Source organism: Amphiprion ocellaris, chromosome 12, assembly GCF_022539595.1.
Source record: "Amphiprion ocellaris isolate individual 3 ecotype Okinawa chromosome 12, ASM2253959v1, whole genome shotgun sequence".
NCBI classification, from domain to species: Eukaryota; Metazoa; Chordata; class Actinopteri; family Pomacentridae; genus Amphiprion; species Amphiprion ocellaris.
The window spans coordinates 13,339,005-13,483,183 of NC_072777.1; the positions used below are offsets into that span (position 1 = coordinate 13,339,005).

At 38.8% G+C, this 144,179-nt stretch overlaps 6 protein-coding genes across 10 annotated transcripts in view; 3 read left to right on the plus strand and 3 right to left on the minus strand.

Moving 5' to 3' along the window:
- Window positions 1-273: 273 nt before the first annotated feature.
- Window positions 274-4,784, minus strand: LOC111565476 (astacin-like metalloprotease toxin 5). 2 transcript variants are annotated; one of them, XM_023265552.3, is made up of 12 exons: window positions 4,636-4,784; window positions 4,511-4,564; window positions 4,371-4,421; window positions 4,238-4,288; window positions 4,107-4,163; window positions 3,974-4,020; window positions 3,434-3,503; window positions 3,234-3,348; window positions 1,546-1,718; window positions 675-756; window positions 464-585; window positions 274-365 (listed from the first exon to the last, which is right to left on the minus strand). In XM_023265552.3, the coding sequence occupies exons 1-12, from the start codon at window positions 4,667-4,669 to the stop codon at window positions 331-333; spliced, it is 891 nt and encodes a 296-aa protein (XP_023121320.2). In that variant the 5' UTR covers window positions 4,670-4,784; the 3' UTR covers window positions 274-330. The 2 variants fall into 2 exon arrangements, with proteins under 2 accessions (XP_023121320.2, XP_023121319.2); XM_023265551.3 differs by having other exon boundaries at window positions 4,371-4,433; window positions 4,636-4,782.
- Window positions 4,785-6,352: 1,568 nt separating this feature from the next.
- igf2r (insulin-like growth factor 2 receptor) lies at window positions 6,353-58,939 on the plus strand. Of its 2 annotated transcripts, XM_023265523.3 has the most exons (51): window positions 6,353-6,579; window positions 8,412-8,551; window positions 15,095-15,213; window positions 19,156-19,254; window positions 20,190-20,322; window positions 21,507-21,618; window positions 21,947-22,055; window positions 22,218-22,377; window positions 24,273-24,462; window positions 25,406-25,509; window positions 26,027-26,191; window positions 26,560-26,694; window positions 26,942-27,097; window positions 27,268-27,405; window positions 28,867-29,017; window positions 29,392-29,560; window positions 29,650-29,765; window positions 29,967-30,126; window positions 30,919-31,095; window positions 31,194-31,289; window positions 31,423-31,524; window positions 32,349-32,511; window positions 32,991-33,167; window positions 34,447-34,593; window positions 35,247-35,425; window positions 36,834-36,921; window positions 37,149-37,358; window positions 37,452-37,582; window positions 38,279-38,382; window positions 38,530-38,657; window positions 38,812-39,008; window positions 39,857-39,983; window positions 40,313-40,444; window positions 42,031-42,190; window positions 43,290-43,398; window positions 44,122-44,203; window positions 44,353-44,486; window positions 45,776-45,925; window positions 46,034-46,192; window positions 46,342-46,552; window positions 47,066-47,218; window positions 48,917-49,151; window positions 49,625-49,761; window positions 50,154-50,271; window positions 50,970-51,116; window positions 51,290-51,474; window positions 53,634-53,820; window positions 53,929-54,075; window positions 54,175-54,244; window positions 55,103-55,381; window positions 55,464-58,939. In XM_023265523.3, exons 1-51 carry the CDS (start codon window positions 6,446-6,448, stop codon window positions 55,620-55,622), a joined length of 7,470 nt encoding a protein of 2,489 aa, XP_023121291.2. In that variant the 5' UTR covers window positions 6,353-6,445; the 3' UTR covers window positions 55,623-58,939. The 2 variants fall into 2 exon arrangements, with proteins under 2 accessions (XP_023121291.2, XP_035801950.2); XM_035946057.2 differs by lacking the exon at window positions 47,066-47,218.
- A 1,256-nt stretch (window positions 58,940-60,195) lies between these two features.
- LOC111565454 (solute carrier family 22 member 2-like) lies at window positions 60,196-69,648 on the plus strand. Its single transcript, XM_023265520.3, has 11 exons — window positions 60,196-60,712; window positions 62,928-63,031; window positions 63,156-63,310; window positions 64,688-64,856; window positions 65,894-66,008; window positions 66,215-66,315; window positions 66,550-66,764; window positions 66,860-66,968; window positions 68,503-68,615; window positions 68,785-68,884; window positions 69,320-69,648. The coding sequence occupies exons 1-11, from the start codon at window positions 60,311-60,313 to the stop codon at window positions 69,411-69,413; spliced, it is 1,677 nt and encodes a 558-aa protein (XP_023121288.1). The 5' UTR covers window positions 60,196-60,310; the 3' UTR covers window positions 69,414-69,648.
- Window positions 69,649-76,916: 7,268 nt separating this feature from the next.
- LOC111565455 (solute carrier family 22 member 2-like) lies at window positions 76,917-97,291 on the plus strand. 2 transcript variants are annotated; one of them, XM_023265521.3, is made up of 12 exons: window positions 76,917-77,356; window positions 80,611-80,658; window positions 80,802-80,905; window positions 82,131-82,285; window positions 82,407-82,575; window positions 83,671-83,785; window positions 84,039-84,139; window positions 84,218-84,432; window positions 84,507-84,615; window positions 84,765-84,877; window positions 86,436-86,535; window positions 86,802-86,953. In XM_023265521.3, exons 1-12 carry the CDS (start codon window positions 77,003-77,005, stop codon window positions 86,872-86,874), a joined length of 1,656 nt encoding a protein of 551 aa, XP_023121289.2. In that variant the 5' UTR covers window positions 76,917-77,002; the 3' UTR covers window positions 86,875-86,953. The 2 variants fall into 2 exon arrangements, with proteins under 2 accessions (XP_023121289.2, XP_035801984.1); XM_035946091.2 differs by lacking the exon at window positions 86,802-86,953 and adding an exon at window positions 95,720-97,291 and having other exon boundaries at window positions 76,918-77,356.
- On the minus strand, window positions 86,865-107,434 carry plg (plasminogen). Its single transcript, XM_023265519.3, has 19 exons — window positions 107,296-107,434; window positions 102,577-102,712; window positions 102,397-102,503; window positions 100,644-100,758; window positions 100,414-100,553; window positions 99,655-99,775; window positions 99,420-99,538; window positions 98,706-98,868; window positions 98,388-98,512; window positions 97,835-97,994; window positions 95,112-95,281; window positions 94,881-95,029; window positions 94,701-94,794; window positions 93,295-93,409; window positions 92,779-92,853; window positions 92,536-92,676; window positions 90,350-90,456; window positions 88,603-88,748; window positions 86,865-87,337 (listed from the first exon to the last, which is right to left on the minus strand). The coding sequence occupies exons 1-19, from the start codon at window positions 107,342-107,344 to the stop codon at window positions 87,176-87,178; spliced, it is 2,394 nt and encodes a 797-aa protein (XP_023121287.2). The 5' UTR covers window positions 107,345-107,434; the 3' UTR covers window positions 86,865-87,175.
- Window positions 107,435-139,581: 32,147 nt separating this feature from the next.
- The window catches only part of vgll2a (vestigial-like family member 2a), an 11,460-nt gene continuing 6,862 nt past the window's right edge, over window positions 139,582-144,179 (minus strand). For both annotated transcript variants that reach the window (XM_035946061.2, XM_055015641.1), the window contains exon 4: window positions 139,582-144,179. This exon is cut by the window's right edge. In XM_035946061.2, coding sequence (XP_035801954.1) covers window positions 144,169-144,179 — 11 coding nt within the window. In that variant the 3' untranslated portion in view covers window positions 139,582-144,168.

Below are 144,179 nucleotides of genomic sequence, written 5' to 3' on the forward strand. Positions count from 1 at the left end.
TTTATATTTACATATTTCCTTATTTTTAACAGATTTATTTGTTCTTTTATTTATTTCTCTTTATATTTACACATTTATTTCCTGATTAACAGGTATATTTATTTCTCTTTATATTTACATTTATTTCCTGATTTTTAACAGTTTTATTTATTTCTCTTTGTATTTACACATTTATTTCCTGATTTTTTTTAACAGATTTATCTTTTATTATGGCACTCCTGTGACTCCCTACTATCTTAGTGGAGAAAGGAAGAATAAACTCCAAGCACACAATTGTATTTAATTTTTTAAAAACTATTTTTATTAAATCTCACCAACAAATGTCAGCTACTAACCAAGAATGTTCTTCCATTTCATCCGCTCAGCTGAAAGTAGAAATGTGTGTTAGTGTTGTTGGAATGTATTGGGGGAAACGGAGTCAAGTGAAACATTTGGTGACAGGCAGTAGCTAAGAGGTCTTTACCACAGTGGTAGAGTTTGTTCAGTCTCTGTACATCCAGCTGGCTCAGATGAGTCCTCTGACCCATCTTCACGCCGCTCTGTCTGGGCAACACAGTCGGACTTCCATCTACACTGAAAAAATACCTGCGGCAACAAGGAAGGAGATGAAATTAGTCTGCCATATAAGCAAAATTAAGCTATACTTTGGCACTCTGAATAAATATGAAACTTACTGCCCGTAGTGCATTATGGAGTTGAGATCATATGGCAGGTTTAGAGTGTCTCCATGTTTCACCTCGAAGTTCCTTTTGCTCTCTTTAAATCAGAAAAAAAAAATACATATTATTAACATGTCTTGGAAAGTTGAAAATGTCCAAATGTTTCACACAACATACTTGTAGGTGCCATATGCTGAGATGTTGTTGGTTATGTTTGTATTGGCATCAGCTGTTTGACACCTTTCACTCATGTCACGGGGGGGTGTGGTCAAGGAGCAGTGGTATGAGTGATTGAATGAATGGCATTATATTCACCTGTTCACTGCAGCGGCTGCATGGACAGGGGGTGAGTAGGGAGAGTGTACTTATTTGTTGACCGCTAATCAATCTGCAAACTGAGCGTTTTGAACATCTTGCCTTGCTTTGCTCATTTGTTCAGTGTTGGAAATAAATACGGACAGTCAGAAACATGGAAATGGCTATGTCGTTTGTGCAGCGAGTCAACACTGCAATGCTCCCTCACTTAGACTCTCAGTGACTTTGTTTTTAGTTTGGAATCACTACAATACTGAAGCATGTGTTCCATTTGTCACAGAGAGTCAAGGTTTGTTTAGATCTGTAATGTGTCATTGGTGTCCAGAGATGGAGGTGGATCAGTCAACTGGCAACAAAATAAAGGCCTGCAAAGGACAAAAATTGAAATCCTCGAAATCCAAACAACCTTTCAATGTTTGAATAAGCACATACTGGTGGCCTGTAATCCCAAAACACTGCGTGTTCTGCTCCTCAGAAAGATAAATCCAGCTTTAAGTATGCAAAACATGCAAACAGTTTGGACACAGACAGTGTTTTCCTACAGTTAATCAGGATTAAAATCTGTTTTTACTTGGTTTGATGCTCTGCCAGTTCACGGTGATATACTGATCCCGGTCTGTTCGGGTGTGTTCATGATGGAATCCCAGAGCATGGATGATCTCGTGACAAAGGTTCCCCACACTACATTTTGGACCAAAAAACACCGACTGGACTCCTCCTCGGCAGCCAACATACGATGCACAGCTAGAGAGCCAAGCACAGACAGTGAGCCAAACATTCACTTCACTCAAATCAATAAATGGCATCTTCTAGGGGTACCAAGGCATACCATTAAATTAGATTTAATTGCTCAGATCTTGAGAAACGGTTTTTTTTTTTTTTTTTGTTTTTGTTTTTAAAAGATAAATTTCTCAAAAATCATGTCTCCATCGTTTTGGAACATTCTATAAAGTGCCCATACTGCTGACTGTTGCAGTAACTCAAAATAAACACAGTGACGGTGGAATATCAAGTCTCAGACAGAAGACTTATAACCTGAACCAAAACTGACTATGTTGCATCTGTTTCTTATTGTGCCTCCTTAAAGTGTTTGCTAAAATGATTTATTGACTATTTATGATGCTCTTTCTGGCTGTATTTCTGACCTCTGAATCCACACACTCCTGAACATACTTAGATGTCATTGGGTCTTTTATCCTCTCCAGAAGCCTGGATTAAAACTACAGGGGACAGAGTGTTTGTCCAGGGCATTGGTGGAATTATAAAACAATGGGCCACTGAGCACAGACGTTTTGTCCAACATAGGAGCAAGACACCCAGACTGACAGTCACACAGATGTGACCTGAAGTTATGATTATTTTGTCCTACTTTGGTCATTTTGTGTCTCATGTTAATTTTGATTCTCTATGTGGTCATTTTGCATCTTTCTGTTTTTTTTTTTTTTGGGGGGGGGGGGTTGTTCCATTTTGGTCATCTTCTGTCTTAGTTTAAACATTTTGCATCTGTTTATGGGCATTTGCATTTAGCTTTGGTCATTTTTTTCCTCAACATTTTCATATGTTGATGACTACAGTGTCAAAATTATACATGGGTGCAGGTTTGAAAGCTTTTTCTTAAGGTGTCAACTTGGAGCCCAAATTCAGTTTTATTTGTGTTTTCTAATGCTCTTTGTATGCATTTAATTTTGTCCCTTTTTCTGGTCATTCTGCGTGTTGGTCATTTTCTGTCTCATTTTAAACATCTCTTTGTGGTCATTTTCATTTGATTTTGGTCATTCTGTGTCACATTTTGGTCCCTTTGGGGTTTGTATTATTAACTTTATCTCTTTGAGGTAAATTTACATCTGTTTTTTTGCCCCATTGTGGTCATTCGGTGTCACATTTTGATCATTTTACATTTCTTTTGCAATCATTTTGAGTGTTGAGTCTCTGTCTGGTACATACATTATAATTCTGGATCACTACACCTGGACCTGTTAGGTCATCTATGATCCTGCATCAAGATAATCCACTTGTAATAAAAACTTCAACATCTCTTTAAGACCCGTTTCTGATTTACTCAAATTGTCTTATTTTTATTTTACATTACCAAAGTTGGTTTTAGCCAACCATTTTAAAATTTGTTAATTTAACTGTGATTATCTAATTTGCTGCTTTGTGGATTGAATTTGGATCTTAAAAACTACTAAATAATTTTGCTAATAAAACCCAACCTTTCTGCATGAACAGATACCAATGGAGATAAGTGTCATCTCTCACCCGATGCCGTCTCGTATCTTCAGGTAGTTCAGCTCATTGGTGTGTTTCCGGAAGCGAATACATGTGGCATCTGCTATCATCTTGAGGGCAGCGTAGATCTCTGACACTCGGTGAGCTGTTGGGGTGAAAACTCAGAAGTTGGTTTGTCGTCTGCACCCAGTGGTCAAATGTGCTGCCAGGTTTGATCCACAACAACCCACCCAGTTCTTTACTGATGGTGAAATAGACGGTGGCGTCTGACCATATGGTCTTCACAGCGTTCCTGTCCTCCTGTAGGTGTAGACAGAACGTTTAGGATTAATACACCTGTTTGAAATACAAAATCTCTGCAGTCGTTTCACCATTCAGAACCTTCTTGTGGTCACAAATTACTTTAATTATCCATCCATCGTCTATACACCGCTTAATCCTCATTAGGGTCGCGGGGGTTGGAGTCTATTCCAGCAGACTTAAGGTGATTTAGAATTATCAGTTAATCTCAGGATGTCTTTGGCCTGTGGGAGAGTATCTGGTGAAAACCCATGCAGGTACGGAGAGAACATGCAAACTCCATGCAGAAAGTTCCCAGACTGAGGCCGAGACACGAGCCTTCTAGCTGCAAAAGCAACAGTGCTAACCAACGAGCCACTTTACAGCCTTACTTTAATTATATGTTATGTTGAAGATATTTATTTCTTTCTGTTGTGTCCAGAAACAATATCTTTCTTCCAGCCATGTGGGGAAAAAAAAGATGTTCTTACTGGAAGCAAAATGTCTCCCTCTTGGACCATCATGTCTTCTTGAAGCTCTATGACAAAAGAACAAAAACAGTCACTACACATTGTATTTATGAAAACTATTATTATTTGAATGTGGAAAATACTTTAATTTTACCTTCTAACGTCTCTGCACTGTCTGTCTGTGGTGGATTGAGCACTAAAGCCACTGTACCTGCAGAAATCTAAATGTTTAATGATACAATTTCAAACTAAAACTCTCAAAGTCTTAAAAACCAGTAAACAGACCTGGAGCAGGGCTAGATGCATTGTGGGTGTCATTTAATGAACTGGCACCAACTGAAACAGAGAAACACACTAACTATCATCATGTCATTTCATATGTCAAATTTAATTGTAAAAAATACACCAAACAATGTACCTTTTAAAGTCTCTGTGGAGGCTGACTGCAGCATGGCACCCACAGAAGTGACTGTAAGGTTACCTATGCAAATTAAAGGAATTCTTCAAAAATGATTCATTATGTTGTAGCAAATGTACAAAGTATAAATGAGCACCAACCTGCAGCAACAGGAGTTGCAGCATGCTGGGTTGGACCGACAGGAAAGCCAACCACTGCATGAAAAGAAAGAGTCAAAAATCCTTATTTAAAAACGTATATGTAGTTTGAATGGTTTATTCTGTACCTGTTGACACACAGATGAAGACCAGAAACCACATGATGCAGGGTGTGCATCGTTTTAAAAAAGAGAGAAGCTTTAAAGCCTCTGATGGGTCTGACAGTGCCGTGTTCTATCAGGCATCTGAACAGGTGTGATCACTTCCAGTGATGATGACCTTTCAGCTCAGTGTGAACATCAGAGCACAGAGTAGCTATGCTGAGGGTGCTGAGGTATTTTATGTAATATTATCCATTCATAGTACATCATTGCCATGACAAGGCTGAACATCTTGGCCTCCTCTTGACTGTGCAGTGTGGAAATAATACATCAGGTGCAGAAAAGCAGAAAAAAAAGTCGTAAAAACCACATTTAGCACCCTTGCTGATAGAAAAATATTTTTCCTTAAATGGTGGAATACTCTGAGGTTCTTAAACTGTAAAAGCTGTTAAAATAAAAGACTATAACTACATGTAAAAATCTATATTTTTCTGACAGTATCATCTGTAAATTAGCAAAACATGTAAGATCTGAAAGATAATATTTAAGTTATTTGCCATTTTTAAAAATCATTATTATATAGGACTTCTTCACATAATAGAAAATGTCTGTGAAGTAGTGATATTTTTGCTGATTGTACTTGCTGTCAGTAAAAATAATGTAATTTTAGTCTTTGTAAAAGAAGGGATTTTTTTATTGTAGGCGTTATTTACAGTTTGGCCTTTTTTTTTTAAGGTTACCATGTAAAGAAATACTTGTTCTGTGATTTACTAGTTATTATCTGTAATTTAACAGTATAAACCAAAAATCTGTACATTAACAGTAAATCGTTGAAAAAAAAATACAGTTAAAAACTATTTTTTAAAAAATCATTCATTTTTAATTTGTGGTGATCTCTCTTCTTTTCTTATCAGTTCTTACCCCCAAAAATGCAATGAAAAAATGCCCCATAACTATTTTTTTTAAAACTCTTAAGCTCTTTAGGAAGTCTTCAGTATGAATTCTTGAAATAAATGTATAAAAGAAAAGTGTTTAGTAAGACGGTAAGTTCAAATTTCTGAACACATACATATCAGTTGTGACTATAACCTAAAAAATTCAACATCGATTGGACAGTTGTCTGTGATGAACAGTACGTTCTGTTTTGATAGATAAATGCCCTGGAAGTTTTTGTGGTGCTCCAGCATGACCACTAGATGTCGCGATATAACACCTGAGCAATTGAAGAACCTCAGTTTAATTTATGACGTGAATTTCTGCCCTGAGCTGTAACTTCCAGGCTCTGCTACAGCATTCTCTCACAGTAGATGCTTGCCTTGAATAGATTCTTCTAATAAATGTATAATGTTGTAGAGGGTTAAGGTTACCAAAGGATCAGCAGTGAAAGTGGCAGGATTAGAAGAGGATTGCTCTGTGAGGCCTATTTCAGGGCTAAATATTGCCGTAGTTCAAAGAGCCTGGCTATGTAACATAAGAAATGCTGCATTCAAGTACCATATAATATACAGCATAAACTATTTAATTTGCCTTTTAATGTATTTTGTCCTTATTGTTACTCAAGTTACTTATCTGTGTCTTTCATTTTCTTAATCGGCTACATTATGTGGTTCACCTTCCTACCTCGGTGTACTTTAAATACCGGTTTAATGACTAAAAGAAAGAGCTGCCCCAGTTTACCCACTGTCCTTGAACGCCTCCTCAGTCCCCGTCATGAGAGTCATGTGATGTCCTGTCATGTGGTGCAGTCACTTCCTACTGATTTGGTCCGGAGCAGAACCACTCTGCTGTATCATGTCGTCTCACTGAGGCTCCTCAGACGTTATCCAACACAGCAAACATGTTCTTTCCGGGTAAATCTACCCGTTGTGCGCCTCTGAAGCTGGCTCTTTGGTTCTTGGCGTGTCTGGGATGTTTGTTGGTCCGGTCCGGAGCGGAGGGGGACGGCAGCCTGTGGTACCAGGACCTCTGCAGGTAACTAACACACCTCCGGCTCCAGCACCGCAGCTACGAACACATTAGAAAACCGTTCAAGGCCACAACGTTTCATCTTCTTGTATAAAGAAATAGTCAACTAACTCTAACTTGATTCAGTAATATATCAGGTGATGTTTTTACCTGACATGCTCTCCCGCTATCACACGACCTTTGGCATTCAGCTCCTGCTAAAATCAGCTCACAGACAATCAGTCAGCTCTTTGTTTCAGTCACAGTATCAACTTTTAGATGCTCGCTTCCGTCCAACGTTATCGCTCTAAACAGTGTATGCTAGCCAAATTGTTTAGCTAATATAAAAAGAAAAAGTAGTTTTCAGCTTTCAAAAACGTGCTTCCTGATATAACCAGCTAACGTATAAATCAATTATTTGAACTCTGACTCCCCTTATTATTTCGAACCAGAGGAGTTAACAGTTTGTTTTTATCAGGCTAAAAGTCTCGCCGCGCTAACTGCTAATGGTGCCAAAACTGTCATGTACGTTAACGGCTAATGCTAAATGTTAGCACCGTCAAATGACAAGTTTCTGAAAAAGTCAGCGGTATGGCAATGTGTACACAAAGCAGCCTTTCTAGACAGAATAACCATATGAGGTTAAGCTCACACAGTATTGTCTAAATACAGTGTTGTTCTCCTTTACTGGAGCCCTGACACTGCTGTTCAAATATTGACTCAGCAATCCGGCAGCAATGATAACCAAGAAACTCAACCTGTAGGTTCAGACTGACTGCATATCATTTCCTTGTTTTGGCTGCATTTCCTTCACGATCTTAGACAAGACTGTTTACCAAGAGAATAGCTAACACGTAACTTTTTCCAAGTGTAATGGCACTTGTTGTATAAGGAAATTCTTGACCAGACAGTTGATGTGGTTTACAGTACCACATGCAGTGGTGGGTGAATTATTCAGACCCTTTACATGAGTAAAAGTACTGTAACTGCACTGAAAAACACATTACTACAAGTAAAAATCATACAATGAAAAGTACCAGTATGTAAGTTTAATCTATGTAGCACTGTAACTAATTATTTATTCCATTATCGATTTGTCTAGTGACCACTTTCTTGATGATTAATTGAATGATATTTAGAAAATGTGAAGAAAAAAGTAAGTAATCCCCATTACAGTTACTCAAAGGGACACTTCAGGTAATGTTTTGTCCAATAAACAGTCAAAACATCAAAATTATTCAAATGAAAAGCAGTAAACAATCACTATTGAGAAGCATAATATATGAAATGTTGAGCATTTATACATGAAAAATTACTTAAAACTAGTGAAAACTTGTTGCCAGTTAAAGTTTGACCAACTGTCTCAGCTCTACTGTTGTGTAGTTTCATCTGTAATATGACATTGTATCTTACAAACTCGTGCCAGGTTTTTCTTTTAAAAAATGGCATGTACAGTTAAAACTATTTTCACAATTGCTGCCCAACATTTAGAGAATGACAGAACGTCATTTAATGACTGTAGTACAAATATCCAGCAAGTCTGAGTATGTTTTTGTTAATTCCTGCTTCTCAGACTTTCTCTTTTATACAGCTCTAAGCTGTTGGTGAGGTTTAGCTGGACAAAAGAAGTAATTTGAATATCACCATTGGCACTTGAAACTATTTCCAGGCAGTTTGTGGAATTAACAATTGCCTTGCTCATAATGGGTTGTGAAAATGGTGGTTAGGTGACAGCTGTTAACAATATGTTAATCCACATTAGTGTTATTGTTATAACAAACTGCGAGACTGAGGCATAATGTGAACTCAAGTGGATTTCCCTTTGTTATTTACTTTATTTCTTTTTTCTTGTCCTGCAGTTATAAATGGGAGGCTATAGACCAAGATAATAGAGTAAAATACACACTAAAGCTCTGTGAGTCTTCACCGTCAACCAGCTGTGGGCCCGGAGTCGCTGTGTGCGCTCAAGACCTCACCACAAACGTCAAAGAGTCTGTTGGTGAGTACAGTGTAACACCAGGACAGAGAGTTTTATCACACATGTCTTATCAGCCAGGTGTAGTAGCTTCCTAATTGTTTTTGGGTGGATTTACTGTGAGCAGATAGTCATAATAAAGAGGCTATCAAATCAAATATACCATAAGAAACTGATTATCTGGGAAAGAGAATAAGAGTTACTGGATGTCACTGTTAACAGATGTCAAATGAGGTGTGAGAGTGTGAGGGAATAGATATTTCTTTTTTGAGCTACTTTTGGAGTCAGTCATTATGGAACACTCTTAACAAACACAACTTGAGAGAAAGCTGCAAGGTTTCCTGTTATGTTTTTTTGGCATTGACTGTATCACTGTTTCCTAATCAAAGAGATTCCCTTCCTGACCGTTACTCTCTGATAACTACTGTGCAGCACCCTTTCCCAGATTTCTTACATTTCAGATTCCCACAGGTGTGCTGTCTTTTCTGTACTTTGAACCTCATTTCAGCTGCCTCCTGCAGCTTCTCTGTAAAGGTGCAGATTTCAGCTTAAAATATAATTTTTCCACCTTTGGCCCCACAGCAGACAAACTCTGTGGAATAGAAACTGTTGTAGTCCTATATCTGGCATGAAGCATTATTTTGCTTTGCTAGGGAAAAGTGTGTTTTATAGCAGTTGCAGACCAAAGCCTAGCATATTGACCCATACTCCTGCTCTGTTAATTACGAGGTTCATGTTTTATGTGTGGCAAGGTGCATGTGAGACAGTGGTGTCACATATGTCCTATGACAATCAGACAACAGAGAATTTCACAGCTCATTATGGTCACTGCTAGAGAATAATGTACATCCTAGGGGCTGCCATTTAGCTGTGAGATCAGTGTTTGGTCATTCACTCCCCATGTAGAATATTGCTGTGTGAGGCATGAAATTTGTTTTGAACAGTAAAATGTTATAGTTTGGCAATTTTGATATTTTTTCAGCAGCTTAAATGGAAATATGTTAGTGGTGGTTTAGTTTGGTAATCGCTGGCTGTGGTGTGAGGGTTCTTACTGACAGCTGTCCATTGTCTTAACAATAGCTTTTCTTTTTTTTAATTGAATATGTTTTCATTGCTTTTTATAAGAATATTATTTCCTTGAGATTAATTCAGAAGTTTTGAGTTGGACATTTTTGAGATAATTTCAATGCATTTATTGTTTTAAAATCTTTGCACTCTTACTTTTTAAAATTATGTATTTTTGATGATGCCTTTTCATTGTGTACTTCGTTCTCTCCTTTAATCATTTGGATTTTAAAATGTCACTACATAATGAAGAAAGGCCACAAAAAATTGCCATATGTTTTATTCAGTCAACACTCTTTGAAGTATCCAGACAAACAAAAGCTGCAAGTCTTCACATCTGCAAAATTTTTCCTGCATACAGGAATTTTTGGCATCCTCAAAGAGAATTTAGGCTGCACCTAAAGAGAATCACAAGCACCAAATGGGTATGAATTTGAGAATAAATTTAGAATAACAACAAACACTTTCTTTATCCACTTAACTGGGGTTTCATTTTCTCAAGCATGACTGATGGATATATTTCTGTTGAAGAAGCTAACATAGACTTGTCTTTGCCTAATGTGGACCGATCATGCTGCTTGTCCGGCACAGTCATCTTCCAAAATCTCATTCTGAGCTTTGCAGACCCTGACTTGAGAAGCTGCGCTGAGTGAATGTTGCCATTTTTGCTTGCAGAATACCAAAAACAATAATTGTTTTATCAAATTATTTGCAAAATGTATGCTAGTGTACGATTACAAAACATGTGAATGTGTGGAGACTTTCAAGAGAGACATGTTTGACACGTTGCCCGCTGTGGGTTTATTGGATTGTTAACTGCATCTGTCATCACAAAGCTTATCAGCTTTTTAGTACATAAATATACAGTATGCCTAAGAATGAGAAGTGCCATTTTTACTGCTGTTTTAGTGAAAAACTGCATCACACATACACAAAATGCGCTTGCCGACCACTGGGGTCCTCTGTGCTAATTGAACTGATGCTGGATGGATTAGTCTTTCAGAGCCTCATTAGAGATCTGATCTCTGTGCTGATGAGGCTGAATCTGCTGCTGCTCCTGCTGCTGCTGTGTGTCAGCAACATCCACATCTCTGTCCTGAAAAGCCTGTCGTGTCTCAGCTTCTGTATTTATTGTTCCCCCCTGAATTCTTCAATACCAGCCAAACTTGCGGCTCTCAAATGTTAACATTCAAGCCCCCTGTTTGGAAACAGAGAAATAATGTTACATCTCACGTCCTGTAAACCAAAGGAAATTTAGCAGCATTGGACAAATCAAATGAATGACGAATCACATGGCCAAAAAAATAAAAAATTAGAAGATTAGTCAGCAACACATTTAATGACTAATAGTTTTAGTTGCTTTATTTGTTAAATATTTGCTATTTTCAGTTCCTTAAATGTGAGTAATTATTGATTGTCTGTGTTTGATATAATTTTGAATTAAGCATCTTTGTATTGTGGACATTTGAGGATGTGACTTTGGACTCTCAGAACTTGTGACAGAATGATTGATCAGAAATATGTGAGCAGATGAACTGATAATCAAAGTAATTGTTAGCTGCATTCAGCTGTAAAGTAGTTTTATTTTTATGTTATTTACCTAAAAGTCAAGCCAAAGAACATTAAGCTTGCTTACATGAATTGTTGTGTGTAAATTACCTATATTAGTATCTTTTTATTTTAATATCAAGCATTTGGTGTTTTCAGCTTCTCAAATATTGATATTTGCTGTTGTTCTTTGTATTGTATAATAATGCACAAAATATATATGGGTTGGAGTAAACAGACATTTTGTGAGGGACTGTTTTTTTTTTAACTGGACTCAACAATTAAAGAAAATCAGCAGCAAATTAACATATAGTAAAAATAATTGCTAGTTGCTTCCCTTGTGTAATTGGAAGCTGTCAGACGTTTGACACAAATGCCAAAGATTTGTTTCTAAATCTACTAGACACAAGTCTCAAAAGATATATTGACAGCCTTGTTATCTTGACCTCCTGTTTTACTGATCTGCGTTCTTGGCGAGTATCACTTGTTTGTTCGTTGTCAGATCTTTTATGCCATTTTTCATCCAAATAAGCCTTGCTAACTTGTCTTATTAGCGTGAATGCTCTCTTTTATGTGTACTGTTCCCACATCAATCAGATTCATTCATCTTTGGTTCTGCTCCACATTTTCCCTCGGCGAGGTCCAAAGCAACCCCAAGTGATGGGCTCCTTGCTGGGGAGCGCCCCAGTGTTTTTGAAACCTCTAATCAGAGATATGTTTAGCCCACGGAATCAATGTGCTCCTTCAGTTTTCCTGTTTTGTAAGTCAAGGCTCTGTGAAGAATGAATTGACACGTTGATGGAAATGTAAAACGTCAGAAAATGTAAAAGTCATCTGTTCATATTTATGTCACTTACTTCTCAATAAATGCTTCTTCATGCATTCTGTCACTGAAAACTTTTAACATGTGGTTTTACACGACTACATTTTCACAGTGGTCAAAACCAGCACTGCTAGCCTGAAAGTTGTGTTACAGTTAAACCAAATGTCACATCTTATTAGTTACTGTCACATGATTTTCGGGGGAAAAAAAGCTTGCTATTATTGTTTTAGGCTGTTTCTCAACTTCAGTTATGTCACCGTCTTTGATTTTGTCCGTGACCTTTCTGGCTGCCAGACGGCGTTATTTCAGAGTCTCACAACAACAACTTGTCCTGCAGTCTGAGGTTGTGACCTTCCCCCAGTGACAAATTGGTGTTTGGTAGCTCTCAGCCAGAGAGTGTCATCTGACTCAGATTCCAGACTCTGACAAAGTGCTGTGTTGCTTATAAAAAGCCTCCAGATTGAAGGCTCATGTTGTTGGTGGGCTGCTGTTTTTCCATTTTGTTTTATTAATATGTCCTCATTAAACTGTACTTATTTTTCATGGAGAAAATCTAATACGGAAAGTGAAAGAAGCAAGACATGGCAAACAAGATGCAGTCAGATGAGTTGGGGTTGAATCACACTGGCTGACTTATCACATGATCCAGGAACACATCATCAGGCATAAATGCTCACTAACACAAATAGGAGCAAATCTCACGCTCCTCCCTCTCTCTGTCCTGCCTGCTTGAGACATGAGTCATGCTCTGTTCAGAAGCCACATGTGGTTCAATGATACACTGACATTCTTGTCTATTGTGTTTCTTTTTTGCTTCCACAATTTAAAAAAGTATCTGGAATCAAGGTTAGAATGAACAATTATTTTTTATAATGTGTGACTTTGATTGCATTTCAGATTAATTGTTCACCCTTTTCTTAAATAACTGCAGGCAATATTGAAAAGATCCCATGAGAAAGTTTGATTTTTGTCCTTAACAGCTCCTAAGTCCGAATCCAAAAGGTCATCAGTTTGCTATCACATTAAAAAAAGCAAAGCTGTGGATTGAAATTATTTGCTTATTAATTCACTTTAATAATTATTCACACAATAAATGGTTTTCTGAATAAAAGTAAAGTCAGTGATATTCTGCTAATTCAGCACTATTTCAACATTTTCTTTGCATTTGAATCTGCATTTAAATGTACTAAGTCTAGCACCTAGCTAAATCTTTCTCCAGAAACATAGACTCCACCTTTAATCAACAAAAGACTTCACCTTTACAAGTAATGTACTGTATGCAACTATAAAAATATCTGATTTACACAACAAATACCTTTATGATATACACTACCAGTCAAAAATTTGGACACACCTTCTCATTTAATGTTTTTTCCTTATTTTCATGACTATTTACATTGTAGGTTCTTACTGAAAGCATCAAAACTATGAATGAACACATGGAATTATGTAGTAAACAAAAAAGTGAAAAAGTCAAAATATGTTTTCTATTTTAGATTCTTCAAAATAGCCACCTTTTGCTTTGATTACTGCTTTGCACTCTCTTTGCATTCTCTCGATGAACTTCATGAGGTAGTCACCTGAAATGGTTTTCCAACAGTCTTGAAGGAGTTCCCAGAGATGCTGAGCACTTGTTGGCCCTTTTGTCTTCACGCCCAAACCATCTGGATTGGGTTTAGGGTTTGGGTTTATGAAGAACACAAGGTCTTTTTACTGGTAGTGTATATGTAGTACATGTGTTAAATTAAGGCATTTCAATGCTTTGTGTTGGACCTTATGGTTTTGTTGTTTTTTTTTTTTACTGCAAATGCACATTGGTTCAACAAACATTATCTGTTTCCTTGACTTTCAATAATTATCAGCCAACTCCTAATCTATACTTGCTTCACATTTGGCACACAAATACAAATAAGTCTTTACTTTTTAGCTAGAAACAGAAAAGTTTACTGAGTATTGTCAGTTGTCTGTCAGTCAGCTGTTAGTCATAATACTGATAAAATATGACAAATAGAAAGTGTAAATGAACATTACAGGACTTGAAAGATTGCAACAGGCAGAGACTTGAGTGGTGTTATGTCTGAACAGTTTCGACACACTGACAGCCCTGTGTACAGTAGACTTTGGTGTTAGTAGGTCAGGCTGTTATTCAATTACATTCCTTTACAGCTCTCTTGTGATAGCAGTCTGTCATATCACAGGGTTCAGAGAGCGCAAAAACACACATCAAATCTAATGCAAGTTTTATTTAGACCATATTCAAATTAAGAAAGTCATAAAAGAAATATGTCCTTCTTTTTGAAGCATTTTAAATAAAACAAAAAAAGTAAATATAAAAACATATGGAAAGAAATAAGGTTGTCAATTACACACAAACATATATACACTTCATTACAAAGGAGATTGTAATGTGTGGCTCTGAACAGTATTTGATCCAGTTTGTTTCTCTTGTTTGTTGATGCGACAGAGCCAGCTTCAGCTTGTCACATGCGGTGATACATTTACAGACATCAGGTATTTTCTTAGCATGTCATCTGACTGACCTGCTGTGTGTTTATTTAACTTCCTGCCAGTTTTTCAATTCAGTCAGAGACTTTTCCCACTGATGTTGGTTTTCTTTTCAAGTGCACTGAGATGATTAATGAAGCCTCTGTGCTGACGTTGTGATCGAAATAGTATGGCACAGAGGATGTGGTGTTTGTGAGTGGGATGCAGAGTTTACGTTGACCCACTGGGTCAGTGGAGGTTGGTGGGTTCAGATATTAGTTTGTTAAATTTTCTGCTACAAATACTTATAGGGGTGAACAGCCCGAAATGTTTATTGGAATAACTGACAGATCTTTTTCAGAATTGTATGCATATTCTTTCCTTTTTTGCTTAGATTTTATTTGATAAACATTCCTTCCTCATTTTGTCTATGGGGTAATTTGTAACACCGCAGTCTTGTTAAAACAGTTGGCCTTTCTGCCCTTTTGTGTGTGTAGTAATCTGAATATTATTCAGTGGTAATGATTTCTAGTTATTATTGGCAACATTTACCATGAGGGAAGTTTCATATAGCTTAAGGTCTTGAAAACAGTGTGCAACCATGTCAGTGGTCTTTAATTGACTGTTTTTCTGTGTCAAATGTACAGGTGACTTGTCTCTGCAGAGGATCTCTCACACCGTGCTGGATTACAACAACACAAAAAAATGTCCTGGAAGCAACAACAACATTCAGACCAGCATCAGCTTCCAGTGTGGGAAAACCATGGTAAGACTCACAAGCAACAACACTAAGTATTTTTAGACACATGAATCATGTTCTTACAAGAGCAGGGTTTATGGGAATATATTGAAACTATTGAAATAATTGATTGATGTGTATCTGTGTGTCAGCTAACACCTGGTTTGTGCTGACTGTGCTGTGCAACAGGAGCTGTAGTTCTCTACCAGTGTCTGTAGTGGATTCTATAATTAAAGTGTTTGGTTGGATACCTATGTAGATTTTAGTTGTGACTTTCAGTGGCTACTAATAAGCTCTTGAGCAAAGCAGTGCGAGGAGGAGAGACAAGGAGGCAACAGGCATTTAAATAAATGAGGCATTCTTGTCTTCAAGCTGTTGTTTTAAAGCAGCATCAATCAAATATGACGTGTGGCACAAATGCATTACCTGTTCATTGTTTTGTTACAGCCTGCTACTATATTTAATGATCTGTCACATAAACAGCACTGTTTATGAACTTAATGTTTGTATTTGCTGATTATTCATTTCAAAAACCAACTTTTATGACAAGAATGTACATATGTTGTACTTTTTATAGAATAATTGAGATGTGACACACAAAAGGGAACTATACAAATAATCAGTTATATACTTATCACATGTATATTATAATCAAATGATGAATATTGAATACACACATTTGTTAATCCCACTTCCAACAGATTTTGTGTAGTCCAGCTGTGTGTCATGAATCTTTTATACCTCATGGGTGCTAAAAAGACATTGACAAAAGGTATTTTTTATGGAAGCTCTGAGTTTCAAGTGCCTGAGCAAGGCCTTTAACCCTATCTGCTCCACAGTCATCTTATTGTGGTTAACCATGCGCTCTAACTGCAACTTCCTGGGATATATGAAAAGAGTATCTAAAATTATGACAAAAAATAAAATCTAATTTAGGATACACCTGTGCATCATTGTTCATAGCTCCTATGGCAAGCCTCCTCTCTCCTCGAGATGCAGGTTAGTAACTGAGATATCCTAAGATCAATTTTTGGGTCACAGGCAGGAGGGCGGAGGACAGAGGAGAGGAGGTGGCTGAAAATAGAGAAATAAGAGGAGCCTTTATAATGGAGTATAGTAAACTTTATTGACCTTGAGAGGAAACCTGCCTTGGCACAATGCTACAATCTGTTGCTTTACATACAGTGTATGTACAAAAGAAACATCAAAGAAACATAAGAAGAAATTTAACTATGCATAAAAACAAATTTGAAAACCACATACTTTTGACCAAAACCTGTCACACAGGAGGTATATATATTTCCAAAAAAATAAGCCAAATGCATTTTGAAAGCTGTTTTTTTTTGTTGTTTTTCTTTTATGATTGCTGTACATAATTTTATTTCATTATAATTTTGCAGTATATATTTAATGTCTGTTTAACATGTTTACATTTTATTTCATGGTCAAAAAATCCAAATTTGGACAGCTGGTACAGTGAGAGGATAGAGTCTGTTTTGGAAGCGTTTTAACTGCATGCTTTCCTATTTACAAATAGGCCTGGAAGATCAGTGCAATCCAAAGTTGTCTCGTTAAAGCTTGTTTAAGAATATAGTGTGTATGGTGTTAACAGGTTTTAATCAGGAGAATTCTAGCTATATTGAAATGCAGTAAAGAGCTAGCTTATTAAATATCATTGCTGACACTCCAGCCGGGTACAAAGTTGCAAAATAATAAGCTTTATAGGAGCATAGATTTACACCCTGAACCAGCACTTAAACTGTGGTGCAACCCTGAAGATGTTTTGACTTGCTATGAAAGTGCATTCTGATGTGCAGAATAAACGAATAGATAACAAAGTGATGTGTTGAAACAAAAGTTTAGTGTCTCTTTCACTGTAACAAACATAAAAAATACAAAATTATGTTCATTTGATGTCAGCTGTCTCCATGTCCATGAAACCGTGAATGGAAATAATGTAGAACAATGACAGTCACCTGATAAATATTTCCGCTCACTTCAGCTTTTGTGTGTGCATGTGTCTGTCTGTGGTTTCTGAGGAGTCGCTCATTTGTGAGTTGACATTAACTTGTCATTTCCTGTTTGATCACAAAGAATAGGTTTCTGCTTCAGAGGAAGATTTTCAATTTACAGAAGTGTGAAGAGGAGAAATGAAAGTGGCTTCCACAAAAGTCTTCAAAAGTCATCGGATGCTGAAAAGAAGAAGTGATATTAGCAAAATGCAGATGATGTGTACTAATAGCTGGAAACAGAAGAACTGTACCTTGCTTACTTATCTATATTCACATACTCCACAGATTGAATATTTACAAAAATACATAATTTCAAATTTCTTCCAATAGCATAATAAAATGGTCCTAGTCTGTTATTGCTCCTCTTCTAAGTGCACTTCTTTCTACTCAACTTTCAGAAATTAACGGGTATTATATTTATTTATGTTGATATGAAGAACTTTGAATTGGTCCTCACCATTAACCTAGATCAATAGAATAGTAAAAAATCTTTGTCAAGGATAGACCTGTGCTTCTAGTTGAGTCAGTGCTATGAAAAGTTTAACCAAGTAGCTCAGACGCCAGACATGTTCTCTTTATATCATTCCTTCATAGTTTCAATCAGTGGCTTATTTCAGCAAAAGTTGTCACACAAAACCAGATATCAGGATTACAATTCGCAAAAGAGTTTTTACAAAGCTGAAGTAGTTTGCCTGTGAGGTTAAAAGATGCTGGGTTGACTCTTGAATGACTGGTAAAACGTGGAAGGAGGAAGGAGTCCAATCTCCACTGTAACACCTCAGCCCTAAATGCTCACACACATTACTGATTGACACACAGCAGTAGGATTTGGGTGTGGGAGTTCATTAAGGCATGAAATTGTATAAAAAGGAAGAATGGGGCACAATATTGAGCCAGTCACCATTCTTGGCACGGAGGTGCAGATTGTCTCCAGCTTTAGATACCTGGGAGTGCAGCTGGATGACGAGCTGGACTGGTCCAGACACGTGTATAAGAAGGGCCAAAGCAGACTTTACTTGCTGCTTCTTACCCACTACACAATCTGGAGGTGTTTCAGCAGAGTACCTTCAGCCACAGACTGATTCCCCTCAGGTCAGGTCTGAGCGCAGCAGGAAGTCCTTCCTACCAGCTGCAATCAGTAGGCTTTTCAATTCACATTAATTCACATTAATATTTTAACTTATAAGTTCTATGTTGTGCATATGTTTTAACTTTTGTAATATTTCTAACTTATATACTATGTATATGGTCATAATGATGATCATTAGTGTTGGTGTTCTGTCGAGTTTATGGGTTGTCTGCATGTTAACATGCTGCTGTTACAAGTAATTTCCTGTAGAGGATCAATAAAGTATTATTCTATTCCGTTATTCTATTCAATATTGTGACACCACGGGCTGCTTGGAAACAACAGATCACAGAAAGGATGCAGAATGGTGTCAAAAAGTCCACATTAGAGTGATTATAAACATGATGATTTGGTAGTGGGACTACCTTAAACCCTGACTACACTTAGGAGGAATTCCTCAAAGTCCATGAGTGTGGAGTTTAGGATTGGTCCTGGGAATAAAAAATGCTCTCCTCTCCCAATAAGTGTTTAAGAAGCCCTTGACTAAGCACTGACCTGTCACACACTCCAGCTGCAGCAGCAGATTGTGGCCATGATGGGTAGCACTCAGCTATAAATGTGGGCAATAATAAGCGCTGATATATAACCTTAAAGCTAAATTCTAGATTATAACAAAAACAATGACATGTAAAACGGTGATACAGTAAAGCAGCTCACAAGCTAAACTGTCCTTTTATCCATCTGTATTGTAAATTGCTATGCTTTGTTCTTTTGCTTTATTCTTCTCTGGAGCAGAGCTACTTAGTACACAGCTCTTTAGTGTGTTCGTCAACCGTATCGCCGTGAAACTTTCCTTATTACTCATGTTTCTGTATTTGTCTGTTGCAGGGCACTCCAGAGTTTGTTGCCATTTCACAGTGTGTGCATTACTTTGAGTGGAAGACCTACACCGTCTGCAAGAAAGATAAATTCAAGCCACATAAAGAGGTATGTGGTGGAACATCTGAGGGGCGGCTGACTTACGCACAAGGCGGCTTTATTTCTCAGAAAGAATGAAACTGTCGCCTGGCCTGTTAAGGTGATACTCGTATTGGAGAGGAAACTGATAGTTTCCCTCCCACACTTGTGAGGATGTTTACCGTATTTAATTTTATTTATTTATTTGTTTGAATAAAGTAAGAAAAAGATGCTGCAAACATCCTCACGGGAGTGCATTAGGGTTCAACAGCTTCTTATTCCCTTCCTTAATCTGTCTCTGGCTTATTGCTTCTATGTTATGGTGCAGAAACTATGTCACATGTTGGCACAATGATCATATCACACTGAGTTTAAGTTTGAATAATTGAAAGAATGTGTGAAATGAAATGAATTATAGTTGCTCCTTTAGCAGCACATCAATATCTGTTCAATTAAACAACAAAATAAAAAATGTCTACTTTTAACATATTAAAATATTTTCAGTTAGATTTGCAAATTTGTGTACTGACAAGTTTTTATATTTTTTAAAAGAAAACTAACAAAAAAATGACCCATTAATTAAAACCATTTCAAAAACATCTCTAAATCATTGTATTCAAAAGTACTGAAATTACTTAGTTTAACCTTACAAGTTACTACTTTCAGAGAGAATGTAGTATGATAGATTTATTACAATTTACTGTTTTTTTTTTTTTTGCTGAATGTGGTCACATTAATAAGCAGTTATTCCACCGAAACACTGTATAGAAACATGCTGAACATTTTATCAGCCACACAACAATCTAATACACCAGTTCTTATTAAGTTTGTAGGAGGGCTTCCTTTTATTTTTTAAAGCCTGTATACAATCATCTACTTTAACCCTTTGTCTCATCTGCGAATACAGATAACTGATTCATAAATATGTCTATACTGCAATACTAAACTACCTCTTCTTTATCCAGGTACCATGCTATGTGTTTGACTCGGATGGTAAGAAGCATGACCTCAACCCTCTGATCAAAGTGAACGATGGCTATCTGGTGGACGACGGTGATGACACCATCGACTTCTACATCAACATCTGCCGCAGTCTTAGTGAGTGTCTGAGGGGTGTTAGATGAGAAATGGATGTCTGAATAAACTCAGTAATACTGAGCCTTTTTGAGGTCATTTCCTGATCAGATGAAAGCACATGTGGTATAAAAGCCGTAATGGCCACTGAGGGTACAAAGCTAGAAATGGGGATGGGGCAAGTGAAAAACATTTCCTTGTCAAGGTGCATTTCTAGCCGAAAATAAAATCTGTCTTTGTGCATGACACTCTCTCCAGTTATTGATGTGAAAATAGGCCAGATGCCTTGGACATTGATACATGTACTTTTCTTATTAAAATGCCTCTCTGACAAAGGAGTACTATTATTTTTGTCATGCTGTTTAAACTAGGCCATTGGTTTTTGATTGATCGATGGTAAATCATTGTATTATCAATGAAGCAGCTTCCAAAATTTTATAAAAGTGCAAGGTTATCAGTGTATTTTATAATTTAAAACAATTGAAACTATGTATGTCTTTGACTTGCAACACTGGTTCACTGTTAAAATTGTTAACTTGTTAGCAAACCGTAGCTTGTTTACACATCCAGCCAGTAGATTCATCAGTTAGAAATGTGGCTTCAATTACATGTTCGTATTGCTCAAGTCCAATATTCACTCTCTTTTAGCTCTGTTTTGGGTTTTAATCAGCTCCTGAGGAATATATCTATCTCTGTAGTTCACCAGAGTCACTATTTTTTTTTTTTTTGCCCCCTATTGAGTACTGAGATAATGTTGGGAGCTTTTTAGAGCTTTTTTTTCTTTTTTGCCAAAAAACACTGCCTGCTTCAGTCAAAAACAACAGTCTGAGAGTGGAGATGGTGAAACAGAACAGTAAGGTTGTGGATCTAAAACAGAGAACTGAAACTCACTGTATTGCAGATTAAAGCAGAGTGGAGCTGCACAATCAACTGAAAATGCTTTGTATGTTCATCACTGCAAATAACCCATTTCAAATTGTCACATTTTGTTTTGTTATTTGACACTGTAAGATTAAGTTATGCTGTGATACATGTGACATAATGCCTTCCCGTCATACCAGTAAGCCAAGCACTCAAAGAAATGCTGCTCTAACTTAAGCATTACTGTTAAATTAATTTTTGTTCCATGTGATATGTTTTAATAGCCCGTATACAGGAATTTACTTTGATCTTCTACCATTATGTAATATCTTTCTTCGTCCTCTCAGACCGTCCAGAAAAATCCTGTCCAGAGGGTTCTGCAGCTTGTCTCATCACCAGTCAGGGCTCCTTCAGCATGGGCTCTCCTACCAGTCCACTAGAACTTGTGTCAGATGACAGGTACCTTTATGTTGCTGGTTGACGTCCAGTTTAATACATGGCGGTCCCTTAATGCGTTTGAATGTGAGTAGGGAGGGATTTGAACCTTGTTATCTGAGAAATCATCTCTGTTCTGTTGCTTTAAGTTTAGAATTACTTGAATATGTTGAGCGTAACATGAATGTCAGAGGATTTAGAGTGCCTTGGTGGAGACAATTCTGTTTTTGTTAATTGTGTGTTGATGTAACATTTATTGTAGAGAAATGCAAAGTTTTAATGAAGATAAATATTTAAGAATGTCCTTAGTCACAAATGTAACTAGCTTTAACTTGTTTCTTGTCCCCTGTAGCCTCAGGTTACAGTATGAAGTAAGTGCCGACTCGCCTCGTCCAGAAATATGTAAAGGACACACACCTGCTGTTACCATCACTTTCACCTGTCCGTCAAGAAGACATTCGGTAGGTTACACAGCGAACTTAGTCCTGATTTGTTTATATGTTTCATCTCTTAAAGATAATTTGATGTAGCTTTGTGTTTCACCTTAATTACATTTTCACAGTTTTCTGTTTTACTTCTAAAATGTAGCTCAGTCTCTCCTTACTTAATTTTTGGTTTCACAGGGCAGCACTCCCAAGATGATCGCAGAGTCGAACTGTCGTTATGAGGTGGAGTGGGTGACTGAATATGCTTGTCACAGGGACTATCTGGAGAGCCATACCTGCAAACTGACCAGTGAACAGCATGACATCTCCATAGACCTAACACCTCTCACTTTAAGCTGTAAGTAGGGGCCAGGTCCCATCCTTGGTACATTTCACAAGATCTCCTCCTTACCCGTCAAGAACTCACTGTAACATCTGGACCACTGGTTTAAAACTGTGTTTGAAAATGTAAATGATCCTCATCTAGACAAGTATTTTAGCTCTGTTTCAGGAGTAATCTCTGTGGCATTCAAACATGCCTGAAAAACACCTATGACATGACAATTAGCATAAGCTGAGTTACAGTGTCTGCATGAAGCAGGAGGTTGGCTGCTTAGTTGTGTTAAAAATACTACAGAGGAAGAATGACAGGAGCGAAAAATAAGGCCAGAGATTTCCTTAACTGCACAAGAGCTGTTAGCATAAACAGCATGGTGAGCTACGCCTGTAGTGTAATTCATTATCTATATTGAATAATCAGTGACAGTCAAGGCTGATGTCTTGGTTTCCTTCCAGAAAATGATCACATTATAGGACCATGAGAAATCAGAAAACAGTGTGTTTTATGGGTCCTAATGCTTTTGTAGTAGTGTGGATACTAGGTGTGTACATAATAGAAGTTACGTATTTTAGAATAAAAACATATTTGTGTGAATGTTGCCTGTGTCTGTCAACTGTTTTACACAGAGTAGGTATGTAGATTCAGGTTGTAGGCTTTTTTTTGCTAATAACAGCTGCCTGCTATGAGAGAGAACCAGTCAAAAGCAAAGCCAAAGGGAGCTTCAGATGCAGCTGAGAATCCCCTGTAGGTTCATTTTCCATTGCTACAAGATTTTTACATTATTTTGTACATTATACAAATATTGGTTAGAGCTGGGCTGCACAGCGGCTCAGTGGTTAGCGCTGTCACCTCACAGCTAGAAGATCCCCGCTTGGCGTCCCGGTCTGGGATCTTTCTGCATGGAGTCTGCATGTTCTCCCTGTGAATGTGTGGGTTTTCTCTGGGTGCTCTGGCTTCCTCCCATAGTCCAAAAACATGCTGAGGTTAATTGGTGATTCTAAATTGTCCATAGGTGTGAATGTGAGTGTGATTGTTTGTCTCTATATGTAGCCCTGTGATAGGCTGATGACTTGTCCAGGTTGTCCCCTGCCTTCACTCTAAGTCAGCTGAGATAGGCTCTAGCGTTCACAATACAAACACGGCCTCATTTCTCTTTCTCATTACTCTTTCTTGCAAACAGAAGTCTTTCTAAATCACGGAGGGGTCACATTGAAAGCCCCAGGTAGCCAAATACTAATGTATAGAACTAATAAGCTTACTGTTAAAATGTGTTCTTTAGATTAATATAAAACTCACACATGCCTTGGTTATCTGCATTTACACAATTATTGTATTATTCACAGTGACATGTTTAACCTCCAAGAATTATTGGCTCATGAGGCTTCTTTTTTCATCCCGTTTAGAGGAAGTGACTTTATGAGTAAACTGTCATGACCTTCCTGGTTTCTGTCAACTTATTGTCTGACAAATCCTTTTTTGTGTAGTGTCACAGCCTGTGCAAAGTCACTGAGAAGCAGTAATCTCCTGATGCTATTATAAGAGGGTTTACGTATGAAATGAAAGTCAGAAAATGCTTATCTCAAATTGAACCTCATGACTGTAAGGAATTTTGCCCATAGTCTTTATGTTTAAAGGGATAGTTCTGCCTTTTGGGAGCCTTGCCTATTTTTACTCATACGGTGCTTTTCTACCTTTATGGACAATGCAGGGGCATTTTATGGTTCAGTGTCTTGGCGAAGTGCACTTTGAAATGCTAACATTAGGAGCCAAGGATGGAACTACAACCTCCTCTACCTTCTGAACACCACCCCTAACCACAACGGCAAAAAACAAACACAAGAATATGATAATGATAATCCATATGGCTGAATATGCCTAAACCCTACAATGCCATCTTGTGTTTGTGTGTGTAGCTACAGACAATCCATACAATGCACACTCTGGGAGCAGTGACGGACCTGAAAGTTACATCTACTACCTGAATGTGTGTGGAAAGATCCATCCTGATGTGTGTGGCGACGAGCTATTTATATCGTCCTGTCAGGTGAAGAAGTCCACAGAAATGAGTAAGGTGGCTGGAAGATATCAGAACCAGACACTACGGTAATATATATGTGTGTGTGTGTGTTTGTGTGTCCTTTTTTGCCATCTTTAAACTAAATGTTCGTAGCTGAATAGAATAGTCTTGAATTAAGAAAACTAAATTAAACTTTCTGCTGTCATGGAGCTCAGTTGACACGTAAACAAATTCTGAAGAAGATATGATTAAAGGATCTGCAGCAAGCTGGTAAATGGACCTGAAGTCAAGATTATTTTGTTTGTAACGTTTAAAGTCAATAATTAATATTTGTGTTAAAAAAATTCTAGCCATGCAAGATATTAGTAATTTGAAACTGTTCTATCGCTGGAAAGGGTTATTAACTTTCATGATGCAGCAATTTGGTTGAGATTTTATAAAACAGTTGTTAAACATTTGTTCTTGCTTGCTAGCATTTACAATGGATCCTACTGTTACCTCCTGAGTCAGCTGGATCGTTTAATCTTCTAGGAGCTTCATGTTTCATTTGCTACCAGGCTAAACTCGTTGACCTTTTCATTTAGACTAGTCACACAACTCCTTTATTTGTGAGGCATCTAAAATGTCTCTTTGGTCATTATTTTGTGAGGATGTTATCTGTGATCTTGATAAAGTTGTAGTGTAACCTGCCACACAGTGCAGTGTGGTGCAGGGTCTACTTTTATGTGGCGAGTGTTAGAATGGATTACCAGTAAAGCTGCTCATAACTGAGATAAAAAAATATCCTTTACATTTTTCAGATTTCCTGTTATTTTATTTAGAATGATGGTTCTGTAGATTTTTGTGTTGCACAAGGATGAGTCTGATATGTATTTTTTTTTTCTGTTATCCAAAAATGTATAAATTCATTGTCCCAGTAATCATATATGGAGAGTGTGGACAGTGATTACGGTAAATGTTTGCGAGTCCAGTGACACTGTATCATCTCTTAGCTTCCAACTCACATCCATCCCTATGTTTCCTCTGCAGTTATTCCGATGGAGATCTGACTCTGATCTATCCAGATGGCAGCAAATGCTCCTCAGGCTTCCAGAGAATGACCATCATCAATTTTGAGTGCAACAAGACTGCATGTAAGAAGTTTTTTTTTTTAAAGATTTTTATCGCAAAATTTTTGTCCACTTCATTCTGCGCTTATTCTTTCTTTCCTTTGGCATCATCTGGTGGTAGGCTAAAGAATCAGAGTAGGGTTAAAAAAATCTGTTTATGAAGTGTATGAAAAAGAGACTAAATAAGAGACATTCAGAAGAGGTCAAACTACCAACTCTTAGTATACAAGAGGCATTAAATTAAAGAGTTTTGACCTTTGTCAGGTAGTGAATTTTGCTGTGGATTTCCTAAATTTAAATGAAGATACACATCACGAATACAATTATCAGTACTCACAAAAAATAATGCATTTACAGGTCAGAAGGTCAGTCAGTAAGAAGAAAGACGAAATGCAACCTGGCTTTTGAATTACTGTTAGCAAGTGTCACCTCATATATTTACCATACATTGATTTATTCCGAATTGCTGGTCAGGTTCAATCATGTCATGTCTTCAGCTCACTTCATCTTCCTTCCCATTGTTTTGCCATATTTTCTGCAGCCAATGGTGGGCGAGGGAATCCAGTGTTTGCAGGCGAGACGGACTGCACATATTACTTTAACTGGGAGACGGCTTTCGCCTGCGTCAAGGAGAAGGAGGATCTGCTGTGTCGGGTCAGAGATGGCAACAAACACTATGACCTTTCACCTCTTTCAAGATACCCTGGTGAGTTAAACAGCTCAAACTTTAATTCAGTTTATTTTGTTTTCATGGATTTACCAACAAGACTAACAGTTTAAAATTTTGAAATCCATGTAGCCCCCGCATGACCTGCAGAACAACACTAATCATCTCCTAATTAAATTAAATTGAGATTTTATGTATTTGATGATGTAATTACTCAACTGTGATACGACAAGTATTAACTTGTGCTACTGTTTCTTCACTTCCTGATTAGGTGTGAATATCTCACATATTTGAGAAATGCCAATATATGTGTCTAAATCCACTTTATTAGGATCGTGTTCTATGGTTGGTACTCAAATTTGTCTCTTGAAAATCACCTTTCACTGTGTTCCAATGTTTTTCTTCAGGGTCAGGTGACAGTGACAACTGGGAGGCAGTGGATGCCAAGTCTGACTCACGTTACTTCCTTAATGTCTGCCACAAAGTCATTCAGTCAGGAGGTGCTGCTGGCTGCCCCGTCAATGCCTCCATCTGTGCCGTGGGTAAGAACATCCACTGGATGTTGTATTCTAACAACTAAGTGGATGAGATTAGTTCAGGTTTTTTTTTTAATTAATGATGGTAATGGTAGTACAAAGGTGTGGAGAAGTTTGAACATTTTTGGGAAGATAAACATATTTGTAGTTGAAAACAAATTTAAAAAAGTAACGCACACATTAAGGAGACATACCATTTTTCTTGAAATAAACTTGACCAGTGTTGTTTATTGATTGTGACTCTCTTGCCCAGATAAGAATCATGGTGCCATCAGCCTGGGCAGCTTCCTCTCATCTCCTCAGAAGACTAAAATAGGAAATGACATCAGGCTGGTGTACACTGATGGAAGTTTTTGCATCAGTAGAAAGACAAGGATCCAAACTATCTTGACTCTCAAATGCAAACCAGGTAGGTTGAATTGAGCCATAAGTATTCATGAAATATATCTGCTACAATGCTTTAATACTCTGTTTTTCTTTGTATATATTTTTATCCGGTTGGTTCTGATTCTAACTTTTTTCAGACGTTTGAATCACTCTTACCTCCTCCTACTCTTCACTTTTTCTGTTTTCTTTCAGGGGATCTCGAGAGCGCTCCTGTCCTTCGTAGCATTTCGGCTGATCAATGTGTTTATGAGTTGGAGTGGTACACTGCTGCTGCCTGCGTCCTCTCGAAGAGGCAAGGAGACGACTGCAAGGTGGAGGACCCTCAGGCTGGTACGACACACACACACACACACACACACACACACACACACACAAATACACAAATTTAATCAGTGTGGTTTGTGCTGATCAATATTTTAAATACAGAATCGGAGAAAAGATAAGAACGAAGTAACGGGGTTCATACAGAATGTCTATGAGTCGAATAAGTATTTCTTAGGTATAAATCGTGTGTATACTTTCTATAAATTAAGAGTTAGTCATCATGTTTTAAGTGTGAAGCCCAGATTTAGAATTCTGCTGCCAGAATTTTCTTTAGCTGATTTTCACTCTTAAAGAGAAGATCTTAAACGCACCTAGCAACTATTTTCATCATTTAGTAACAATACATTTACGAAATGCAAGAAAACAGTGAAACAGGTCTGAAGATTACCATCATCAATAATAGGTGTTATTATAATTATTCTAATAGTAATGAATAATGATGGATAGAGATGACTCTAAAATTGGAAGTCACATTAAAAGTTAGGCCTATCTAGCCTTCATGACTGGTTACTGTCACACACAGGTGACCTGCAAGGCTGTGTTCCTTTAAAGGTAAACAGTAACAAGAGTATTAGGTGTCAGCTTCTCTTGTCAGTTAACCACAAGCACAGTATATGTCATAAGAGGGATAAACCAATCAATCAAGAGTCTGAGTTGAATCAGGAATGATCAAATGATGACTCAAAGCACCAGCTCTGAAGGTTCAGTCCTAATATATTTATCCTGTGGAGAAAACCAGAAGCACTAGTTCACACAAGTCAAGGCCACACGTTTAAGGAGTGTCAAAATAAGTCAGCTGATTTAGCATAGCATAGATTGATCAGTCACGCAATGTTTTCATTTTGTTTTCACTTCAAAGCAGCCTGACAAACCTACTGACTTTTTGCGGTGTATAAAAGGCAAAAGGGTCCATCAGTGATGACTGTTCATGAGAAGATGATGTGAAAAAGTTTTAGCTGCATTACCTGTTTCACTTGAGGTTAGTTTGAAGTGAACAAAATAAGCTGGGAGTTTATTTACTCTCGAAAGAATAATCAGCTAGTCATTTTAGCTCTACTATAATCCACGTTTTTTTGGCTTCAGCAGGACATGCCTGTATTTGTCCCTCAACCTCATATCATTTTCACATTTCCACAGTCTTTTGACAAGCAGGGTCAGATACAGTTGATTGCATTCTGTTCTCAAATGTAGTTTACATTTGGAGGATAACAAGGGCGTAAACTTATTGTGTGTTTTTAAAACTTTTGATCCTAATGTATAATTAAATCTACTGAATTTGCTGTAAGGGAACTTTCTTTACTCATCCTCAACTCTACCACCTTGTGGATGGTGTAGGAAGTTTACATGTGGATCATTGAAGAGATTCCATTTAGTAACATCAGACCATAAAAATCTGACCAGTTCAGTTTAACTTGCTTCTTTAAATCTACTTCTGCCCTTGTTTCACTAACCTGTTCTGCTCCACAGGGTTCTCTTTTGACCTGTCACCTCTCTCCAAACCTGACGGTGGCTTCTACAACCTGACCAGTGGAAATTATGATTACTACATCAATGTCTGTGGTCGAGTCAAAGCTGCCACGTGTCCTGATAAGGCCGGAGCCTGCCAGGTGGAAAAGAGGTAAGACGGAGCCATGAACATGCAAGAAGATCAACAACTATACATTTCTGCAACTGAGCACAGCCATATACTGTCATGTATGTTGTCCTATAAAATAGAGAAATATTGGTAATGTGCCGGGATAAACCTTGCCTGCTTGCCATGGCTTGCTATGTTGGTATTTGTGCTTTTGTATTTTTAATAGGGCTTTGAAGATTATCTTTTGTGCTTTAATAATAACCCCATCTGGTGAAATTCTATCATAACATATATCTGATAGAAGTTAAATTATCTCCCATTATATTGATAGCGCATTAAATTGTATTATTTTCTTCTCATCAATGACATGGCAACTTAAATCTTATCATATTTTCCCCTCTGCCTTTCCACTTTAGTTCTTGGAGTCTTGGAGAAGCAAACTCCCGTCTGTCCTACTACGACGGCCTGATCCAGCTGACCTACAGCAATGGCTCTGAGTACAACAATCAACAACACACCCTCAGATCCACTCTTATCTCTTTCCTCTGTGACCCAACAGCTGGACCTGGCAAACCTGAATTTCAGGTAGACACCTCCCTTCCTCTTTCCATGTGCTGTTTCAACTTTGTCTCAGAATGTTATTGATATACTTTTTATGATCCCTTTGATTCCAGGTTGAAGACAAGTACACATACAACTTCCGCTGGTACACATCTTACGCATGTCCAGAAAGGCCTCATGAGTGTTTAGTGACAGATCCTAACACTCTTGAACAGTATGATTTATCCAGGTAATGCATGGTAACAGATGCCAAACTGTCTTAAGTCATTAAATACAAGAAATGGTTTTTAACACACTTTATCCAAGTATTCATAAAATCAAGAAAAAAAAACAACAAAATGAACAAATTACAGATTCAGTTGAGCGTGAGATGCAGTTGTCACCGGTCTTCTTACTTCCTCACCTACATTTTTTCTTTTTCTGCCTCCAGCCTATCACGCTCCACCTCTAGCAGAAACTGGCAGGCAATGGATTTGTCTGACACCAAGAACGTAAAGAAGTACTACATCAACGTATGTCGGCCTATCAACCCTATACTGGGCTGTGACCATGATGCATCTGTCTGCCAGATGAAGTACATAACCGAGCAGGTCTGTAACAGCTAAGCAGCCGGAAAGAAGCACAGTGGTAACTGAATTAGAGTCACAAGTGCCATGTCCTCCTGGTCATGCATCAGTGATATCCCAGTACACTATTCAACCTTACTGTGTCTACACAGAATGTGTACGTTATCAGCACGTTTCAGAGCAGCAGGAGCAGCAGCCTCTCTGTCTGTATCTTAACAAGAGACACTCAGGTACAATGTTAAGTGCAAGTCATTCACATTTTGGAAGCAAGCAGAGTCCACTAGTTTTATTGCCATAGATACTCACAAAAAACAGAGCAAAACTGACATGAAGCTTTAAAATAGATTTGCTGTTGCAGCTACGTATCAGCCACAATGAAAGTTTATAGTCTAGTTTTCTGGATTTGATCTATTAAGGGGCAGCCCTTTAGCAGGCAGTGAATAAAACAACAAAATGAAGTTATCAAGTCCATTTTTATTAATTATTGTTGCTTTCTGCGCCTTGTAAGATGGCAAAGCCTGCAAAATCACATCTGCTTGCCAAATATATTCACCAAGACAATATGCCAATCTCAGATTGCCACCAATAGCTGATCTATGTAACAGTTTGTCATTTACAAACTGATTCAATTAAAGGTTACACCTATAATGTAATGTGTGGAACTGTACAAAACATGGTGCTTCCTTTGTACTTACTTTGCCCAGACCCTTTTATAATCAGTGTAAACATCTAAATAATAACTTTTGGCCTCTAAATGCAGAGAGTAAGTGGTCTCTGATTAGAGATTTAGGATGTGTTTCCCTCTCTATCCTCAAGGGCTCTCCGAAGGAGGTTGTGTCAGTCAGTAACATGGGTGTTTCCAAGCGAGGACCGATCATCGAGGGACGGGACCGGCTGCTGCTGGAGTTCACAGACGGCTCTGCCTGCATGTCAGACGGCCAGAAACTCTCATACACAACACGCATCCATCTAGTCTGCTCCAGAGGAACTACAGTAAGTGAAAACGGTTTTGACAAAAAGAATGTGCAGCTTGTTAACACCGAACATGTTGCAGATGTGTGAGATGTGTGTTTATGTTCTACACTGTGCAGTCTATGGGACCACGATTCCTGATGGAACAGAACTGCACTGCCAACTTCATGTGGGAGACCAGGGCTGCCTGTGCCATCAAAACCACCAAGAACAATGTGACTTCACCTATATGAATCTTACCTTTTATATATAATTTATACATACTAATTTTAGGCTGGAAATTAGTATGGTCAAGATAATAAAATATGTCAAAATGGTTTTAAAATGTACGTCTTCTTGATGTCTCAGAACTGTTCCGTGGTGGACCCCAACACTGGCTTTGAGTTCAACCTTCAGCTTTTGGCTTCTAAGACTGGATACAAGACAAAAGGGAATAACAAGGACTTCCTGGTAAGACAGCCAGCCAACAGTACATATGGTAACCATAAAAAAGAACAAGCACGAAACTATGTTGTGTGATATATGACCTTATAATTGAGTTATACTACAGAGAATACATTTTTGAGTTCTCTCTACCTCCAGCCATTGTTGAATGGTTTCCATAGAGGACTTTATATTGCTGTGAAAAGTTTGCTTATAGTGAGTGAAAATGTGACAGAGCAGAAAATGCCCACAGACTTCTTGGGCTTCAAAGACAAAATAAAAATAGTTCCAATTAAGTTGCCGAAAACAGTGAAGAATCCCCGTTGTAGTTAGCGTTTAGCTGATTGCACAGTCAAACAGGTATAGTTTACCATAATGTAAGACAAGGAAAAGCAGTAGAAGGTTACATTTGAGAAACTGGGATCTTTAAAGGTTTGTCATTTTTCATGCAAACAAAACAATTAATAGGTTATTAAAATAGTAATTTAACTTTCTGACCAAAGACAGCTGTTAAGCTCCTAAATGATCATTTTAACTTTAAACAACCAACACTCAACACCTCAGCGAGGCAGTATGATCCTGCAGGTAATTCCACTTTGCTTTAGCCTTGAGAGTTTGTGTGTGTGTATGTGTGTGCATGTGTGTGTGTGTTACAACTGTTCAAAGACAGTTTTGAGTCTTTAGATGATTAGATATGGCGCACTTGACTAGATTGAGTATGCATTTGATACACAGCGTGTTCACTGGTAGTGTGATTAAGGATAATGTTTGATGGCTACTCTTTGCCCTAACATTGAAGAGAAGCGCTGCACACACTCCGTACACAAAAGTATAATCCCTTCTCCCTGCAGGTAAATATCTGCTCAGATGTAGCAGAATGTGGACCGGGTGTGGCTGGCTGTGAGCTGGAGGATGGGATTCCATTAAGCCCAGTCGGGGTGGAGAAGACCCTCCAGTACTCCACTGACGGAAACCTCCAACTAACATATAAGGGACCCCTAGACGATCCTACTGGTACCAAAAACACAAACATTGTTTTAAAATCATGGAAATTCAATGTTAAGTTGAATTGAATAGCTGTAGGGCACTAACATTTTTAAGTGATGGATTTTGGTACTTGTCAACATTGATGCACATAGCCAAGTTATGGAATTACAGGATGAAAACCATGAAAAATAGTACGTCCCTTCAAAATGAATAATGAATATCGCTGTTCTTCAAGCATAGTTTAGTATTTAGAAGAATACCACAAGTAATGACCTCCCTCATGTGTCCTGTCACCTTAACTTAAAAAATTCTTTCGTCACATGTATTGGCTGTGTCAACAGTTACAACTAAAACCGTTCGAAAAGGCAAATAAAGTCTATCTACCTATTAGTGCCAAAAAAACTGACACATCAATTTTCCATTTAAGATTGACTCTAGAGCACTGAAGATTATCTTGGATCTGCACTGTATTCCATCTTTGTATTTATATTTTCCTTTTTCATCAGCAACTCGGGACACCTTCACCATTATCTTTGTGTGTGACCCAAACTCCCAACATGGCTCATTAAAAATGATACAAGAGAACGTGGGTACGTCACCTGACCATGTGGTCCATGACGTCCTCTTTGAGTTCTCCACTGCACTGGTCTGCATGCCTGCTCCAGTTGACTGCAGGATCACTGGTATGGACACATGCACAGTACACAGTAGAAGGACTTTCAGACTGTAAATAATAGTTAAATTAATTTTCAATCTCTTTAAGTTTTCTTACAATTATTTAGTCAGGTATTCATTTAGCTTTTAGTTCCTGTTACCTGATAGTTAATTTTGATTCCCATATATCAGTACGTACTGGAACTTTGAAAAGAGGCACATTGTTTGCAGAATAAAGCACTATCTCAGACCATATGCACTTATGATAAGCCGTTTTAGCATCTGGAAATGCATTGCTAATATCTATAATTCAGTTCTTCCTAGTTAAAAAAAACAAAAAACATTTAAGATGTCCACATTGTCTTTCTTAACAAACTACATCACTTTTTCCATTCATGTGTATGGACTTTCACATTGTAGATGTCTGCAGCTGAAATATGACTAATATTATTCCAGTTTCAAATATCCATAGTTTAATACTGGCTAGTCCAGTTGAATATATCTTTAATTCCCCTCTACACTGTGATTTTTTTTTTTTTTTTTTTTTAAGTTTTGTTTTACGTAGTCAGAATGATGTACACATTTTAAGCTGTAATTAAGACTAATCATAGTATAATTACAGATATCTTAAACTAGAAATTTGACTGGGCGTAATGAAATTCAAATATTTGTAGTTACGCTAAACTCTAGCGGTTGGAGGCTACGGCAAGTCAGAGGCGAGTGCTGCTTGTTTTTCAAACATACTATGGCACTGCAACCATAACCACATAAGACAACCTGCTTCATCACCACATCAGAGCAGCCTGAGGTCAAAGGTCTAGAAAATTTTAACTGTGAGTCTCAAACAAATCTCTCATCCTCAACGAGCTCTTTGCCAATTAGCTCTTCTTATTTTACAGCATTTTCTAACAGTCTTATCCACCACAGTAGCCATCACTGCTGCCGGTAACGTTGTTCAAAGACTTTGCTGGACTACTATCCAATGGGAAGCACAAGAATTCTGAATAGTCATTACAACATTTAAGATATCTGCAACTGGTATTCTGACTAGTCAAAACTTAATCACAGGTATTTCTAACTGTTGTTTTGACTGGTCAGAATGAGATCACAGATTGCTGGAATAAATATACAAACTAGTCACAGTGTAACTCTGACTATTTGCAACGCTGTTGTTATTTTTAGTTTTATTCTCGGATAGTCAAACTTGGTTGTTAAATGTTAAAATGGCTTGGCATAGACACGCCTCCCCTTGCATGTGTGTTTGTAAATATACTTTTTTTTTTTTTTTTTTTTAAATCTCACCTTTAGATTCCCATGGTAATGAGTATGACCTGAGTCACCTGATTCGGAATGGAGACGACAGCCCCTGGATTCCTATAAACACCGATGGGGCCACATCACGAAACTTCTACATCAACGTCTGCAAACCTCTTCCAACTCTGAAGGACTGTCCAGGTCAGGAAATGAGAGGTTTAGACTGGCACATAAGGTTATGATGTTAAAATAAATAGATAATGTGATGAAATCAAACATGAGATATTAAACCCAAAGGGAGTAAGGGTTTGGACTTACCTTGCTTGTATAATAGCAATAGAACGCCTGATACTAAATTTATTATACATATATCTGACCTTGTTGAACAGAATTTTGTTGCTTAGGTTACTGAATCGAGGCTCTAAAAACAAAACTAACAGAAATCAGCTGAGTGAGTTAATCAGTTCAACAAAAGAGAAATGATCAGCAAGTATTTTTGTCATCAAGGAATCATGTTTTTTGTTTGTTTATTCATGCTTATTGCGGAAATGCCAGTTTTTTCTGGTCCATAATAAACTGTTTCATCAATAGTTGCAGCCTTATCCACATGTATCGGAAACTGATGTAAAGCATAACAGTAAAACCGCTTGTTGCTAATCGATCATCAGTTTAATCTTTTTTTTTAAAATCAGGCTTTATATTTATTTACCATAAAGTGATATGTAGCAATATGTCATAATTAGGGTTGGAATTTATAATGGTCTCTGTTTTATATAACAAGGTCCATACATTTGGAAAAATACAGGAAAAATGTAGAAAAATGGACAGAATTAAACTCTATGTCCCTTTTGTAGTGGGTCCTTTGGGTGCTTGTGGTGTGATCGATGGGAAAAGTTACAACCTGGGATATGTCCAGTCGAGCCCGCAAGTGGCAGACGACGGTTCCATCAGCATTGTGTACCAGAACGGAGATCAGTGTGATTCCTCATCCCACTTCTCAACACGCATCCTCTTCCAGTGTGATGACAACCCAGTGAGTATCATTACAGCTCCGACTGTGACCACCCACTCTTAAACTAACCAGGTCACGACTAGGGGTGGGTATGGGTAAAGCTTTTAACAGTACCATCACTCTTACTGATACTTCTTAATGATCTGGTACTTAAGCGTTACTCTTGACTGACCTTTTTGGTCATTTTGAAGACCAGAATCATCTGTTATTTTAAATTGCCTGTCTTTCATTACTTACATTCACAGTAAAAAAAAAAAACCAAACAAACACTTAATTTTATTTTTTACTGTGCGGTCTTGTTAGTTTAGTTCAAGAAAACAGAATACTTTACCCACTGCCAACACTGTCATTTAGTTAGAAAGAGGGTGAAAATACAGAAAGAAAGAGAGTTTGTCTCCAGCCTTCAAATTAATAATTTCTCTCTGCTCTGAGGGCTAATACACAGGCAGTTTGGATGATGTCCTGCCCATTTTCAAATTGAATTCATGAACACAGTCGTAAATACACAGTCAGCAAGCTAATGGTTACTTTTATTCATTAACCATGTTCGGATAGTTTCCTTATCTTTGTGTCTGGCCTCTAGGCTGCTAGCATATATAACTTGCGGGCTAACAAGAGTTTAATTCAGAGCTAAGCAGTGGGAAACTGCATTTCCCCACCTGTGTGTGATGGACTTAGACTTGTGAGAAAGAGAGCTGGCCCTCACTCAGACTCTGACAGAGACCTTTGTCAGTAATTGCACAATAGAAGAATTAGAGTTGGTGAGACAAAATGTGCAAGGTAGTTTTTGTGTAGCAGCAATAAATAAGAGAGATATTTTCCTAATATCTCTAGTACCAATATCAGAACTGATAACATTTGGGCTTATTGATCTCTGGCTTTTAATCATTTTGCATCATGGCACATTAAATACCAGATTAAATACAGTTTTGCATTGTCTGGAATTTGGTAAAACTTGGTTGCTTAATGGCACAAAAACAAAAGAGCAATCTGTTTTTTTTTCAGTTTCTGACAGTCCCAAATAATAAAAGAAGTGGAAATGTTAGTCTTCTGTAAAGCTCTATATTCCAGGGCTATCGTCAGTAGAACTTCTAAGGCTGACTAATTTAAAACCACATTTTCTTTTTTCCCACAAAACGGGTCACTATCCCCATTATGATGCATTGTCCCATATTTGACAAAGGTATACCTGCAAGTGAGTCTCATTTTAGCCATGTTCTTATTTTGTTCATTGTAAATGCGCACCACATGGAGCAGCTGCATAATGAAGTCTGTCTGTAGTTCTTCCGTTCTGGTTCATTTGGGAGGAAGCATAAATGCAAATGAAGTTCCCAGCAACAGCTCAGAAATGGTTTCGGCTCAACATGCAGCCCACTAATTTTATCATTGTTAACATCAATTTTGTGTGTTTGTGCTCGTTTACCTCTAGGGCTCTCCCATGTTTGATCGTAAAGATGGGTGTGAATATGTCTTCATCTGGAGGACATCCGAGGCCTGCCCTATCAGGAAGTCCCAAGGTAAACACGTATTCATGTGACAGAGTGTAGAGAAATATTTTAAGGTTAAGACTGCTGCTGTCAGGTAATTATGACTAAGGAAAAAAACATATAATTGAAATTTGGGGTTTGTTCACAGAACAGCTACCATGGAGATGTCCAAAAAATGTGTTTGAAATTAAACTGCATCAGAGACCATAATGAAGTTTTAATAGATTAATGTAATTAATCTGAACTCTTCATCCCAGGTGTTGACTGTCGGGTTCGTGACCCGAAGAGTGGCTACGAGTTCGACCTGAACTCTCTGAAGGACAAAGATTACCCTGTCACGAATGAGAAATACACCTACCACCTGTCGGTCTGCAGTGCGCTCCAGAAAGACATTTGCACCCACACAGACACAGGCATTGAATCTGTGTCTTCCTGCCAAGTGGATGGAGAAAACCACAAGATTGCAGGTATGCAGATGTAAAAAAACTAGAGTAGAATTGGTGTAATTATTCTTGTACTTTCTCTTTAATGTGTGTTTTCCCGTATTCATGTGTATGCAGGAATGGCAAACCAGGTTCTCAGCTATGTGGGAGACCAGATCATCCTGAACTACACCAATGGAGAGACCTGTCATAAAATTTACCAAAGATCCACAGAGATCTACTTCTCCTGCCACCCTGACAAGCATCCTGTGAGTTTTACATATGCATGCAAAGGCAGAAATTACTGAATTTAATAATGATTGACTACCATGCTATAAAATTCTGATGAGGTTCATTGTGATTTGGACCTAGAGTGAAATTTGCATAGGGCAACTTGCTAACAAGTTGTTTTGTAGTTTGTTTTCACTTAAAGGTGGAGTATGTGATTGTAAACCAGTACACGTTTGTCAGATTAAGCAAATGTTTCCTCATGGTGCACTAACTGTTTGTTCTGTTAATGTGCTGAGAAAATAATCAATTTTTCATACACAGCCATACACATACATTGAAATATGCTACCTAAATGTCAACAATCTTTCTCTAGATTTGCAGACTTCACCTTTAAACACACATCAAAGCTGCGTAAATGTGTCCCATTCTGCTCTCAGGTGGTTGCTTTGTTTGCGGTGGTATATGTAAAAATATACACATAATATGAGGTCCAAATTTTTGTGAAAATGCGTTTCTAGTTGAAATTGCACACTGGAATGGTTGGTGATGATTGTTGGTGACTAGCTTGATCACTAAGTTGGTAGAAGCTTGTAAACAAGACAGCTTCAAGGGACTTTTCCAAACTTTTGAGCGAGCCAGGCTAACATTGCCTATATCAGTATCCATCTTATATTGATGCATCTCATCGAGTAACTATGATTTTCTCTGTATGTTATGTTATGTCACTTGTTCAGGGAAAACCAGAGTTCATTAAAGAGACTCCAGATTGCACCTACATGTTCAGCTGGCCCACTGCGCTGGCCTGTGTCCCAGTCAAAATCACCAGCTGCTCCTACAAGTAAGTATACTCTGCCACCTCATGTGTCACCCTCCTCATGCCTGTTCTCGTTCTTTCCTCTCTTTGTATTCTCACCTTATATCCAGGTAGTTCCTTAAGAAGACACATATGCAGAATTTCCATCCATTTTTTATTTTCTGTTTTCAGTGATGATCAGGGCCACTCCTATGACCTCTCCCCTCTGGCTATGGACTCTAAGAATTGGGAACTATCTACTGAGGGCACGAACAAACGGTTTTACATCAATGTCTGCAGGTCGCTGGTGCAGCAGGGAGGTCAGTTTGTGTGCTCGTGTTTTAGTAAAGGACACAGCTTCATATTTTGCTTGGGTTTGCTTAGCACATTGAAATTGAATTCTGTCTTTAATGTATATTCTCTAAAATGGATCCAGTAAAATCCAAAGCTGACCCTCTGCTCATCTTGCAATAGGTTCATGGAAGTGTCCGTCCAGTGCAGCGTCCTGTATGAAGGTTGGGGATGAGTATGTGAGTCTGGGGGAGGTGCAGTCCAGTCCTACATGGGACAGAAATGTCCTGAAGCTGCAGTACACCAGTGGCCAGCTTTGTCCAGATGGAAGCCGCCACAGGAGCACCATCATCCGCTTCAAGTGTGACAAAGACAAAGTGGTGAGATACATTCTACTAATGACAGATCTAATACATCTGAAGAGATCCTTCTTCACTGGACACAGATGTCAGTCTGCTGCAACTAACAGTAATCATATTAGTAGCATTTAGTTTTAATTATTGTCTTTGAATTTTAGTGTCATAACGAGCACCTAAAACCTTTTTCTTTTTTAAATTAAGGTACATAATTTTCTTCATTGTCAACAAAATACATATTGGAATCTTTTTGGATTGGTATTTAGTCCTATTGCTGCATATAGGGAAAAAGAACATAAAAATGAATTGGACACATAAATAGTTTCCACAGCTAGAAATTTACCAAGAGCCTTTCAAGTAACTAAACCAGTATTTTAACCAAGGGAACCAACGTAACAATTTTGCCTTATTTAGTCATTATCCTCGTCTGTATTTCTTATTGCAAACATAATACTTTGCAAGAAGACATCATATTGTATATTTAAAGTAGCTGAAAACTAAAACAATTGCTGAAACATGTTTTTTCATTGAAAATACATTCATCCATCCATTATCTATACACTGCTTAATCCTATTTTTTCCATGCTTTTTCAGTGCAGTGTATATACAAACTTAAACCACTAAAGGAACTTTTCCTTCACACATTCCTTGTCTAGTTCGTCTGGTTCCATAGTCCCTGAAACTGAATTAGTCAAAACAAGCTAATTGCTGTACATTAGCTAAAATGTCTGGCCACTCCCAGTGCTGAAGATGAGTCTAAGGTATACATATCATCTCTTAGAAAACCACTAGACCGATAAAATAGCCAGGAGAGGTGTATTAACAAATATATATTTGATTAAAAGATATGTGTACTCCTGTCCCTCACTCAGGATTCCCGGCCTACTCTGATCTCTGAGATTGAAGACTGTGTGTACACCTTCCTGTGGTCAACAGCTGCTGCCTGCCCTCTAAACAGCACCCAGCATGACGACTGCAGAGTAACCAACCCTGCTACAGGTCAGACGATCCGCTCTGTCCCCACTGATTTCTGTCGTGCGGATGAACAGAAACTTAGTACACCTTGTAAATCTACTGTACATACTGTGTGTCCCTTTATTGTTACAAAATTACAACTTGGGAGCACAACAAGTTGAAAATGCAGTGGTTGAAATGTATCTAGCTCTACAAATGGGTAAACAGGCCTTCTTACTTTCTGATGAACCCATCATCTCAGTAACTGTGTTCATAGAGTATGTGAAAATAGACATAAATACAAGAACAGTCATAATTGTATAAAACTGGATATTCAAAGGTGTGTCATGTCGCCCCCCCCCAAATTCTCCCAGGTCATTTGTTTGACCTGAACTCCTTGATGAAGGAAGGGGGTTACACTGTGTACGATCATGAAGAACACAGGAAGATGTTCCGTATGAACATCTGTGGAAATGTGACCAACGCAGGATGCAGCCCTGGAACTGGTATGTAAATCCACCCAACTTGTGTGTTATTAATTAGCGACTGACGTGGAAAAATCTACACCACGTTACTGACTTGCACCACCTAAATTTTGTTCTTGCATCAGTTTGATGGGATGAATTGTGAAGCGTGAGCAATGAAATCAGCCTGTATTTGTTATGTTATGATATTTGATTCACACTCAGTCTGTAACAGAAAATGTGCACAAATGTGACTCTGCTGTGTACACTGACCTCATAATGAACAAGGTTGCTATAATCATAAAATTCTAGTTGATCATTAATTGTATTACAACTAATTACAGGTAAGAATTTGTCTTTTCCTGTTCAGTTTTTGTTTCTATTAGTTTTGGATTACGGGTATTAGTGCTTTTGCTGCACAGCCAACAAATGGCTTATTCCATGTTATTTGACTTTCTTTTGTCATATGGCTTAAACCAGTCAGGCTGTAGTTTTGGACTAAATCCATGACGTTAAGATGCTCCTTGAAATGGTTCAGTATTAGAAGTTAAACACCTTGAAATAAACAGTTAATACCATTAAACTGGAGGAGAAAGAGGAGGCACAAATGGTGGAAAACGATGTGGAAATAGTGGTTGAAATACATAATTTCTGGTAGTTTCACCCAGCTGTTTTTGTACAGCTAAATGGAAATCATTTTAATGATTATGGTAAATGATTGCAGCTTAGATATCTGCATTCAGTCAATTATGTAATCATTATGACAGGCCTTTTATAAAAGCTAAAATAAACTGCTGCATGCACTGGGAGATTTTGATTCTTCCCTGTGTGACAGTAGTTAACTCAGAGAAAGAATGTTAGGGAAAAAAATGTGACTGTTCCGGTAATAAATAACACCTGCGGTTTATTCAGTTATGGTTTCTACTAGTCTTTGTTTTCTTTGTTGACTTCAATTTCATTTACAGATAAAGATTTTTGTAGTTCTTGGATCCACTGCAAATAAGTTCAGGGATTCATTCTTTCAGCTCTCTTCTGGTTACTTCTGGTTTAATCTTGCAGAGATTTGTGGATGGTTTATATAACATGAGGTTATGCGTCATGACTGTCTGTCGCCTGCAGCGCACAGCGTCCAAAGACATGTAATGAGAGACCTGAAATTCTAGTAGTTCTCAAATCATTGACTGCTCTTTCCCCAGGATGTACAAGGCTGCACAGTCAGTCTCAATTTGCAGTTATAATTATAGGAATGTTTAGAAATATTTAATTGGTAAGGAATACACACCAATAGAAAGTTATCAAATGCATCTTGTACATATTTTTGAGTAAGATAAGTACTGTAGTTCATGACTACGACGTTCAACATTTACGTACTCTGCAATGCTGAAAATTTACTAATCATTAAATAAGAAAGCTTTGATTCATAGCTGAAGTCAAATCCGATCACTTCCTCATTGATTGATGATTCTAACTTCAGCCAAATGTCACTAAAATCAATGCGCTTTTGCACATTAATGATACTGGATCTCAAAGAACTTTGCATGGTCTCTGGATATTTAGCTGTCTGAACATAATTTATTTGCAAACTGCATTAGTTTATTCTAAAATGTCTTTGTGCATTTGTGTTGTAGCTGTGTGTATTAAGGATACCAGTTCTGCAGTCAGTGGCGGTCAGGTGAGCAGGAAACTCTCGTATAAGGATCATGTTCTGGAGCTTTCGTATGAAGGAGGAAGTCCCTGCCCAGCAAACCCCAACCTCAAACACAACACAATCATCCATTTCATCTGCAGGTACTACCTGTCTTCTGATTTTCTCTTTAATTTATTGACAGTTTTCATTGCTTTTTTTTTTTTTTCAAGTTGTTCAAACAACTGAGCCACAGCTGCCCAACCGAAATGGAAGTTCACTATAGTATATAGATTGTAAGGGCTCCAGTTTTCTATTCAAAAAAGGTTGAACCATATCTGTATTGTTGAGGTGAAGACAGCTCAAAACTTAAAGGTCACCCTCCATTCTAAATATGTTTTGCTTGTATTTTAAAGTCCTTCTAGTTGCATTGATTTACCAACCAAAGACTCTTCTGTTCATCAAATTACATCACGTGTAGATGTTTTTCCATGAAAAACCCATATGCACATATGAACAAGGTTAAAAAAAATCTTGATTTGTGTAGTAATTGCAAGCCCAGCATGTGCAGACTTTGACCCCAGACAGCTGTTTTTACATTCATCTGCTGAGATATGAAGGTTCACTCACATCAGATCTAATAAGAAAATGTGAAATTAAGAGCTTGATCACGATTTTTCTTCTTCTTATTTAGTATTAAATTAGTTCAGGCTTTCCTACAACCATGAGTCACATGCAAAACAGTCTTCCCATTTTAGAAGAAGTATCTTTTATCTTTAAGCAGATAAGCAACCCAATGTCTAGAACTGACTAGGTGTGACTGGAACTATTGTGAGACTCAATTTACTATTTTAAGCACAGTAATTTAAAATGTGTCAACACATGAATTGAGCAGATCTTTAAAGATGCTGAATAAAACTGGTCTTAATTTTCTCTAATCATGTGTCATTTTTTGGCAGCCGTTGAAATCTTCAGTTCGAAGTGGACGCATATTCATAATCAATGTTTTTGATTTATTACAACGTACGTTTCTGTCAAAATAACGCAACAGGGACTACATTTTGTGCTTTTCACTTTTAGAAATTGCAAAATGCATTTTATTTATTTGTTTTTTCAAGGAAAACAAACATGTTTCGGCAGTTGTTTTAAATTGTATTAAATGTACAGTGTGATGGCATTCTTGCACAGTATCGTGTCTGTCTTGTTAGAACTCAAATGGAATATTTAAGCTGTGTTCTGAGTATTATATTTGTGTTTGTACAGGCCACCTAATATGGGCTCAGCCCCCCCAGAGCCAGTCCTCATTGACTCAAACTCTGAAACCTGCACACATTTCTTCTCTTTCCACACACCCCTGGTCTGTGAACAGCCTGTAAGTATGTAGCTGTTGTTTTTGGTTCACATTATAGGACATTTTTGTCAAGGGTCACTGCTCCTAGCATGTGTTTGTAGGTGTGTGCTATGAAATAACTAGCTGTCTAACTCACAGTTTACCATAACTAGGTAGATGCCTCACAAGTAATGAAGAAAACTGTGTAGACAGAAAAGATGCAGTGCAACATGGTCCTACAGATGTTATCAGTTTCTTTGCTGTGGTAATATTGGCTTTCTGCAGCACTAAATAATTTTAGGATACTGTAAAGAAGTGTGTTTTTAATAAGAAGTTATTCCCACAGATTAAAGTGGAAAGCATCTTGCATTCCTTCGCAGATTAGCTCTAAATTGGCTATTTCACAGAGAAAGTGGAATTTTGATTGAGAGAAGCAAGCAGGTGAACTACAATCAGATTTTTCAAGGATCATCGAAGAAGAGAGGAATGTAGGATTAGATTTTTTGGTGCAGTTGAGATGTGGGTTTGTCTCCAAATCACTTGTTCAAAAATCATTTTTGAAGTTCAGCTGAATTTAGTAGAACAAAGGAGGAAAGCTTTCTACAGCCGCTTTGTGTTAAATAAAGGAATGATACCATTCTAATATAAAAATGGACAAATTCCTGAAGCCTCATAACAGCTGCTATTCAGTTTGTCAGGGCTACAGTCCAGTTTTGGCCTCTACAAAGTTGTACCACTGACATTCCTTTTCATTTGATTTTTCAGGTAACATGTTCAGTCCAGAATGGCTCTGCTTTGATAGACCTGACTCCCCTGATTCATATCAGTGGATACTACACAGCAACAGGTCAGTGAGCCAAGGCTTCATATCTAAACATGTTATTATGGAGGAATAACTGGAGACCAAATCGAAAACAATATGCATCATGTCAAGCTACTTATAGTCATGTCCAAAATTCATTTGATTTCACCATTCCTCCATTTTTGTCCTTTCAGATGAAGCAGTGGACCAAAGTGATGACTCTTCAGACTTTTATATCAACATCTGTCAGCCATTAAACCCCATCCCTAGGGTCACCTGCCCACCTGGAGCAGCCGTCTGTATGGATCCTGTTAATGGACCACCAGTGGTGAGACATGCTGACAGATAATCTCCTTTAAACTGTTGCCACAAAAGGTAGATAAGCTACTGACTTGGACCTGCCTTACCAGAGACATTAGACTGACTAAATACAAAAAGGTCAGCTCTAGACTGGTTTTTGGTTCACATCTCTTTGTAGTTCCATTTCCATGTGTTGTTTGAGGAAACCAAGTGATATTATTGGAGACATGATCTATGTGTTTGGTGTCTCAAATACTATGTTAAAAAACAAACAAAACTAAAACAAAATAAATATGAGAGGTGATCAATAACCTGTTTGTTGCACATGTATGTAGTGCGTCACAGTCACACACGTACAACATGCTAGCAGTAACTGTCACAGGCCAGGAGACCATGTGACACCACGCTCTTGCCAGCAGCACTTGTGTTACATATGTTTTTGTGACCACTGGTAGGTGCACGTTTGCAGTTTGCAAAGAGCAAACATCACTTTCTGTGTCAGTCAGCAGCCAGGATGATCCAACCTTCATGTCGAGGTGGATCTGCGGCTACCATCAGGAGAAGAAACAACAGTTTTCACAGTGGAAGAACACACAATGTGCAAGACAAGACAAAGACCATCAGTTCAGGAGCATGTGGTTTTGTTGTTTGTTTTTTTTTTAACATTCACACTGGTTGTGCACTGTGACTTTGATCCAAACCAGTGGACTGTCAGTTCAGAACTGTAACGTTCTGAGTGAAAACATTTGGCACCTTTTTTCTTGGTTTACCGTTTTCATGCAATACAGGAGATTCATTGCTGATGGTTACATATGGTGCACAAAGAGACTTATTGCAGGTTCAAATTTTTATACAAACATAAAACTTAAAACAACAACAACAACAAAAAAATGGCAGATACAACATGCCATAAAGATTTTCTAGGTTAAGGCCAACGTGTGCGTATATTCATGACATTTAGACTGCAGTTTGAGCATCAAAGTTCATTTATTGCTGAAAGTCAGCTTTTGTGATTCTAACAAGGCAATTTAAATGTGAAATGCAGGTGACCTCATGCTTTTCTAGATTTCTTTTTGTCATTTGTCATTTAAAATTCTCAAATTGAACCTTACTGTTTAAGTTTAATTTATTAAACACTGTGACAACAACAACAGCGGTGAATGAGAATGTATATTTTTCAGCAAACAATAAGTGACCGTGTTGCTATTTCAGATTGGGGCTAATAATAGGGACTAAACTGAGGGTGAATATTTTATTGTTTTTGTTTTGCAGCATTTCCTCATTTATCCATTTAAATCTCTGTTGTTGTCTCTAAAGGATATCGGGCGGACTACCAGCGGTCCGGAGCTCAACAGTGCAACAGGTGAAGTGTCCATCACCTACCATAGCTCCACCAAGTGTGCAGCTGACCCTTCACAGACCTACACTTCAACCATCATCTTCACCTGCCAGAGAGGCCTGGAGCTGGTCAGTCAGCTCTTTATGATAAAGATACTTTGACATGCATCGTTGCTTGTGTGACGATTGAGATCTCCTTGTTTTATTTTTGAACCAAGCCTTTATATCTATATCCAGGGCTCTCCACAAATGCTGAGACTGCAGAAATGTGTCTATTTATTTGAGTGGGCGACCCCTGTAGTCTGTTCAGATGCTTCTCACACCAGCGGTTGCCAGCTTACCGACTCTCAGCTTCAGTTTACCTTTAACCTGACGTCCCTCACTGGTGAAGTCCAGGTGAGTTTCATGGGCTTTGAGTTCAGTCTACTGAGGTTACATCCCAGCGATTTTGAACACCTTTCATCCAGAGGAAATGTATTTACTGTAATTTGTGTTACATTTTACAATAGCTGTAATATTTTGTTTGTGTTTTTTCTATTTGCTAGGTAAACGGGAGCTCCAGCATGTATCACATCAATGTCTGTGGCTCAGTAGCAGAACCGGCTTGTAAGCAGAGCGCAGTTTGCCAAGTGTCTGGTTCTGGTTCAGACAAGTCAGCTTCATCATTTGGCATCAGCAAGGCCATGACAATGGTCTTCAAACATGAAGAGCAGGCTGTGCTGATGCAGTATGGTGGAGGAGATCCCTGCCCACCTGGTAAGTTTGCTGTACTGCCCTGAATATATGGACCTATCCATAGATTGCATATGTCAAAAAAATCCAAGAGACGGCAGGTTATTATGGTAATAAGCTGAAAAACTTTTGTACAAAATGTTTCTAAATTGGTAAAAGACAAAACCCAAGACATGCAACATAATACTAAAGGACAAAATCCCAAAGGCTAACATGGCATCTCCACAAATTACAGAAAGTACAAGGACAATTTGGTGGCAAAGTAGAAATTCTTTGGCTTCGGAACAAAGTGGACTTTGTTCTTGAATAACTATAAGGTTACCTTCAGCTTTTAAAGCTGTCAATGAACATTGCTTTGAGCTGTTAGCAGGGAAAATGTTTTTTAAGACCAAATCTGAAGATGTTTGGCTTTTTAATGGGTGAATGAATCCTTCTGATCACAACTTATTAGGATGAATGTTACAATTCAGTCTAATTATTGATCATATTTTTTTGTAAGGCAATTAAAGAAGTAGTTGATGCATTTGTGTGTTCTAGTGACCACTGAGAGTGAGGTGTGTGTGTTCCCATTCATTCTCATGAAGAAGTCGTACACAGAGTGCACCACAGATGCAAGGACAGATGGCAAAAAGTGGTGTGCTACCACAGGCAACTATGACACGGACAGAAAGTGGGGATTCTGCAGTGCAGGTGACAGCTTGTGGACAAGTGGTGTCCGGTCACTTCGAATCACATCTCAGTTATTGTCTGTAATTTGAAAAAGTCAATGTTAAAGGTTTGCTTTTGATGTTTGCGGCACAGGCATAGACTGCAGCTGTGAGGTGGAGATAGAAAGGAAAGTAGAGTTAAAACAAAGAAATGACTGCAGTGGTGGATTTGTAGTAAGATCGCAATCATGTGATCGTCAGCAGGCAGCTGACGTAGTGTTCACTTGAAGTCATACTTACAGTGACACCGTGCTGCTATCTCGTAGTGGTACGAATCTTTTTTTGTTAAAAACATATTTTAATTCAAGAAAAACATCAATGATATGCAACGAGATTCAGTAATTTCAATGTCTTGAATAGTTTTTCTCATATAAACAATCAGAAACAACCCTCCAACCCATACCATCACACATGCTGCCGAATAAGAAAAAAAAGTAAAGAAGACATTATATAAGTAAATTATAAATAATAATAATAATAAATAAATACAAACACCAAAAAAAGGAAGGGGGGAGAGGGGCACACATTATCTCATGCTTTTTTAATAGCACTGTCAGGGCCATATGGTCTTTTATGGATCTTATAGAATGATACAGAAATCTTTAACAAATCCGTGGATCCAGACTATAAGCCACATCACTGCCAAAATCTAATCAGGTGATCCTTGTGTCATTTATGACCTTCCCTGAAAATTTTATCCAAATCTGTCATTCCGTTTTTGAGTAATGTTGCTAACAGACAGATTAACAGACAAACGTCGATTGTCACATAACTAATGAGCAGAGTAGTTAAAACAACAGATGATTACTTATTTATCTCACTGTCAAAGCAACAGTTTGCATTTCTGGCTCTAAGCTACAGACTTGTACAATACAAACCTGGACTATGTCTCATTCATTTAAACCTCCTATCCTATCTGTGTTTTATTTTCATGGACCTTTTGTGTATTTTTAGGCATTGCACAGTCCATTACATTTATCCTGCAATCCCTTTGGTGGATCTTGCCCCCCACACTGAGAACCACTGCTCCAGATGATATAAGTGTTAATCCTAGACTAAGAAGCGAGACCTAGAATTGTTTATGAGAATAAAATAGATAAACCTGCACTAATTTTGTGCCAAAGAACAATGTATATGTCCAATATCACTCTCTGTCTGTAAGGCTGCAGAGAAAAAAATTATACTAATGTTAAAGGAAGCCTTGTTTTGCTTTTTAAATAGGCAAAACATTTCTAAAAGCTGTTAAACTTGGATGCACTTGACAAAGCCGCTTTTTTGAAATGTTCCCCATACCCTCGGAACATACTATAGAGATATTGGTTTCTATTTATTTGTGAATGGCATGTCTTCTTCAGTTTTCTTCTTCATGTTTAATGGTACAAGATTTTTGTGTTTTACTGCACTTAAGAAGAAGGACTGTTTATTTAGAGTGTGTTCAGAGATTTGTCAAAAAAATGAAATTGCTATTCTAATAAGCTGTGACATCTGTACCTAGTAGAAAAAAGTTAAATTAAGGGATAGTCACGTCCTTTCCAGGAATGCAGGCGCTTACTTCTTGTTGACAATTTTGTTATTTTGTTTTGTTGCATTTTATTCCCTTTTTCCGTTACTTCTCTTTTCACTGAAAACAATCCTGTGATATGCGTTTTTATAATTTAAAAAAAACATTTGTCTCTTTCAGCCACTGGTAAACGTCAGTCCTCTATATTGTTTACCTGCGACCAGTCTGCAGGCCGTGGTTCCCCACAGCTGCTCTCAGAGACAGCCGGGTGTTCAGCCACTTTCCAGTGGCGTACCAGTGCTGTTTGTCCCCCGAGGAAGATGGAGTGTAAGCTGGTGAGCCAGCATCAGACGTTTGATCTCCGAACCCTGTCCTCCCTCACTGAGCCATGGAAGTTCAGCCACAAAGGAGATTCGTAAGTCTGGGTTTAGTATTAGATAGGAACTGTTTTCATGTTTATCTCTTCGGATTATTTTCATATATATTTAAGCACGTGTTTTTTGAGTTACATTTAGTCAAGGAGCAGAAAGGGAAAAATGTCTGTGGGGTGATAGGATATGGTCAGATAGATATTTTATTTTATGAACTCTATAAACTTAAGAGGACTGATTTTTGTCATTATTTTACAGCAACAATGCATTTCTGTGCACATTTTTAAAAGACATGTAACTTAGCATTTTTTACATCAGATTTTCAAATAAGGTAGACACACCTGAAATGTGCCAGATAATAAACCATTTGTACAGTTAATTTTGAAGTGTACTACAGCAAAAATCCTAATTGTCAGAAAAATATTCTCTAAACAAGGCATGTTTCTAACAGCATGCTGTAGTCCTCCTGGATCTTTACAAAATGACACTTTTCTCTGGTTTGTGTTTACGGCTTCAGGTATTTCATCAACCTGTGTCAGGGTATCCACGGTGGAGTCATTGGCTGTCCAGAAGGAGCAACCGTGTGCCGACGCTCAGCAGCAGGAAAGGCTCAGACCCTGGGCAGAGTCTACACTCAGACAATGAGCTACACTGGTGGGCAAACAAGCCAGATATATTTGCTATGCTTCATGTTGGACTCTTGACGGGCAAAGTGATAATGTCCCAATGTCAACATTTGTATGTTATTCACCATTTAAATGCTAACAAAAACTATTGACATTTTCTCTCAGCATTTTTTATTTTATGGGATTTTGTGCAACTGTTATTATAACTGAAAACAGTGCAGTCCTTGAGGTAATGGAGACAATACAAAAATCTGTTATTTGAGTCGATGTTATTTTTTTGTTTGCTCTTGGCACAGACAACATTGTAGCCCTTCTGTGTGCTCTTCTTTATTCCTTCTAGTAATTCTAATGCTGTTTTTGTATTTTATGCCTTAGAAAAAGTTCCTCATTCATTCTCAAAAGACTTGTCTTCTTCTGCAGACGGAAAGATCTCTGTCAGCTATTCAGCAGGAGATGATGTCTGTGGCAACGGCATGAAGGCCAAGACAGTGATCCAGCTGAGTTGTGGTTCCACAGTTGGACACCCAGCACTCATCAGGTAACATCTACCCCAGTAATCTCAGCTTTTAAAGTTTTCTATTTTCAATTGCATAACAGTTTAACTTCACATATATGTAGTTCTAAATTTTCATATTCCATAGGGAGAAAATTTCAAGTAAGATTTTGGGAAAGAAATTAAACAAAACAGAATACTGCACCATTCACACATGCAGTGAGAATATCCTCACCACCATATGTGATGCAAAAACAGACAATACAGCACATTCTACAAAAACATTGATTTACAGGATTCGTAACTTCCAGTTAATGACAGAACTGAGTGTTTGTCTTTAAAGTTAAAATTTCTTTCTAAAGCGTCATTTGAGGTGCATTGCAAAACAGCAATCCTTAGCAGATGTAATGTTACTCACAGTCACGTTGGCGAAATTCAATATAAAATCTTTATACTGGAGTGTAAAAATTGTCTTTTTTCAACCCTCTATATTTTCTTTATCTGCCATCACCATCTTTTGATTCATATGAAAAATGTACATAAATGAGATTTATTTACTTTACTAATCACAATATAACTTGTCTATGTTTCATTTGTTGTCTTTCTTTCACATTATACACGTTGTTCTGGGTTTTAAACTCACTTGACTTGGTAATCAAAGTCCTAAATCTGGCTTTCTGAAGCATCTAAAATATTCAGCCTTTATCACATCATCTTGTATCTGTGTGTGTCTCTGTGAGCAGGGTTGATGAGGCATCATGTGAGTTTGTGATTGGCTGGGAGACTCGCTCGGCTTGTGCAGTGAAACAGCGTGAGGTGGAGATGGTGAATGGGACGATCCAGGTTCCAGACACTGGAGCCAGCATCAGTCTGGGAGCACTCTACTTCAGGTAACATGAGGACTATCTCCACCTATCTACTCCTGTGTGCTAATACTACGCCCATTAGACTCTGAAGGCTTAATTCTGGGAAGGAGAAACACGCTTAACAGTGTGATCAGAATCAAAATGATGTTTACTTCAATCAGACAACCTTCTGTTAAGGTCTACTTGTTCTTTCTCAGCCACCATCAAGCATCTGGAGACATCCGACCCAACGGTGACCGCTACATCTACCACATCCAGTTGTCTGGCCTCAAAAACAACTCCCTGCCCAAATGTGTTGGTGCCAACATCTGCCAGGTCAAGCTCAATGGACCCACCAGACGCAAGATAGGCTCCTCTGACAGAGCAAAGTACTACATTAAAGGTGATTTATTACATAGTGTAATATTCCATTTCTCACTACACAACAACATTTGAGACATTCTTGGTGTGAAAAACATTTTTTTTGCTACTTGCAAGGCCTGGTCTTCTTGTCTTAACTTACTCATCAATACCCTCCTGCAGCAACTCATAAGTTAGAAAGATATAAAATTAGAATTTTATAAGTAATCACTATTAATTCAATCAATTTAAAGGTTTCCTACTTCCCATTCTATTTTGATTACTACTACTAGTTATTTTGTTACTAAATTGTATTTGTAAAAAATTATTTTTACATAGAAACCTGAAATCTGGTACATTTGTGGACTAGAAATATGAGAAACAGGTAATGTGACATTGAGAGCTCATTCTTCTAGACCTATTCATTGTCCTGCATTGCTTATGTAGATAGAAGCATTTTGAGCTCATAAATAAACAATTCAAGTGTCTTCTTCAGTTTAGGCCATCTGCCTGTTGTGGTTGCCACTTTGGGCTACTTTGGGTGACAAATTTGTGGAACAAATGGAAATGTAGGCTAAACTTGTTCGCCTTTGTGCTGTTGTTGGTTCTTTTGGTTTTTTGCTTTGCCACGGAAAACAGTGAAGTTGGTGATTAGAAATAATGGACAGACATCGGAGAGCATTACAGGATTGTTGCATCAGCAGTCATAACCAGGGCTTATAAATACATTGACATTGACCCAAACCGGTTTAAGGCAGCCTTTGAACCAGTCAGCATTCATCCTATGCATAGTGCCATCACTGATGGGCAAGACACTGTTGGCTTGTTAAAGACTACACACAGGCACGTATCCAGAGACACTGTGTGATTGAATTTCTACAATTCTTCACTCTGCATAGGTGCTGCTCAACAGACACCGATACAGAACCATTAATCCACCATAATACTTTCTTTAGGCAAGCCCGGGATTTAATTTTTATATATTCATTCCTATACATGTATTCATATGCTATTGTAAACTAATTGGAAGGTTTCTGAAGAGGCCTATACAAGACAATAAAAACATGAGTGATCAAGAGATATCTAGATCTAGTGTCACACGAGGTCAGAAAAGAATGAAACTTGTATACAGGTAAACATAGTACACACCAAGAGTCTGTCTTTCAATTTTCAGAGCAAAACAGCTGACCAAACAACCGCCAACTTAGATGTCAATCAGAGTATGAGACTAGGACATTGCGTCCCTTCTAACATTCTCATTGAAGATAATTTGATATGGAAATTATGCCAAATTTACAGCAAAACTGTAGTTTTTAGCTGATGTGGATGGTAAGATAAGATAAACCTTATTGATCCCACAGTTGGGAACGTTCACCGTTACAGCAGCTCCAAAAGAATAAGTATAAAGGCAGTACAAGCATAAATAAGCAGAGAACATTATATACAGATGATTTTTAAAAAAAAAAAAAATTTAAATACTATGTAGAAGACTATATACAAGAGGATGAGGTATCAGTTATTGCGCTTAAGTAGGTGGAATGCATGTGTAAGGGGAAGAAGTGCAGTATTAAACAGTACACAGTGAAGTTTATAAGGTAGCATTGTACAGTCTGACAGGTGCTGGAATAAAGGACCTGTGGAAGCGTTCCTTCTTACACTTAGAGTGTAACAGTCTGTTGCTGAAGACGCTTCTTAAGGAGTTCACAGTCTGATGCAGAGGGTGGGAGGTGTTTACGATGATAGTTTGGCCAGAGCCCTCCTCTCTCCCGCCACCTCAATGGAGTCCAGGGGGCAGCCACAGACTGAGCTGCCTCTTTTTATCACTCTGTTGAGTCTGTTTTTGTCACGCTCAGAGCACCCTCCTCTTCAGCACACCACTGCTGGGGAGGAGGGGTGAGGGGGTGAGGTTGTCAGACAATGTTGCAGTTATAACATCAGTATTTTAGCAGAGTGGAGCAGCAGCTTAGAAATGGCTTTGAAGTGACAGTCAGTGACTATTATTATCAGTAGGTGCAAAACATATAGTAAGGGCTAAACATGCTGTTGCTAAGGTAACGTTCCTGTTATTGAAAGCATTGCTTCCAAATGTTATCATTATTAATTTTAGCGTTAATCATGCTGTCATTTGCGCTAACATGTTACACAGTATGGCAACACATAACATTTAATGTGAGCATATTAACGCCTCTGCTTCTTCATTAGGAGGAAACCTGGATGTGATAGTGCCCTCTGACTCAGAGTGCGGCCGGGAGAAGACCAAAATGGTTTCATCCACCATCATGTTCCACTGTAACCCGTCAGCAGGCGTCGGCATCCCAGAGTTTATGCTGGAGACCGATGAATGCCAGTATCTGTTTGTGTGGCACACAAATGCTGTGTGTGTTTTAACGTGAGTGAACACTATCACTTTTAGTCCTACTGAGAAAACATCTGGAATTTAGCTTGTAATCCAAACGCCAGCAGTAAATAAATGTCTTCTCTGTGAATTGCCTTGCAGAACTGTTGATTCAGAGTCATCTGATGACGGCATTGAGGCTCCAGCTCTGTCTAGGCGGAGCCAGGCGGTGGGGGGCGTTCTGAGCCTCCTGTTGGTGGGTCTGACTGTCTGTCTGCTGGGGCTTTTGCTCCACAAGAGAGAGAGGAGGTGAGGCCTCAACCATCTTTTACTGGATTTTTGTTTTTACTCTGCAGATTTTTGTGAATGCATCTCTTCTGTGTTTTTTTTTTTTTTGTATCCTTCTAGGGAACTGGTGATACAGAAAGTTGCTGGTTGTTGTAGAAGAGGAAACCAGGTCTCTTATAAATATTCCAAGGTGGGTTCAACAAATGGATATACGAGTCCCAGAGTTTCTGCAAATAAAACACACCAGATTTCATCCCTGCTACATTGCAGCTAAGTTGTCATTTTTTGTTGTCATTTGCGGAAAAATCCCTTACTTACATTTCAGCATGTTGTAATTAAGGTGATCTGAAAGAAAACTACACTTATATACCTCCTATTGGCTCCCTTCTAGAGCTTTAGAAAATCTAGCCTTTGACAGAAGATTTTGGCCAGTCACACTTCTTTTCAGGCTAGATCAGGTGAAAAAATATACAGACCAACAAAGTCCTCATAGGTAGGATATGGTGGCTGAATGGGTTAAACATAGTATTGTAACTCAGGAGAGGGTCTGATTCCTGCATGAAGCTGAACATGAATGTTGTCCATTTTCAGGGAAGGAAGACTTTAGGAGCAGGGCTGTATTTTTAAATTTTTTTGTGTGTGCGTTTTTTTTTCCTTTTGCCTTTCCAAATTTCTGCCTATAGTTGTTTTAGATTTTTTTTTTACTTTTCAAGGATGCTGCATCCAATGCAATTGTATTTGGATAGCAGCCTCCTCCTCTATTCATGTATTCTGAGTAAAGAAGACACTTGTCGCTTACAGGTGATAACACTGCGACAGTGGTTTAATCCACATGATTAACTGTAGTGTTTGAGTCAAGATTCAGGACCTTTATTTGTCACAGACACACACACAGTGTAACGCGCAGTGGAATGTATTAAGCACCAGTTCCGGACTAAAACAATAATAAGAATAAAAACACACAAGAAATTAATATATGCACATGTGCAAAATAAATAAATAAATCAAAGTGTCAAATGTTTGGATTAACTTTTCTTTAAATCTTCAGGTCAACATGGATGAAGAAGGTGGTGAAGAAGAGATGGAGTGGCTCATGGAGGAGCTCGAAGCCCCTCCCATATCCTCATCCTCCCAGCACAGCAGGGGTAACCATGGCAATGGTCATATCAAGACCAAGCTGGTGAATACAGACGGTCTGCGCTCATTCTCGCTGGACGAGCAGGAGGACGACAGCGAGGACGAGGTGCTCAGCGTCCCGGGGGTACGAGTGGTCAAATCATCCGGACTCTCCAGACACTCTGCGGCGCATCGTAGCGCATTCCTTCAGGTGAGTATCGTCTCCACACCAGTCTGGGTGTTACTGTGCTCTGGTGCAACTCTCAGAACCTCACAGAAGTCCTTCATTTCAGGAGGAGAGCGACGAAGACCTGGTCGGACTCCTGGACGAGTCAGACAGGAAGAGGAAGAGCAGCAAACCTCGCTCTTCAGGCCTTAACCACGGTAACAACTCCGAAGCCAACAGGAAACGGGACGAGGACGACAGTGACGAGGATCTCCTCAGGGTGTGATGTCACTCTCTCCCTCCTGGCCTCCTGCATCCAATCTGAACTCTTCTCTCAGTGAATGTCTCCGGAATAGCAACAACAACAATGAAGTTCCAACAACATATTGAAAGCAGAAACCTTTCCTCCTTTTTCTGGATATTTTTTTGTTTGGCTACACCTTTACTTTTCCTACTCAGGCTCTGTCCAGTTCACTGTCTACAGACCGTTGAGGTTAGCACATGGCTTTTATTTATTGAAAGCCCATTATTTAAAGTGTTCCTCGGGCCGTTTTGACCTGCACTCTGTTTTCTTTTCTTTCATATTTCTGATTCGACATAGCTTCATTCACTGTAGTTCCATCAGTCTTGCCACATTTATCTGATAAAGACCAAACAGGCCAGTTGACTCTTTAAAGCTACAGTGGGAGGATAAAAGGCATCATTCTCAATGTAGTGACTCTGCAATGAGGCATGTCAGTGAAAAGATGTAAATGATACTATGTTTTTATTTTCTCCTGGTAGTTTGAAATGAAGCTGTGCCATTGCTTTAGCACTTTGATTACCTGAAAGTAACACTGTTTACATGTCTCACTGCAGACTGAGTATATTTAAAGAGAAGAGAACTTTTCTATCTTTGGAGTTGGTTTTGTTTTTAATGTCCTTTTGGCCCATAAGAAGTGTATCGAACAGCTGTGGTGAAATACACCACCAGTACAGCTGAGTAGCTCATTAGTGAAACATTTACGCAGATTTTGGGAGAAAAACAATGGGAAGCTGGTTCAGTTTCCAGGATGTAGGCAGTAAAGGTGTTTCTAAAGGGAATGAAGACACCCATTTGTGTTGTCTTGCTGTTTACAGTTGCTATTATAGCAGATCTTTTCTCTTTCTTTCCCTCGAAAAGAAAGCACGATGCCTTCCTGATGATGAATTTACTTTGCATTTTCATCGATGAATCATGTCCGGCGACAGATTGATTTTGTCTTGTTTTGATCAGAGACATTGTACATAGATGATAATGTTCTATAATACGGACACTTATTTGTTTGTTTGTTGTCCTCACTGGTGAATTGCTCACACGTTTGTTTTTATGATTATTTAAATGGTGATCTGAGCTGATTATCTGTATGTATTTCTGTTCTGTGCAAAAATAGAGTTGGCCTTAAGTGTGAATGGTTGACGAGGTTGACAGAAGTGAAACTTGAGACGTTTGGATTGCGTTGGTTTGAAGTTCCCTTCCCGCTAAAGCCATATTTCTCCCCCTGCCAATCGGCACTAATGTATGGAAGTTGGGATTTTTTTTCTTGCTCGCACACTCTCGTACATTATAGGCTCAGTTTTGGTAGTCAGGTTTGTGATTGTGGACGTTGCTGCATCAGAAGTGAGATTTTAACTCCATAAAATCCACGTTCTTGAAGTGCAGAAAGCAGCCCCGTTTAGCCAAATGCATGTAATGACAACGCAAAAGAAAGAAATGAAGCAAAAATGCCAGATGTCTGGCATTTAACAAGTTTTGTGCGTAATATTTAAACTAGTGTTTTCACAGAGGTTTTGGGTGCCATTGTTTTCTTCCTCAGCAAAGCAGCTGTTTTTAAAAAAATGGTTTAAACAGTTCCGCTGCAGAATCACAAACAGCTCAACTCTTGTAGTTTTTGTAACGTGGTCCCCAGTCCTCACAACAGAGCAAGCTGTGCTCTTGGGGGAGATTTTATTTTCTCTGATGGTCAAAGCAGTTTAAAACGGATGAAAACATGTTTTCTTGGTCTGCAACTAGCTGTTATTTTTTTTATTATCATGGATTAACCTGATTTTGATTTGAAATTTAGGCTATAAATGTCCAAAAATGGTGAAAATGCCCAAAGTTCAAGGTGTCATCGTCAGATGTCTCACCAAAACAAGGTATCTTAGAATGCCACCTTAGGCTGTGGGCTTCTAAATGATCAACCAGAACAGTAAAGATAGACTCATTGGTCATAGAAACATGTAGTTAAATCAGTCCAGACATTCTTGTGAACATTCATGAGATCCGTAGAGTGACTTTTCATCCCACAAGAGAACTGTGTCCTTACACAGACTATAAACATTCATTGCATTAGGTACACTGTATTGCCAGTATTCAGTCCACAGAAAGAAAGGTGATTTCATTTCTGAAATCTCACTAACAAACGTTCACCATTCAGGGTATTTCTAAAGCTTTGTACACAAATTTGTTAAACAAGTTTTTCTAAGACAAAAGCATAAAAAAAAATTGGCATTTGCATGGGAAACCTCGGTATTTTGTATGGATGAGTTTAGGTTGTGCCATAATAGTAAAATGTAAAACAACAATGGGAAACATCATGCTTCCATCCCTTTGTTATAGATAACTTGTATTCCTGTTCATCTCAGATCACAAACAGAAGGTGAACTTTTAAGAAGCACTTTTGACTTTTTGAGGCTCCAGAAAGGTTAAGGGGATCTGAAGCTTCGTTCACATCTCACTTGTCGTATTATCATATCTTTAAGCTACTGATCAGAAAGTATGAAATGTAAAAATCTACGTTTGATTGTGTACAGAACAAGAGAGCATATTTCACGGGACAGGTTTCCAAACAAGCAGATAAATGCAGTCACGAATGAACTCTTTCAATTCCACATACAGTCCAAATTGTCCACCTGAAGTTAAATGAAATCAAACCTGTTGTTGACAGACTTTTTATAAAGTTTCATTTTACATGTTTTCATTCATTCAGCGCGTGAAGCTTTTCAAAATTAACTTCAGTCGTCTTTTTTTTACTAAATTCCTCACCCTGTTAGAAGGAGGTATGAACCGGGATGAAAGCATTTAACTGTGTTTGAGACTTTGTAGCTCTTCTCTGCTGAGGAGATGTTGAGGCACTCCTCGTCACAGAGCAGCAAAAGGTACCGTTTATTTTGTGAAGTCCCTTTTTTTCATCACTGCATAAAGTCTGTTTCTGCTGGCTTTAGCACCAAAGTGTGTGGGCTCATCTGCATGGTACTGTACTGAACCTTCTCTTTCCTGAAGATATTACTGGACATTCTTGTGCTTTTTTGTCATCACTCAAGCAGAGAATTATTTTGTGTTCATGAAACTGATGCAGCATTTTAAGATTGAGATCAAGAGTTCAATTCAGAGGAAGACAAACAAGCTGGGAGCTCACAGTGACTAAAGAAGCACAAGAATTGTTTTGTGATGATTCAGTACTGTGGAAGATCATTATTATGTTTTAGTTGGTGTAAGTTATGTTGTCTGATATGTTTTCAGCTCTTTGCCTGTTTTCCTATTTAAGAAAAATTGATGTAAAAATATTGCATTATTTGAATAAATAAGAGATCTGCTGTTTATCAATGCTATAGTTTCATTACATTCTCTGTAACAAGTAAAGAAAACTGAAGAAGATTGAAGAAATGAGGACTGGAGGCCTCACTTGGACTTCCCTGAAAGAACTTCAGGTCGGACTTGTGCTTTTCCTACTGAACTTGTAACTTGACTTGTCAGGAAGAACAAAAAGACGTGACTTGGACTGGTTTTGCATTGATTCAAAGTTTGACCTAGACTTGAATGACTTCAGACTAGAAGTTGACTCAGATGACTTGAGATTGTGTGAACTTATGAATAACTTAATTTGACTCATGACTTGATTTGGACTAGTCTGGAAGGACTTGTGACTCATCTCGGACATCTAATTGAACTTCACTTGGACTCGCCTGGAAGAAAGAAAAGATTTAGCTGGAATTATTTAAGACTTGGCAGAGACTTGTCTCAAAAGGTGTGAGATTTTATTTGGACTTGTGCATATCATTAAACCTGATTTTGATGTGAGACTTGATCTGCACTAGTCTGGAAGGACTGGAGATTTGAATTAGTCATGAAGGACTTGTCTGATAGACATTTGACTTGCATTCACCTTGATGGACTAAGACTTGACTTGGACTTGTCTGGAAGGATGAAAACGCAAAACTGGAATGACTTGTCTCAGATAATGTTAGACTTGACTAACATTACTCCACATTTTCCTTGGGCTTGTCTCGAATAACATGAATTCTATATGGACGAGTATCGGATGACTTAGGACTAGACGTGGACTTTGGACGTTGGAATGACCTTAAACTTAACCCGTTTGAGAGACTTGATCTGCACTCTCCTCTAAGGAGTTGAGACTTGGCCTGAACCAGTCTTAAGGAACTTGAAGCTTTTCTCGGAGGAGTTGAAGTTAAGACTTGACTTTGACATGTCTTAACTCGAGACTTGATGATTATGTTTTTCTTTCAGCTGCTATGACCTTCAAGATGACCAGTGTGGATGTTTCTCTCAGGTCTTCATGTTTAACAGATCCCTCCATGTGAAGGATAACTGATTGACTGTGTGCACATGTCCAGGAGAACCAGGAACAGGTGGCACCAGCTGGCAGCACATGCTGATGCTTTTATGTTTATTAACCCCTGAGCAGGCCAGCAGGGTCAATCTTCCAGGTACATACGGCTGGTCTGACGTCTGCAGACATGATGGCAAACGTGTTTTAATGCTCCACTGCACAGCCTGAGGAGCACCGACGTATTTCTGTGGACCTTTGCTCTTGCTCGTCCTGTTAAATAGCCAAACAACAGGCTTTTCTCAATGGTCACTCTGTAGAGAGAAGCTCAGCATACAAATTAGACACTGGCTGAGTTGTTTTTCTGCAGTTGTTTCAAAGAAAATCCAGCACCTCTGCAACCATGACCAGTTTTGATGACATTCTGGAAGAAGCCGGGAAGTTCGGCCGCTGCCAGAAGCGCATCTTCGCCCTGCTGTGTATGGTGTCCATGCCATGGGCCGGGGTATATGTTGGCATCGTGTTCCAGGGTTTCACCCCAGATCACTGGTGTCGGGACTCTGCAGTGGTTGAGAGGAGGCAGGCATGTGGATGGAGTCTGGCAGAGAGTCGCAGGCTGACGGTGCCTCTGGTCAACAGCTCTGGAGTCCTGCAGCCGAGCACCTGTGAGCAGTTCCAGGTGGACTGGAACACCACAGATCTCACCTGTGACTCCAAGGAGCTGGACCTGGGCAGAACCCCCACAACTGGCTGCACAGAGGGCTGGGAGTACGACTACCAGGGAAGGCAATCCTTTGTTACTGAGGTGAGCAAAAGATGCGACAAGGGATAAACAGAAAAACAAATTCTGAAAGTAAAACCTACATTTTAGGGCTTGGAGAAAGGAATTTTTTAAAAAAGCAACAGGATATAATTAACTGGAGGCAAGTGAAAAGGTAACATGATTTAAAAAAATATTATGCATTAATTATTACAGGAGAAGCCATCAAAAAAGATTAGAAGTGTAATATCTGTATACTCCCTTCTTCAGCAGCTGTTTTGAGTCTGTCTTCCCATGTATTCGCATAAATTACTAAAGTCATCAATTTGAATGAAAATGTACAATGCACAATTTACAAAAAAAAATTCAAAACATATGTTAACATTTTACTTGTATATATCTAGGGTAAAATAACCAATCCATTATTTATACACAGCTTAATCCTCATTAGGGTTGTGGAGGAGGGGCTGGAATCCAGGCCGGGAATGAATCAGTGATCGACTAGCTTCTATTTCTAGGGTGATATAATGACTTACTTTTACATGTGAAAAATAGGATTGTTTCTAAACTTTTTATTTTACATACACTACCGCTCGAAAGTTTGGGGTCACCCAGACACTTTCATATTTTCCATGAAAACTCACACTTTTATTCATGTGCTAACATAATTAGCACAAGGGTTTTCTAATCATCAGTCCTTCAACACCATTACCTAACATTAGCTAGAATGATCATTTACTACATTAACAATGTCTAAACTGAATTTCTGATTAATGCAATGTTATCTTCATTGAAAAAAAAAAGCTTTTCTTTCAAAAAATAAGGGCATTTCAAACTGACCCCAAACTTTTGAACGGTAGTGTATTTGTAGCTTTAAAGTTGCAAATAATTTTGGGACGTGCATCTGTATAAAACAGACTATAGTTCTGGACAAAGAGTGATTTAATTTACATGTTGTAGTTCCACACACTGCAGGAAGAGATTAGAAGAGTCAACATCACCAGAGGGCACATACATGTAAAAAATGTGTTTCTTTGTAATAAATAATTATGCCTTTAAATTATTCTGAGGCTGCACAGTGGCGAAGTGGTTAGCACTTTCTCCATAGGATCTTTCTGTATGGAGTTTGTATGTTCTCCCTGTGCATGCATGAGTTTTCTCCAGGTACTCCAGCTTCCTCCCACAGTCCAAAAATATGCTGAGGTTAATTTATTATTTCAAATTGTCCATAGGTGTGAATGCGAGTGTGATTGTTTGTCTCTATATGTAGCCCTGCAACAGACTGGCGACCTGTCCAGGTGTCCCCTGCCTTCACCTCATGTCAGCTGTGATAGACTCCAGCCCCCCTCACATCTGTCAGCAAACAAGAAAACGATTAGCTTAGCTTAGATGTCTGTGTCTTTGCTTAGCACAAAGGCTGCAAGCAGGGGGAAGCAGCTAGCCTGGCTAAGCTAATCAGCCTCCAGTTAGCTCCACACTGATTGGATAGTAATGAGAGGCATGAAAGTTAGTGAAGCCAAACAAATACTGCATCCTTTTCATGCCTTCACTGGGGCACATCAGACTCTTGTCCTGGATTTACATTTGGATTAAAGAAACACTTTTTTTTCTCTAAAAGATAATCAACAATGTTTGAAAAACCCAGAAGGTCGTTTGAGAACACTTAACACAGTTGTGAAGGTTTTTCCAGAACCCTCAAAGACTCCTCTAACCATCTTGATGAACACTGTTCTGTCCACTTAGTGATTAAAAAGTAATATGTTTTTTTGTTTTTTCTCCCCCAAGTGGCACCAGTGTTTGACACCTGAATTGGGAAATGGAATTAAAATGTTTTTGTTTTTTTTTTATCGTGCAATGGGCCAAATCTTATTTCATACAGATGTTTAGTGGAGTTCTAGACGATTCTAAAAATATCCTCAAAACAGCAGTAAGTGTTACTAAACGACCTTCTGGGTTTTTCAAAGGTTGCTGGTTAATTACCTTTCAGAGGAAGTGATGGTTACCTCTGTATAAGCAGCCTGATTTCACTCAGTGCTTAATTATCCTTTAAATATATTTAGAATTCAAACAGCAGGTACACAGGGCTGTTTTTTTTGTCACATATCATTTATCTGTATTTAATTCAGTCTGGCTTCTCCATAAGGACAATACAAGGTGGCCACAATGACTTAACTTCTAAGACAGGTTTTTAGATTTGTTGCTGTTAAGGAATCAGACATAACCGGAGAGGTGATGTCTGATTGATTGTTTGTTCTCCCAGTTTGACCTGGTGTGTGCAGATGCCTGGTTGGTGGACATGTATCAAGCCACTCTGAACGTGGGCTTCCTGGTTGGGAGCATTGCCATCGGCTACCTGGCTGACAGGTGAGGCTATGATTGACTGATTCAAGTGCATTGAATTATCGTCTCGGTATTAATAGCAGTTAACCTAAAACATAGTTTACAGTGCAGGAGTTTGACGGCTGATGGTGTCTCTCTCTGCCTTCAGATTTGGCAGGAAAATGAGCTTCCTCATGTCCAACTTACTGAATGGGATCGCAGGGATTCTGGTGGCCGTGGCTCCAGACTACGTGTCCTTACTAATTTTCAGGACCCTTTACGGGTTTGGAGTGAAGGGAGGCTGGGTGGCTGGATACGTACTGAGTAAGAACATTTAATCATTTAGACTTTTACTTTTATATTTTGCACATTTGCCACCCAAACAAAGTCTAAATCCTCTCTGCAGTAGCAGTTTTTTTAAAACCCCCTAGAAGCCCTCATGTAAAAATCACAGAACCAAAATCAGTGGCTTAAAACGAAGAAAGCACTCCTGTCATTAAAAATACCAGCATACATTATGCTAATATTGTTTATCTGCATGAAAATATAGGGCTTTTCTTTGAATTACAATACGTTAAAAGCACTGTATTATTTAACTAAGCATTATATTGGCATATATTCAGGGTAAATATAGGGCAGTAATCTGGCCTTTGATGTGTGTATGGTGTTCACAGTTGTAGTAACAATTGAGGGAGGGTTGGAAGACGCTTCTATTAATAACAAAACAACAGTAGCATTTATGTAGTTATAATTTGACATGTTTGTAATTTAGAATTTGGTAATAATTTGGAGACCTGCACCTACACTACTGCTCAAAAGTTTGGGGTCACCCAGATGATTTCATGTTTTCCATGAAAACTCACACTTTTATTCATGTGCTAACATAACTACACAAGGTTTTTCTAATCATCAGTTAGCCTTTCAACACGATTAGCTAACACAATGTAGCATTAGAACACAGAAGTGGTGGTTGCTGGAAATGTTCCTCTGTACCCCTATGGAGATTCCATTAAAAATCAGCTGTTTCCAGCTAGAATAGTCATTTACCACATTAACAATGTCTAGACTGTATTTCTGATTCATTTAGTGTTATCTTCATGGAAAAAAACTGCTTTTCTTTCAAAAATAAGGACATTTCTAAGTGACCCCAAACTTTTGAACGGTAGTGTATGTGATACTGACTACAATTTTGGTTTTAACCAAATTGTACATGGCATCAGAGAGGGATTAATATTAAGTATTTAGTATTTTAATATGCATATACCTATCAAGTGCATGAGTTTGGACTTGATTCAAAATTTTAGAATCTACATTTTTTTAAAGCCTGCAAATAGGCTGACAGGCTGCAGTGGTATTTATGTAAAAATTGTTAAATCCACTTGTTTTATTGATTTAAATTATAAATATTTGCTTGCATTAAAAATTTTAATAGATGATCCGAATCATAAATCTGAAGACTTCTTGAGAGTCTGGCAACTGTTGCATACTTTTCTTTTGCCTTTTTTGAGCTTTAACTTCTAACTACTTCCCTTTAACTGTTTCCTCTCAAGGGGTCGTTTTTGGAACTCTGTCAGATGGATAGATGATAGGTGGTTTTATTTGTCTATATAATCACTATGTGTAACAAACTGCAGTGCTTGCTGTTAGAGCATGTTCTCCACTGATACCTGACTTCTTCTCCTCCTTCATCTTTCCTCTCAGTCACGGAGATTGTGGGAGTGGAGTTCAGACGTACAGTGGGAGTCGTTTACCAGATGTTCTTCAGCGTTGGCATCCTCATCCTCCCTCTGCTCGCCTACTTCATCACCGACTGGCGCTGGCTGCAGGTCGTCATCACCGTCCCCTACATCCTCTTCCTGTCCTACTACTGGTGAGAAACACCGCTTACACTCTACTACTTTACACACAAATGGGTCATGAGACTGCAACACACTTTAAGTTTTAAGAATATCTACCTACAGTGTGCATTAATGTTCACTCGGTCTTTCATTCACTTCTATTGAAGCCTAAGCAGCAATAAGTGAATCAAAGTGTGTATTTGTTCGTAGTGCGACCTAATAGTAACACTGCTACACTGTGTTTGGAAACAGAGAAGTTACTATTCTCCCATTTAATCACTTTTTTATTCTTCCAGTCTATAAACTAACTATCATGCCCATTTTTTCAAGGATATGTTTAGGATTTAATACAGTATAATATGGCTGTAATCATGATAGATGATTACACATGACTAAATGCTCACAGTGTGATTTAAAATAGTTCATTAATTACTCCTTCACAGGTCGGTTTAAAACTATTAGAAATGTGTTCAGAACTCATTCAGACATGTTGTTCTTTAAGATAAAGTTTTAGTCCACTAGCTAGATTTCCTGCGTTTTGTGACCTTTTATCAGCAGTGCTTCATGTAAAACTGAGTTGCAGTTATTGAATAGTGACGCTGATAAACTATTAATTAATTAGACTTCTTGTAAATTCAAATAGGAAGTTAAAACAAAGTGTTTTCCTCACCAGTGCCCAAACGGTATCTGGCTACAGAAATACTGCTACAGCCCTGTATAATCAGCTAGTAATGAGTGAGGATTTTGGTTGATTTTTTACTTCATTTAATGACTCATCAAGCCTTCAACTGTAATGTTTGCTCAAAGGGAATCAGTGGACTTGTTGGGTTTTTTACTATGACATAATGTTGGACGGTCTTGACCTCGTTATGTGAAGTGTCTTGAGATGACTTGTGTTATAAATTGGTGCTGTATGATTCTAATTCAGTTGAACTGAAATATGTTGAAACCTCATTTGATCACAACAGTTTAAACACAAAACCTGCTGAAAAACATCACTAACAATAACAAAAAAAACTTTTGTAATGTCAAGTAAAAAGTTTGTTGTTTGTCATTTTTACATTTTCAGGTTCATCCCAGAATCTCCAAGATGGCTCCTCTCCCAGAACAAGAAGTCCAAAGCTGTGGAGATCACTGAGGCCATGGCCAAAGAGAACAAGATGACTCTGTCCAAGAACATCGAGGTAGCTGCTGCTTTAGTACAGAAACATGAAGCATCAGATCAGACAGAAAGACACAGTCTGTAAGAGCCTAAATCAAAGTTTAGGTTTTTACATACTGTTACATACACTTCAAATGATTACACTCTTGTGTTGTATTTAAATATTTAGTGCACTGAATTTCAACTACAACAAAAATGTTTAAAGGTCTATTAATTATACACTTGCAGACTTTGACTGATGATAACGCCGAGTCCACCACTGCCTCCTTCATGGACCTGATCAGAACACCAAAAATGAGAAAACACACTTTCATTCTTAGCTACAACTGGTGAGTATTTAGTTAAACCTGAATCTTTTCTGTCACACAAAGATTCTGCTCATATTTAGTCTCCCTAAATCCAAACTATCTTATGCCTCAAATGTACCAATTTTATAAATTAGGGAATGAGAAATTAATCTGTCTCTGTCCACATACTTTGAGCAACAAAATGTAACAGTTGTCCAGGTGAGCAACATCTGAACCAGCAGTTTATCAGTTATTTGGTTCCTCTTCCTGTTCCAGGTTCACCAGTGCTATCGTCTACCAGGGTTTGATCATGAGGCTGGGAATTCTAGGAGGAAACGTCTACATTGACTTCCTCATCTCTGGCCTGGTGGAGTTCCCTGCCGCCTTCCTCATCCTCTTCACCATTGAACGCATCGGCAGACGCCTCCCCTTTGCCACCGCCAACATCGTTGCTGGAGCGTCCTGCTTTATCACTGCCTGCATTCCTGACAGTGAGTGTTAAGTGGAAACATGGAAAACATTCAGACATCATCAAGCCAATTTGTCCTGGTTCTCTAAAATGTTTCTCTCCTCCCTGTCCCCGTAGGCATGTTCTGGTTTAAGACGGTGGTGGCCTGCATTGGTCGACTGGGGATCACCATGGCCTTTGAGATGGTGGTGTTTGTTAACACTGAGCTCTACCCAACATTTGTCAGGTAATGGCTGTACACACTCCAATTTGTTTATTTGAGAAAGTTCAGTTAATCCCTCTCTGTGGCGCCCCCTGGTGTAAGAAACAGGCGTCTACAGTTTGTTTGCATGTTAAACATGTTACTTCATCAGCACACCAAAGGTCTGTGTCATACAAAAACACTTCTCAAATTATTTGCAGCGTTTAAGCTGCAAACATGTGAAATTAGCACTTTAGAAGTGCTGCAGTTCTTTTGTAATTAAAAAATAAAACTGCTCCTTTATTTTTGTTACAACTTCCATTGCTAACTCAGTTTGGTAGCAACAAGTTCCCCAAAGGCTACAACACAAAATAAATACTAACCCTTGAATGTTTCAAAACCAAGCCCAGTTTGCTGCCAATGTCATTCTTATATTAAGTTTAATACCATTAGTATGCTAAAAAGCTAACAGTGTAAACACAATCATATTATACTAGCATGTAAAATGTTACTAACTCTTTATCTTTGCTACAATATTTTCATGCTAACTGTAACTGTTAGCAGACATGTTTAGCATACTAGTGCTAACTCTTAGCATGCTGATATGCATAACAAATGTGTGCCACCTTCAGCAGCGCTGCAGGAAAAGTACATACAAGATAGAATGAACAAATAAGAAGGAAACCTGCTCTAAGTCCAGAAATACTACAACTAGACGTGTGTTCCTACAACCAGTCTGGGCCCCCAGCAGCTAAGACAGCAACTTCCTGCTGCCTGAGTTTTTGACTCAATACCTTGACATATATATGGGGCAGTGGTGGCGCAGTGGTTAAGTTTCTGGACTACTGATCAGAAGGTCAGAGGTTCAAGCCCTGAAGTGGCCACTTCTGGGCCCTTGAGCAAGGCCCTTAACCCTTCCTGCTCCAGGGGCGCTGTACCGCGGCTGACCTGTCGCTCTGACTCCCCCCAATTGGGAGATATGCGAAAATCAGAATTTCCTCTCGTGGGATTAATAAGGGATAATAAAAAAAAAAAAAAAAAAATTTTTTATATATATATATATATATATATATATATATATATATATATATATATATATATATATATAGTGTCTGAAGAGCTGTCTGACAGTATTTAAATAATCAAATAAAGCATTACATTAAACAAGAAAAGCACTCAGAGAGCGCAGTACTCCACCAAGGCTGCTCAGCTGTATGATTTCTGATGGATAAGTCGGATGGAAAAGGTCATGGTCTGCAGCGGTCGATTTGTAGTAGGATCACAATCATATGATTGTTAGTAGGCAGCTGATGTAGCATTCACTTGTTGTCATAGTTACAGTGACGCTGTGTCGCTATCTCACAATGATACAGAAATCTTTAACAAATCCGTGGATCCAGACTATAAGCCGCATCACTGATAAAATCTAATGAGGTTGTCCTTGTGTCATTTCTGACCTTCCCTGAAAGTTTCATCTGGATCCGTTTTTAAATAATGTTGCACATAGACGGAGGGACAAATGTACGCTGATCGTCACATAACCAATTACGGAAGCTCATTGTAGTTGTTGTGTGTGCAGGAACCTGGGAGTGTCGGTGTGTTCCACTCTGTGTGATGTTGGAGGCATCGTGGCTCCCTTCCTGCTCTACAGACTGGCTGTCATCTGGCTGGAGCTGCCACTCATCATCTTCGGTGGGTTTTATGATATTATAGAGTGGTCCTTACGTGAAACCACTTGTCATATGGATCAGAGGGGAACAGCAATCGAGAAAGTAATTCAGATTTCACTGTGAGATATGATGATGTCAGAATCAACAGCAGTCGTTAAAAGCATTTAAGTTAAGACCATGATGCTCTGCAGGGTCTCTGGCTTTCCTGGCTGGTGGTTTGGTGCTGCTGCTTCCTGAGACCAGAGGAGTGCCGCTGCCCGACACCATCGATGACATCGAGTTCCCAGAAAGGTGAGTATTCACTGCTAAGTCCATGCAGCGAGAACACAGAGCATGAGGCACATGTGTATTTGTACCTACTCTGAGTACTGTACATATTCTGTATGCAGTTTTTGTTTGCAGATCCTGCTGTATTTTTCTTAATGATGCAGCAAAGGTTTTTATCAAATAATCAGTAATCAGATTATTTATTCTAGTCATTAAAATATCGTAAAATAGCAAATACAAGCTTATAATAAGGTTTCTCATAACCCAGAATAATGTTTTCAGTATCTTCTTTGACCAACCAAAGACATAACATTTACTACTGTATATGGCCAAAAGTGTTGCATTCAACCACAAAATGACTGAAACTAATAATCAGGTATCAGAAAAGTTGGTGGTTAATTGTTGCAGCTGTATATTAAACTCAAATTTGATGTAAATAATGTAACTCTGTGTGTTCAGAGCAAAGGCGAAAGCTGCACTGAAGAACCAGCAGTTGACCAACCTGCTGCCCAACGACGACGTTTCGTCCAACAAAGATCCAGCAACTGTTTAATCTCCCTCAGAGAAGAAAGTATTTATTTATGTTGTTGAACAGTGTTGCTTTTGCATATATATTAGTTACCTCCATAATTTTAGTTTTTGACTGCGTGGCCAGCCGCATCAAAACTTGTCTGTGTTTGTCTATGAGCCTTTTTCTTGAAGAATTTTTTGTTTAGATTAACTTGATATTATGTTTCCTGTTATGGAACTGCATTATTAAATTATTAAAGAGTTTTCTTTTAACACGACTGGAGCTCCAAGTGTTTTCATTAAACAACAGGCCATTTAATAGACATTCTCTCACACTGAAAGGTGTAAACTTTAAGATGTGGAAGTACCACTGGTTACCATGGTAACAGGTAAACGTGTGACTAAAACTACAGCAAACGTGATGAGCTGCTACTTTGACAGAAACTTATTGTATCAGTTTAGAAAAAAAGATCTCAATGACCAAAACTCCATCTTACAGACCTCATTGGAGCACATTGTCCCAATAAAACACTTCATTCTCAGACTGCAGGGTTACTTCTAGTTAGTAAAGCAGATTTGGGGGCATATTTAAGCAGCTGATTCTTACAAGAACAGCGCAATAATGTAAGGAAGTATTTACTCCACCAAGGAACGCAGTGGAGTTATGTGACGATCAGCTTCTCGATTGGTTTGTCTGTCTGTGAGCAATATTACTCAAAAACAGACAAACAGACTTGGATGAAATTTTCAGGAAAGGTCAGAAATGATACAAGGACCAAGTGATTAGATTTTGGCAGTGATGTGGCTTATAGTCTGGATCCAGGGATTTGTTAAAGATTTTTGTATCATTGCCAGATAGCGGCACGGTGTCATGGTAACTATGACTACAAGTGAACACTACGTCAGCTGCCTGCTGACGATCACATGATTGTGATCCTACTACAAATCCACCTTTTGTGGACTTATCGGGACTTATCCATGGGAAATCATACAAGGAACAATTGATTGAACTGTGGGGGTGTTTCCGAGTCCCGTCAATTCCCGTTGCTCGCTACATATGTAGGTCACACGATTTGGTATCCGTACATAACGTATACATGCATAACACACACCTGTTCTCTTTGCCAAATCCGTTTCTCTGTTTTTAAGTAATGTTGCGAACAGACAGACAAACCGACGGCAATCGTCATAACGCCACCACGTTCCTTGGCAGAGTAATGAACCCTGTAGAATTACTTGTGTGATGACCCTGAGGTCCTCTACCAGTTTGTCTCTGCTGGTGCTATGAGTGGCTGCTTTGTGTCATTAGGAGCCCCTGTGGGCCCCACTGTGTTCTCAGGTTACTTAAGAAATGGCAGCAGTCCAACAATCCTCCCTGCTTCTCTCTGCAGGTACCGCACAGCCAGGCCCAGCTGCAGTGTTTCAGTTTGTCTTTTGGTATTTGGATTGCACCTTACAGCACTTGCACAGACAGTATTCACACACACACACACACACACACACCACAGACTCTACTGATTCTCACAGCCCCATACTGTCTCGGCTTTAATTTGGTTTAAGTTAATAAAAACATGTTTTAATTGTAATACTTTATGTGTTGATTGTTTCTTGTGTTCAGGCTCTACACTGGGAATATGAAGTATGCAGATGATGCAGGTCCGAAGCCCAGTGGGCCATGATGAGGGTGGCTGATGCTGCTGAAGTGGGTTTGATGAGGAGTCCAGTTTGAAAATGCTGTTCTGTCTATAATTCGCGGCCGACCTGCTTCATCTTTGTGCTGCAGAAATGAGAGCAGCTGTAATATAGCTGCATGTCTGCAGTTTGTGCAACATAAATAAAACCCACAGACTAAAGTGGATCAGAACTGGGATTATTTAGGATCCAGGATGAAGCAGGAAATGTGATGTTTGCTGTCCTGAAGCTGATTTCAGACCAGAGGTCAGAAGATTCTGCTCCAGTTTAACTGCTAGACTTCAGTCCAACATTCAAACATGTTCAGTAGGAAACATGTATGTGGTTGGTGTGTCTCATCTGGATATTTATTACTTTTTATACTCTGTGTGTTGGGTGTAGCTGTTTTATTTCATTATCTTGTTTCATTATCTCGTGTGTATTTTGTAATTTAACAACAAACAAAATGAATGAGCTCAGTCTGTGAATACTGGATGTAGCTTTTGTGTATTCAGTGAATATACAGTCTTGAGTATTTATCCAAAGTTATCAAGTAACCAGTAGTATATTAAAATGTACAATTTTAGGATGAGATCAGAGATGTTTTTTAGAACACAGTGGTTTAAAATTTTTAGCTAATATTTTCTAACCATAAAATGTGGTTCTCCAAAATCTAACATCAAAGGAAGGTTCATAATGTGAAACATTTCAACAAACAGAATTCTCTTGTTTTGACCTTTTACTAGAGTTTTTCTCTTTTTGTAGTCTTTGATCAGATCAAACGTCATCTTAGGGTGAACCAGCGTTCTCAGATGTTCAGTCTGGGATCAGAGCTCCTCTGTCAGCTGCTTGGACTAAACTGAAACACACATGACAAAAGTTTACTGATGTCTGAACGAAGCCCTCTGCTGTGTGAAATGTATGTTTTCTAACTGTCACTACTGCAACATGACAGGAAGTCTTTAAACAGATTCAACAATGACTGTGGAAACGTCTGAACTGAGAAGGTTTACCTTTATCATTATCTGGAGCTGTTCTTCACCTTCTTTCTCTTCATGGTGCAGTTTTTCTTTTCTGTTGATTGATCTTTCAGCTGGTTCTTTAGTCTTGTCTCATCTTGTAGACGTTTCTTCTACCTTTTCTTGTCCTGCAATACTGTGGCTTTGTTGTTTTCTCCAGGTTCTCCGACTTCCTGCTGATCCAAACACAGACATAGAAGCTTACCTGTTGGTTCTTTATCTGCTGCATGTGTGAGTTTATATGGTTGTGTCTCTGTTTGTGTTTTCTCTGCAGTGGACTGGCCACCTGCAGCTGCCTGTCAACCTCTACAGGATGAAGCAGTAACAGCTAATGGATGGAGAATTCCCTTTTGTATGGGGCACAATGCACACAAAGTTTCAACACAGAACACAATTCAGCTGCTTCTTTCTCTCACCTTTTCATAATAATCTCTCCTCCATAGTCTGGATTTACAAACTGGAGCTTTTCCTCACCTTGTTTCTTATCCTGATCTGATCCTTCTTATTGTTGGAGTCTTAGAGACAAAAACAGAGAAAATACTTTCAAAAACTCAGAGACAAAGAATGACATTTAAACTGTATAACTTCATAATATGATTTTATTATAAATATCTAATGAGCCAGTTTACTTCATGTAGTTACCATGTGTTAGTTGAACAGTCGCATGTCTCAAGTGCTGATCCTGGATCTGTTTCCAGCATTTTTTTTTCTCTTTTTCCTGATGCTGCTGCACATTTCCTTTAGACTTTTATCTTGTTTTTGCTGTCACCCTGTTTTTAAAATGCTTGGTGTTATGGAGGCAGCTGTGAAGAAATAAATACAGAGATTACAGTTTCTGTTGATTCTGACATAAACAACTATTTTCTCAGAGAGCTAAATACTGCATCATAAATGTGTGTGAGCATGTAGTATCTGCAGGGTTGTTACCAGTGTATCCTGCTCCCTCTAACATCATTCTTTTTTCTCATTGCAGGCTGTTTCTCATCTCTGGGTTCATTTCTGGTTTTCACATTTTTCCTTGTCCTTGTGTCACTGCTAGAGCTGTGCCTCGTGTCTCGGGTCTTATGTTCTACTGGGGTCTTCTTTTCATTGTTTTTTCATCTCAGGTCCTGGACTGAAAACACAAACAAAACACCGCAGCAGAATCTAATGCAAAACTTCTCTCCTGATATTGGAACGTTAAAATAATCAATCGACAATATAGTACAAATCAACAGCTATAAAACTCGTCTCTTCATGTGGCAGCTGTGCTGCCGGCCGATTCTTCTTCTCGGTGAGCCGATCATGTGAAAAATGAGCGGCTGATGCTCTGATCTGTTCAATGAGCCTCTCCCAGATTCCAGCACGTTGAGCCACATGTGGAGGTTTAATCATACTTACCTTGTTTCTATCAGACCTTTTTCTGGCAGCGAGGAGATGAAGCAACAACACTAACTACTTTCATTACTAGGCCCCTGTTCCTCCCAGTTTGAACCCCTCAACTCTGATACTTCAAGACACATAAAGACACATGAACCTCCAGAACATGCTGTCTGCATCCTTTTCCCCTTTTGTCAGAGTGAAGCTTCACTGTGAAGGAGTAACACATGGAAGGTTTCATGCTATCCCTCCCAGATCCACCTCCACCTCTGACAGGCTTCCTGACCAGAGTCTCAGAGTTCACTGGGTCAGACTGTGAGCGACAAATAATCCAAATAAAATCTAATCAAATGAATTTAAATAAAATCCACTTTCATCAGTTAAAATCCTGACTTAAAATTAATTCAAACAATAGGCCTAAATTAAGTTAATTCAAATAAAACCAGCCCAAATTATTCCAAGTTAAGTGTTGTGTGTGCGTTTCCCTGGAGGTTCTCCAGTAGGAGGCCCAGCAGGTCTTTTACCTCTACTGCTGTCATGCTGTCTGATGAGGGTCCACAGGTTCACCACCCACCTCGGCTCTGCCTTCCGTCCATCGTCTGGTGCTGCAGGAGGCTGGTTAGGAGGAGAAGAGCTCACAGGAAAGTTAGTGGAAAAACTGGAGGAGGAGAGCGAGGAGCTAGAGGAGGGGCAGGAGAGGAGGGAGACGGTAAGAAAGGAACCGGATCGACTGGATGAGTCGTGGGAAAACCTGGAGGGAGGGAAGGAGCAGCTGCAGGAGCAGCAACAGGAGAAGGAGGAACAACAGGAGATGAGAAGGGCAAGAGAGGAAGAGTCTGGGATGCCATGACTGAGTGAGTCGAGGGAAAAATCAAAGGAAGAGATGGGGGAGTTAGAGGGGCAGCAGGAGATGGTAAGAAAGGACCACCAGGAAGAGCAAGAAGAGGAGGAGAGAGAGAAGTGAGGCGAGTCTGGGCTCCAACAACTGGATGAGTTGGAGGAAAACCTGGAGGGGGAGGCAGAGGGAGAGCTTGGAGGTGTGTGTGGGAGAGACCTGGGTGTGTCTGGGGGGACCTCCAACCGGTCAGGTCCTGCTCTGCTGACTCTGAAAACAGCAACAAAACAACATTTTAATTCATCGTTCACTTTATATGATCACAGCAAAACTGTATCCAAAGTCACAGGAGATGGTCAGACATAGTAAACTTTCTAAATAGGTCTTATTATTGAAGCTGCTCAGACATGTTGCTGCTGTCATGTGAAAGATGGACACTGTCGGGCCACTGGTTCTTTGTCCTAAATATTTTCCTTGAACATGTGCAGAAATGTTTGCTGTGATGGGATTATATTTTCTCTTTTTGATGTAAAGAACATGTTTTATTAATAACTGAAAGACGGCAGAACTAGGCTACGCCAAAACTCGCCTGCTGACTGAATGAATGAATGAGGAAATCAAATAGCACGTGTGGCTGAGAGAAACTCAAGGTTCATGGAGAAAAACCTGGTCCCGACCAGGTTAGGTTCATAGAATCTGTTACTATGGTAACTGACTGAGAGCTTCAGTTACCTCTCTGTGAAACAGGCTAGAGTTACCCCTCTTTCTCTGGTTTGAGTTACCTCCCTTTTTGAAACGGAAAACTGAGAGTTTCCCTCATTTCAGGGTTAACAGACTCAGAGTTTTCACTGAACCTGCTTTGTGAAATGGACCCCAGGTAAACTCAGCGGCTTTGTTTACACCTAAACCACACCCTGTACGTTCCGACGTCGTGATGTTTCACTTTCTCACGTCTCCTCATAGCTACGTGGTCTCCAGGGTGACCAACAGTTACATTTGGAGCCATTTATGAAAAATGGCCCAGTCACCATTTTGTTTTTAAACTTTTAAAATAAAGATAATTTGGACTTTTTTGAACTTAATGCCCCAGTCACAAAACAGCAGCGTTCAGTGTCATTTCATTGCAAGTGATGGGGGATCAAATACTGAATGGCATGTTTTGTTTCTGGTTGTTACGTATTACCTGCAAAGTATGTTTATGCGTATTATTGTGTGCGTTAAAGCTACTCAGCTTCAAGTTCTTGCATGTAGTTTCTTTAAATGTACAAAAACTGTATCCACAGAAATGTTTCTGTTTGAGATCAGTGCGGAATCCATTTATCCATCCATTATCTATACGCCGCTTAATCTTGATCAGGGTCCCGGGTGGCTGGTGTCCATCCCAGCTGACTTAGGGTGAAGGCAGAGGACACCCTGGACAGGTCACCAGTTTATCATGGGGCTACATATGGAGACAAACAATCACACTCACATTCACACCTACAGACAATTTAAAGTTACCAGTTAACCTGGGAGGAAGTATCTGGAGAAAACCCACACATGCACAGGGAGAACATGCAAACTCCACTCCCTCGCCAAACTCCAAGGCGACAGTGCTAAGCATTGAGCCATTGTGAATTTAACTTTTTTTTATTTTTAATTTTTGCTTCTTCTTCTTTTTTGTACCAGAGGATAGCATTCATACAGTCTAAGAGGATGTTTGAAACCCCCTGCCTGAGCCATGGACAGTTTTTAAAGTTTTTTGTGTTGTTAAATTCGATAGAAAGAGATACAGAGAGAGCAGAACATTCACAGTCTTGACCCAAAGCCTGCCTTCATTCAGCATGATCGCTTGTAGTATGACACCAGGTCAGTATTTATAGTGATATTTCACTGTTTCACATTTTTACCAGTCAAAGTTGCATAATCAAATAAGCCTCAGTGTTGCATAACTTACTTGCACAGTGGTTAGCACTTTCTCTTTCTCTGGGCCTCTGTACCCCTATGTAGATATTTAATAAAATATCACCCATTTCCAGCTAGAATAGTCATTTACCACATTAACAATGTCAAGACTGTATTTCGGATTCATTTAACGTTATCTTTATTGAAAAAAAGCTGCTTTTCTTTCAAAAACAAGCACATTTCTAGGTGACTCCAAACTTTTCAACGGTAGTGTGTTTGTGATTATTAATTTAAAAAAGATGCATAACTATCAGTGATTTGATGAAGAAATGGCACACCTTTTGCTACAGATACCTTCTAGTGTCATTCCTTCATTCCATTTCCCACTATTGTTCACAATTCTCTTATCTTTCATTATTTGTGACTGTCCGTTGATTCAATCACCTTTTATTCTTTGTTGTCTTACTCTCGGTCACTGATTAGCAACTATGCACAAATTAACCCCTATTCACCCTTGTATTTACATACAGCCCCGTCCTTACCCTCTGACCCACTCTCTGATCATCGCTGTTGGGTCACTTTAAGCAGTTTGTTTGATATTGTCTCTTAATAAGGTTTAATCAGTGATTGCATAATACCTCTATCTGACTCCATTAAACAGTAACATGCTTTTACCTCTGGGGCAGCTTTAAGCTTTATTTTCACCAGGTCCCTTTGGACTTTAGCTCTTGATCGACCTGGCTAGTGAGGGAGCACATAAAAACTCTAAATATGTGGAGGCTGACTGGCATTTTGCACTAGTCAGTGGTATGCTGAACAGTGCAACACTTGGCTCATTTTGATACCTTAAGCTTCACTGTAGTGATGGTTAGCTTTGATGACATTCTGGAGGAGGTCGGGACTTTTGGCCGCTGCCAGAAGCGTATCTTCGCTCTGCTCTGCCTCTTGTCATTGCCTTTTGCAGGGGTATATGTTGGCATCGTGTTCCAGGGTTTCACCCCCGATCACTGGTGTCGGGACTCTGCGGTGGTGGAGAGGAGGCAGGCATGTGGATGGAGTCTGGCAGAGAGTCGCAGGCTGACGGTGCCTCTGGTCAACAGCTCTGGAGTCCTGCAGCCGAGCACCTGTGAGCAGTTCCAGGTGGACTGGAACACCACAGATCTCACCTGTGACTCCAAGGAGCTGAACCTGAGTGGAGTTCCACTTACAACATGCAAGGTCAGTTCTCCAGGACTGTTTTTAGTTCTTACTGAAGGTTCATTTGGGTGTGAGTGGATTTTTGGTTGAACACTTTTTTTTTATTTTTTCATTTTTGTGAATTAAGGGACAGATGCAGTGCTGGAATTAAAGACACTGACAGGAAAGTCAAGGGGTTTTCTTAAAGCATTTGTTCATCAGCTAACCCATTACAAAGTGCAGTAAAAACAATAAATAAAAAAAGTTAAATCAATACGTGATCCCCTTGTACCCTTAAAACCAGTTCGCTCTGGTCCACTTGCACACAGTGTTTCCAAGGCACTTCACCTTCAGGCATCTAGTTTTTCAGTGGATTCAGTCACTTCATTTAATCAATGACCAACTCCTTGATGTTAACATCTGGGTTCTGGGGGGTCATGCCATCTGCTGCAAGGTTTCTTGTTGCTGAAGACAGTTTTATTAAGACTCTGAGTGGACGTTTGGACTCGTTATTCTTCTTTGGAATGATTTTGGGAACAGTAAGACGCCTCCCCGATGGATAACAATCTGAACATCTAAAGTGCATGACACATTTGAACAGTACTAGTATCACAATGTACATTTTCTGCACTACTGTGGATTGCAGCTTCCAGAATTTTTCTGAAGTCTCTGAAAACCTGACTGCACTGTGTGCCTGCTGTTTCTCTGTGTTACCTTACAGGACCGTGGCAGGTAGAGTTTTATGAGAAGCATTTTGTCTCGGTCTGCTGCCTCTCTTCATTCTTCTGGCTCCATATCTTTGTTTGTTTTGCCTTTGGCCTTCTTAATTTAGGTTTTACATTATACAACACCTTCCGCTCATCATTCAAACATTCATCCATCTGCTGACATTGATTAAGCCTGCAGTGTGGAGATTTTATCTCTGTCCTCTTTGCCAAAATTAGGCCTACATTACCCACAATGCAACATCACTGTGTTATGCTAGTAGCTACTAATATAGCCTATAATTTACAATTTCTACAATTTCATTTAGCAGATGCTTTTATCCAAAATGATATACATCTGAGAGTAGAAACAACACAAGCAAGGATCTAGTCAGGAGAAAACAACCTGGATACATGCAATAAAACAAGTTCAAGTGTGATAAAAGGACCGTGGTGTCTACAGGATTTTTTGGTTTTGCAGTCTGTCAAGTGCAAAGGTGTTCAGTGAAGAGCTGCATTTTTAGTCTTTTCCTAAAGACTGAGAGGGACTCTGCAGATCGAACAAAGTTTAGTTGCTCATTCCACCACCGGGGAACCACAGAGGAGAAGAGTCTATCTATGGACCGGTCCTGTTGTGGTGGTTGTATCAGGAACCTTTGCTGGCCGAGTGTAGTGAGTGGGAGGGAGTGTAGACCTGAATGAGAGAGTTCAGGTAGGAGGAGGCTGTTTTTATTGTAGTTTTGAATGCAAGTGTCAGAGTTCTGAATTTCATGCGGGCAGCAACTGGAAGCCAGTGAAGCGATCTGAACAACGGGATGACATGAGCTGATTTTTGGCTGGTTGAAAACCAGACGTGCTGCTGCATTCTGGATCATCTGCAGAGGTTTGACCGTGCATGTGGGGAGGCCTGCCAGAATAGAATAGAATAGAATATGCTTTATTGTCATTATACAGTGTATAACGAACTTGGAACGCTTCTCCTTTTCAGTGCAAACAAATCTTAAAGATAGTGCAAACAGTTTATTTACAAATATACGGTATAAATAACAGAGTGAATATAAATAACAGAGTAAATGAGACAGTGGTGTATATTGCACATTTTACGTTATATTGTTGGTTGGGTGTGAGGCATGAGACGTGAGAGTTCAGGGTGGTGATGGCTCTCGGAAAGAAGGTGTTTTTAAGACTGTTTGTCCTCACTTTAATACGTCTGTAACGCCTTCCAGAGGGCAACAGATCAAAAAGCTGAGAACCGGGATGTGAACTGTCCTTGATGATGTTCTGAGGCACTGGGTGGAGTAGATGTCCAAGAGGGAGAGGAGAGGACAGCCAACAATCCTCTGTGCTGCTTTGACTGTCCTCTGAAGCCTCGCTCTGTCTGCCTCAGTGCAGCTCCCATATCAGATGGAAACACAGTACATCAGCAGGCTCTCTATGGATGAGCTGTAGAAGACCAGCAGCAGCTTCCTGTCCAGGTTGTTCTTCCTGAGGACTCTCAGGAAGTGTAGCCGCTGTTGAGCCTTCTTTATGACAGCCGTGATGTTGTCTGTCCAGGAGAGGTCATCGGAGATCTGGACTCCCAGGAACCTGAATGTGTGGACTCTCTCCACACACTCGCCATTGATGTAGAGGGGGGGCGGGTCAGTTCTGTTCCTCCTGAAGTCCATGATGATCTCCTTTGTCTTTGAGGTGTTTAGTGTCAGGTTGTGATTTTCTGGACCTCCTCTCTGTAGGCTGTCTCGTCACACTTTGAGATCGGACCGACCACTGTGGTGTCATCAGCAAATTTGACGATGATGTTGTTTCTGTGGGCCGGTCTGCAGTCATAGGTGTAGAGACAGTACAGGAGGGGGCTCAGCACACAGCCCTGTGGTGTACCGGTGCTCAGTGTGCAGGTGGAGGAAAGGTGGGGACCAAGTCTCACAGGCTGGGTCTGTTGGTGCATGTGAGAGGGAAAGCCCAGGGTGTCCAGTTTGTTTATCAGGATGTCTGAAATGATTGTATTGAATGCCGAGCTGTAATCCACAAAGAGCATCCTGGCATAGCTCTGCGGTTGTTCCAGGTGGGTCAGCACAGCGTGCAGAGCTATGGCGATGGCGTCCTCTGTGGATCTGTTCGCTCGGTATGCGAACAGAAGGAAGGAGTTACAGCAGTCGATGCATGATATTACAAGAGCCTGTGCCAAGAGTTGTGCTGCGTATTCAAACAGGAAGGGTCTGATCTTCCTAATGTACAGTTTGAATCGACATGACCGAGTAACAGAGGACACATGAGCCTTGAAGACTAGTTTGTCATCAGTCAAGACATCCAAGCCTTGAGCTGGTGGCCTCAAGCAGAGATAAGGACCAAGGCTACAGAGATCAGGGCTCACTTCTTTTTATCGGCAAAACAGCAGAGCGACCTTATGTGGCTTCATTCAGCCAGCTCATAGGGATCTCCATCGGGGCAAACTTGCCAGCTCAACTTATTACCATTACATTAATCTGTGCTGTGTTCATGGACATATGTTGCAAGTAAAACGCAAGCTGTTATGTTGTATTTGCCACCTTAGACAGGTGACTATTTAATCAGTGTTGTATTTTTGTCTTGAAGGACGGTTGGGAGTATGACTATGAAGGCAGGAAATCCTTTGTTACAGAGGTAAGATTGTTTCTCAGTTAAATCAATGATAAAATTGTGCAGGTGTGTAGATGAAATCACAGTTTAGCAGTCTGCAGTTGCTAATATTTCACTGTACAAATGTGGAGGTTTCATACAGAAATGTTCTCTTTTCTGGTTCTCAGTTCGACCTGGTGTGTTCAGATGGATGGTTTGTGGACATGTATCAGTCCACACTCAATTTGGGCTTCCTGGTTGGCAGCTTTGCTTTTGGCTACTTCGCTGACAGGTGAGGTCAGGAATTGCTGTCCACCAGTACACCTGCTATTACAACTGTATTTTACTCTGTACTGACATGAAGGGCTTTTCCACGCCTGAAAATTCTGATCTGGTTAGTTCTGGTTTTACATTGCAGAGAACTTTACATAACCTATATACAGTACATGCTGTCGTCATCAGCAACTATACTTCACATTGGTTTGTAGATAAAATCCCAGAATGCTGTCCAAGTTAAAAGGAGATTTGTTTCTCATGTCTTTGTGCGCCTTAGCATAGTGTGGCTACAGTTTATGCATCTTCAGGTAGCGTTGCTTTCCTGTCCTTTCTGAAAATACCTGGAATTGTCAGTTTTTAATGAGGTTTTCCCAGTTGTATTTTTAGGACCCTTTTGGACCATATTTAAAAACTTGCTCCTCTTCTCTTTCCATGGACTACCACAACTCATTTGTCTTTTTACATCAGCCCGTAACTTCCTTCAATTGATCTCAAAGTCCAAACCATCCCCAAAAAAAGCTTTCACGGTTAAAACAAGATGAATCATGTTTCTAGACTGATACTAAATCTGTTTATAAAACTAAGGTCTGACTGTTTAGTCCAGACTAGACATGTTGAAAAGGCCAAAGGTGTGAAAGTTTGTAAGTTTGCAAGTGCCAGGTTGGTTGGAAAGTTTTAATTAATAACTGTAACAGACTAAATAGTTTGCTGTAAACAACTACGATAATTATCTATCACATGCCACTGGTTCTGTTAGACTACATTGTCTAACAGAACCAATGTAGTCTGTGGCTTAGGTGGTAGAGTGGGTCGTCCAATGATCGAAGGGTTGGCGGTTCGGTTCCCGCTCTGTCGTAGTCATGTACTGTTGTGTCCTTAGGCAAGACACTTTACCCACCTTGCCTCAAGTGCGGCTACTCACATTGGTGTATGAATGTTGGTGGTGGTCAGAGGGGCCGTAGGCGTGGATTGGCAGCCACGCTTCCGTCAGTCTGCCCCAGGGCAGCTGTGGCTACAAATGTAGTTTACCACCATCAGAGTGAGAATGTGTGAGTGAATGAATAATGGATCCATTGTACGTGCTTTGAGTATGCCTAATAGAAAAGCGCTATATAAATCTAATCCATTATTATTATTATCAACAAGAATCTACTTCCTCACCTGCTGTACTTTCTTTCTTTCTTTTCTTTCTTTCTTTCTTTCTTTCTTTCTTTCTTTCTTTTCTTTCTTTCTTTCTTCAGGTTTGGCAGGAAGATCAGTTTCCTCGTGTCCAACATCTTGAATGCTGTAGCGGGGATCATATTGGCTGTAGCTCCTAACTACATCTCTGTCCTGGTGATGAGGACCATCTTGGGCTTGGGAGTCAAAGGAAACTGGATGACTGCATATGTGCTGCGTAATGATGATTTTCCAAATTGATTGTGTTCTGTGGCATCCATCTAACAAGATATACAATAACTAAGTAGCTAAAGGCACCTAAAGGCAGAGTTTTCATGCTGTTCCTGTCCTTTTTTCAGTGACAGAGATTGTCGGAGTGGAGTACAGACGGACGGTGGGCATCTTGTTCCAGATGTTCTTCAGTGTTGGCGTCCTCATCCTCCCTCTGCTCGCCTACTTCATCACTGACTGGCGCTGGCTGCAAGTCGTCATCACTGCACCCTACATCTTCTTCCTGGTCTACTACTGGTGAGAAACATCTTATTTTTGCTTTTACTTATAAAATGCTTTTACTCCTCTCTTGTATTTCGGTCTATGCTTTGATGAAAAAATTGGAACAAGCATTGTACTAGCAACACCTTACTGACACTGAGATGGACCTCCTTTTACTCACAAATAGGATCAGTTGTTGATGGTGCGGTGGAAGAAACAGTATGTTCAACTTGGGAAATCAACAGTAAACATAGAGGTTCCAGGCTAATTTGTATTTGTTGAAGACTGGCAGTTCCCAGAAGGCACTGATATTTAACCTCATTCTGATGGTTGAGGTGAACATTAACTGAAGCTCCGAAGCTTTATTTGCAGGATTTCAGGATTGCGGGATTGCTGCCACATGATTTGATTGATTGGATAGTTGCACAAAAAAGCACATACAGTAGTCATGAAGCCAGAGTTACACTATGTCCAGTACAATCTGGTGCTTCCTTTACTCATTTAAATTAACATTACATTTTCCTCAAAATTCTAGCAAAACAAAAAACAAAAAAAGCACTCAGTGAGTGCAGTACTCCACCAATTCTACTCAGTTGTTGTATGATTTCTGATGGATAAGTCCCGATAAGTCCACACTGGTCGATGTTTAGTAGGATCGCAATCTTGTGATCATCACCAGGCAACTGACGAAGCGTTCATTTGTCATAGTTACAGTGATACCGTGCTGCTATCTTGCCATGATACAGAAATCTTTAACAAATCTGTGGATCCAGACTATAAGCCTCATCACTGCCAAAATTTAATCACTTGGTCCTTGCTTTCTGACCTTCCCTGGAAATTTCATCCAAATCCACTTGTCCATTTCTGAGTAATGCTGCTAATAGACAGACAGAAGGGCGAACATATGCTGATCGTCACAGAACTCCACGGCATTCCTTAGTCGAGTAATAATTATGTGGAGGTCTGGGGGTTGCATGTGCTAGTACCACTTCTTCTTCTTACACTGCTGTTTTGTTAACAGTAGCTAGGTCATTTGTCTATGCTAAACAAGGGCTTTAGTTGCTTAACCCAGTCTGCTGAGACTTTTGCATCCCTGAAAACAAAAAATGTCCCGGTGGTTTGGTCTTTCAGGTTCGTCCCAGAGTCTCCAAGGTGGCTCCTCTCACAGAACAGGTCAGCCCAGGCTCAAGAGATCACTGAAGCTATGGCCAAGGAGAACAAGAAGAAACTCTCCAGTGACTTTGAGGTAGATCAGTTCGACAGTAACACAACGAATCCAATGAAACGACCAAAACAAGCATGAACATATCCTGCTATTGTCTTAGTTTGACACCCTGGCGAAGGCTTTTAGTGTAAACGTGCTGGTTTCTACCAAGTACCATTAAGGGCTTTTCATCACGAACCTGAACACTTAGTGCAGTCTCAGTGTTTTGAGTCTTGATCTACTTTGTCAAAGTTCCTACTCAAACATCACAGTCCTCAACTGCTTCTTGTTGCAGACACTGATTAGTGATGAAGGTGATTCCACCTCTGCCTCTTTGCTGGACCTGATCAGAACCCCAAATATGAGAAAACACACTCTTATCCTCATGTTTAATTGGTGAGACTCAACTGAAATGACAAATTTATATTTCAAACCATGTAGGAGATGTTGAATCTTGGTGTTTGTGCTCCACAGGTTCACCAGCGCTGTGGTTTATCAGGGCCTCATCATGCAGGTGGGGATAGCAGGAGGAAATGTCTACATCGACTTCTTCATCTCTGGCCTGGTGGAGTTCCCTGCTGCCTTCCTCATCCTCTTCACCATTGAACGCGTCGGTCGACGCCTCCCTTTTGCCATTTCTAACATTGTAGCCGGAGCTTCCTGCATCATTGCTGCTTTCATCCCTGAAAGTGAGTGTTTGCTAAAGTTAAGATAAAGTGTTAAGATAACATAAATGGCTCATGCTGGATTTCTTCCTCCTCAGACATTCACTGGTTAAAAATGGTGGTGGCTTGCATCGGTCGGCTGGGGATCACCATGGCCTTTGAGCTCTTGGTGTTTGTTAACACTGAGCTCTACCCAACGTTTGTCAGGTGAGGATCAGAGTGAATTATCTAGACAAAGCTAATCAACAGCAGGTTTACTGAGCACACTGGAGCTGATATACTGTTGTACTGTATGTGTGTGAGTCCACTGACCAGCTCAAGTTAAATTTAAACTCAAATGTTGTGACTGGATACAGGAACCTTGGAGTGTCGGTGTGTTCCAGTCTGTGTGATGTTGGAGGCATCATATCTCCCTTCATGCTCTACAGACTGGCTGCCATCTGGCTGGAGCTGCCACTCATCATCTTCGGTAAGTTTCTGCAGGCTACTAAAATAGCTTGAATCTCTACTAGTCCGGGAGCCCAGGTGGCCTACTAGGGCTGGCCCGAATAGCAGTTTCTGGGCTCTGGAGATTCGGCCCGAGTAATGACGAATATCCAAGTGTTTGGTTCGCTTTGTAACCTCCGACGGGGGTGGGAGGGGTGGGGAGGAGGGGGGTGAATGCGACGAATATTAGGATGGGTTCATATCGTGATGTCTGGGGGGTGGGGTGGGGTGTGGGTTGTGGTCAGTTCGTCCGACGAAGGGGCACGTCGGTTGAACTGACGAGACACAGAATCAGAATATTCGGATCTCAAAATAAATATTCGGATACCATCGTCACGACCCAATATTCGGATATTCGGGTCCAACCTTATTGCCTACCATGCACCCCCCTATTTTATTGATATATAGTATATTCCTGATAGAATGCATTCTATATTGTATAGCTGCACTGTAATGTCATGCTTTGCAATGTTTAGTTGCTTACAAGTCTTGACTTACTTCATTATCTTTGGATTCATTTTTAATCACTTTTCATTCCGTTTGTTGTTCTTGTTACTTTAAGCCATGTTCTGGCTTAGTTAAGGATGTTCCAAAGGCTTTTCAGTAAAGGATGAGGGTCCATCATGGGTGAAACCAGCAGATTTCACTGATTTTCAGATTTTACCCCAGCAGTGGCAGATACAATGTATATAGCAACGTAAAAAATCTCTGTTTGAGCGTTAACATTTTTTGACCATATCAAATTTTTTGATAAGTTATAGTTCAACTTTAGATTTCAATTTCTGCTTTGAATCCAAATTTGAATTTATTGTTCATTAGTTAAGTACTAACAACAATTAATCTGGTATTTACACGTGACAATAATATACTTCCGTGTTAATGTTTTTCTTTAATATGTTTTCAGACACCAATAGAGTTTCGTAGGCTATTCTGCTGATAGTAGACCAGTTTGATAACTGCAAATTTCAGAAGAATTTAGTTTTTAGAGTTTACATAAATGTATATATAATAACATTTGAGTTGCTAATATTAAAAAATTCCAGGAAAAAGTTAACTCTGAGAAATACTGTCATTGTATCATATGTCATTTCTATTGTAATAAAAATAGAAGAACTATATGATTATATTTGTAAACAAGAGTCTGCAAGCTTTTATATGATATATAACATGTTATGATTGCCATGAGTGAAATGGCTACAATAGCTGTGTCAATTTTCAGTAAAACTTAACCGAAAAATTAGTGGAAAAAATCGCATTCCTGGAAAAAGTAAAAATAGCGTAAAAAATTAGAGTGAAAATGAGTTATTTTACTGTTAGCACTCAAAGCCTCATTTAGGACGTCATAAAGGTTAAAAAAAAAGAAGTGGCATTTTGTTGGTGGGAGGTGCATGGTAGGCCATCTGGGCTCCTGGACTATACTATTACATCTAACAAATGAGCATTTAACGATGAGTTTAATAACTAGCAAATAAGTTGTTCAGAGACCGTCAGAAAATAGTGATTATTATTCAAACAGCTGTTCATGTTGTCTGTTGGTACAGGAGCTGTGGCGCTCATAGCTGGAGGTTTGGTGTTGCTGCTGCCTGAAACCAGAGGAGTTCCTCTCCCTGAGACCATTGATGATATCGAGTTCCCTAATCAGTGAGATGTTTCCCAACTCTTTATGGCATTTTTTTTAATTGTTCATTTTATTTCATCCTTTTTTGATGGCCTCAAAAGGCTTAATTTTATTTACCCTTTTAGTTATTTAATGAGGTGACATTTTGAAGCAATATTTCCCAGAAAATATCTAAATTCATCAATATTTGAAATTATTTGACTAACATAGGTAAGTCTCACTTTATATATTGTACTGTAAATTATATTTCTTATTCCGAGGTGTAATTGCACAATGTTTTTTTTCTTAGGAAGAAGGAGAATCAAAAACTGAAGAAACCTTTAAAATCAGACCTGACACATGACAAGGAAACAACCGTTTGATTGTTTTTTATTTCAGTTATCAGCTTTAAAACAAGGAAATTACTCTTTAAACATTCTCTATAAAGTATGACTTTCCTCAGTTTCTTTGAACTAAGTTTTTTTTTAAACTCTTACAGAGAACAGACCTTTAAATGCTAAAATCAGTGATATGCTCTGCTTATTGTACTTCCACAACAGGAAACCAACACTGCAACATACCACATACCAACATAAGTCATGTTGTATATGACATGTAGACATCCTCCAAAAGCACAATGTACATTTTCTTTCTGCAACCACTCACATCTGCAGTGAATCGTTTCTAATTGGCTTTAATTGTTCTGTCAATCCAGTCAACAAACTTAGAGACTCGAGCGTAGACGCCTGGTTTCATAGCGTTGGCGCAGCCCAAACCCCACGATGTGACGCCCTGCAGGACAAACCTGTTCTGGGCGTTACACACTAGAGGTCCTCCGCTGTCACCCTGCAGGGACACAACACACACAGCAGCAGGCTTTTTACAACTGGACATACAGTAATATGACTTTTCTTAAGACAAACTACAGTATATCACATAGTATATATACTATGACAATTTTAACAACATACACATGATGATATATTATTATGACATGTTTTAGAATACTTTCTTTACTGATGGTTTTTACATGCTATACTATAGTTTTATGAAACACTAGGTGCCATAACATTTTATTGACATATTATACTGACATTTTTGAGGATACATTATACTATGACATTTTTTACAACACTATCGTAGGCCATTTCTTATGACGTACAATAGCAGGTTTTCTTATACACTGATCAGCCACAATATTATGACCACTGACAGGTGATGTGAATAACATCGATCATGTTGTCATAATGCAGTTTTCTGCTGGGAAATCTTGAGTCCTGACATTCATGTGGATGTTTGTACCACCCACCTAAACATTGCAGGTCAAGCAACCCCCCAACCCCACATGTCAACAGCAGTCCTTGATGCCAGTTTCCACCCTCAGCAGGACAATGCACCCCAACACACCACAAAAACTGCTCAGGAGTGGCCTGGGGAACATGACAGAGCTAAGCTGTTCCCCCAGGTTCCAAATCCTAAAGAGCATCTGTGGGATGTATTCTTTAGGATTTAGGTAGGTCCCAGGCCTGATCTAGATAGATCCCACCCTGCAACCCACAGGACCCACAGAATGAACTGCCACCATCCTGGTGCCACAGGACATCCCCAGAGGTCCTGTGTTCATGCCCCATTGGGTCAGAGGAGTAGCAGCATAAAGGAGACCAACACAATATTAGGCAGGTGGTCATAAAGTTAGGCCTGATTGGTGTAAGATACACACGTGGACAAAATTTGTAGTACCCCTCGGTTAATGAAAGAAAAACCCACAATGGTCACAGAAATAATTAGACTCTGACAAAATAATAAATAAAAATTCTATGAAAATTAACCAATGAAAATCAGACATTGCTTTTGAACCGTGGTTTAACAGAATTATTTTCTAAATCTGAGATGGTGCAGCGACACCACTATTTTAAATAACACTGACTGACCAATAAACTTGTAATGGTTGGATAGTCATGAAACATTTTATTAATTCAATTATATATTTCACTGTAACTCACAAATTTTTAGAAAATTATTCAAACATTACAGATAACTAAACTAGAGCAATAAAAACACTATAGCAGACAGCAAAGCACCAACGCTATAACCTTTTGAGTTTTCCATACCTGGCAGCTGTCTGTTCCTCCTTCGATATTTCCTGCACACATCTCATGGTCTTTGACTCTGCCGTTCAGGTAGGAGGGACGATTGCAGATCTTGTTCTCAATCACAGGGAAACCAGTTTCCTTCAGGATGCCTTCACCTCCCGTTCCTGCAACAGATCCATCCATTATCTATACTCTATACACTGCTGTATCCTCTGTACAGTATCGCGGGGGGTGGGGTGGGGTGGAGTGGGGGGTAGTGGGGAGCTGGAGTACTTAGGGTGAAGGCAGGGTTCATCCTGGACAGGTCACCAGTCTATCACAGGACTACACACAGAGACAATCCAGCACACTCACATTCACACCTACAGACAGTTTAGAATCACCAATTAACATCAGCATGTTTTTGGACTGTGGGAGGAAGCTGGAGAACCCATTGAGAACCCATGCAGGTGCATGGAGAACATGCAAACTCTAGACAGAAAGGACCCAGGCTGAAACCCAGGACCTTCTAGCGGTGAGGCTACCACTGCCCTCTTGGAACAGATTGCTGCAGTTATTCTCCTCACAGTCGTTGTGGCACAGTTTGGGAGCTTGAAGAAAATTTGCTGTAAGGTTTCTTTGGAGGATACATGTATGAAGATTAATATGTTTACTAGCTTCTTTGCTTCAGAAAATAGGATCCCCTTGATTAGGCATCACTTAGGCACCTTAGGCTCGTCCATCCAGTCAAGTCTTAGAAATCTGGGTGTTGTCTTTGACTCTGCTTTGTCTCTGGAGCAGCATACAAAAAATTTAATTAGAAACTGCTTTTTCCAGCTAAAGAATATTTCTAAGCTGAGAGCTCTGGTGTCTAAAGCAGAGCTTGAAATGATCATTCACGCCTTCATTTCTTCACGCTTAGATTACTGTAACAGCCTTTTTACTTGTTTGAGCCAGAAAGAACTTCATCGCTTACAGGCTGTTCAGAACTCTGCTGCAAGGCTTTTAATCCGCACTAAAAAAAGAGATCACTTCACCCCTGTTTTAAAAGAACTTCACTGGCTCCCAGGTCATTTTAGGATTCATTTTAAAATTTTAGTTATCACTTTTAGAGCTCTGAATGGTCAAGCTCCAGCTTATATTTCTGATATTTTAAAATGCTCCAACCCAAAGCGTTCTCTGAGATCCTCAGGCCAAGGTTTGCTGCTCATTCCCCATACCCGTTTTAAAAGCAGAGGGGATCGAGCCTTTCAAGTAGTGGCCGCTGGGCTATGGAATGCTTTGTCATTGTCTCTGCACACTTCAGATTCTGTTGAGTCCTTTAAAAGGCAGCTGAAGACCCGGCTGTTCAGTCAAGCTTTTAGCTAGGTGGTGTTGCTGTGACAACTTGTTTGCATGTTTTCTGTGTTTGTGCACATGGTTGTGTCACTCCTTGTTATCTATTTGCTGATTGATTTTACTGTGAAGCACTTTGTGAATCCATTTCTGTGAAAAGTGCTATATAAATAAACTTTGCTTGCATGCTTTTGAATTTTAAACTCAGTATATTGGAACTAGTGTGCTAGCTAAAAAAAGATGAAAACATTTCTGATAATTAACTTAAGTAATAGGTATTTCTTTGTACTTGTTGGTGACCTCTGGAAGTCCAAACTGCTAAATCAACCAAGAAATGTCCAGACAAAAAGATCTAACTCTAGAGCTTAAAGCCTGTAGAGAAATCCACATCCACTCTCAAACTCAGATTGGTCCTCACAAACCGACAGTAGAACACATAAATGTGACGTACCTTGAGTCTCACCCCATCCAGTAACATAGCACTCAGTCCCACTGGGGACAATGTAGTCCTTATCTGGCAAACAAGCTGGCAGCACTTTATCATTTATTAGTGCAGGTCTGAAAACACAAATGAAACAAACAGATGTACAAACATCAGTGTCAACGAGTTAGAAGGGATGCAACTAATGATGACTAGTAATTTATTCTAAAGACCATCACATCATATTATTTTTTCACAACCAAAAAGATAAATATTTCATTTATAGTTACATGAAAGTAAGTAAATGATATTTGAAGGCATTTTATATTTTAATTTACTGGTTTAATCAGTGGTTAATAGATTTTATTCATCACACTGTACATTTTCAGTTTACAGTAATGACAATGTTAAATAAAAACAGCAAAACAACTTATTTCTGATCAGATCTGATTACCTGTAGCTAATGTAAAAGCTAATTTTAGTTAGTTGGTTAGTTAAAACACTGCCCAGCGGACTTTATGTTTTCACCCAACTGTCTTCAAGATGAGAATCTTGTAAAATGTGTCTTAAGTATGCATTTACTGGCTGTATATACAGCAATGTGCCAAAAGGCTGAGACCAAATTTAACTTCCTGCATAAAAGCATTTGTGTCTTTGCCTGATAATCCATGTAGAATACAGGGAAATAAAGAAACAGCTTTATTGTATTGTAGTTTAGAGATAGTCCATCTAAGTGTTATTGGTATATTAAAGAAAATATCAGATCAGGCTCATATTTTATGTAACCAAGTTTGGCTAATTAGCTTACACACCTGCGCACAGTGTTTCCAAGAAGTTTGTTACATTTTCAACTTTATGAACGAAACCTTTAGGAAGAGTACTAACTGATTTAAGGTAATGTTGTTTGGAGCTTCTACTGGGGTGTAATAGTCATCAAATTCAAGAACAATCAGGACAGAGGTGCTGAAGTTAATCTGAACTTTACTGTGCTTCAGCGTAGTTGCTTTTATGATCTTGAGTCATTAGTCATTACATGACATTTGGATTTAAAACATGTAACTTTTGTTACATCCAATGTCCACACTCCTGGTATTTTAGATCCCTTTAAACATTGTATTGCTCCTCTGGGTTGGAGGTGAGTTTCAGTGTCTCAGGTTCTTGCTCACAAATGATGAGAAAATGGAACATGAGACGGGCACACGGATGGGTGCAGCGTTAGCAGTAATGATGTTATTGCACTGTACTCTGTGGAAAAAATCTGTGCCGGAAGGCAAAGGATTTATCAGTAGATCCAACCCTCACCCATGGTCATGAGGTTCAGGAGCATCTGAAAGAATGTGATAATGGTTACAAGCGGCTGAAATGAGGGTTCTCCATAGGCTGGTTGGGTTCAGTTTGAGAGGTAGGGTGAGGAGCTCGGACATCAGCTGCTTCTTTCCATCAAAGGAGCCAATTAAGGTGGTTTGGGCATCTGATCAGAATGCTTCCAGGGAGACTTTGGAGTTTTCAGAGAGGAGACTTCCAGGTAGACCCAGAACTCGCTGGAGATACTAGATATCCCATCAGGCCTGAGAACGCCTTGGGACCCTCCAGGAAGAGCTGAAAAACACTGCTGGGGAGAGGAACGTGTGACTGATGGTAGCCTGTTGCAACTATGACCTGAAAAATGGAGGGATGGTTGGGATGCTGACCCTTTTCAGCTGGATTTTAGTTGGAATGGGCTAAAAAAGGAGCCTTTAGGAAATGATGATCCAGACACCCAGATCGAATGTGAGCTCACTACGTGTCCTTCCATGGTTTGTCACACCGCCATCGAGTAACTTTTTCTCCAAAGAAGACAAAGATATTACCCTGGATTACTTTCTTTATCAGTTTCACCTCGTCATTGTCCCAAGTTGTTCTTTCTCTGTAGCATTTTCTACAAGTACATTTATGGTAACGTGAAATGTGTTTAAAGGGGTGTCAGTACGGATGAAGATTATTTCTGGCATGGTGCGAGGACACGCAACTGGAATGACACCATATTAGCTAAAGTACTTAAGTTGCTGCCAGAAGATCTTTACGTTTCAGAGGCTAAGTGTTTTTGTAACAAACCTGGTACCTGAATCTTAATGCAGATACTTAAATCTTTCAGCACATCATGGATATCTGCACAAAGCTGTCAATTTATAATGTCACTGGTAGAGGTTGTCGGATAATTAGCGTAGTGTACTGACCTCTCTAGTTTGAGCAGAGCAATGTCAGCTCCGTTGGGTCCCAGCACCAGTTTCTCCAGGTTCCTCTCTTGTTTTGACGGCTCAGTGGCTCTCTCTGTGTGGATGCCCAGGAGCACTTTATAGGCTGCAGGCCGCTTGGACCTACATCACAGAACATGCGTAAACAGACACACTCATTATCCAGGGTTTGTGGTATTGCAGGATTTGGTCTTTACATGCTATTAACAGTCATTGTGCTCTAACCTCTCCAGGCAATGTGCAGCAGTGGCAACCCACTGAGGGTGAATCAAAGTCCCTCCACAGAAATGGATTCCTGTACTGGTACACAGAAAGATGTGTGTTTTTAAGTTGAACAGAACAAACGTCCAGATGAGGTTTTAGTGTCAGACATTTATTTCATTTAGAAGCAGCATCTTGTTTTCAAGGAGGATGCAAAACACTGACATCAACGAGAACAAAGGCAAAAAATAAAAGTAAATAGAAATAGATACCAAAATAAAATGCTGTGACTCATCAGTGACTGCTAATATGAGGTTACTCTATTTCCACAACTAAAAAAAAGTTTATATTGATAATAAAATGTCGACATTATTAATTTCATTTCTCAATATCTCAATATCATAGTTTCATTATCACAGTGAAAATGCTGGCTATTGTTTGCTTCAGGAAAAACAGAGCATTTTCCCTAAAAACAGAATATCGCTTAAATCTTTGCATCATATTTTCTAACTGCATAAGTCCCCTTTAGCATTTACTCACTTGGTCCGAAGGCTGATCTGCCAGGGCCACGAGTGAGGTTTAGACACACAGCCGCCAACAATACGACCAAAGCAGCGCTTCGGTTTAAAGACTGGAGACCCACAGTTCAGTCCAGCTACAGAGCAAGTTCACAGTCATGAAGAGAGGTGCAAAAAACATCAACTTTGGTAACAATTAACAAAACAAAGAGTTTAAAAGCAGCGTCAATAGATATGAGAAAACTGAATTGTTAGCTGGATGAAAAAAAAATTCTGTTATTAGATTCTTAACGTTAGTAGGGGAGAAACTGTAAAGTTGGGACAGTGAGGTGTTACCAGAAATGCCATGTTAACTGAAAACAGTTTATCTCTGTACAGTGGCCAGTTTAGCACACATCTTATGATGATTTCCATTATTTACTATGTCTTGATCCCATTATTATCTTAATTAATTGATCAATGATTCGGTCTATAAAGTGTAAAAGATAGAAAACAAGGGACTACATTTACTGAGGATGTCTGCAAATTGTTTATATTTTCCAGAGAACCATTAAAAGCCAAAAGAGAATCTATTGTCGTCAAAGTTTCACTGACAGTACCACTCCATCACTCAGCCTTGTTATTTTCCCAAAAGACCACCATTATAAAAGACATCTGCAGAACTGCTGACAATATGTCCAACAGCAGTCAAGGTAGGATTTTATCCACTGAATTATGATAAATATTAATCCATCAAAGTTCAAAAACTATAGCCATCTATTTAAAAAAAAAAAAAAAGATAGCTGAAGTCTTTGTTTTTAAACCCTCCATCCATTATCTAGACACCACTTTATCCTCTGTAGGGTTGAGGGGGGCTGGAGTCTATCCCAGCTGACTTTAGGTGAAGGCAGGGTTCAACCTGGACAGGTCACAGTTTATCACACACACTACTCACATTTACAGACAATTTAGAGTCACCAGTTAACCTCAGCATGTTTTTAACTGTGGGAGGAAGCTGGAGAACCTGGTGAAAACATGCACAGGGAGAACGTGCAAACTCCATACAGAAAGATCCCAGGCCCAGGCTGGGACACGAACCGGGGATCTTCTAGCAGACAGTGCTAACCACCGAGCCACCATGCAGACCAAAACAGCTAATAATCCTTCCCTAAGCTGAACAAAATACGTCTCACGACAATATAACTGGGAAAACAATTTAGTGATATGTAAACTGAAATTTCTGGACATGGGATTTATTAGTTTTGATAATAAAATGCTAATATTTAGGTAATAAAACCACCCAGGTATCAAAGTCAGTATTAAGAATTTTGGTACCAAATTTCCCCGTTCTCCAGTGCAATTGTTCAGGACTGACTGAGTAATGCATGTAGGTTGACTAGAAAATACAATAATAAACCAATGTTCTACTGACAAGTAACGCTCACATACCACAGTCGGGGATCTGGCAGTAATCCCATTTCTTGTTCCTGTCAGTAGTGTAGCACCACGGTCCGTTCACATCATTGTCTGGGTTTCTGCAGCTCTGACAGTTACAGACAAAAAGAGAATTAATCAAGCAGTAAAGAAAATTTTTCCCAAAATGGTTCATATAGGAAGACAGACACTCACATTGCCATCCAACCCCTTGGTGGGGTGAGTCTGTGGGGTGAAGCTGTTGTGTTGGTGAGGGCTCTGAGCACTCCACGCCTGGCAAGTCACACCCAGTAATGTGATTGAAGTTGGACCGCGGTATGTTGCTCCATTTCCAACTTTACAATCTGAAGCAGCAGAAGAAAAACAAGAGGGTAAATGTGGTATAAAGCACAATATGACAAACACACATTCAAAAAGTTGCCTGACCTCTCTCCGCTGGGGTCTGGGTGGGTTTGGCTGGTCTAGGAGTGGTGCGTAGTGCTCCTGAATTGCATTTCTCCAAGTTGCAGTACTCCCAGCGAACTCTGGGGTCTGTAGTGTAACACCAGGGAGCTCGGTCTCCGTCAGGGTTCCTGCACAGATTCCTCCTGAGGTCTCTGTAGAATAAGAAGATGCGTATCTTCAGGACAGCAGATATCATTTTACTTTTGGGAACAAACCAAGAGAGCAACTACTGAGATGGCTTGTTTCTCACTGGAACTCTTGACTATCTCTGCATGGATTAAAATGGTCAGAGTACTGGAGAGTCAAAAATAAAGGCTTACAGAAAAACCCAGGAGAGACAACGATAAGCAATTATGTTGCTTAACATCATAACTGAATCTTAATTTACTGTCACAAAAACTAAAATACTCAATAAACTGCTCAGCTTTAAAAAAGATATCTACAATAAAGATATCCCAACAACAGCTCAGATCAAGTGTGCAGCTCTTATGATTACAACTTATCCTAAGACAGTACTCAAGAGGTGGCCAAAAACACACCGGAAGAAAGAATCAGTTTGTCTTATGTGCACACCTCTTTTAAATGCCTAGGTGTTCAGCTGGACCCCCCGGACCCTGACAGACAGGGGGACCCCCACACCAAGGTGGGGAGCCCCCCAACCAGCCGGGCCAAAGGGACCCGCGGACAGCACCCCCAGCAGCAGACCGGATACAGCCCCCAGTGTGGAGGAACCCCCCCTGAGGAAACTTAGGTATGGGATCATCTGCTGGTTTGAGGCCCTTACAGCCAAACCCAAAAGTCAGATTGATAACCTGGTGAAGATGGCAAGTAAGATCATGGGTACCACTACTCCATTCATGCCACAAGACTTGCTTATAAAGGCCACCATCAGGCAGGCAAACAATATTCTTTCTGATCCATTGCATGCCCTTTTCACAGAGTATGAACTGTTGAATTCAGGCAGGAGGTACAGAGTCCCGCTGTGCAGGCTCAGCCATTTTAAACACTCTTTTATCCCTCACTCAATCAAGCACATTAATGATTAGTTAGGTGTAACTACCAAAGGGAGGTATTTAAATGTTGTGTATGTAGAGATGCATGTATGTATGTATGCAGGTGTGTATTTTAGGTTTTTATATTACTGTAACTTATATACACTACCATTCAAAAGTTTGGGGTCACTTAGCAATGTCATTATTTTTGTAAGAAAAACTGTTTTTTCAATGAAGACAGCATTAAATTAATCAGAAATACAGTCTAGACATTGTTATTGTGGTAAATGACTATTCTAGCTGGAATCGGTTGATTTTTAATGGAATATCTCCATAGAGGTACAGAGGAACATTTCCAGCAACCATCACTCCTGTGTTCTAATGCTACATTGTGTTAGCTAATGGTGTTGAAAGGCTAATTGATGATTAGAAAACCCTTGTGCAATTATCTAAGCACATGAATGAAAGTGTGAGTTTTCATGGAAAACATGAAATTGTCTGGGTGACCCCAAACTTTTCAACAGTAGTGTGTATGTCTAAGATTATATGTTACTTATTTTATGTGATTTTAGTAGCATGTGTCCTGTTTTATGTGTTGCAGTGCAGCTTGCTTTTTGCCTTTGGTCCAAGACAAATTTCTCCCACGGGAGAAAATAAAGTGAACCTTGAACTTCATCTGTGTAAATAAAATCAGAAACTAAAGATTCAGATTAAAATATTTTGATTCTGTAGGAGCAGGACTGGATTATTTTTTCACTGAGGATGTTTCTGTAGAGCCTCATAAAAATACGAACCTTATCTAATAACACCATCATCATAGAATCAGCAGATAAGGTTGGAGATGAGGAGATTTAGTATGACTCATGTTCTTAAGATCCTATATCTGCACACAAAATTACATCAAAAGAGCTTTATTTATAAATCATGAGTACGTTAAAACTGTAGATTGTGCTTCTAAAGCAAGTTTTTTGATTTTTTAACTGGTGAGCATCGCTGCGTTCCTATGACTGCCAAAAATACACAAGCCCTTGGTAAATCTATCTCATGGGATAATGCCAGTACTAAAACCAGGTTGCTTCTCTCCTGCGCTCTGTGCTCACATCTTTGGTGTTGTAATATAGTCAAATTCCCAATAAAGCTGTTTTTATTTACTTGTTTTTCTTGTTTTTTTCCAGCTTCCATGTAACAAGTATGAAATCTTGACTGAAATGTGGCCCATGCTAACCAAGCTTTTGCTCAGCACCTCTAAAATCTTGATTTAATACTGCAACTGCATTTGACAAAATCATTTAGATTAACCAACTAATTGGCGAAATAGTCAATAGATTAATAGATAGAAAAATAGTTATTTGTTGGAGCCCTAATTCACATTTTAAAAGCTTTACTCTGAGACACTGTGTTTCAAATGTAGTGAAAATAACGTTGATAGAAACTATTTAAATTATCTGCACTTGTATTAGGCCTAATAAACAATATCTTTGTTAAATTAACAACTATAATGCATTATTTACAGTCTACTGAATCTGAGTGCCTTGAAAGTCAGTTTGTGGCAATTTGACTGAAGTCATAGAAAGGTTCACCCACATCCTGAAAATAACAAGTGCCTGTCATTCCATGGGTAGGGTCTGCTTGGTATTTACTTTGAGGTAAAAATTGTTTTGTCACCTTAAAAATATGTCTAAAATGAATCAGTTAAGAGAATTTGATGCTCACGCTGTGGGGAAGACTCTAGGAGTTTTGTTGTGGTTGTGAGGAAACATGGAATTCCAGGCTTGACATTTTTTTCCACTGATGGTTTCCGATGTGATGCCCCGATAAGTGGACCCATTTCCCTCATAACAGTCCTCCTCATCTGGGGGGATCACTGGCTCGTCTGCAGCAAGAGACAATAGTAATAATAAATAAATAAAAAGAATACGTAGTTAAATGAATAAAAAAGGGAGAAGGAGAGTGAAATAAGCAAACATAAATGAAATGTTTAAAATATTGCAGATTCTGCAGTGCATTTTCATATGAAATGGAAAGAAGACAGAGATTTAGAGCTCTATACATGACTGACCCCATTAAGACTGAAATGTAGTTTTTCATTCGCTTATTCCATTAATCATTGCTAGTGCTTTAACTTTCCTTTCCAAACTTCAAATCAAATCACTGCTAAGATAGTTACGCTCCCACTTTTATATGTTTGACTCAGTTTTTCAGAATATTCTGAATCGAGTGCTGCTGTTTTTAAAGTGTACATCAGCACAGTTGACCAGTGCTGTACCTGGTCCTGGTGCATCTCCACACTGCGGAACCTTGCAGTACTCCCAGCGAGTGTCTGAGTCAGTGGTGTAGCACCAGGGCATCCTCTCGTTGTCAGGGTTACGACAGTAGTTATTTTCTAGGCCCCTGGCAAAGAAGATCACAGACGAACCAAATATGAAGTTATGAAAACTTACTGTATTTGTTGATGTTTCTGGGCTCCCTCTAAGCTTTTTTTTTATTTGCACCTCTTTGTTTACTGTGGAGAAGTCTTACTAATATTTTGTTGAGTCATTTGTATCACTGAGGGAAGACATTTTTTTGTGGATACAGCTCTTACTTGCAGGGATAGTTTTCTGGGGTGCGGTTGTGTTTATGTGGCGTCTGAGTCGACCAGCTCTGGCATGCTTTGCCACTCTCAGTTACAGCAATCGTGCCTCGATACGCTGCACCTTCACCGGTGGCACAAGTTAGCTCTGGGGCGATGGTGGGAGCCGCAGATGCTGAAGACAGAAGATGAGAAGAATGTGTCATGAGACTAAGCCAAGCATGCGTTCTGTATTTAAGGTACATTATCTTCTTTTGCCTACTGCAATTCTTCTTTTTCTGTTATCTTCCTTCCTATAAATACATTTAAGGTGGTTGGTCCTTGATGTAGTTGATGATGGCGTGTGTTGAAATGCTCACCCAACATTTTATCATTAGTTCTATTAATAAGGTTCACTCAGGGGGTGCAAGCTGCAGGTAGATTCATCAAATAAGTACCTCTATGTTGCATTGCATTCTTTAGTATAATATATTGATTTTTAAAAACAAGATATTATCTTTTTTTCACACAGGCTATGATGCTGGGTCAGTTTGTCAGTTCAGTAACCTGTAGAAGAGGGAGGTTTAGCAGCTAGTTTCTTAAAACCTGCAAATAGCTGAAAATCTATATGAAATTATGTGCCTGATTTACAGTAATGGATTCATGGGCAGCTATGAAGATTTACAGAAAAAAAACAAACAAAAAAAAAACTGTGAAAGGAATACATATTAAAATGTGAGGACTCACTGCAGCGGGGTATGGAACAGAAGTCCCATCGTTTGGACTGGCTGGTGGTGAAGCACCACGGGCGGGGATCTCCATCTGGGTTTCTGCAGTAGTTCTCCTCAAGATACTTTTCTGGAAGACTGTAGGAAACATAAATTGGAGAATTTTAGCTATATTTGACCTTTCAAAAAAATAGTTTTTCCTTCCAGTTTATTAAACCTTATGAAATACTGAATTTTAGCTTATGTGGTCTTACGCGCTGGGATTGTAGCCGTGGTTGTGAGGTTTCTGAGAGTCCCAGCGTTGGCAGGTGAAGCCGTTTTCAGTGGTGGAGGTTTTTCCTCTGTAGTCCTCTCCGCTACAATGCATACAGTCCTCTGTGAAGGAACAGGCACAGACACATCACACTACAATACAATGCTGTACTGTTGTCGTGTGCTGTTGCTGTATGTTTCTACAGTGTTTAATAATGTAATATATAAAAGAGAAGTACTGCAACATGCTTACTACTGCGCCTTGCAAAAATATAACACAACACTGCAAACTACAACTTTACTTTTAGTTGACCGATTGTCCACAAAGTATTTCCCTAAGCATCAATCACAGCATCAATCATTTACTTTACAGGATTTTTATGGTATAATAGAAAATGTATTAGTTTCTTTTTAATATAATTTGCCATTCAGTTATTTACTGCATTTTAAAGGTCTACAGTAAGAATGTTTCACACAAAACAAAGGGAACAAGAACATGAACACAAAAAAACAGAAGAAATCTCAGGAGGACATTAAAAGAGAGATCGATCCCCAGCAGATATTTTTTTCATTCATTGAGTAAACTTTGAGGATGCTGCTACATATAGTGCCTACATTTACCAGTTCCAACAATCAAGATAATTTGGACACTCAGATAAGTGAAATCAAGCCAAACAGAAAAATAGAGTATGATTTCAGGCACACACGTAGTGTATGTGCTTTGGAATTAGCACTAAGACACACAGATAAATGAGAGTTACCAGTGCAGCTGGTAACATTGCAGTGCTCCCAGCGGGTGTTGGAGTCTGTGGTGTAACACCAAGGTCCCCCGCTGTCCCCATCAGGGTTTCTGCAGAAGTTAGACTCCAGGTCTGCTTGGGGATGAGTCTGTGGTGTGATGCTACGGTAAACACATTTACAAAAATTACAGACAGATCTGAAAGGACATGAACTGATATGCAAAATGAAATGATCTTATGTGAATACGTACTTGGGCCTGTGTGGATATTTTGCTTGCCATCTCTGACACACCTTTTCTGATTTTGTTTTGGCCTTTGTTCCTCTGTAATCTGTTCCTATTCCATTTACACACTCCAGAAGAAATTCTGGACAAGACAAAAAGTAAGCATTGCATGTTTGTGTATTCAGGAAACACCTGCCTGCTTTTTAGGGTGACACATGCACTGTATAGTGAGGCGGGAATCACAGAGTAACTCACACTGGTCTCTTAATACGCTGCCTACATATGCTACTGCAAAACTGAATTATCTGATACACTGAAAGACAATCATCAATGATACATCACAAAATTTGTGGAATTAAAGAAGAAAAATGCTACTCAAAAGTCAAAATGTAGGAATTACCCATTTATTCACTGCACTGTAGTGTCTGTGTGTGTCAGTTATCACTATTATTCAATTTTAATACCGTGTCAATTTAAATAGTCCTCAGATTTATCTTCCCCTGCTTTCACTGTGACTTTTAGCTTCTGCTTGCTTCACTCTGATTCATTTAATGAGCACCTCCACATAGAGTCACAAAGCAAGTTGTGAGAACATGTTTTGAGTGTGTTCCTGTTTAAGAGAAATACCAATATTTGACGTCAGTGTAGTGATAATGCATTGCTGAAGGAAGCAATAGAATACGAGCTACGAACAGAAAGATCTGTGACTGTTCATGGTGCGTGTGCATGGAATTCATCACACTAAAGTTAATATGTGCAAGCAGAAACTGTCATGAGTCAGGATATCATGCGACACCACGCTAATGATATCAGGACCTGTATGATACACATTGTTGTGACCACTAGTAGGTGCAAATTCACAATTCTTCGGAGCAGACAGCAAACATCACATTCTGTGTCAGTCAGCAGCGGGATGATCTGACTTTCATGTGGAGAATCATCACTGGTGATGAGAGGAGTGTCTGTGGCTACCATCAAGAGAAGAAACATCAGTTTTCTCAGTGGAAGACACTGCAGTTACCAAAACTAGACAAGAAGCATCAGGTCCTGAGCACATCAGGAGCATGTTTGTTGTCCCCTCAGGCCCGACAGTCAAAGCAGGGTTCTACTGTAATCCTGAGGTGAACATTTGCTGAAATTGACCTAAACTGTGGTGCAATGACATGTGGATGTTCCAATGTGTTGTGCAGCCGGTGACAGGATGATGGTGATGCACCTTTTTTTGGACACAACACAACCTCTGCTCTCCACCCAACCCACTCGCTAGACTTGGCTCCCTGCGACTACTTCGTCTTCCTCAAAAAGAAACTCAAGTTCAGTGGTTACTGTTTAGACACAGTTGAGGACAATCAGCATCCACGGCAGATGGTGCATATTTTGTTAACAGAGTTTCCAGTGGGCATTAGAAGCATTGCAGAAGCACTGTGATTGCTGTGTCTCTGCACAAGGAGGCTACCAAATTGAAATCAGGTATGGACTGAGATTTTTTGATTATACCTTATGTATTGCAGTATCAATATTTTGTCAAAGCTGTATTGTAAACTGCTCCGCAGAGTGCAATAATAAACAAATTCATCAGACAGTAATGTCAGTGAGTCATTTATCTGATTCCAGTAACATAAACTAAACATGAACCACAGTGCAATAAAAACAAAAAATATCCTGTAAATTCCAACCTATAGAGGAAAATTCTTTGGGGACAAAAAAAAGACCACCATAATAAAATTTCAAAAAAGCTTCAGGCAACTTATATTACGTTAAAGAACAATAGAGGACTGACCATTTTTTTCATATAAAGCTGTGCTGGTTCTACGCAGAATGAGCTCTGTTTTAGAGTTTGATTCTGCCGTCCAACACTCTTGATCCTTTTCAATGTATATGAAAGACCTGTGAAAATAAAACTGGTGTCAGACTTTGATTCCTTTGATTGAAAAAGGTCGAGTGTAAAGTGTGAACTTACTTGCATGTGAAGGATGTTTCAGTGTTACATTTGGTTGCACACTCAGCCACAGTGTTGACTGAATACTGTCTTTTACGAAGTGAGATGATCGATGCTCCTTCAGTTTTGGAGTAGCCGTCCACGTCGGTACCACCAACTGGAATCAGAGTAAAAAAGTTATTAATTGTTAAAGATATAATACAGTATTTGTGGTTGGGGTATGAATGAATCCCGTCTAGCCGCAAATCTGGGTTTAAGTGTGATTCAAAGCAGCTGCAAATATTTTCATAGTCATGACTACAAAAATGAATTATGCCATCCAGCAAAGGATTAAATTATTATGAGTACCGGTAAATAAGTTTAAAGAAAAAAACCAAAAAACGAACATACTAAAATATATTACGTATCACCAGAGGCTACATGGAACGTTTTGCAGTCAGAGCTCAAACTCCAAAGTCTGGGATCTCGGAACGCATTTAAGGCTATGATTACTCCAATCATATCCAAGTTTTTGGAGTACAAATGTTTTAATTGAGAGCAAATGTTTTTTTAAACTATCCATCCATCCATCCATTATCTATACACCGCTTAATCCTCACTAGGGTCGCGGGGGGGGGGGCTGGAGTCTATCCCAGCTGACTTGGGCGAAGGCAGGGGACACCCTGGACAGGTCGCTAGTCTGTCGCAGGGCTACATATATAGACAAACAATCACTCTCACATTCACACCTACGGGCAATTTAGAATAATCAATTAACCTCAGCATATTTTTGGACTGTGGGAGGAAACCGGAGTACCCGGAGAAAACCCACGCATGCACAGGGAGAACATGCAAACTCCATGCAGAAAGATCCCGGGAAAGCCGGGACGCGAACCAGGGACCTTCTTGCTGCAAGGCGAAAGTGCTAACCACTACCCCACTGTGCAGCCCTTTTTTAAACTAATTAATTATTTATATTTTTTATGTTTGTGTTTAAATGTGATTGTGTGTTAAAACTGTTGTTTTAACTGTATGCACTGCCATTCTTGGCCAGGTCTGTCTTGTAAAAGAGATCTTGGTTCTCAATGGGACAAACCTGGTTAAATAAAGGTAATAATAATAATAATAATAATAATAATAATAATAATAATAATAATAATAATAATAATAATACATGTCAGAGAACACAGTTACAGACAGGACAGCCAACATTTTAAAATTGAATAAACAGTTAAGAAAAAAAAGAGAAATATTTAGCTGCAAACAGAAGCATACCTACTGATAGAATACTTTGGAAGTTAATAAATAAAGCACTAGACAACTGTTATACTAAAGTAATGGCCTGTTCCATCTGCACATGTTGTGAACTGCAAGATGAAAAATGCTATGTGTCTTGTTTTGATTGTAACTCTTCGAAAGTCTAAGGAGACAAGAGAAAGTCATTGTGATTACATCACTCTTTGTAACACAAAAAAAAGACATTAAGATGGAGCGTTCAGCTAAAAGCCTGTCCAACACTACCTCCAGCGAAGACACACTTTCAGATGCACGTGCTCTCTGTACTGGAATTTGGATATCAGTTCAAAAATGGTGAAAGACATGGATCAGTGTTCCCAAAAGTTAAAGATAACAAATGTTTTGTGACAACCCAAAGACATTCAGTTGGCTGAAACACAAAAATATCAAAACATAAGCTGGAATCAGAAAACATTGACATTTTCCCTTAAAAAAAATGACCCAAAGCAATTATATGATCAAAATAGCTGGCTAATAATTTAATAGTTGACAACCAATAAATCAATTGATTAATTGCTGTAGCGCTTAAGTGTATGTAGAGATATAAAAGACAACCAGAGGTTGTGGAAGTATTGTTGGATTGACTTAAGGAAAACGACAAAGCGGCACACACAAAATAAAATCTTTGTCCAGACTAAAAAGTCTCAAAAAAAAAAAAAAACAAGAATTCATGCAAAGTTCCGAAAGGAACAGTTTATGAGATACCTTCTCGCCGAGAGTTACATGAAAAGACTGAAGCCACTCAAATATCTGTGTGGCAAATATGAAACTCCAGACCGCAGTACATTTATTTAACTTAGCATAAAAACTACAAACACGAGGTAACAGCTAGCTTTGCTCTATTGGTTTAATCCAGTGGTTCTCAAATGTTTTCTGTTGGACCCCCTTCGGAGGACAAAAAACTTCCACGCCGCCCCAATGTGTGTGTGTGTGTGTGTGTGTGTGTGTGTGTGTATGTGTGTATATATATATATATATATATATATATATATATATATATATATATATATATATATATATATATATATATATATATATATAAAAATAAAAATAAAAACTTTTTTTTTTTTACCACTAGCAGTTTCTTCTATTTTAAGCATTTATGATCAACTAACCACCGCCTACCTGTGGCTAAGAATACAGTGGTTACCTCATCTAACTCCAGACTTTAATTGCATTTCAATACAGTCATACGTATACAGTGAAGATGGAACATCAAGCCACAAATCCCAAATGAATATGCACAAGGGTCGTCAGTGGACATTCACAATGTCTGCCACATGCCAGGTTGTTGCCATGCAGCTTCATAGGTAGGCAGGTAAAACTGTGTATCATCAGCATAATAATTGTCAATACATTGTGAATTTTCTCATTGTGGCACAAAGCGATGGCAAAGAACAATACTATAGAACCAAGAACCCTGAATGAACCCTGCAGTACACCATGGATGATATAGCAATTGTATTTTGACCAAGCAAATTAGATTTGAGATGCCAGAGTTAAACTACAGCTAGAGGTTCTACAAAGCAGAGTAGACAATGATGTTAAAAGGGTTGAGGAACTGTCTGCAGCTGATGCTTTTATAAGACAGAAAGAACGAGGATGGTTTTTCAAAGGATTATATACACATCGATTAGGCATAACATGATGGCCACTGACAGGTGAAGTGAATAACACTGATTATCTCTTCATCCTGGCACCTATTAGTGGGTCGGATATATTCGTCAGCAAGTGAACATTTTTTCCTCAAAGCTGATGTGTTAGAAGCAGGAAAAATAGGCAAACGGAAGGATTTGAGCAAGTTTAACAAGGGCCAAATTGTGATGTCTAGACAACTGGGTCAGAGCATCTCCAAAACTGCAGCTCTTATGGGATGTTTCTGGTCTGCAGTGGTCAGTATCTATCAGAAGTGGACCAAGAAAGGAACAGTGATGAACCAGCGACAGGGTCATGGGTGGCCAAGGCTCATTGATGCACGTGTGGAGCGATGGCTGGCCCGTGTGGTCCGACCCAACAGATGAGCTATTGTTGCTCAAATTGCTGAAGAAGTTAATGCCGGTTCTGATAGAAAGTTGTCAGAATACACAGTACATCTGAGTTTGTTGCATATGGAGCTGCATAGCTGCAGACCGGTCAGAGTGCCCATGCTGACCCCTGTCCACTGCCGAAAGTGTCAACGATGGGCATGTGAGCATCAGAACGGAGCAATGGAAGAAAGTGGCCTGATCTGATGAATCACGTTTTCGTTTACATCACATGGATTGCCAGGTGCGTGTTCATCACTTACCTGGGAACACATGGCACCAGGATACACTATGGGAAGAAGGCAAGCCGGCGGAGGCAGTGTGATGCTTTGGACAGTGTTCTGCTGGGAAACCTTGGGTCCTGCCATCCATGTGGATGTTACTTTGACATATACCACCTACCCAAACTTTGTTACAGACCATGTACACCCGTTCATGGAAACAGTATTCCCTGATTGCTGTGGCCTCTTTCAGCAGGATAATGTGCTGTGCCACAAAGCAAAAATGGTTCAGGAATGGTTTGAGGAGCACAACAACCAGTTTGAGGTGTTGACTTGGCCTTCAAATTCCCCAGATTGAACAATCGAGCATCTGTGGGATGTGCTGGACAAACAAGTTTGATCCACGCAGGACCTACTTTGCAACTTCCAGGACATAAAGGATCTGCTGCTAACATCTTGGTACCAGATACCACAGCACACCTTCAGGGTCTGGTGGAGTCCATCCCTTGATGGGTCAGGGCTGTTTTGGCCGCAAAAGAGGGACCAACACAACATTAGGCAGGTGGTCCTAATGATATGTCTGATCAGTGTATTCTGGGTCAGTGAGTGGAGTTTGTCCAAACAGTCAAGGCTGCAGTGCTAAGAAGGGGGTTAACAAGAATTTGTGTAGACAAACAATCTGATTTACGTCATCACAATGACAGGGACAAATGTTGACCAATTGTATTGTAATTTATTCTTTGAATTTTATCAATATTTAACATTTGAAGAAAAGAAATGTCTCTGCAAAACTTCTTAAGAGACAATATCTAAAACAGAAATACATTCCATTGCACAAACTTGCATTAATCTGAGCCTAAACTGATCAAATCCCTTGTATCAATCAACACCTGCTCCACAAGGATAAGCTTTGAATAATCAGCGCGATTTGACACAAAACTGTCAGGGAACTTAATATGATTTTTAAGGTGTAACTCCAGTAATCAAAGTGAAGAAAATCTGTTACAGGCACATTCTATTTTCATGACTTGTCTCAGTATTGCTTTTGTTGTCTCTCAACATCCTGGCTTGACCGGATCATAAAATAACACTAAAAGACCTTTAGAGTCTTGAGGAGGTGCTCTCAAAATTAATATAATCACTGCCTCTTATATTTTATGACAATTATATTATTATAGATCTGTTCCTAATTTTCCCCCCAAGATGTTTTAGTATCTTACCAGTGCAGATCAAGGCTCCCAGGAGGAAAGCTGCTTTGTACAGGTCCATGGTGAGGCCCTTGCACTAGCAGCTCATAGTCAACTAACTCACAGAGGAACCTCCTAGTAGATTACTGGGATCCTTTTAGCACGTCAGTAGGACAAATAGGACCGCTCAATTATTAGTCAATCATTTGCCCAACAAGGACAGCAAAAGAGCAACAGGTCAAAATCCTTGTCTTGGGGAGATTTTGGAACAAGCAAAAGAGCAGCACAACATTGTATATTCTATTATGTGTTGATTAATACTGAATATTTAAAGTGCAGTCCTGTACTGTACTATGTGCTATTTAATAATTACCATATTCTAATCATGAAACCCTATCACTTAGGGAGTAGGGAGAGTACAGAGATTCACCGACAGGCTTCTTAAGGCAGTTAACCCTCAGCTGTTTCACACCTTCCGCATAAAATTGTGGAGACTGCCCCAGTGTTGCGATCCTTCGAATTTTCTTATCAATATGCCAGTTGTGGCTCACTGTTTACATGCTGTGTTGAATTAAATATTTTTTGCCAAAAGTTTAATGATAAGAGGCTGTAATTAGCATCATATATCGGTAATGATAATGCCCATGTGTATGTGTTAATGGTACAACTTTGCAGACCTAATTTTCAATCTGCTGCTGAAATACTATGCGATCTAGATAAAACCAGATCAATATCTATAGTTAATCTTCAGCTAAAAGGGATCAATGCCCTCCATTGCAAACATATGATTTCAAAACAGCTTACTTTAGACTGTTCAGTGCATCACAGGAATAAGTAACTAGTGTTCTATTTTCACTGTACTACTGCCTTTACAAAAACACTTACATTTAAAGGCCTTATTCAGTCTAATGTTGTAAAATTATGATGACAGCTTTCTGTGTATATCCTGGTAAGATCATTGGGACTTCTGTTTTGTATTAAATAAACACTGTTGCTCTTGCTGTGTAATAAACAGTGAAAAGGTAAGAACACCTAAAATGTGTAATAATGGCAATTATTATTTATAAATCTATATTTTACAAATGATACATTTCATATTTTCCATATATTAATATACAAAATCAAGAAATCTTTTCAGTGACAGAATTCAAATATCTTGGGGTTGTATTAGACCCTCAACTTAAATTTAATCTTCACATAAAAAAGATTTCAAAAACAGTTAAAAAAAAATCTGAACTGCTTTCAGTTAATCAGACATTATATTCCTGACCAGACAGCTCGACTGTACATGCATGCTCTGATCTTCTCCCATATCTCATACTGTCTGACAGTTTGGGCTCAAGCAGCCCCATCTACAGTAGAACACATAGGTTCATTATACAATCAGGCCTTAAAAATGATGGACAAAAAAACAATTTGGTGGCATCACTGTCTTATTTAAAAAAAAAAAAATACAATTATTTGAGATTTGAAAGCTTCATAGATCTTTGCTTCATCAAATTAATCTTTAAATGCCTCAATAAATCAGCACCACAGCCAAAGACAGGGTGGCAGCAGGGTCGCCAGAAGTGCCACCAACAACAACTGCAAAATAGCTTCCCGCAGAACTACATTTGGACAGACAGCCTTTTCAATCAAAGGCTGTCACATCTGGAACACATTGCCAAATGAAATTAATAGGATAGCAGATTTAAAAACTTTTATAGCAAAAGTTAAGTATTGGCTGAAAGAAAAACAAGAATGTACCCACCTATGACATCTATGAGGTCTGACTGACTGCGGATTGTGTTATTGTGTGTGTTTGTGTGTGTGTGTGTGTGTGTGGTTGGGTGAGGATTATGGGTTTATAATGTTGTTTGTGCTGCTGTTTTTGTTGGTGTTGTTGGTCCTCTGACTACTTTTACTGAAAAGGCCAACCAGTGACGGGAGCTGAAAATTAGCTTAATGCTATACACTCTATTAGTAATACATCAGATGTGTTCTATGTTAATTGCATGGTCCCTGATCAAATAAGTTAATGAATAAATAAAATAAATAAATGTATAACTGCAAAGTAAATCTGAAGAGAACTTTTGAAATGTAAAAAATGTTTAAAAAAAAGAAAAAAGAAAATGTGAGGCTTGTTCCCATTAACCGCTTTTAAGTGAATAAACTAGGCCGTGTAGTGTCAGAAAGTGACATTATAGGCTACGTTTTGAAGGCTGTAATAAACAATAGAGCTTTGTTCATCTACAAAATAAAAATGGAGAGAATCATTTGCAGTTGGGAAAGTTATAATCATTTTTGCATGTTTGCTGGTATTGACCAAGTATCATGCTGTCCGCAGACAGAGACGACAAAAGGAGTGGAAACAACTGATCAGTCGTGAGTTAACAGTTCGCTATGTCAACACTTATCCAAAGATATTTCCATCTTCCATTAAGCACATTAACACTGTGTGAGTGTAAAAAAAAAAGTTTTTCCAAATTTCACCATTTTTATTAACTTTGTCTAAGGCACATGAAAATATGTTATGGAAACATGGCTACTATCTTCTACTTTCTTGTATAGTTCGTAACAGTACAGTTAACAGGTGTTTTGAGAATGTGCTCTTGCACAGGCGCAGCACATAACATGAATTAAAACTTGTTCCAATATAAGACTGTCGTAAAATTTGATGTCAAGTAAAAACATGCAATGTTTCTACCACCAAATGCTTTCCTGATTAAAAACTTCAGCAAACCCTTTGTCTTAATTTGGTCATATAGATCTGCCAATTTATTGATTAACTGCTTAATTAAAAAGTTTTGTTGTCTTGCCAAATTGCACTCAGACCTTCTTCTCTGGTGGTGGAACATGACTAAGTACATCTAGTGTACAGTTTTGAGTATTTCACTATTTTCATTTCATGGTGTTTTGTAGTTTGACTTCATTACACTTAGGATGGATTTAATGTATCATTAAACCTACCTGCCAAATGTTATGTAGGTCCCCCTTATGCTGCCAAAACAGCCCTGATCTGTCCAGCCATAGACATAGGACCTCATGGGATGCTCTGTGGTGTCTGGGATCAAGACATTGACAATCCTTTGAGTTCTGTGGGTTGCATGGCAGGGTTCAATACGTAGAACTTGTTCCAGTGCATCCCCCTGATGGGAGGTCCACGTCCAACATCTTACTTCTTTGTTGTGTTCTTTGAATTGTTCCTGGGCAGTTTTTGGGGTGTATTGTCCTGTTGGGCGAGGCCACTGGTGCTGGGGTCTGTCGTTGACAGGTGGGTGGGGCATGTCAAAGTAACATCCAGATAAACACCAGAACCCAAGGCTTCCCAGCAGAACACTGCATTGGAACAATATAATTAATATTATTCTCTTCACTTGTCAGAGGTTTAAATGTGACTGATCAGTGTACAATGTTCTGATATAACACAGCTCTATACTTACTGACCTAGACAGTAGTAACTGTCCATAAATTAACAAACCACAGCATTTGAATAATCATGTTTTAACTGTGATACAAAAAAGTAGCATACTCATGTGTTTTATTTTTGATTCTTTAAATACATTTTGCTTATAATTTTTAATCCAGGACTTACATATAATGGTGTATTTTTAACTATTGTATTTTTACTTTTACACAAATAAAGGATCTGAATATTTTTTATTAGGTTTTTCTTATGTAGAGCTTATTTCATTGAATTATGTAGACCTTGTTTCATTGCATGTATGCTGTCTTTTCTATGTTTAATCAAACATTTTGCTTTGCTTCAACAATAATCTTACAGAAATTAGTTCCTTGACCTAATCTGAACAAATGAGAATCTATGTAATACTTGTTAATGGCCTGTAGAGGATGCTATTGATTACCAACCTTGAGGAGCTTTTCCCCCCATAACAAATTCCCTCACCTCCCCAACCTCACCTGAGCCAACAAACGGAAAGAGGTGGATCATACTGAAAAAAGGCACCTTATTGTTGCTGCTTGTGAAAAGAAAGTGAGGACAAATGGATGAACTGTTGGAGTCGATAAGGTAGTGTCAAGGATGGGAAGTAAAATAGAGCTATTGATGATGATATCCACAATTATAATGAACTGTTCAGAAAATTCATTTTCAGTAGGCCATAGTAATGAATGGCTATCATACAACATGATACAATTTAAGTGATTCCGATGGGACAGACGGTTCAAGGGATTCAGGAGTACCTCTACAATTTTCAGTGTTACTATTGTGAAGGCAAAATCACGTTTTATACTTACATCTGTTCTGCCTTCTTCAAAGGTCAGGTACTAACAGTCTATTGAAAATGAAAATCATGATTTGATTTAAAACACATACACACATACATGCACATACAAAGGAGAAGAAAACTGTTTTGTATGCGTGATAGAGTTTGACATTGGCCTAAAACATTCAAAGAATTTGCATAGTTGTCCTTGGTGGGAGATCAACTGATACAACCTACTCAAAAAGCTCCTAGGATTTATAAGGCACTAGCTGGTACTTTGAGATACTTTAACTGTAAAATGCAAAATGAGCTTCTCTTCTCGTCATTATTGATAGTGGCTGTAGTAGCTATATAAATTGTAAATTTAAACGCACATTGTTGTGCTATAGATGCATCTTTTAAATGATCCAATAGTCTGTCTCAAACATTTAATTGTGGAAGGTAAATGTTCATTTCTTTACAGCTTTAGATAGTAACTCTTCTGATTTTGAGTTTAAAAAACCATTAAACTAACAGATATAATAGCAGTATACCTGATACTGCTAATAAGTGTGAGAAGGAAAAAGGTACACTTTTCCATTGTATTTGGCAATGTATGGAAATGCAAACATTCTGGTGAAAAGTGAAACAATGTATTCAAAATATTTTACAGATTCAAGTACCCTTAGTCCCACAGCTATTTACATTAGGTTTGTATCCAGATAATTTGAAGATTTAAAATAATCAACAAATATTTGTAGATTTAAGCATATTAATGGCAAAGAGAATAGCAGCCCTCTCATGGAAAAACATCAGAAGACCAAGAGTAAGCAGGTGGTTATCTGAGCTATCTTCAACCCTCCCCTTAGAGAAAGTTACCTATACAATAAAACACCAACAACAGAATTTTCATCAGATATGGGACCCCTTCATTTACTTTGTTTCAAGAACAGATTTGTCATGTGTGATGGAAGAATCCGGGGACATGTAAACAGCGGGTTGACATGTTTGTTCAATACATGTAATTGTATCTCTTTGTTATTACTCCGCCAAGGAACGCAGCGGAGTTATGTGACGATCGGCGTATGTTTGTCCTTCTGTTAATCTTAGGTGAATCTGTCTGTTAGCAACATTATTCAAAAACAGACGGATTTGGATGAAATTTTCAGGGAAGGTCAGAAATGACACAAGGATCACCTCATTAGATTTTGGCAGTGATGCGGCTTATAGTCTGGATCCACAGATTTGTTAAAGATTTCTGTATCAGTGGGAGATAGCGTCACGGTGTCACAACTGAACACTACGTCAGCTGCCTGCTAATGATCACACGATTGCGATCCTACTACAAATCCACCACTGCGGACTTGTCGGGATTTATCCATCGGAAACTATACGACTGAGCAGCCTTGGCAGGGTACTGCGCCCTCCGAGTGCTTTTCTTGTGTTATCTTTATTATGTTGTGAAAACAAGAAAAGGAATACTGGCAACAACAAAAAAAAAAGCACTAAACTAAGCATGACAAGTACCACTCAGCTTGTAAAAATGCAAAAATCAGCCACAACATTAACACTACTAAAAGGTTAATTAAATTACATGATTATCTCAGTACAATACAGTATTCGGTTGGGAAACCTTGAATCCTAGCATTCACATGGATGTTACTGACACACACCACCCACCTAAACACTTTTGTAAAGGCAAGCACACACACCTCACTGTGCTCAGTGGCCTCATCCAGCAGGACATTGTGCCCCGCCACACTGCAAAACCTGCTCAAGAACAGTTCAAGGAACACGACAAAGAGCCCAAGGCATTGATCTGGTCTCCAAACTCCCCACGATCCAAATCCAACCGTGCATCCACGGGATGCGCTGGAACAAGCCCGACTCAGACACACCACAGGACACCTCCACGGGTCAAGTGTCTATGAATCAGAGGTGTTTTGTCAGCACATGGGGGCTCTACACAATAACAGAGGGATGGTTTAATGTTACAAAAATAAAGAAGACAACAAACCTTTCGTCACTGAAACAGAATATGTCTGTGACACTTGCATACACTGTGATGCATATTACAGTGACTACGTAGCAAAGCTGACGCTACAAAATTATTTCACTCAGATCTACAGCTTTACTGTATAAATCCACTTGCTTCCATTTGTGGCCAGCCTTGGCCCCCCTGTTCAAGATGTCTGTTGAATTAGTTCATAATGGCCTTTAAACTCACATTAGACTATGTTACTGAATGTAAAACCCATTGAATGTACTATTAGCAGACTCTCTCTTTTCCTTCTCTAAACAAAAGCAGAGACATTCTGAGAAAAAAAAGGACCCATTTATTCTGGGAAACTCCTGTTTTCAGCTATAATAACACATCATATCGTTTCACCGAGAGACTAAGTGTATCGGTTTTGTTATATGTTCATGCAAGTTGAAGGTCTGTCTCCTCTATAGAGTGGGACCACAACAATACTTCACAGAGATGGTGAGCAAGAGGTGTGGGCTCCAAGGTTTGCTGTTCAATCAATATCAGACTATCAGAGCTCAATCTAGAAATGTCCCTCTCACTTTAGAAAGAGAAGAATGGCTTCTTTCTGCTGCTGCATCGCTCAGTGTTTCATTTCATTTGGGCTTATGTGACCAAACAAAAAACATCCTTAATTTATGTTGTACACACCCTACTACAGCCGTGTATGTTTTTCAAGCGTTTTAATATTTTTGGGTATTTTTTTCTGATCTTCTACATCTTTTGTTGGTTTGTGTAATTATGCTGCAATTTTGGCCAGAATTCCCTTGAATTGTTTTCCATGGCAAAAACTCCCCACACTCAATACATTATGAGTTGTAATGTCACACACTGCAGATTGACAAAATTAACCAACTACCAAACCTGTATTCTGATTGTTTTTACTCATTAGCAGTGAAGAATGTTTGTAGTAATAGGAATGTGATATGCCGGCATTAAGCATGGCTGTGATGTTTTTTAAAATGAAATATCGATATTATCTTAACAATAGGGCTACACAGTGGATCAGTGGTTAGCACCGTCGTCTTGCTGCTAGAAGATCCCTGGTTCGTGCCTAGGTCTGGGAGCTTTATGCATGGAGTTTCCATGTTCTCCCTGTGCATACGTGGGTTTTCTCTGGGTTCTCCAGCTTTTCTCTCTAATTGGTAATTCTAAATTGTCCATGGGTGTGATGAGGATTAAGTTGTGTATAGATAATGGATGGATGTTAATGCACTGGGACTAACTTTTTACATCTGGTGCACCTAACATTTTCATTTAGGTTGACCAGCACATAATGTAGTTGCATCCAAATGATTTCAGCCACGCCTTTGGGTGCTGAATAAAACATAAACCTCATCTTTCTTGATAGCTTCCATACACATCGATCATTTCTTAAGACACTATTTTAAAAAGAAATAATAGTGCATATAAGTGTTTTTTTCTTTTTCACGAGGATGATCTGGGCTTTAAAGTCAGCTCTACTTCAGCTATATTACAAGCAGTTTTATATGACCATAAAATATACCACCATTTTATATAAAATATAAAATCTGACTCCTCACTGCTTCAAGTTTGCCAAAATGAATACATAAAAATAAACAAGGCTAAAGGCATCATCTCATTATCACAAACTGTTTTGTCCAGGATGATAATGCAGCGAAACTCTGATATTGTGACAGCTTGTTTCTATATGCTGCCCAGGTGTATCATCATTCGCTTGTGCCTTGTCAAGCTGCTATGTGATACTGCAACAGTAACAGTAGTAAGAGCACATAATCTGCTTTACCACTAACAACAATTCCCATCTGGCTGCAAAATCAATTTTTCCTCTGACCGAAAACCTCATCAAACTTCAGAAACATATCATTGTCGTTTTGTATTTTTGTATTATGGACATGAAAAAACTAATTTATTGCTCCTTCAAAATATCAACTCTTTGTGTGTTTTCAATTACAGCCTCATTGGACAGAAGGTCCCTGCAGATGGACGCACAATGGCAGTACATTAAAACCGACTATGTTTTTTTAGTTATTGTTCCTTAAAATTGAGTGCATTTTTCCTTTGATTAAAGCATTGCTTAAGTGACTTGCCCTTGACTGGACCATTGTACAGCACTGTGGTTTTGAAGGATGTGTGATTAAACACTGCACGCCTCTAAAAACTACACACAGTATGGGTATTTCATGCTCTGTGTGCCCATGGTTTTTTACAACTATTGCACATGGATGTGAAAAATAGAGCGTCCTTTCTACCCTCTACATCCCACATCTGGTTCACATCTTCCCTGCTTTTGTCTGCTGGATAAAAAACTTGGATTGATGGATAAAATGCTAAACAAGTTAGCATCACTAAGTCCAAAGCTTGCTGTTGTTAGATCGGAGAGGCAACCCTCAGCCCTCTTGACAAAAAAAGAAAATATTTCCTCTTAGGATGAGTGCTTGTTATAGGAACCTCTATGTCCATGCTTTAAGATGTCAGTTGTCACTGTCTATCCAGGGGGAATTAAGAAATGTTTTTCATCCACGGCTCTCTATGGTTTAGAAATAACCTTATATTAAAATGCAAACATGCTTTGACAAAAAATACAGCTGAAGCTCATAAATTTCAGATTTCAATTTGAAATATCTGGATTTAAAAAAAGAGTACTTCAAATGTATGTTTGTAAAGGATGTGTGTAAGATTCAAATGCAGGAAAAGGAAATAGCAAACTAAAGACTTTTAGTTTAAGAGATAAACCTAGGCACCTATTGAGCTGGATAAATATGCACATTTTAGATTTCACACTATTTTAATGTGAGTGTGTAAAACCGGAGAATCTACACAGGTTTGTACAAAATACAATTCAGTACGGTAGACGCAGTCCTCTTGCATAAAGGATATCATATAGACTACAGTATATGCCAATCGTAGAAAATGACAGGAAATTTTGAGGAAATGCTGACAATCAAATGCAACATTATGTTACAAAAATACACTTAACACTGTGTTTTTGGCTAAGATAATAATTTCAATAGAGTACCCACGGTCCTAAAAGAAAATCAGGATTAGAATCTGTTCATTATTGTGTGAGCCTTAAGAGGCTCCATAATTTTATCATTTACCTTTTTATTTAATTTACTTGAAGTCAGTCCAGTTAATCCAAAGATTAATCAGTCAGTACAGCACATTATTGCTTAGCAAAACACATTTTCCCCTCAACACAAAATGAGTAGCATTATATCCTCTCTGCTTAAATGAAATTATGGTTGCAACATGTTGTGTTTTTGTATTTCTTTGTCAGTTTTTTGAACATTTTTGTTCAAATTACTGTTATGTGTAATCAGTTGTGTGCTCAATCAACATATATATATACCTTAATACTATCAGGTGTTGCGACAGTGGATAGAAAACATTACCATGAAAGAACTCAAGAGGTCACCAAAGTCATCAAGTTTCAAAATCTTTTTGCAGAAAGAAAAATGTGAGACATTTGATAAGTCTTGGAAATAAAACAAAGCTTTTGTGGACTGGTGTATATAGCACATGAGACATCTGTGTGCAGTTAAGGTTTATTTTTTTCTTTTGGAAGTTGCCAGGATGGAGAATGTTGCCAAAAAATGTAACAATTTGATTAAATCTTTAATATTTTAGGCTTTTATTAGACATTAGAAACATCAGTCTACTATGTTTTATTGTGTGTCTGTTTTCTTAATTTCCAGTAGCCTCACAATCGCCTCATGACTTCTGTTGTTTCAGAAAGAATACAATGCATTTCCATGCAGACGAGCACATATACAGTGCTGCACAAATATGCACACATGCACACACAGAGTCCAATGTACTGAGTCCAGCTGTCTCTGTCTCTGCCATTACTGTAAGAGAATACCCCCGGCCAGCGCTCTAACCCACTCCATCAATCTCTCTCTGTTTGACAGAAACTATGCCCACCTGTTCTCCCACAGTCCACACACTGAGACTCTGAGGCTGAAGCTCAACAAGCCACTTCAGGCTTCAGGTTTGGGCTGATTGTGGCCAGTCTGTCATAATATCCTAAAAGATAAAAGGAAGGGTTTAAGGTTCTTTTAATACACAGATGCTACGGTTTTCTGTGTACTTTTTTCAAGTAGTGGTTCTTAAAATCCATATTCCTTTATACTATGCCAATACATTTCAGAAGCAAATATTATACGTTTTACTCATCTACATCTGAAAGATATACACTGCCGTTCAAATGTTTGGGGTCACCCAGGCAATTTCATGTTTTCCATGAAAACTCACACTTTTATTCATGTGCTAAGATAATTGTACAAGGGTTTTCTAATCATCAATTAGCCTTTCAACACCATTAGCTAACACAATGTAGCATTAGAACACAGGAGTGATGGTTGCTGGAAATGTTCCTCTGTACCCCTATGGAGATATTCCATTAAAAATCAGCCATTTCCAGCTAGAATAGTCATTTACCACATTAACAGTGTCAAGACTGTATTTCTGATTCATTTAATGTTATCTTCATTGAAAAAAATGCTTTTCTTTCAAAAATAAGGACATTTCTGAGTGACCCCACAACTTCTGAACGGTAGTGTAATTATTGAGATTTTTCATAAAATTGTCAGTCTAAGATGATAAAGTTTACAACAGTATAAAGTTTTCTTCTACAAAATGTCTAGCGGTCTCCCAGCCAGTTGCGAGTTGCCATTTTCTTGGTTTAACATGGTTCTGGATCCCAGGTCTAACAAGAAAAGTACTCTGAGAGCGCAGTACTCTGCCAAGGCTGCTCAGTTGTATCATTTCTGACGGCTGTAATCTTGAAAAAATATGTGGTAGAAATCACGGCACCATAGAATGTGGCCATTTAATATAGATGTACCCACAAACAAAATGACCTTGCACTGAGCACAGGCGTGTTTTATGCATATATACGTTATGTGTGGAAACCAAATCACGTGACCTAAATATGCAGCGGGTGGCGGGACTTGATGGGACTCGGAAAAACCCCCACAGTTTAATCAATTGTTTCTTGTATGATTTCTGACAGATAAGTCCCGAGAAGTCTGCAATGGTCGATTTGTGGTAGGAACGCAATCTGTGATCAACAGCAGGCAGCGTTCACTTGTTGCCAGAGTTACAGTGACACCCTGCCGCTATCTCGCAATAATACAGAAATCTAAAACAAATCGGTGGATCCAGACTATAATCCGCATCACTGCCAAAATCCAGTCAGTTGGTCCTTGTGCCATTTCTGACCTTCCCTGAAAATTTTATGGAAGTCCATTTGTTTTCGAGTAAGAGACGGACAAACCAACACCGATCGTCACATAACTCCTTTCTTTCTGGGTACTACGTTTACAGGTATTTATGGGTCAGGGCACACATTTTTGGACCTGTGAAGACCCCTAGTTGCTATACTAAAATGTATCAAAATGTTGAAAATGAATTAAAAGTATGCACAACTATTTATGTACCTTTCAACTACTGATATCTTGGTAAGCGGAAACAAGCTGTAAACACAACACTTACCATTACATCACCTGAAGTTAATGATGGATAATGTGCACATAAACACTATTAACACATCTTGAAGAACATGAAGCAACATCAGCATTTATTTTCAATCCTGTTTTTGTAAGTTAACTCCAATATTCCCTCTCATCTTCTGTGTTGCTGTTCAACAAGTAGTATATAGTTTATCAGAGCCTTGTTAACTGAAAACAGCTTTTATACTACTTTTTCTATACTGATTGTTCCTCTTAAATGAACACATCACATCATAAAATAATGTGCCTTACAGCAGGCTGGGTGGAAATAGGGAGCTGTGCTTAAAAAAATAAATACAAAGTTTGCTATATATATTTGCCACACCGTAGCCGTTGCAGCATTTAAAGACAGAGGGTATCAGGTTACTTTGTGCAGTCTTTTAGTTTGTTTTGTCATGCCCAGTAGACTGAGGAATGCTAAAATGTTCCAAAAGTTCCAGAGTGTATTCTTGTTCTTAAAGACAAAACTCTCATCATTTCAGCACATAGCAGAGGATTAGACTATATAATAAAAGTTGCTTTAGTAGGATGTTTTTAAATTCAGAAAACATTTAATTGTTTATATAGGTAGTATCTGTTTTATGTATATTTTTTAGGAATTTTAATGGTAATTGTTAATTCATTTCCACTAATAATTTACTCAGTGTAAACTATGTTAACAGATAAGACAGAAGTTGAGAGACATGCATGTCAGAAAATGTGATGTAGATTTGATGTAGTACCCGGTTGCACCACCAGATGAGGCCTTCTACGGCTGCAGGTGTGTTTGGTGACCGCCATTCAGGGTTACTTAAAACAAATGTACCTCCTTTATTATTGCTACCTGTGGCAGTCGTGTTCAAGTTGTCAAAAAGGTGATGGCAGCTGTCCTATTTAGCTGGCTAGCTAAGGCTCAAGCTAATGCTTAACCAAGGTTTTCAAAATTTTCCTGGGTCACGATCAGTCCTATGAGAGCCTTAGCATGACATTCACAAACAAGAAAAGCATTCAGAGAGTGCAGTACTCCGCCAAGGCTGCTCAGTCATTGTATGATTTCCGATGGATGAAATCTTTAATAAAAAATTTAATTGCGCTGAACACATGGGTGTGTTACGCATGTATATGTTATGTACAGATACCGGATCGCGTGACCTAAATATGTAGCGGGCTGTGGGAAGTGATGGGACTCTGAAACACCCCCACCAATTAATCAATTGCTCCTTGTATCATTTCCAACGAATAAGTCCCGATAAGTCCGCAATGGTCGATTTGTAGTAGGATCACAATCATGTGATCATCAGCAGGCAACTGCCGTAGTGTTCACTTGTTGTCATAGTTACAGTGATGCCATGCCGCTATATCACAATGATACAGAAATTTTTAACAAATCTGTGGATCCAGACTATAAGCTGCACCACAAACGTAAGCCAATCATCACATAATAATAATAATGGTGTAGTCACTACAAGTTGATAATATACTCCAAGAAATGACATTTCAGTGACCATCAGTAAACATATTAACACATTCATTCACTGAGATAACCATCGTCATTAGAAAACACAATCTGTTCTCAATAAATTCTATTTAAAAACTTATCTGCTGCTGAAAATTATCTGTAGCAAAATTTAATTTCAAGGAGACAGGGTTGGTAAAAGGTATTTTTGTCGTGATCAAGCCTTTGCACAGTAGCACAGCTATTATTAAAATCATTAGTGACAGCTCTGACCTATTCTTGTGTGCCAGCAGGCTCTGACAGTAAACCAGCAGATACGATACCAGGACTCTGTAGCTTAAGTAGCTGAACTGAATTTTGCAATTATCTACACTATATACAGCTTTGATTTTTTTACTGTGTTGACACCATAAAACCAGGATTTTGTTTTTGTTTGCGCACAGATGCGAATGTTCAACCACTGAAGGAAAATGTTTAATAGTCAGACACGTTATCAATCAATTGATGTGCTCAGGGACTCAATCATCTACATCTGTAATGCCTTGGGCTTGTTTTTCACACAAGAACACCCTCCTCCCACCCCTGGGCTGCCGCGATCGGCCGGCTTGAGCCCCGGACTGTCGCTCTCCTGGAGCCTGACTCCCTCGCCCCCATACCCCCCACAGCCCCCACCCCCTCCCCCTCCCTCAACATTGTGAATTCTGGCCACAGTTGGCGTTGTAGTTATTTTGAGTAAGTTTTCGTGAATAAAGACCTGTCTTAGTTGTCGCCCTGCCTGCCGCCTGCTCTGTGTGCACTCACCTTGGGTTCACTTTTCCCCAAACCGCAACACAGTCAATTAAAATAAATAGTGAAAATGACAATAAATTTAATGAATAATTAGCTAGATTAGCATGCAAATCAAACAAGGGAACTGTGCAGTCTGAAAATGAAAGATGAGATTAAAAGTCAAAAAATTAGAGAATTAAAGATTTAGAGAGATGACATCACACCAAAGAACTAGGCAGCTAAAATTAAAATAAAACAAGTGAGAACATCTAAAAATAAACAGGACATAATGCAAAATAGAACACTAAAACTAAATAAAGCTAAAAGTAAACTTCACATAAAATCAAGTCTATAAAAATGGGTTTGAAGAAGTGATTTAACAGAAGCTACCGACTCTGCAAGCCTTATCTCCTCAGGCAGGTTGTTCATCTGAACTAACAATCACAAAAGTACTAATTTAACAATTTGGATTTGAACCATTTCTATGGGTCTTTGTAATAAGCATACAATGACCTGTATATAGTCTGAGCAACACGTCCTCAGTTTGCTTTTAGTATTTAAAAAAGCAAGCAAGCTGTAATCGCATTAAACAGTGACAGGATCCACGCAACTATGTACTACACTTAATCTACAGTATAGTTTCTGTAATACATGTTCCTCATTTAAAGTATAAAAAGTGATTAATCAATTAGGGAGCTACCAACTCTGCTTGTGGCCAGTTTTCACAAACAGGTGGAGGATCACACTTTTGATTTGTATCTCAAACTGGTAAATAATGTCTTGTACAACGACATTCATGCCTGTAGATTCAAATGTGAATTTTTGTCTGTGTGTGAGGCTTACAAAGTGGTGGTCTGTCCAGAATGTACTTGCCTTTTGTTTAACATGAGCTGGGATTCTGACACGAGACACTATGTACCATAAGTGGTATAGGCTAAAGGAGGAATGGATGGGAGAGAAGTTTGGTTAGGGATAAACAAAAAACAAATTTAAGCTGGGCAAGATGATTCTGACGATTATTCAATAGGAATACATGAAGTTATTTCAGTCACGCACAAAACAATACAAAGACGCCTTCCAAGTTGCAGTGGGGTTTAGAAAGTAAAGGAGAATATCTCTAATCTTTATTTTACCTTAAAAGACGTATATATTTTTGCATATAAATATTCTTGTGCATGTTAAAAATCTCCACAGCTGTGATTTCTTAAAAGCTCAAGGTTCTTTAATTCAAGCTCAAACATTCCTTGTAGGTTGTGGGATTTGAACCAGTGATCCCCTGATTTCCAACCTTTAGGCTACTGCTGCCCCCATCTGAGTTAAAAATATTTCAGACAAAAGAGACCAAATCCTTTTAAACTCCCTCTTTTGCTGAACTTTTTTCCCCTTTTCACCATGGCCATAGATCACCTGTCCAACCAGATTTGCTCGTCTTCACACCTCACCAATCACTCTTCATCCCCTCCTCTTTCCCTCTCCTCTACCTGTTTGGTCCTCAGCTCCATTAAGAACATTCACCCTGGGGCCCAGTGCTGCTTCCTAATGCCTGTGGGACTCAGGCAGGAAATGGGGTGGTGGTGGAGGTTTAGAGAAGAAGGGGGTTCAAGGTGAGTATCCTCTCAGGTTACCTGTCCAGGTAAGTCTGTTTGTTTAGTGGTACCTCCCAGTAGTGTTGAGGGCCAGGCTGAGACACAGGGAGCTCACTTTTTAAGTGTGTATGTGGATTTAGTGTGTGAGGTTCTGTTGACATTTGAAAGAGGTGATACCTAACCCAACTATTGTGGAAGACCGTGCAGAGCACACACACACACACACACACACACACACACACACACACACACACACACACACACACACACACACACACACACACACACACACACACACACACACACACACACACACACACACACACACATTCCTTGGAGCAGCAGTGGACACAGTTTGTCTTGTATCTGTGTTATAGTCTTTCAGCTCAGAAAATAATCTGGCAGGCAGAGCAGCGCAGCGCACCAGGCGTCTGTCTTCTTAAAAATAAAATTATAGCCACTGATAGGATCCATATATCGTCCCAGATAAGACTTGCCAATGTAATGTTGGCAGAGGTTCAGGTGCAACAGAGGCCAAGCTTTCACTGCCTCGGAGAAATATACAGACAGCTGAGACGGGAGATGACTGGCCGGCTGCTTTTTGTGTATCGAGATGAACATGGAAAGACTTTGGAGAAATCATTTATAGCACCGGCCCATTTTGATGCTGTCACTGAGGAATACAGGAAGACTTTTATAGCTGTAAATCTCTGTTCCCAACATTCACATCTTAGAACAAAAAATCCCTGCTACACCAACATTGAACAGGGGTACACAATACTGAACACACTGCTTCACGAATTTGTTAAATTTAATAAAGGACATTTCAAATCTTTTACCTAATCAATACTCTTCTACTTGACACTGGTTTTGATTAAGTTAGAGATTTTTCCAACCTGTGTTTATATAAAATTAAAGAACCAGTGCCCCTTTTCTGTAAAAGCATCATTTGTTGAAGGTCTGTTGCCACTAAAATGTGTTAAAGTAATTGACAGCATGTGGGATTTTGTATTTTTTTTTTTTGTTTTTTCACAGTAAGAGGCTGAGGTCGTTGAATGTTTTTTGCATGCTCACACAAGCTTAACAGTCCTCATGCAGCAAAATCATCAAGCAATACCATGGAAAGCAGATGACTTGCCTTGTGTTGTTTAAATAAACACACATCAAATTTGATCATATGAACGCTTGGCTTGCTCTTCACATTGACTGGTTGACTTTATTTATGGAGTTAAATCAAGTAGTTAAAAGGAATAGGTCTTCTTTACCCTTCAGATTCCAAAGTACTGCTGCTAGCTGGTGTATTTTCATGCCAAATGCCTCCCCTATTTATTTCATTTCATGTTGTTTTTTCCCTTCAACTCTTGCCAGTTTGGTTTTTCTCTCACTTTCATAGTTTCCTAGATCAATCTGCATCCACGGTCTAATCTGTATTTGCAAGGTACATAACGTGCAAAACTCTATACACCTGACTTGAGATAAAAAGATATCAATAGTAATTTCAAATAATTTGTTGCCCACTTTGAATACATAATTTCAAAAGCAGACTTATTATAAAACATTTGTTGAGATGGTCAGCAGAAACATCAGTTAAAAGGAATCAAAGTGAACTGTGTTTCTGCGTTTTGAAGTTTACATTTTGCATAAAATAGTTCTACAGCTGAAACTCAAAAAGAATTTGGACCTTTAAGCTATCATCAAATTTCCATGAAGTTCAGAAAACATTAGATAAACCACTATTTGAACCATAGACAAACACATGTATCACAACTCCAAACGACGAACTGAAACTTCTTTCAAACTTATCTTGAAGTCCTCCTAGGGCTGGGAAATAAACAACAGCGAAATGTACCAGCGATACAGACATTATCAATTGTAATGTGAAAAATTGTGAGGTAGAATAGCTTCACTGAATTGCATTAGATGGAAACCGCCATGAAAGCACATAACAAAGCTCAGTTGCATTAACAGACCCCCAAGTATGTTCCCTCTCCATTGGCCCTAGCCGACCATACTAGTTTATAATAGGGCTCCTTTGCCCTCTCTACTTGTGGTTGCTGTGCAGGTCTTGCAAAGCCACAAGGTCACAGCCACCTGGTGAGACACTCCTAGCAGTCATAACATCAGGGTGCATGTGGAAACCGACACGAGATCTCAGTCCAACGACTTTCAATCCAGGTTAGTCACTCGAGCCTCAACATCAGTGTAGTGTTGTAACTTTATCCTGGTCGCCTCCTGCATGCCTCCCAATTTTAGTTGCTTTCTTTATTTAATGTCTATCAGGGAGAGATCAGTCCTTCCTCATTATTTATGCATAACTTATTTATAAATGCGTGTAAGTGTTTTTAATTTTTGTGGTGACATTAAAATGATTAGCTGTGGACCTCGATAAATAGGCTAAAAAAGGTTAAATTCAAAGTAAAGGGGTTACATTCAACAAACATATTTTCTTCTGGAAATAAAAAATAGCAATAATTATTGATACCCAGAGATGAAACCTTTAATCATCATCAGTTACTTTGCTATATCACGTAACTCTAAGGCTTTCTATCTAAATCTTCAATTTCCATCCTCCAAAGTTTGGTAATACTGTCAGAAAGTTAAAGTTATGTGGACAGTAACTGACTAAAATGAAGACAACTAGGCAAGAAACAGCGTCAAAGATTACATCAGAGATGTGCACAGACAGCAGCTTTTGCAGATGTTATTTTCAGATGAGTCCAAATTCAGGCTACATGGATCTTCATGTAGACAGGTTATATGGAGACAACAAAAATATCTGCCTGACTGCCCGATGAATACAGTACAGCATGGTAGGTGGGACTATCAAAGCATGGTCTGCTGTACAATGATGTATGCGAACATGCATTCATTGATTACATTGATCATTACCTTTGAAGCATACAGACAGATTTTATACAAAGTGGAAAAAGTCAGCCCAAAAATGATTCAAGCTACAGAAGTAAATCATCCAGTTGGTCCAAAGCATTATTAAGCCTTTGACCAAAGTTCCATAAGACGCTTATGTTATGCCATGGAGAAAAAAAAATTAGTTTGCCAATGGTCTTGTGTGGATGAAATGAAAGTTTTGCTGGCTGAAACACAGAAAACTTTCACCACACCACAGCTATTAGAGAAACTGGTTGACTTCAGATCCAGACAAGCAGAGTGAAGTAGCTGTACAAACTAGAGGATGGGCAATACTAAAACAGTGACCTTCAGTAAAGCCACATCAGGGTGTATTCAATTCTGGTGTAGTACTGAAACTAAATGAAACTAAGATGTAGCAGCATCATAGTTTTTGCATTTGTTTAGTTGTTGGCATTTGTGAGTCTGCCCACATGGTTACAGTTTCCACTTCTCTTTCAGTTGAAATCGATGTAAGTCAAGTATGTAAGAGGTAAACAAATCTCAATAAAAGTCAGTCAGTGTGTGTTGAGCACCAGGATTTGTTTTACCCACAGCTGACAGTTCTGGCAGTGAGAGGCTGGATAACAAGAACTGCAGCTGTGTTTCCACCCGACTGGGCCCTCAACTCAAACGGAGAATACATTTGGTTGGTTCATGACAAGCAGATCAACTATTTTAATGATTTTTTAATGTAGTCTGTCACTGGGTTTGTTGATGCAAGTATTGGCTCAAAGTGATTGTCCTGGCATCTGACTTTCAGGGACTAAAAAAGACTGAATATTACTGACATTTGGTTAGTTTTTCTCCAATAATGGCATTCCAAAATGCATACAATAAAAACACATGAATGCCCGTGTTGAACTGATATATTACTCAGAAAAATTTACAGCACTGCTTGGAGAATCACATACAGCATTTCTGTGCAGATGTGCTGCGGAACTCATTAAACATTTGAAATTTAAACTCTAATTTAAGATGACTGGAAAAAAAACAACCTCAATATTCAGTAAAGAATATTATGCAACAAACAGACTAACTTAACAGATTGCAGTTGTGTAGGCTGCCGTTCCAGCATTGGAGAGTTTCCACATGCAAAATACCAAATAAGAAGGTAGCCAAGATCACATTTTAAATGCAGGTTTCCTTCAGCTAGTTGGATTTTTTGTGAAAAGAAAGTGCAGTCGCTTTATATATACACCTATGACAGGTAGTATATAGAGTGTAAAGCCATGTTGACATGTATTTAACAATGGGTGTCTAGAGGCAACCTGATGGCTTAGTGGTTGGGGCCTCACACCACCAAAAAAACCTAAAAAATCACTAGATTTAGCATGGGTATGAATAATCTTGGACTTAATGGTACATTAAATAACCAATCTTTCTATAGTCCATGTTTTGTAATCTCACTTCTGACACTGGAATTTCATGGTACTTATGCATGGTTTTGTTGCTCTTCAGGACTTTCATCACGGGAATGGCCTCTGGCAGTATAGTGGCGTTTAACATAGATTTCAACCGCTGGCACGACGAGCATCAAAACGGGTACTGAAAAGACGGATACATGCAGCAGAAGGCTAGTGTGGAGGTTTCAGAGCTCTGAGAAGTGAGCCCAATTTGATGTGTGGTTTGCTGTTATTATCAAATCAAATATCTTTAAAGAATTAATATTGTATTATTATTATATTATAAAATTAGTCATGAATTATAGGCCTTTATTTGTGGTCTTCCTTAAGTATGCTTTTATGCAACTGCTTTTGCAAAACTGATTTATTCTGAATTAACAGCATTTTTAAACAGATGTCAATACTAGAGAGGAAAGAAAATCCGATCATTGAATAACTGTCCAGCTATGTATTTGACAAACAAGTTCACAATATAGTGTGAAGACGGTGCTCGACTCTGCACCGCAACGTGCTGAGTTGTGATACATGCTCTATGTGTTGCAGACAGCATTGGGACTATTTCCATATTACCCCGAGTTTCTTTTTCTGCATTATTTACTGTGAAAAACAAAAATCCTATCAGACAGCACATACACTGACACAATACACTGCTATATCCATCATATTTTCCTCATGGTTTCTAAAGTTTGATGCCTGAGAGAGGCCTTTTCAAAAAAAAATAATCTTAGTGCACCATCTTCCACAATGACATCTAATCAAATAATTTGCACCAGCAACTGTTTATCTGAACACATGAATTCATTCTTTCTTATGATGATTTTGTACAAATTCAGATAAAATATGTGTTATTTCTACTATTATTTCAACTATTGCTCTATACACTCAATCAAATCTACAGTCTACTAAGACAAGAAACAGTGTTTTCAGCCTCACAAGTTCAAGGTGATACTAAAGCTACAGCAAATCCCTTTCTTACTAGGTTTATTTTAAATGAGGAGCAGATTCAACTGATGAATCTAATATTTACAAATATCTTGAGGAAAATTCTTCAGTTGTTTGTTGTGATTACCAAGAGTTTCATGGTGTAAATTGTGCTTATCTTCCTTCCTATATTATCCCTCTGTCTTTCTCAGTCATCCTCTTTCTGTGAGTTGTTTGCTACAAAATGTTCATCATCCTTTCTCTCTTCCAATAGTGTCTCTCTTCTTGCACTAACAACAGTAGCAAACCATGGCAGAAATGCGGGGAATGCTGCAGAGCAGAGCAGGAGGATTCAGTCTGTATTGTTAAAGTTCTGTTCCGCTCCGTCTCTCCTGTAAACAGTCGTGAAGGGACGAGAAACCTGATAGCCTCACTTAGCTCTGATCTGCTCTAACTACAGAGATCATAGACTGAAGGTGGAGGGCATGAAGTAAAAATGTATAGACCCTAAAGAACAACATGAAAATGCTTTTCTCTCACCTTGAAAATCTGTTGAGCATTCAATATTTCCATGCTAAGATGAAATGAATGACACATACCACACAGCAGCTGCATCAAGTCCTCAACATAGAAGTGCTCTAAGTATTATTTCTGTTGCACTTAGACATCCACTGAGTTCGAGACTCAAAGAACCTCATCGTGCATGTTACTTTTTCATCCTTAATGGTTTTTCTTAATAAACATGCAGAGAGTTGTAGAGAAACTAAGTAAACTGAAGTGAATGTAATGTTTGAAGAGTTACTTCTACACTTGTCCTTCTTTTAAAACAACCAACAGCATTAAAATGTTTTTGTACATTTATAATTATGTCATTTTATGCCTGTCATACCTAATACATACATACAGTGTAGTAACACAATATTTTTGTTTGTTTAGACAGTAATTAATCACCCATTTTTGTGTAGTTTCTGTTGTCTTTGATTTTAACATGAAATTAAATCAGTACAACTCTGAAGCACATGACTGTAGGTGATTGTAAATTCCACCGAATTTCCATCATCGTCGTCACCTTCATCATCATCATCTGCCTGTAATGACCAATGAATTCATGAAAAATAGAATTTGATTTTTGTTCCACTAGCATCCACTTTCTCAACAGAAGTAACTGCAGAGCATGCTTGACTTTGTTACCTGGAGAAATGAATTTAGAGGGAGAGTTTCTACTGAAAACAACTGTCAGCAGCTGCAAGGCAACACAGTTAACGAGACTGACCAGCTACAAGAAACTAAAAAAGGAAAAGCAATAGGGTTGATGATTGTCGCCTTTCACAATGTGTGTAACATTACAACTAATATAATATAACACTGTAACACTTTTAGCATCCACAAGTATGTGAAAGTTTGCAAAAATCCAAGTATGGCTGGACAATAAAATGTACAATAAAATCTCTCATTTCAGTTGATATAAGTAATTGCTGATCTTTTTTAATGATTTATTATTAACAAACACCAGTTAAACTTGTCAGCTTACTTGGAATGTAATCACCCTACACTGAATGTACTCATTTTAATTCTCGAGGCACACGGGGAGGAACATTTTATATTAACACAGCGATGGAAAACATATAAATAAATGTACTTACAAAAGCTGGGCGTTAATTAATGCAGACAATTATTTTATCACACGTTAACGCAGCTTTATGTTATTGTTAGCATTATTGTGAAAGTCCGTTGCTCACTGACTCTGAATACACAGACAGACCATGGGTCACAGGAGGGCTGCATGTTTATCAGTACTTGGAATGGGTTTCATCACGTCTCAACCAAACTAACAGTGGAAGGAGGCTTCAGCAGACTGGTTGGATGCAGCATGCAGGAGAAAAACAGATAAACTAAAACAAGACAAGCAAACGAATGCCGCAGTGAAGTGGTTAGCTATAGACTGCATTCAGATCAGTATTGTGGACGATGTCGGTTTGTAGAACGTTCTTAGGTTCACAAGGAATGACGACACATATGAGCCTCACTGAAGGTGTTTTCGTGTGTGACGATATAAACCGGGAGTGTAGTCCCCAACGCAGCGGTCATGGGTTCAAGTCCGACCCACGGCCATTTGCTCTTCTCCACACGTTTCCTGTCACTCTCCACTATCCTGTATATTAAAGCCTATAAAGGCCAAAAAAAGAAGTACCAACATGGACTTCACAGACTAAAAAGTCTTCTGTACAGTCAGTCCCAGCTGTGGACCTTTCTGTGTTCGACCACTTCACCTCAGCCTTACAGGGACAGCTGCTACTGGACATAGACTCTTTATGCTGCTCCCTGATAAAAGAACAATATTTCTGCTGGCACCTGCTCAGAGAAAAAGTAAGAATACAGATGTATAAATGTTAACTTGCTGTTGCTGGGAACGTTCCTGTTACAATGTTATGACGGTGACCCTGGATTCTGAGGGTAACTTGTTTTTCTATAACAAACCAGATAAAACGTTAATGCCCTTGCCATGGCAAATAGCTTTGGCTTTATTTGATTTGATTACATTAATGTTTAGGTTGAGATTTACAAGAAATATTTTAACTGCTACTGTGTAACGAGAACTCTGCTGTTAAAAGGCACATTGTTTAAAGTGTTTGCAAACCAAATGTGATTGCATTTTTGTTCATATAGCAGGACTTTTAAAATAAAAGTGCCGAATATACTACTTTAAACTCATTATTTAATTTTACATAACAATGTGATTAATTGTGATTAAAAATTTTAATTGCTGCGCAGCACTAGTATTTTTTACAAATATAAATTATTTCTAAAAATTGGCTGAGAATAAAGAAATTATTCTCTGTATGATTTTGTAACAAATATTAAAAAGGTGCAATAACTAGACAAACACAGTAACAATTGTTTTTGTTTTTTTTACAACAGATGTGCAGTGTCAAGATAATGAGGAGTGGACAGAGAGCAAAGCTGCTGCACCATGCTCAGGTTAAAGTTCTGAGTAGTAGGCCGGGATCATGTATCATCAGACTCCACACTCCCCAACATCATTTCCATCAGTCGTTGGAGTAGCTGTCATCTAGTCAAGTTTGCAAAAGACTATGGACACCTTCGGCAGACATACGTGTCCAGCACAAAATTTCTGTGCAGTCACCACCCTACAAGGGAATATGTAGGTGCCAGTTTACTGCACATCAGTGCAATGCATCCTTCAGGAAAGTAGTATACTATACAACAAGCACACATCTTTGGTCTCCTCAGCTGTCTGTGTGTGCATATACAAGAGACTATGAGGCATTATGCTCTTGTTATGCTCTTGTTAATTATTTGTATGACTAGTAGGTTGTTTTCCACTACAAGACCCTGCAGGCTGTTTTAGGATGATGTCCTTGTCAAGTAGCAATCTTCTCGCCAACATCACCATCAACAACGTAAAATTCACCATATAGGCTAAAATAACAAACTCTCCATTGTTTTATTTCCTAAATGCTCAAAAAACTGGAATTAGATTTTGTTCTTATACTACTGGTCATTGTTTTGCGTATTTAAGTTGCTGTTGCAGATGAGGCTGTCAGATCCTACAGTACAATAGAAACTGAAAGCCTGAAAGGGCCATTCCTATAAATGTTAGCGACACTTTGCACACACTCCGAGTTCCTGCGGAGCAAAACCCACTGTTGTTTCTTTTTGGTGTGATGTGACTCAAAGGTTTTCAATTAATGGTAAAATCTATTTTAATTTCAACCTCATTATCAAATAACTGTCTGGCTAGTAGACAATCATTTGGATCGGTTGAATTGGTTTGGCTGATCTTTGGCATGTGTTAAATTTTGGTTGGTCATCTAGCAGTTTGAGTTACATTTATCCTCATAGCTGCTGTCAAAAGATGCATTTTATACACTAGTGAACATGTTTTCATATTAATGTCAAAGCATTTTAAATTGTGAAAAATTCAAAAATGTACGTGGATTTTGTCAGACGTTGACAAGTCTTCTTTCATTTCTGACATTTTTCATGCTTTCTATTCATGCACAGAACTGCAAAAGTAACAAAGCTTTCGTCTTTTTGTCGGCATTGTTGAGGATGTGGTCACGGTCATGTTGAATACACAACACAATTGTCAATGCACAAAATTGATTGAGACGTTCGTGTTTACTTTTTGGGTGAGCACCCACTGTGTAAATACAGGACATTCTGGCTGTGCGGAGACTAAATCTGTAATAACAAAACATATAATACAGATGAAAATTTACAGTGTCTACCAAGCTAAACAGCTTTTGTGAGCTAAATCAAAGGACTGAAAAGACCATAATATTATACATATCAGAGGGCAATGAAGAGAAAGCGCACTTAACATTTAGCAAAAATTTTGATAAAAGTCTTACTATTTTCAGTGTGAGAGCTGATGTATCTCAGATGCATTAACCCGTGCCTTGTATTAGTTTCTCCCAATGCTGAAATGAAATTATCTCCTTGTGAAAAATGCATGTGGCTCGTGTGAGCGGCTGGCAGCCACTCAGACTGTTTGAGTGTGAGGAATGAATGTGTTGTTAATGTGTCGTAAATGTGGAGTGAATGTGGTAGCAAGTGTCTCTGGAGCTCAGAGGAATTAACACGCTTCACATTCCTCAACAGGCTATGAAGATTTTGGAGGGGCAGACAGGAAGGGAGAGATGAGACGACGGTGATGAGAGAGAAATTAATCTACTGGTCGTTGTCGTGGAAATGTATCACTGCTGCAGCAAAAAGGAGGTTGGATAAGTAGAAAATGTAAAGAAAAATGGATTAAATGAAGACAACTTAATAAAGCAAACAATCATAGAAGGCCTTTCATTCTCTGCACTTCTCCTGCTTGTTGTGGTACCACACATTTCACTGGGCTTCACTTTTTCATATAGATCATATGACACGCTGTGATTTTTTTAGATTTAGTTCATTTAACATGAAAATACTTGAACAAAGAACAACCTTTGCATTGAGCATCTGTTATTACTCCACCAAGGAACACGGCGGAGTCATGCGACCATCGGCGTACATTTGTCTGTCCGTCTATTATTCTATTTGTGCGTAACATTACACAAAAATGGACTAATGGATTTGGTTTACATTTTCAAGGAAGGTCAGAAATGACACAAAGACCACCTGATTATAGCTTATAGTCTACAAGCGATCTTATTACAAATTTACTGCTGCAGACTTATCAGGACTTATCCGCGGAAATGATACAAAGAACAATTGATTAGATTGTGGGGGTGTTTCCGAGTCCCTTCGATTCCTGCCACCCGCTACATATTTAGGTCATGCAATTCAGTATCCGTACATAACGTACACATGCAAAACACACGCCTGTGCTCAGCGCAAGGTCACTTTGTTTGTGGGTACATCTATATTAAATGGATGCATTCTATGGTGCCGTGATTTCTGATCGTCAATAATAAGCAAATGCTGCATTTCTTAAAAAAAAAAAAAAAAAAAAAAGTGTTGCATTTCTGACAATGCCATATGGGGAATCACTGATTCCTAGAAGTCCCTCCAAAGTAAAAACAATAAAATGCACAAAGATTAGTGCTTCAACGAAGCAGTTCAGACATAACAGTGTTGACTGAAATAATGTGATGAATCAATGTACTCTTTCCCACTGCGCTTTGATTAAAAAGCAGCTCTTGTCCTTAACCTCAGCTCTGTGTTTCACACAATTAGCACAGCTTCATACCTTCCCATTCTTCTTCTGAATTAACTCTCACGTCTTTGTGAAAAGAGGCATTTTTTGTATTAATTGCTCCATAGAGCAAAAAGAGAAAAAAAAACACAGGAGTGTTTGTGAGAAATGACAGCAACAGAAGCAGAACCTCTCCATCCTTTTCATGTCTGTCATCGCTCAAGTCAGAAGCAGACATTAATTTACAGCTGTCTCGCTCATAGCTGAAATAAGCTCACACATACTACATGTAGCTTCTGAGAAACAGAACATATGGCTGGAATTGGCAATCTTTTGTGTGACTATTGTTTTCTTTACCTTACGCGGCAGTGTTTTCCCTCCTTTTCTGTCATTTTATTACAAAAAAATGCTAATTTGTTCCTGAAACAAAATGTACCATTTATTCATGACACTCAAATAATGTACAAGGATGCAGATTTGCAAGAAACACAATATAGACCTGTGTATTGTCACCCTACTACTAATTTTACAACAAATAAAAACTTACATTTAATATGTTGTTCTTGCCAAGAATTCCTCACAGATGTTACCAGTACCAGAAAGAAATGGTGACTCACATATACTATGAATATTTTACTAGTTACATTTTAAACCTACACAAACTAGGTATTTTCCACAGTATTCTGCACATCAACTCGTGAAAGATATTTCCATGCCAAATATATCTTCCAACAACTTGATGACAACTCACTCCTCTGTAACACCCGGCCGTGCTTTATTTATTTTACAGATGAAGCACAGTTTATTTTGCACAATTATTTGCATTTACAGGATCTAGCACAAATTGTTTCTCTTTTGAGAATTTTTGAATGAGACATTTAGAATAAAGGGATAAAATATCACAACTTTAAGTTTAGATGTAGGTAATTGTCCTGAAAGAACTGTACATCACATCGTAATCCAAAATTAATAACTGGGTTTTACAATATTTTACTTTTTCCCATTATTCCTTGGCAAGTTATTTTCATTAATATGAGGATACTCTGCCTCTACCCATATTTACAGCTCTGCAACAAAAGCAATAATACAAGCAGTTCAGCAGACACACTGAATGTTATACAAACATGTAACATTTTATTGTTGTTACTGGCTATAACCTCACTCTTAGTTATTCAGAGGATGTCATTCAACAACCACAAAACTCAATAAATATGGATTTTCACCATATGCAACATTTGAAAGGACATTGCTAAGAACCTTACAGGGATCAACATTAAGGTTTGTAAGCTTCTCTGGAACAAATGTATTTCTTAATAGGGCAAGAGATAAGTGTTCCACCTGGCAAGTTGAATGTCATCAAAAGAAAAGAGTAATGTTGCACACGGATGAAAGGATAAACATACGCCGATCATCACATAACTGTGCCGCGTTCCTTGGCGGAGTAATGAATTAATGTTTTATTCGGAACACAGATTTGTAACAAACACATTTTCGACCATAATGCTTCCTGATTAACCCATCTGGAGTCAATCTCACTGTTCTTCACAGTTCAAACATTTAACCTCAGAAGAGCAGTGGTGGTGATGATGTTCCTCCAGGCTCTTCAGCTCAACTCAGTGCCAGGGAAACGCCACTGAGATCTACTGGTACAGCAACTGCACCATACAAGTCAAAAAGCGAATGGAAATTCATGATGAGCTGAAGAGATGGCTGCGTTATGAGGATGGGGTAATGTTCAACCCGAATACAACACATCTGTGGTGCAAATACTCTGAGAAAATAGCCCACAAAGGCCAGACATTTAGTTTGAATCTGTGTGCTGTGGAAACTGACCTGGGGCCAGATACAATGAAACTAAAAGTGGATTCACAACTTTGTGTGGGAACAAAGTCAGATTTCCAAAGTGGCACATAAGCCTGATTCTGTTTTATAAATCTGTTCTATGAAGCTTCATTTCCACACCCAAAATTATTCATAAATGGATGTAGAAATGCTCTGACTCGTGACAGTTACGGACTGCTGTGATAATTCATAGCATTTGTACCACTAAAGGATCACATGTACCAGTAAACCTTCATCGCAGTCACCAATATTAAACATCAGGAATCACTGATTGGTCTATGAAGCTCATATTTAAAGAGACTTTATAAAGGGCTTTGTAATTCAAGATCAAATGAAAGAAGCTCATTAACAGGAAAGTAAAGGTTCAAATGAGTAGAAGGGTAAAATTCATTACTCACAAATTATTTAAAATACAATTTTTAAATGCACCTCTGAAGGACATGTTAGAGTGCTGTGTAGAATGCAACAAAAAATAAACTTGTGAAACAATCAGTGAAACAAACTAAACAATGTTTTACTTTCATTTTATCATTTCTTATATAGATTGATATTAATACAATTTCTTGTTTGGTTTTTGTATTGATTGATCCTCAGTTTTTGTGAAATGTTGTCGTTGAAGGTCTATATAACTGTATTCTCCTTGCAAGGCAAAGCACAGGTGCGCTCTGTTAGGTATCATTATAAGCTTTGAGATTCCCCTTTATCAAACATGAAAACTTTTCACAGGAGAAGTACAGGTGAAAAAAAATTTTGTTAACAACTGCTCAGTAACATCAAGAGTCCCGGTGATTCATCCCATCAAGGAACCTTGAACGACATCAGGAGCCTTGAGGTAACTCAGCTGTGCTTTTCTTGCTATGGCAAACCAAAATGTCAGCTGAGAAAAGCTCCATCACCTAGATAAAGGTCTGCTGGAGAAAAGCAAGGCTTTGGGTAAAATGTTTATTTGATAAGAAAGTGTACAGAGACTATTTTTCTCCACCATTTTTTTTTTTTGGCATTTTTGTATCATAGCTTTGAGCTCCTCTGAAAAAATGACTAATGTTAACATCCAATCACCAATTATAATTTAAAGCAGAAGCTACTGTGGAGTAAACAGCTGGCAAACTGTTGCACACTAATACCTTTAGTGAGTAGACAAATAGTGTCATTTTACTGAGGCTGCTCACACTGTTACAACACAAAATGTGACACTAATTTGTTTTTTTAAAAATGCATACTGTACATCTTCGGTGGCTGAATCTTTTTGTGCTATCTCTATTAAGTCCAAATTTTTATGTTCTGCAAATGTTGATAGCAAAAAGGAACAAACGTGTAGATGTTTTGACCCTCTGAACTAAAACATTTGTTGTCAGGTTATCTTTAAAAAGAAGAAAAGAAAAGAAAAAGGCCAGCGGTAGCAAAAATTCACAGACTCTACGACTGAACTGCAGGCTGTGTATGAAAATAAATTTAAAATGTAAGCAATTAAATAGCTATAGTATGTAGAGCCATCGTTTTTCTGGATAATTGTAACATATGTGGTCACTTGGAAAAATGTTGTGCATGTTGCCAGTTTTTCTCTATTTTTGTAAAATAAATAATCTAATAAATTCAACTTTGTTTGTTGTTTGTTTGTTTGTTTACGACTTTGTTAAACTGCACAGTAAACATTTTTCCGTTCTTCTACCTCGAACCGTGGTTCTTCTGTTTTCATAAAAGTGCAGAATTTTATGTTGCAATAAAAATGGCTCTACACTAAGTAAGAATTTTTTTTGAAGCAAAAATATCCAGAAGCTGCTCGAAGTTCAGAGAGTTAAAGGACAAGAAACTTGAAAGCACAGAATTATTAGTATACTAGCTTGTTGCTGAATGTGTCCACAAGCTTTTGAAGAATTCACAGCTGCATAACTGTAGTCAGAGACAATGTTTAAAAGGTGTCAACACAAAAAGCCAAAGTTTGACTGAGGCAAGTGTGTATTGTCTGTAATGTTCAGTCCTGGTGTGTTTTTTTTTTAATAACACAAAATGCAAAGCTCTTTACAAGTGCCAATACGTAATACTGCGTTTGCCTCGTGTATGGTGAATGAAAAAATATGTCATAAGGTGAAAACTGAGAATCTGCGGGGCTAATGTGAGAGGTGGAGGACCAGTCACTCAAAGTCAAAGTATGAAATCAAATCATCTGCTAAGCGTAGGTTGTGTGAATATGGTACTTGATTGTGGCTGCAGGGGCAAATAAAAGGGTCATAAAAGCAATACAAACATTGGTGAACTCTAACATTTACTGAGTGGATTTTGATAAGCAGGCTGAACGCTGTCAGAGATCGATCACCTGTATTTAAAGGACTATGAATCTGATTTATCGGTCGACATTTGTGAATTAAATGTACATTTTATAGTTCTGCCAAACCAGCACAGTTCTTTTTATTTATTGTGGCTGTTTAGACCTCCTCTCATGTAAACGGTGGCTGGAGTTCATCTGCTATATTGTCATCAAAAATTAAATAAGCCATTTTAGGAGGATTTGGGCAGTTTTTGATCCATATAAATTTCTGTACTTATTTTACTTGTTATTATAAAATGTTGCCATGTTGGACATGTTGCTATAACATGATAAGGCTAGGCAATGTATGAATGTAAAAATATATCATGTTAAAATTTTTAATTTCAGATAATAATAATGATTGGCATTTTTTGTAAAGGCCAGCAGAAAGAATTGAATTGAATGAATTACTTTGAATTTAACTTGCTTATTTATCAAGAAACATAGGTAGTTACTGAAATGTTAACACAACAATGAGGCGTGCTTCTTGCGAGTGGTAGTAAAATGCTTTATAAACGTGGCATACGGCTATCCATCCATTATCTATACACCGCTTAATCCTCATTAGGGTCGTGGGGGGCTGGAGTCTATCCCAGCTGACTTAGGGTGAAGGCAGGGGACACCCTGGACAGGTCACCAGTCCATCACAGGGCTACACATAGAGACAAACAATCACACTCACATTCACATATTCACCAATTAAACCTCAGCATGCACAGACAGAACATGCAAACTCCATGCAGAAAGATCCGAGGCTTGGGCCGGGACGCAAACCAGGGATCTTCTAGCTGCAAAGCAACAGTGCTAACCACCGAGCTAGTGGCGCAGCCCTGGCATCTGGATATGCACAAGAATAATGCTTGCTCATACACTAAATACAGGAGTCAGTATTCTGTTCTGTATTGCAATAATTTCTGGAAAAGACAAGATTTATTAGCTCCAACTACAACCTGATCCACTCCATTTCAGTTGCTATTGTTTGAAGTACATGGTATTTTGGTAGAGTAAATACACACATATAAATGATCACAGCAGCAGCATAGGCCATTTGTGTAGGCTACATCACAGGCTCTGTGTAGAGGTAATGCAGGAGTATAAATCAAGCTTAAGGTTCCGAGTAAATTGCCAAGAGGGACCGAGACCCTGCCGTCTGTAGCATCCACCAGGAGAGATCTGAAGAGAAGTCTAATAATATAGAAGTCTATGAGAAAACTATCCTAATTCTCACTTGATCTGTTACCACAAGTATTCTCTAAGGATCCACTAAATACAGTAACACACAACAAAACCCCCCAAACGACCTTCAAACCAGAAAAGGAACACAGGGGAAGAAAAGTTTAGGGACATAATTAACACCTAATCCTCAATTATTAGCAATAAAGCATGCAGAAGATCATAACAAATTCCCTCAACAGTTAATGAATAGTACCACAGCAAACCAATAGATTCAGTAAACTGAGCAACAGTATAACATTATGTGTTAGCCCGAAGAAGCTATATGCCAGTAATTAGTTCTACTCATAAACTGAATGTGACTAGCAAAAGCACTGCAGCAAAGTCAGAAACAATGCTAGCAGCACAGTAGACATAATAATAATAAGATATATAAGATGTAATAAAACCAAAAAGAAAACATCCATCCATCCATTACCTATGGATGGATGGGTTAGGGTTATATATATATATATATATATATATATATATATATATATATATATATATATATGTGCACGTTTAGTGCTTACTGCTTACTTACCACACATGAGCACTGATCCATAGAAGCAAACAGTTTTTTTCATTTTCTTGTATTTTTAATTGGTGCATGTGGGATCTTTTTTTTAAAACCAGTTCTACTATAAATTCATACTGATGGCCAAAACATTTAACACCTTCAACTGAGTACTTATTATTGAATCCTATCCAATGTCACTTTAAAAAGTCTGAAGAATAGATTTAAATAGTAAAGTATAGTTAATCACAGGCAAATGCTAATTTTCTAACATCAAACGGTGCTTTATTTACTCAGTAGTAAACCTATACCTATACCTTTTGGGCATTTCATAGATTTTCAGACATTGCTTCCAGTAAATAACACAGTAGCAGCCACTGAGGAGAGAGCCAAGACATCTTTGAAACACAATAGTGCTGTCAGTTTCTAGTTACAGGCAAACAACAAATACATACAAAGACTTTTCACTGGAGCGAGATCAACAGAAACAATACTTTAGGCAATATATTAATATATTCACATAAAACACTGCTGCATGCTGTGGCTGTTGATTTACAGTATGTAGGTAGAAAAAAGGAAAAGAAAGGACAGAGTAGATACTATCACAGTTTCACATAAAGAAGTGCGGCGCTGGTCATGTAGAGAGTCGATTCAGACGCATACACACACATGATAACAGATCGCTATATTTGCAAGGATTTTTTGGTTATTGTTAGCAAAATCACCCATTTTCTAAGACTGCTTGCCTTCACTGTGATCAAGGAAATGAAGCCACAAACATTTGGTGAGTGGAGAACAGAGTCCTGGAGAATAGTTATTTAAATTTTTACAACATTTTTTGCGTGTTCTCAAAAAGGCCAAAACCAATGAGTGAATTTAATCAGCCAACTAAATATTGTGTGCAGCCACAGTGTCATATAGGAGCCATTACTTTGCTTTGTGGTTTTATAGTACATAAAGACACAGGTACATTTTAGAAAGTAGATTTACAGTTAGATCTGAAGAATAACGTTCTTATCTTCAACAATGTCCTTCTTCAAAAACAAACATGAGTATTAAATCAGTTTCATTATAAATTAACTACCAGGAGCGCATAGGAGGAGGGTGGTTGGTGGTATCGAACAGCAAGAAGATGTGAATTATTGGTCATTAGTGTCAGGTTAAAGTTTCAGGACTGAATCTGAGCTAATGTGACCGAAAGTTGCAACTGCAGAACTAAAGAATTAATGAGTGACTGTGGGCATTAATGAAGTTATTTCTCTCAGCTTATTAAACTATCATAACCCAGTGCAAGGACACAGTCACACTGTCATTTTAATAGCAAAATGTCAGCCTGAAATCAAATATTTTCAGTTTCATACATGTGAAAATTTTGGTGCTGTTGTGCAGAATGCAATTTTGGTTAACTCTGACGTGCCTTTTTAAAAACTGTTTTAACCAACTCTCACCTCTTATTGAAGTTGTTGAGGTTGATGTGGCAACAAAACTTTGCTCCTGTCCCATGTTTCTGGTGTGACCTAGCACTTAGCTTGGATCTAGACATGGTCCACTTGTGATAGAAAAACAAAAGTTTTCAGGCCATCTTCATTACAATTAAGGAATTTGTCTCTTTCATAATGGCTTTCATGTGATTTTGAACTACAAAAGCAGGAAGACAGAACCTATATCAGGCTGTTGCCACACAGACAATATTTCACAGCTAGAAAATTCATTGGTTTTGGTATTTTCAAAGAATTTGTTAATGAAAATGAGAAAAGAAAATAATGCTGACATTATCTTCAAACTCCAAACGTTAATCTAAACCTAATCCCAATCTTACATTTAGTGAAAGTGTGAGAACAATAAAATGATTTTTTTCTAAGCTTTTGCACTGATTGAAAAATGTGATCCTTGTAACTATAGAAATAAACACATGCCTGCACATACATCCACACTCACAAATTACTTTTTGACAGTTGTGTGTGTCCTCTGCTCCCTCCACTTACATCGCACCAGTTGCCCCAGTAGGGCAGGACTCAGCTCACACTAAATGCTCCCTTTATTAAGTTCATAGGCCTGTTTCGAGCGCTGCACAGTGGAACGGTGTGTACATGTGTGTGTTCAGAGAGCTGAAGAGCAGTTGTCGTTGACAGCTGCATGAGAGCAGAGAGAGAAAGAGTCAAGTGGCTCCAAATAGCCGTCGTTCTCCTCATTCATCACAGAGACCCCTCCTCTCTCTCTCTGTCTCAGCAGCCCCTGGTGTGAAGTTTACGTTTCTTATGTTGACACAGCCATGAAGATGTTATTGAAATCTCTGCTTTCACCTTGAAATAATGTTTCATAAAATGTCCACAGCAAAGTTCGGTCCATGTTGCTGTGAAGTGTAGAGGCGTGGTCGTGCTGCTGCTGTTGTAGGAATAATCAGCCTTTAGTGAATCAGCAGTAGATTAGAGGTTCTGGTTATTGGCCCATAAGACAGTTTTACAGGAAGTATTCTACACATTCACAGAAAACCCTTTCAACCTCCTACAGTTGTCTTCCAGCCAAACATAAACGTCTTAGCTAACTTGTGACTATCTGAACTTTCTGGGACATTGTCTGTGACATAAGTTTGTTGTATTTAGTATAATTAACTACAGATTTGGCCAAGATTAAGCAGTTGTCAGTATCTGGCAGTAAGCATTGATTTGGTGATTTCAATGTCAAAAATATGTGCATCATTTAAGATAAAATTTGATTATATTTAATTGAGAAATGAAGAGGTCTGCGTCACATATTACCATTGTTTGAAAAGCATTTCAGTCAGTGATGATGATGACAATTATGATCAGCATTGATGAATCTCTTTCTTAAATAAACAGGATAATGTTGGAGTCTGCATTTCTAAAGATTGTTAATATAAAACTAGTTAGACATCTCATTAGACATACAAATTTGAAACAATTTTCTTAACTGATAGTCGGCAGCATTGTCACTCAATAATTGATTAACTCATAATATCATATATACAGTTCACATTAATTAATATGGTGTTTGAGACACTTCTCAAATGCCTTTGCTCTTGATGGAATCCATTAACCACCACAGAAGTCTTTGTCATGGTGCCTGTTGCTACCAAAACCCTTACAATACTTCCTGCTAGTAAACGCGTAACTGCACACAGGAGGACAATCCGAGGAGTGACTGAAATGATCTAGTCTTCAATCTTATTAAACAGTAAGACTCTACCTGGTGGCACAAGCAGATACAACAGTTAATGTATGTACACTTTCTGACATGCATGTCCTTTGACTTCCACGTAATGGATTAATATACTTTACATCAGTTAAAATATGAACGGCAATTTAATTGATTAATGATGAACCATTATCCTTAGCTAGCATAGATAGTTAGCGTGTGCCAGATTTACCATCCCTCTCACTCCCACTATCACCCCTCCCACTACTTTTACAGGACTGCACAGGACATGCTGGACTGTTGTTTAGTGGATCAGTTTAAGCCACTTTTTCTTCAGCACACACACACACCAGACAGCTAGCAGACAGTGGAAAGTTACTTGCTGAATTTCACAAAAACTGCACTACATTAGAATCGCATACGGCAAACTTTTCAAAAATGTCTATCATATGAAAACAACAAATTGTGTAGTATAATTAGTATGGATCAGTTAATCGGAAACCAAACATTCCAATTTCAACATCTAATGCTGCTCTTAATAGCTTGAATTCTTTTCTGAAATGCAGTCAGGACTTCAAGCTTTTTAAATCACCAAATCCACGCTTACTGAGTTCACCTCTGTAAATGTAGCACACAAATGCGACAAAAACTGTGTTCCTATCCTGTCCTACATAGTAGTATACAGTATGTGCTGTACATTATTTATAGTTCAAGATAGGAAATTAATGTTTTTCTGTTTCATACCAGAAAACTATGCATCAATCAAAACACGACAGAGAGAAAATGAAATGCTTTTTAGAAGATGTGTCTGTTTTTGTTCTAGTGCTGCCTGGTCACCATCCAAAATGTATTTATTAACTTTGTGCAGTGCCCTGTAGGACCATGGTATACATCAGTTTCACTCACAAAAACACTCAGAAAGAGGATTTAGTATGAGCATGCTTAATGTTGTAATGTGTAATGTCCCATGTGAAACCATTTTCGATTCCTCTGTGGAATTAGTGTGCAGTATAGAATAAGGGCACAGAAAAGGCTTGCAGTTGGAATCATGCCTTAAATATCTATTGACATGAGTTCAAATCCATTCAAAGCTGTTCATTTCATTTGTATTATATTGTGTTGTCCAGCTGGAACATTACTCCTCGTAAAACAAAGTGTCCGGACTACTCCTGCCTTCGCCGTCTGCCAAATTCTTGCAATTCGTGAACAGCAACAACGCCTTTCCTCCAGCCATAACACTCTCCCAGTGTCTGAGCTCAGTTGCCCCAGTGAGGCAAGTCCTGCCAAGTCCTTCAGGCGCTTGTCTTTCGAGTTCAGCAACATGTGTCTCTGTCCCTCTGTCCACTTTTTCCGGTTTAGGAATGTTGTCCCTGCCTGTTACAGAAGCACAAAGGGTCTCATCTTTGTCCAGATCCATCAGGATCAGATTCCCTCTCTCTCTTCTCTGCGAGTCCACTTTTGTTTCCACGTTTGCTTTGTATCCACACCGACGGTGTTCAGCTCAGCA

Bases quoted from the DNA above. Each gene is read 5' to 3' on its own strand.
- LOC111565454 (XM_023265520.3), top strand. From the start codon at position 60,311: ATGACCAGTTTTGATGACATTCTGGAAGAAGCCGGGAAGTTCGGCCGC. The intron at 66,316-66,549 runs GTGAGTATTTAG...TTCCTGTTCCAG, and splicing joins TTCATTCTTAGCTACAACTG to GTTCACCAGTGCTATCGTCT. The intron at 68,885-69,319 runs GTGAGTATTCAC...CTGTGTGTTCAG, and splicing joins GACATCGAGTTCCCAGAAAG to AGCAAAGGCGAAAGCTGCAC.
- LOC111565455 (XM_023265521.3), top strand. From the start codon at position 77,003: ATGGTTAGCTTTGATGACATTCTGGAGGAGGTCGGGACTTTTGGCCGC. The intron at 84,433-84,506 runs GTGAGTGTTTGC...CTTCCTCCTCAG, and splicing joins TGCTGCTTTCATCCCTGAAA to ACATTCACTGGTTAAAAATG. The intron at 84,878-86,435 runs GTAAGTTTCTGC...CTGTTGGTACAG, and splicing joins GCTGCCACTCATCATCTTCG to GAGCTGTGGCGCTCATAGCT.
- igf2r (XM_023265523.3), top strand. From the start codon at position 6,446: ATGTTCTTTCCGGGTAAATCTACCCGTTGTGCGCCTCTGAAGCTGGCT. The intron at 30,127-30,918 runs GTCTGTAACAGC...TCTATCCTCAAG, and splicing joins TGAAGTACATAACCGAGCAG to GGCTCTCCGAAGGAGGTTGT. The intron at 36,922-37,148 runs GTAAACACGTAT...TCTTCATCCCAG, and splicing joins CCCTATCAGGAAGTCCCAAG to GTGTTGACTGTCGGGTTCGT.
- plg (XM_023265519.3), bottom strand. From the start codon at position 107,344: ATGGACCTGTACAAAGCAGCTTTCCTCCTGGGAGCCTTGATCTGCACT. The intron at 102,504-102,576 runs GTAAGTTCACAC...TTATTTTCACAG, and splicing joins GAAACATCCTTCACATGCAA to GTCTTTCATATACATTGAAA. The intron at 90,457-92,535 runs GTCAGTACACTA...TTGTGTTTTCAG, and splicing joins GCTCTGCTCAAACTAGAGAG to ACCTGCACTAATAAATGATA.
- LOC111565476 (XM_023265551.3), bottom strand. From the start codon at position 4,669: ATGTGGTTTCTGGTCTTCATCTGTGTGTCAACAG. The intron at 1,719-3,233 runs GTGAGAGATGAC...TTGGCTCTCTAG, and splicing joins AAGATACGAGACGGCATCGG to CTGTGCATCGTATGTTGGCT. The intron at 366-463 runs GTAAAGACCTCT...TTCTACTTTCAG, and splicing joins GAACAAACTCTACCACTGTG to CTGAGCGGATGAAATGGAAG.